This window comes from Mercenaria mercenaria, chromosome 19 (assembly GCF_021730395.1).
Source record: "Mercenaria mercenaria strain notata chromosome 19, MADL_Memer_1, whole genome shotgun sequence".
Taxonomy (NCBI): Eukaryota; Metazoa; Mollusca; class Bivalvia; order Venerida; family Veneridae; genus Mercenaria; species Mercenaria mercenaria.
This window is the reverse complement of record NC_069379.1, coordinates 15,218,683-15,362,861: the sequence shown is the minus strand read 5'-3', so window position 1 is coordinate 15,362,861 and position 144,179 is coordinate 15,218,683. Positions and strand designations below refer to the sequence as shown.

Sequence of the window (144,179 nt, the reverse complement as noted above, 5' to 3'; positions counted from 1 at the left end):
TTCATTCTCTCAAACTCTAATCATTAGAAAACCAACCTTCACTCGAACTCCTGGTCAGGTAATGGCCGATCAAGATCTTATTAAGTATACAGTCATACATACAGTCCAACTTCATTGCTCCAACTCTCATAATTCAAAAACCAACCTTCACTCTAATTCATAGCTAGGTAATGGCTGATTCCCTTTATAATGTTTATTTTTCAAGTGGGTATGCCAATCTTTAAGGGTTGGTTACTGGGGATGTTCCACTGTGGGTATACCCATGTCTTAAATGATGCCCCTTTAAAGTTTAACTTGGGATTTATCTCGGGGTATGCCCATGTCTTAAATGATGCCCCTTTAAAGTTTAACTTGGGATTTATCTCGGGGTATGCACATGTCTTAAATGATGCCCCTTTAAAGTTTAACTTGGGATTTATCTCGGGGTATGCCCATGTCTTAAATGATGCCCCTTTAAAGTTTAACTTGGGATTTATCTCGGGTATGCCCATGTCTTAAATGATGCCCTCTTAAAAGTTTAACCTGGGATTTATCTCGGGGTATGCCCATGTCTTAAATGATGCCCCTTTAAAGTTTAACTTGGGATTTATCTCGGGGTATGCCCATGTCTTAAATGATGCCCCTTTAAAGTTTAACTTGGGATTTATCTCGGGGTATGCCCATGTCTTAAATGATGCCCCTTTAAAGTTTAACTTGGGATTTATCTCGGGGTATGCCCATGTCTTAAATGATGCCCTTTTAAGTTTTAACTTGGGATTTATCTCGGGGTATGCACATGTCTTAAATGATGCCCCTTTAAAGTTTAACTTGGGATTTATCTCGGGGTATGCCCATGTCTTAAATGATGCCCCTTTAAAGTTTAACTTGGGATTTATCTCGGGGTATGCACATGTCTTAAATGATGCGTTTTAAGTGTTACCTGGGATTTTCCTCTGCCATTAAAGCTGGGAATCTGTGTCCTTGAAATTCTGCTTTGAATACAATGTGATAGCATCCACAGAATTATACCAACAAAAAAGGAGACTTGAACAAACCTCATGGTAGACATTTTATATGGTGTGGGGCTGATCGGGTACATACCAGAAATGAGAACTTTATGCTCAGGCATACACGTTTATTCAAATGTCGATAAATTACGGAAGAAGAGAAACTTGACTTTTAGAAAAAAATCATAAGAAATTAAATTACTTGTTCCCTGAAGACAACTCTTCTTTTATTTCAGATAAACCAGGAAGTTCAGTTATGGGCGGAATTTTAAATGGAGTTTTTACTGGCTCCATATCCATTCCCAGTGAAAAGGAGACATATCATGTCGAAAACAGTCACCGATTTTTCCAGAATAAGCCTGTGTTTCATTCTGTTATTTACAAGGAGAGTGACATGAATTTGGATCCTTTCAGGTAATATTACCATTTTGGATCCTTTTGGGTAATGGCACCAGTTTGTATCCTTTCAGGTAATTGTACCATTTTGGATCCTTTAGATAATAGTACCATTTTGGATCCTTTAGGTAATAGTACCATTTTGGATCATTTTAGGTAATAGCACCATTTTGGATCCTTTCAGGTATTATTTCCATTTTGGATCCTATCATGTAATAGTACCATTTTGGATCCTTTTGGGTAATGGCACCAATTTGGATCCTTTCAGGTAATTGTACCATTTTGGATTCTTCCATGTAATAGTACCATTTAGAATTCTTTCAGGTAATAGAGCCATTTAGAATCCTTTTGGGTAATAAAACCACTTTGGATCCTTTAAGGTGATAGTACCATTTTGTGATATAGCCAGAATCAAAATGGCTCCAAAGGTTGATCATTTCAGAGGTTTGAACTAAAGTGTGGGGAAGAATTCTTTCATGTTTAACCTAAATTAGCCTGCTGATGGCAAGTGGTTCTGCATTTGTGACCAGTGTGCTGATCATGGTCTGCACTTTTCGCTATTCAGTAAGTTAATAATCAGTGAGTATCGCTTTAAATAATAAGTGGTGACGGTGAGTGTCTGTCCAAATTGAATGATAGACCAGAAAGGTTAAAGAACCATCATTCATTGTTGCCTTAGAAAATAAACCTAAAGTGTTTCAGCCTTACTCAGATTAGTACTGTGAAATCATTAATATTCGTGGGGGACTAATTTTCGTGGATTTCATGGTTGAGCCAATCCACGAAATTTAATCCCAATGAACAATTAAAATTCCCATTCATTTTATGTTCAAAAGATGAAATTCATAGCACAACGAAATTGCCATTTTGACCCAAACCACGAAATTTCATGCCCACAAAATTAAATGATTTTACAATATTTGTTTACATAATGATGTTGGGAACATGAGGATGTTAATGTGAATAAAACAGGAAGTTAGTTTCATTGATTTGAAAATTGTTGTAAAAGTTATCTTTTATAGTGATTAGATAGCTACTGAATATAAAAATGTTGATGTCTTGTAGTTTGCCTACCTTTATTTCATGTAGGTTTTTTAAGTAGTGAACAATTCTTTGAATATTCACCAGATTTGGTCGGAATAATTATAACTTTCTTGGACCTCCCTTAAGTTTGCTCAGATAGTTCTGATTGACTTTTTAGCCTCCACCATTCTTTAAATATCACTACCATACTTCAGATACCACTGCCATACTTCAAATACCACTACCATTCTTCAATATCACTACACTAATTGAAATATCAATACAGTTCTTCCGATATCACTATTATTTTTCAGATATCACTATCATTCTTCCAATATCACTATCATACTTGAGATATCACTACCACTCTTCAATATCACTACCGTAATAGAAATATCAATACAGTTCTTCCGATATCACTTTCATTCTTCAGATATCATTGTCACTATCATACTTCAGATATCACTACCATTATTCAGATATCATGATCATACTTCACATACCCTGTCATACTTAAATATCACTACTATTCTTCAGATATCACGACCATTCTTTAGATATCACTAGCATACTTCAGATATCCCTACCATTCTTCAGATATTTCTGCCATTCTTTAGATATCACCACCATTTTTCAGATATCACTAGCATACTTCAAATATCACTACCATTCTTCAGATATTGCTACCATTCTTTTAGATATCACTAGCATACTTCAGATAACACACCCATTCTTCAGATATCACTAGCATATTTCAGATATCACTAGCATACATCAGATATCACTACCATTCTCCAGATATCACTAGCATACTTCAGATATCACTACCATTCTTCAGATATCACTACCATTCTTCAGATATCACTACCATTCTTCAGATATCATTATCATACTTCACATACCCTGTCAAAGTTAAGTATCACTACCATTCTTCAGATATCACTATCATTCTTCAGATATCACTACCATTCTCCAGATATCACTATCACTATCATACTTCAGATATCACTACCATTCTTCAGATTTCATACTTCAGATACCTTGTCATATTTAAATATCACTACCATTCTTCAGATATCACTAACATACTTCAGATATCCCTACCATTCTTCAGATATTTCTGCCATTCTTTAGATATCACCACCATTTTTCAGATATCACTAGCATACTTCAAATATCACTACCATTCTTCAGATATTGCTACCATTCTTTTAGATATCACTAGCATACTTCAGATAACACACCCATTCTTCAGATATCACTAGCATATTTCAGATATCACTAGCATACATCAGATATCACTACCATTCTCCAGATATCACTAGCATACTTCAGATATCACTACCATTCTTCAGATATCACTACCATTCTTCAGATATCATTATCATACTTCACATACCCTGTCAAAGTTAAGTATCACTACCATTCTTCAGATATCACTATCATTCTTCAGATATCACTACCATTCTCCAGATATCACTATCACTATCATACTTCAGATATCACTACCATTCTTCAGATTTCATACTTCAGATACCTTGTCATATTTAAATATCACTACCATTCTTCAGATATCACAAACATTCATCAGATATCACTACCATTCTTCAGATATCACTGTCATACTTCAGATGCCACTGTCATATTTGAATATCACTACCATTCTTCAGATATCACTACCATTCTTCAAAGATAAATTTCTTCTTGGAAACATCACTAACATATTTCAAATATCACTACCATTCTCCAAATTTAACTACCATACTATTTCCAGAGAAAGAAGGACAAGAGAGAGAAGAGAGGCAGCAGAAACAGGCACATGTGGTTATTTGAAAGCCCAAGAATGGATGAGGGAAGTTGTACAGTCTGAGGTGATTCCACAAAACAGGGCAAAAAGGGTAACTGCATTTATAAATTTCTATTTTTAGCTCACCTGTCACAAAGTGACAAGGTGAGCTTTTGTGATCGCGTGGCGTCCGTCATCCTTCGTCCGTGTGTGCGTTCGTGCGTGCGTAAACTTTTGCTTGTGACCACTCTAGAGGTCACATTTTTCATGGGATCTTTATGAAAGTTGGTCAGAATGTTCATCTTGATGATATCTAGGTCAAGTTTGAAACTGGGTCACGTGCCATCAAAAACTAGGTCAGTAGGTCTAAAAATAGAAAAACCTTGTGACCTCTCTAGAGGCCATATTTTTCATGAGATCTTCATGAAAATTGGTCAGAATGTTCACCTTGATGATATCTAGGTCAGCTTAGAAACTGGGTCACGTGGGGTCAAAAACTAGGTCGGTAGGTCTAAAAATAGAAAAACCTTGTGACCTCTCTAGAGGCCATATTTTTCAATGGATCTTCATGAAAATTGGTCAGAATGTTTACCTTGATGATATCTAGGTCAAGTTCGAAATTGGGTCATGTGGGGTCAAAAACTAGGTCAGTAGGTCTAAAAATAAAAAAAAACCTTGTGATCTCTTTAGAGGCCATATTTCTCAATGGATCTTCATGAAAATTGGTCAGAATGTTCACCTTGATGATATCTAGGTCAAGTTCGAAACTGGGTCACGTGGGGTCAAAAACTAGGTCAGTAGGTCTAAAAATAGAAAAACCTTGTGACCTCTCTAGAGGCCATATTTCTCAATGGATCTTCATGAAAATTGGTGAGAATGTTCACCTTGATGATATCTAGGTTAGGTTTGAAACTGGGTTACGTGCAGTCAAAAACTAGGTCAGTAGGTCGAAAAATAGAAAAACCTTGTGACGTCTCTAGAGGCCATGTTTCTCAATGGATCTTCATGAAAATTGATCAGAATGTTCCTCTTGATGATATCTAGGCCAAGTTCGAAACTGGGTCACGTGCGATCAAAAACTAGGTCAGTAGGTCGAAAAATAGAAAAACATTTTTCATGAGATCTTCATGAAAATTGGTGAGAATGTTCACCTTGATGATATCTAGGTCAGATTCAGAAGTGGGTCACGTGCCTTCAAAAACTAGGTCATTAGGTCAAATAATAGAAAAACCTTGTGACCTCTCTAGAGGTCATATTTTTCAATGGATCTTCATGAAAATTGGTCAGAATTTTTTATCTTGATGATATCTAGGTCACATGTGCTCAAAAAGTAGGTCACTATGTCAAATAATAGAAATAAAGACGTCGTACTCAGTTCAACACTGGGTCATGTGGGGATAGGTGAGCGATTCAGGACCATCATAGTCCTCTTGTTTTAAACTTCTCACAGTGCTTTGAGATGTATGTTAAAAATGAATAATAAAGTTGTTACCTTCCATGAAATTGCAAGTATTTATACGATTTCAAACTATGAAAATAGCAATAGTTAGCAATAGTAGAAACCCATTTTTAGAATGTGAAATTGAAAGTATAGTATTTTTTGTCGTTTTTCCCATACTTAAAAAAAAAAGAAATTCCCTGAAATGTGAACAATCAACAAAGGCGATTTGGGCATTTTCTGGCAGTATGTATATAGTTTATGACTTTGTGTTAATAAGTATATTATAGTGCTATAGTAAAGAAAACAATATAAGACATGGTTTTTGCCTAAGGAAAGACAGAAAATTTAATATCTTTCCCTGGACTGTGATCGGACTGTGGTATACATTCTCCGCTAGGTAGGCGAGAAAATCCCAGCTTATTTATCAGTGACCATATGACTAAGCAGAACTAAAATTTTGAAGTATTGGTTAACCCTTATAATGCTGGATGCCTTTGCTTCAAGTGTAGATCATGATCAGCCTGCACATCTGTGCAGTCTGATCATGATCTGCATTGTTCGCCATTCAGTCAGTATCTTTTTGGAAAGCACCCATTTTAACAGCTAATCGTACTGTCCAAATTGATAGATGGACAAGTTCATTATAGAAATTTAGCAGGGTAAGGGTTAAAACTGTAATGAATACAGCTGTGGCTATTTTGACTTTCTAAATAGTGCAAAAATGTCACCTAATGAATGAAAATTAGAAACTGTTCTCTATTTATTTTTGCAGCATGAATCGGTCTGGCAAGAAATACAAACAGAAGACGGTCATGCAAAATACACAGAACAGGCAAACAGGAAAGCAGAAAAACTAGTTTCAAGGAAGAAACGAGCATCTTTGTCAGTTGTAAATAATGGAAAAAATTCCTGCTTCATGTCACTGATGTCTGATCCATTTTTGTACAATCATTTCTTGGAAAAATCCCAAAATGTAAGTACATGTGTATTTTGTATGATCATATCTTGGAAGAATCCCAAAATGTAAGTACATGTGTCTTTTGTATGATTATATCTTGGAAAAATCCAACAATATAAGTACATGTTAATTTTGTATGATCATATCTTGGAAAAATGCAACAGTGTAATACATGTGCCTGAACCATTTTTGTACATACATATCTTGGAAAGATCAAACATTGTAAGTACATTGTGTATTTTGTATGATCATATCTTGGAAAGATCAAACAAAGTATATGTGTATTTTGTGTGATCATATCTTGGAAAAATCCAACAATGTAACTACGTGTTTCTGATCCATTTTTGTACAGTGAAAGTTAGTCCACAAGAAATATTCACATTTACCCTGCTAAATGAAATTTTTGAAGTGGGCTGGTCTATCAATCAATTTTGGCAATACCATTTATTATTCAAAGGGGTGTTCACTGAAAATTTACTGACTGATAGCAAACAGTGTAGACCAAGATCAGCCTGCATGTCCGATGTTTGTCTGCACTGGTTGCAAAGGCAGGATCACTTTCTGGTTAATGTCTTTAAAGTAACCTTTTCTAATATCATCCCCTCCACTTAAAGTCTGCCCGCTTAGCTTAATAGAGAGAGCCCAGATCTACAGACCACTGGGTCGTGAGTTACCGTATAGCGGGTTATTTCTACGGGGGGAATATTTCTGCGTTTCTGCGGTCTCTCTGTAGAATCGCAAAAATATTTCCAGCAGAATATTCATCCAGAAAAAATTTAAAACGCAAAAAAATCTGCATTTTTCATCAACGTTGTTTCACGATATGTTACCCGAGGTAATCCGAAGTTCACAATGGCATGGTCTAATTATTTGAAATTACCGTCGTCATCTAACAATTACCGATAATGGTATAATTAGGTGTGATGGTCAATCGAATCCTAACTGTTAATCCCTCAGAAAACGTTTGTTTGTTTGTTTGTTTGATTTTTTTTTGTGAATGTACTAAACTGAGTGAATTTTACTTCAGTTGTTCTTAATAATCCCTTATGAATATCTTCCGAACTATACCTTAGTAACCTTTATACTTGTGCAACCGTTATGCCGATATACCGTAGTTTGCAGTTGTATTGTGAACACTTGTTGTTGGACTTACATTTGTTCAATTCACATGTTATTATATCCTACAATGTATTCATTAAAAGCAAAGCTACTTAACAGCAGTTACCGGTAATTTAGTTTATTATTTTCATACGCTATCATTCTCACGAGGTCCGATCATGCGGGAACTATCTCCTCCTTGGTATCGAAAACGCAGAAATTTCACTTCCTTTTATGTGAAAACGCAGAAATTAAACACGCAGAAATTTCTTTCACAATTTTTGGGACCAAAATGCAGAATATTTTGACCGCAGAAATAACCCGCTATACGGTAAATTCCCGGGAGGGATGTTGATTGTGTCTGAAATTATTTGTCCACCACTGATTCTTTGGGGAAGTTGGCAGTTACTTAAGGAGAACTTATTTGTATTGGTACAGAATCCAGGAACACTGGTTAGGTTAACTGCCTGCCGTTACATAACTGAACTACTGTTGAAAAACAGATCCCCCCCCCCCCCAAAAAAGCAAACAAACCGCCCCCCCACAAAAAAAAAATCATTGAAATTTGAAACCAGGTTTCGGATTTGTGTGCAAGTATGTAGATGACCCTTTGCTAAAATAGTTGAATGCTTCTTCATGAATTAAAACAGATTTAGTAATTTCAAAAAATATTTTAAAAAGAAATTGATAGAAAATATATGTGACCAATCATTCAAGATATCCATTGCCCATATTTGAGTAGTTAGATAGTTACTGTTAAAACACATATTTTCGTTGGGTCAAAATTTCACAAATTTGAAATTTTAAGAATGTTTGCGAGCTTTAATATTTGCGAAATTGTAAAAATGGTATCCTACTCAAATTTGAATTATACTAATGGCGAATATTTACGCGAGGATTAATTTTCGCAAGATGTAGGGCCTCGCGAATATGGCAAAAATTAAACCCTCGTGAAAATTTATGCTTTTACAGTAGTTCAAATGTAGAAAATCCTCATCAAAATGTATTTATAAAATGTGTATGAAGAACTTAATTCATGATTAAATGTCATGCAGTAACAGTCTTTTGTTTAAAAAAATCAGTTGTTTTTAGTGGTAGTACACATTTATACTGTGTTTACACATTTATACTGTGTTTACAAATTTATACTGTGTTTACCTAGGCTATGCATGTATCATTTGAACCTATTGCGTACTGTGTAAGTGAAATGTTTGCAGGTAAAAAATTTAGCAAATATTGCCATTTCTAGACAACATGCGGGCGCAAATATACATAAATCGCCCAAAACTGAAGTGCAAATGCTTTATCTTTACTATAATCATGATTTGTGTTGGTGATCTTGGAAATTTACACAGGCTTATATTTTCGCGACTTTCTTGAATTCACGAAATAGGCTAACATTTCCATGTTGCAAACTTTTTCACTTATACAGTAGAACTGTAAATACACATAAACTTGTAAATTTATTTTCAGATATGAATTTGGATGCATTATACCTTTAGTTCTTCTATTTCTTTCTTTACAGGATGCAGAACTGGCAAGAGATGCAATTTTGCTGTTTTTTGCCAGTCATATAGAGGCCATAAGGACCATATACATGGGTACAACATTTCAAACATACGACGGGAATATGGAATATAAGGGAGTGACATTTGCGGTTCAGAAAACAAAGGTAATTGCTCATTAGTTCCTGACTTGTTTGAAACCAGTCGGGCCAATAGGTTTGATTTGTGTGCCAGTCTATCATTTATCTATCTGTGCATAATTTTGTCTATTTGTCTATGATTTTGTCTATCTGAGTGAGCTTGTCCGTCGGTCTGTCCATTGATTTTCATGGTTTATGGACAATAACTCATGAAAGACTTGACAGATTTAAATAATTTTTGGTTCACAGGTGTAACTAAATAAAATACAGGTCAAGTTCGACATTGGCTACAAACCACCATTTTTGTTGAGCCCACTTGCGGAAGCGAAGACATAGTTGTCCAAATGGCTATCGGTGTATCTGGGTGTGTGCCTTTGTGTGTGCGTTTGTTTGTTTGTCCAGACCATAACTGTGACCTGCATAGAGCAGTCTTGTTTATATTTGGCATGAATGTTAACCTCAGTGACACAGCGTGTCATGCGCAAACCCCAGGTTCCTATCACAAAGGTCAAGGTCACGGTTGGCGGTCAAATGTCATGTCAGATCTTGTCCGGCCCATAACTTTGACATGCGTTGAGGAATCTTGTTTATATTTGGCATGAATGTTAACCTCAGTGACATGGAGTGTCCTGTGCAAAACCCAGGTTCCTATCTTAAAGGTCAAGATCACAGTTGGAGGTCAAAAGTCATGTCAGATCGTGTCCACCTCATAACTTTGACATGCATTGAGGAATCTTGTTTATATTTGGCATGAATGTTTAACTCATTGAGACCGACTCAGGCTGGATGGATATGTTGCCCGTGGGCATCTAGTTTCTGATCTTCATGAAGCTTTATCAGTGTTTGTCTCTATGATGTCTAGGTCACAGCCGACTAGATTATCTGGGATAGAAAAAACAAGGTCACTAGACTAAATCTTTTTTACATTCTTGAGGCCACATTTTTTACCAAACCGTTACGAAATATTGCCAGATTAGAAGTTTTGATATCCAGGTCAAGTTCTGAACTGGGTTAATTTAGGTAGAAAGTTTGGTAACTTAATACACTAAGTCAGATGAACAATTGTAAATGGACTCCAGAGGCCACATTTTACCTAGATTTTCATGAAACTATCAGAATGGTTGTTTTTCTTTCCTTTTTTGAGGCCTACATGGTAGATGGGGACATCCAATGTATAGCATTGTTAAATAAAGTTGTTACTTACTTTCTTGATGCAAGTGCGAGTTGAAAAAAGTAAGAAGCTGTTAAGGTGAGTGATACAGGGCCTTCATGGCCCTGTTGTTAATCCTGATATGACCAACTATGTTTATTTTTGATAAAGCCTACCAATAATGACCTCTCAGTGACCTACTTACAGAGACTGAAAAAGAGTGCTTCCCTTTTCAACTACTATTTTAGATACGAGACATTATGAATATAGTAGGTGGTTAATTTAATTGATTTAAACACTCTGAAGTTCATTTGATTAATTCAACCGTGCTATACCAATCTGAAAGTGATATTGTTTCATACAATGTATAACCTCTTTGTAATATTTAGATTAATTAAAACATGCTCCTGCTAACTTCTTTGTCATGATTATATTATTTAAAACATGCTCCTGCTAACCTTTTTGTCATGATTAAATCAATTTAGACATGCCCCTGCTAACCGCTTTGCCATGATTAAATTAATTTATACATGCTCCTGCTAACATCTGTCATGATTAAATTAATTTATACATGCTTCTGCTAACCTCTTTGTCATGATTAAATTAATTAAAACATGCTCCTGCTAAATGTTCAGATTCACGGAACTGGTGATGAAAATAAAATAAATGTATTTTACAGTTTCTTCACTTAAGAGCATTTTTATGCCCCCCGGCATCTACTGATGCGGGAGGCATATAGTGATTGTCTGGTCCGTTTGTTCGTTCGACAGTCTGTACGAGGTTAACCAAATGGGACCGTTTCGTCTAGCATCAATACCCCTTACTGGAATGACTTGATACTAATGCAGACCATTCCTCATCTTCAGACATCACCTGACCTCAGTTTGACCTTGACCTTGACCTCATTTTGGACTTAGATTGCTTTATATGGGCCATCTCTTGGTTAACCAAATGGGACTGTTCCGTCTAGCATCAATACCGCTTACAAAAATGAATTGATACTAATACAGATGTAAACCTGTGACCATTCCTCATCTTCAAACATCACCTGACCTCAGTTTGACCTTGACCTCGTTTTGGACTTTGGTTGCTTTGTATCGACAAGGATGCCACTGGGGGCATCAAGCGTTTATTGAATGCAGCTCCTTGTTTTTTTTATGTTTTCGAAGTTTTTTGTTGTTCAAAAAGTTCCTATTTAATAATATACATTTTTGTCTTTTAGGTTATGACGCCTGCCGACTGTAATGATGCCACATTAAACCGGTTCTGTCAGCCGAACATTGATGTCAGTAATTTTCTGAATTTGAACTCACTACTGGACCATGATGATTTCTGTCTTGCCTACGTGTTTACATATCGTGATTTTTCGGCTGGAACCTTAGGTCTTGCATGGGTTGGAGCATCTAATTGTGAGTAAAAGGGCTGTTTTTATACTGTTGTTATAGGATTGTTTTTATGCCACTGAGGTCAAAGACCCAAGAAGAAGCAAAATGGTGTTTGAAAGTGCCCTCAGTCTGCTTGTCAGTCCGTCCATCACAATTGCTTGTGTTCTCAACTTCCATCCAATTCAAATTAAACTTGGTTTACATCATTTAGAAGAGACATACACATGTTGTTAGAAATTTTATGTTAGGTTCTTTTTTTGTTGAGTTACGTCTCTGTTTTTAGCCTTGATAATTTTACAACTACCTATCTTGTGTACACAACTCCTTCAGTTTTCATCCAGATCAGATTAAACATGAAGAGAAAAATTAAGGAGAAAGTTATATAACTCTAGCTTTATTTTTTGTCAATATTATGCCCCTTCTTAACTTAATAATTTAGGTTAAAGTTAACTGTGTATGCAGGTTTTTCAAAAACTACTCAAGCAACAGCTTTCAAAACTTCACAAATGAATTTGGCATCATGTAGGAAGATACATTGCAAATGAATTTGGCATCATGTAGGAAGATAAAGTACAAATGAATTTGGCATCATGTAGGAAGATGCATCACAAATGAATTTGGCATCATGTAGGAAGATACATTGCAAATGAATTTGGCATCATGTAGGAAGATACTTTACAAATGAATTTGGCATCATGTAGGAAGATAAAGTACAAATGAATTTGGCATCATGTAGGAAGATGCATCACAAATGAATTTGGCATCACGTAGGAAGATACTTTACAAATGAATTTGGCATCACGTAGGAAGATACTTTACAAATGAATTTGGCATCACGTAGGAAGATGCATCACAAATGAATTTGGCATCATGTAGGAAGATGCATCACAAATGAATTTGGCATCATGTAGGAAGATGCATCACAAATGAATTTGGCATCACGTAGGAAGATGCATCACAAATGAATTTGGCATCACGTAGGAAGATGCATCACAAATGAAATTGGCATCATGTAGGAAGATACTTTACAAATGAATTTGGCATCACGTAGGAAGATACATCACAAATGAATTTGGCATCACGTAGGAAGATACTTTACAAATGAATATGGCATCACGTAGGAAGATACTTTACAAATGTCAGTTTGGCATCATGTAGGAAGATACATCACAAATGAATTTGGCATCATGTAGGAAGATACATTGCAAATGAATTTGGCATCACGTAGGAAGATACATCACAAATGAATTTGGCATCACGTAGGAAGATACTTTACAAATGAATATGGCATCACGTAGGAAGATACTTTACAAATGTCAGTTTGGCATCATGTAGGAAGATACATCACAAATGAATTTGGCATCATGTAGGAAGCTTTAATTTAATTTTGTGAAAATTATGCCCCTTTTCAACATAGAAATTTTGTGCCAGTTTTGCATGGAAGCATGTTTCTCAGGAATTACTCAACCAGATATTGGCATCATAGGATGACCTCACTTGACAAGTTTCGTAACATATTAGCAAAATTATACCCTTTCTTCAACTTCAGAAATTTTGCTAAAGCTTTTGTATGTGAGATATAATTATGCAGAATTTCTTCATGAATGAGATTTCCTTTATTCCATAGATATTGCATTCCAGAGAGGTTAAAATCAAAAATGTTCTGGCTGATAATGTCACATTATGTTACATACTAGATGAAATACTGCTAAAAACAATGCTAAATCCATAAAACAAACAAAACAATAAAATGTTAATTATTTGTATTTTTAGCTCACCTGTCACAAAGTGACAAGGTGAGCTTTTGTGATCGTGCGGTGTCCGTCGTCCGTGCATGCGTGCGTCCGTAAACTTTTGCTTGTGACCACTCTAGAAGTCACATTTTTCATGGGATCTTTATGAAAATTGGTCAGAGTATTCATCTTGATGATATCTAGGTCAAGTTCGAAACTGGGTCACGTGCCTTCAAAAACTAGGTCAGTAGGTCTAAAAATAGAAAAACCTTGTGACCTCTCTAGAGGCCATATATTTCACAAGATCTTCATGAAAATTGGTCAGAATGTTCACCTTGATGATATCTAGGTCAAGTTCGAAACTGGGTCATGTGCCGTCAAAAACTAGGTCAGTAGATCTAAAAATAGAAAAACCTTGTGACCTCTCTAGAGGCCATATATTTCACAAGATCTTCATGAAAATTGGTCAGAACGTTCACCTTGATGATATCTAGGTCAAGTTCGAAACTGGGTCACGTGCCATCAAAAACTAGGTCAGTAGGTCAAATAATAGAAAAACCTTGTGACCTCTCTAGAGGCCACATTTTTCATGGGATCTGTATGAAAGTTGGTCTGCATGTTCATCTTGATGATATCTAGGTCAGGTTCGAAATTGGGTCACGTGCGGTTAAAAACTAGGTCAGTAGGTCTAAAAATAGAAAAACCTTGTGACCTCTCTTGAGGCCATATATTTCATGAGATCTTCATGAAAATTGGTCAGAATGTTCACCTTGATGATATTTAGGTCAAGTTCGAAAGTGGGTCACGTGCCATCAAAAACTAGGTCAGTAGGTCAAATAATAGAAACACCTTGTGACCTCTCTAGAGGCCATATTTTTCATGGGATCTGTATGAAAGTTGGTCTGAATGTTCATCTTGATGATATCTAGGTCAGTTTCGAAAGTGGGTCATGTGCCATCAAAAACTAGGTCAGTAGGTCAAATAATAGAAAAACCTTCTGACCTCTTTAAAGGCCATATTTTTCATGGAATCTGTATGAAAGTTGGTCTGAATGTTCATCTTCATGATATCTAGGTCAGGTTCGAAACAGGGTCATGTGCGGTCAAAAACTAGGTCAGTAGGTCTAAAAATAGAAAAACCTTGTGACCTCTCTAGAGGCCATACTTGTGAATGGATCTCCATAAAAATTGGTCAGAAAGTTCACCTTGATGATATCTAGGTCAAGTTTGAAACTGGGTCATGTGCCTTAAAAAACTAGGTCAGTAGGTCAAATAATAAAAAAAACCATGTGACCTCTCTAGAGGCCATACTTTTCATGGGATCTGTATGAAAGTTGGTCTGAATGTTCATCTTGATGATACCTAGGTCAAGTTTGAAACTGGGTCAACTGCGGTCAAAAACTAGGTCAGTAGGTCTAAAATTATTAAAATCTTTTGACCTCTCTAGAGGCCATATTTTTCAATGGATTTTCATGAAAATTGATCTGAATGTTCACCTTGATGATATCTAGGTCGGTTTTGAAACTGGGTCACGTGCGATCAAAAACTAGGCCAGTAGGTATAAAAATAGAAAAACCTTGTGACCTCTCTAGAGGCCATATTTTTCATGAGATCTTCATGAAAATTAATGAGAATGTTTACCTTGATGATATCTAGATAAAATTCAAAACAGGGTCACGTACCTTCGAAAACTAGGTCAATAGGTCAAATAATAGAAAAACCTTGTGACCTCTCTAAAGACCATATTTTTCAATGGATCTTCTTGAAAATTGGTCAGAATGTTCACCTTGATAATATCTAGGTCAAGTTCAAAACAGGGTCACATGAGCTCAAAACCTAGGTCACTATGTCAAATAATAGAAAAAACGACGTCATACTCAAAACTGGGTCATGTGGGAAGAGGTGAGCGATTCAGGACCATCATGGTCCTCTTGTTTTAACATTTTCAGCTGCATCTGGAGGAGTTTGTGAGAGAAATAAAAGTTTCCGAGAGAAGAATACCCAAGTTAAGAAGAGTTTAAATACAGGAATTGTAACTACTATAAACTATGGAAAAGAAGTGCCTTCAAAAGTTTCTCAACTTACCTTTGCTCATGAAGTTGGTCATAATTTTGGCTCACCGGTAAGCATATGTTAGGGCATAGATGAGAAAAATGATCTCGATTCCAAAGTACTATGAAAGAAAATGAAATATTGAGAAAATGATAATAGTAGTCTGTAACCCAAGGTATATATGAAAAAAAGTATAAACTTTAACTGAAAATATATACTTCAAGCAGGCACTGCTAATTTTAGATATATTTGTAGTTAACTGCATCAAAGATCACAGCCTGAAAAAATTAAGGAGCATTTAAAAAAAACAACGAAAAAACATTTGAGTCTTAAAAATGTGGGTAAAATATATATGGGATAAATGAAGGCAACTCCACACAAAATTTATTATATGCCCATCTGTGAAAGAGCGGGACATATTATGTGAACACCTGTGTCCAAAAGCTTGTCCGCTCTCTTAAGTCGAACAATTTTCACCCGATCTTCACCAAATTTGCTGACAATGTTTATGGGAATAATAACTCCACCTGGTTTGATAACCACCCAAATAGCCCCAGGCACTGTTGGATTATGGCCCTTGAAAAACTGCCATTTTAAAAGTTCTGCCTGCCCTCTAAGTCGAAAACAGTTTTCATCCGGTCTTCACCAAACTTGCTGACAATGCTTATGGGCATATTTCGGCCAAGTTCGATAACCACCCAAATCGCCTTAGGCACTCTTGGATTATGGCCCTTGAATTTACATAACTGAATATTTAGACGGACGTATCTTGTGACAGTCTGGCACTCTTGTTGTAAACTTAAGTGACTATAGGTCACTTTTCATCTCCTGCACTGGGTATGGAAAAAGCATACATAATTGATACAGATTTGTTTGAACAGATTACTTATAAGTAATTTGAAAAGAAAAACATGTAATGATCGAATCAAGTAATGCTCTGGGGAAATGTGACATTTTCTTAAATGAAATTTGTCAACAACAGGCAGTCTTTGTCATTTAAGTTAAAATCCACAGAATTAAGGTGAAGTACTATGAACCTACTGTTTGAATGGAAGTATTCTCTCTGCTATCTATATTCTTTTTGCCAAAGTATGAGACAAAAAGCTAGAAATATGAGCAAAACAGATAAAAAGATTTAAGAGTTTGTCAGACGCATGACTGTTTTATCCTGCATTGCTGTTAACGTAGAATTGTAGGTAGATTACTTTTCCATTACATTGAAATGACATGTGTAGAATCAAGGTTTAGAGGCCTCCGTGGCCGAGTGGTTAAAAAAAGTATCCATTCCAAACTGTAGTCTAAAAAAAATTTGGGTTTGGATTCATGTGATCAAAAACACCTTGGTAAGGATGTATGTGTGGTTTACGTAAAAGGAAACTGTGAATAATTATTTTGGGTTGATTGAGATTAATCTCTAAACTAAGTTAGTAAGGAAGTATGTGTGATTAAGGTAGAGACAATCCATGAATAATTACATTGGGTTGATAGAGATGAAATCAATCTAGAAACTAAGTGTGTGTATGAGGTTTGGTTTATAAAACCAAAGAAAAATATTTAAAAAAAGTGAAGTACAGAGAATGATGGTTATTGGTTTAAAAGAATGGGGAAAAAAACAATAGCCTCTAATCCAGCTTTTTCATGTAGTTGCATTTTTTGGATGCAATTGGCAGAGTAGTCATGTATCATAGCAACTTGCTCAACCATTTAAAATTTTTAGGCAAAACAAAATCTCAAAAATCCATAAAATAGGGGTAACATGAAAGTGACTAGTGAAACAGTATTATTGCAAGGTACCCAAGTAAATAAGCAACATTGTGCAGAAGGAAGTAAATTGTTGCAATGCTTTTGAAATAATAGAGATAATGAACATTCTTCTTGCATTTGTACCAATATCTAAAGCTTATTTTCACTCACTTCATCAATTCTTAATGTCATATATATACATTCTATGCCAAACTAGAATTAAAACTGTTGAAAAAATAAGTTGCACCCCAGCTTTGGGTGAGTAACTTTTATAAACATATGAAGTAAAGCCTAAAGCCAAGACACAAATCAAACATTAATACAGTGGATTTTGGATATTTGAATAACCTATTTGTCAGGACAAATTATTCAAATAACAGGAGTATTCAAATATCAGAATTCTCAATTTTCAACCTTCTTTTTAGTACAAATCACACCTGATTGTAAATGTAGAAGTGAAAAAAAAAGATGAGTTATTGTCATCACTTGATCAGTGTCATCGTTGGCATTCCCAGGTTAAGTTTTCTGTTTAGGTCAGCTTTTCTCCTAAACTATCAAAGCTTTTGCTTTAAAACTTGCACCATTTGTTCTCCATCAGTAGCTGACTCTTTACAGCAAGAAACATAACTCCATCCTGCTTTTTAGCTCACCAGAGCACAAAGTGCTCAGGGTGAGCTATTGTGATCGCTCACCGTCCGGCGTCCGGCCATCCACACTTTCCTTTAAACAACTTCTCCTCCTAAACCAACAGGTCAATTTTGATGAAACTTCACAGGGATGTTCCTTGGATGGTCTTCTTTAAAAATTGTTCAAAGAATTGAATTCCATGCAGAACTCTGGTTGCCATGGCAACAGAAAGGAAAAACTTTAAAAATCTTCTTCTCAAAAACCAGAAGCCCTAGAGCTTAGATATTTGGTGTGAAGCATTGCCTAGTGGACCTCTACCAAATTTGTTCAAATCATGACCCCGGGGTCAAAATTGACCCCGCCCTAGGGGTCACTTGATTTTACATAGGAAAATCTTAAAAAATCTTCTTCTCAAAAACCAGAAGCCCTAGAACTTAGATATTTGACTTGTAGCTTTGCCTAGAGGACCTCTACTAAAGTTGTTCAAATCATGACCCAGGGGTCACTTGATTTTACATAGGAAAATCTTCAAAAATTTTCTTAAAATAAACAGATGGCCTAGAGCTTAGATATTTCACGTGTAGCATTGCCTAGTGGACCTCTACAAAATTTGTTCAAATCATGACCCCCAGGGTCAAAATTGACCCCGCCCCAGAGGTCACTTGATTTTACATAGGAAAATCTTCAAAAACTTTCTAAAAAAAAAACCAGAAGGCCTAGATCTTAGATATTTCACGTGTTGCATTGCCTAGTAGACTTCTACAAAATTTGTTCAAATCATGACCTCCGGGATCGAATTGACCCCGCCCAATGGGGTTACTTGATTGTACATAGAAAAATCTTCAAATTTTTCTAAAAATAAACCAGAAGGCCTACAGCTTAGATATTTGACATGTAGCATTGCCTAATGGACCTCTACAAAATTTGTTCAAATCATGACCCCCGGGGTCAAAATTGACTCCGGCCCAGGGGTCACTTGATTTTACATAGGAAAATCTTCAAACATTTTCTAAAAATAAACCAGAAGGCCTACAGCTTAGATATTTGACATGTAGCATTGCCTAATGGACCTCTACAAAATTTGTTCAAGTCATGACCCCCGGGTTCAAAATTGACCCCGGCCCAGGGGTCACTTGATTTTACATAGGAAAATCTTCAAACATTTTCTAAAAATAAACCAGAAGGCCTACAGCTTAGATATTTCACGTGTAATATTGCCTCTACAAATCTATCCAAATAACAAGAAAACTTCAATTGGAATTATATAGGGATTGATTGTTGCTTTTTTTTGTATCCAAATAAGCAGACTATTCCAATAACCAGTATTCAAATAATTGGAATCAACTGTATAAATATTGATATGATATTTTCTTATGACCTTTATCTTCAGCACGATTCTGGAACAGAATGTGCACCTTACGGTACTGGGTCTTCAGATGCTAACAAAGGGAACTACATTATGTATGCCAGTGCTACAATGGGAGATAAAGTACATAACAGCGAATTCTCATCATGCAGTAAAGATAACATCACACGTGTCATACATGCAGTTTTAACTAGCACTAGCAAATTCAATTGTTTTTCAGGTATCATTTGCATTTTTGTATTATAGAATCTTTGCATCCTCTTGAAATAAAGAAGTCAGTGATCAGTGCGAGATAAGATTTTCTCTCTTTGATGTTTTATTCTTAATATTGTAAAAGCTTATATTTTCGCTGGGTCAAAATTTTTGTGAATTTGAAATTTTGAGTATGTTAGCAAGGTTTGAAATTCACGAAATTGTAAAAATTGTGCCATACTTGAATTTGAATGATACTTATGGTGAATATTTACGCAAGGAGTAATTTTCGCTAGATGTAAGGACTCGTGAATATAGCGAAAAATTTCTGCTTTTACAGTACCCTGTCTCATAGGTGAGAAATGTATTTCTAAAGCATACTATTTTTCAATTTATTTAAGAGAGTGGACCATTCTGTGGAAATGGTATTGTAGAAAAGGGAGAAGAATGTGACTGTGGTTTCCATGGCGACTGTGAAGATAGCTGTTGTATTGCACGTAATGACCCTAACCATAATAAGTATTGTGAACTTACTACCAATGCACAATGCAGGTAAAGTTACATTATACAATATCACCTATTTTGATTTGAGATACAGTAAACATTTTATATGTGGTTCTATGGAAATACCAGGTAAAAATCAGATAGCAGAATGTGCAAAAAGTGTTACCATTTTGTGAAGGTCTCGTGATTCTGGAATGACTTGTGTATAAACAACCTGTGATCACCGTTTTACGACTGCATGATTGTAAAAGGTATCTTACTATAGTCTGAAAATCTGAATTTTATGTATCTGATTCTGTATCTCATATTTTTTAGCTCACCTGAGCCAAAAGCTCATGGTGAGCTTTTGTGACCGCTCAATGTCCGGCGTCAGTTGTCCGCCGTCCGTCCGTCAACATTTTCTAAAAAAATCTTCTTCTTGAAAACCACCGGGCAGAATTACACCAAACTTCACAGCAATGATCCTTGGGTGGTCCCCTTTCAAAATTTTTCAAAGAATTGAATTCCTTGCAGAACTCTGGTTGCCATGGCAACCGAAAGGAAAAACTTTAAAAATCTTCTTGTCCAAAACCACAGGGCCTAGGGCTTTGATATCTAGCGTGTAGTATTATCTAGAGGTCCTCTACCAAGATTGTTCAGATTATCCCCCTAGGATCAAATATGGCATCGCCCCGGGGGTCACATGGTTTATATAGACTTATATAGGGAAAACTTTGAAAATCTTCTTGTACAAAACCACACGGCCTAGGGCTTTGATATTTGGTTTATAGCATCATCTAATGGTCCTCTATGAATATTGTTCAAATTGTGCCCCTGGGGTGAAAAGAGGCCCTGCCATAGGGGTCACAAGTTTTACATAGACTTATATAGGAAAAAACTTTTAAAAATCTTCTTGTCTAAAACCACAAGACCTAGGCCTTTGATATTTGGTATGTAGCATTGCCTTATGGTCCTCTACCAAAATTGTTCAAATTATAACCCTGGGGTGAAAGAGGCACTGACCGGGGGGTCTCAAGTTTTACATAGACTTATAAAGGAAAAAAAATTAAAAATCTTCTTGTCTGAAACTGCATGGCCTAGGCTTTTGATATTTGGTATGTTGCATTGCCTTGTGGTCCTCTACCAAATTTGTTCAGATTATGCCCCTGGGTGAAAAGAGGCCCTGCCCCAGGCGATCTAAAGTTTTATATAGACTTAATATATAGGAAAAAAAAAATAAAAATCTTCTTGCCTGAAACTGCAAGGCCTAGGCCTTTGATATTTGGTATGTAGCATTGCCTAGTGGATCTCTAACAAGATTGTTCAAATTATGACCCTGTGGTGAAAAGAGGCCCTGCCCTGGGGGTCACTTGTTATATGAGTTATATAGGAAAAATACTTAAAAATCATTGTCTTATTTAATAAATTTTCAGATCATATTTCCTAGACTGATTATAATTACCTGATGACCCCAAGTGATTAGGGGTCACTTGACTATGACCTTGACCTACTGACCTACTTTCTTCTTTTTTTAAGTTACAGCCTTGAAATTTGGATGACATGTACAGTTTTGCACACCAATCTTAAAACTGACTTTCAGTGACCATGAATATGATCTACTGACCTACTTTCTTATATTTTAGCATCAGTTTGCCATTTGAAACATGTGGCTCATATTACTCTGGTGAACGATTCAGGGTCATCATGACCCTCTTGTATTTCAATGTAAATGATGTAATACCAAATTTTTTAGTCTTGTTTGCCACCATATAACATGGTCTGTCTACATCATATCAAAGAAAAATCGTATGTGGTGTAGCTTTCTTGTGTGGTGCTGAGCATTGAGGGTAGCTTTGGTTATAAAATGTGGGTTGGGTATCCAGTTATTCCAGTGAGACAGCACAATATAGTTGGACATTATGCTTGACACTACAAGTCCACACCTTTCTTTATATGCTAACATATCACTGTTCTGTGTTGTCAGTGCACTGCAAAGCCTTTTTTGTTCGAAAACCAATTGTATAACTAATGAACGGTTGACAACTGTTCTCACATTGCACATCAACAGAATGAAAATTGTAGGTTATATGACGTATCCATTTATGAAAGCTTGCTTTTGTTATTTTTCAGTCCATCACAAGGGCCATGTTGTGAAGAAAGTACATGTACATTTACAGCTGAATCAGCATCTAAAGTATGCAGATATGCAGAAGACTGCTTTGAAGAAGCAAAGTGCAAATATCCTTTACAATAAATTAGTCAGTGGCGTTAGTTTTTAGCTCATCTTAGCAATGCTGATGGTGAGCTATTGTGATTACGCTGTGTCCGTCGTGTGTGTGTTTGTCTGTCGTTAACAATTGTCTGTAAAAGACATCTCCTCCAAAACCACTGAATGGATTTTAATGAAACTTGGCATAGATGTTTGTTGGATGGTCCTGTACCAAAGTTGTTCAAATGGTCCCGCTTGGTTGAGGTGGGTCAATTGGTCAACAGTGATAGTTAGAATGAAAATGGTTTCTGCTCATTTACTAGAGAATTGCTTGGCTTACATTTCTGAAACTTCAAGGATGTTTGGATAGTTGATGATTTGTAATGTTTTGGGAGTTGGTCAGTCAAAGGTAAAGTTCACAGTGTCCTTTAGACTGCCCATGGTCAGTAAATAACCCATATTATTTGAGTGGTCAGTAGGTCAGAGATTGATGTCACAGTGATATCTAGACTGAACACAGATTCTGCACACCATGGACTACAGTCTTCAAACGTCATAGGATGCCTACAGTCTTCAAACTTCATATGATGCCTACAGTCTTCAAACTTTATAGGGTGTTTTCCTGTGGTCAGCAGATGACCAAACTCCTAAATCAAGACTGAAAATAGTTTCAACTCTATCATTACCTGTGAACCGTCTTAGACGATTGCCCACAGTTGGAAAATCATCCCTGATATCTAAAAGTTTATTTGGTTGAAGTGGAAGGACTTTGCATAAAAAATCAGATACATCATTAATTTTGGAAATTTTATTTTAAAAAAACAATACATGCCTATGAAATAAATAAAGGTTCCATGAGGTTTTAAATTCTATGATTAGAATAGATGAAACAAGTGTTCAGATAGATGTTATGCATAAGTACATGGTTAAAGAAGTTCAGCTTCGTTACTGTGCATGATCCATTATGGGAGATAACAAGAACAATGGATTCAGTAACAGCCAGTTGCTCACTATGTGACTTTAAAATTTGTTTTAAACATGCTAAGCTTGAACACACTATATTGATAGACATTGTGGGCCTTTGATTAATTTTTGTGTATGCCCCTGTAGGTTTTTTATTTTGCAGAATATGAATTTTTTCATACAAATATATCTATGACATATTGTTTAGTATTTATTATCCTTGACTGTACTTACTGGTACACAAGCAGTATGTCCGCAGTCAGTTCTAGCAGAAAATGGGACCTACTGTAATAATTATGGCTTCACTTGCCAGAAGGGGGTAATGTATTTTCAGTTTATTTAGCCATAATTTCTTAACATACACTTCATACATTTGTATTTCTAGTAAATCTGTTTTGTTGTCCTTTCCATTCGTCTAAAAACAGACACATGATTAGAAATAAAAAAAGTCAAATTGACTCTTAAGCAGAGCGAAAAACTCAAATTTAGTAACAGAACACAGGCAAAATGACCAACCATTGCAGATATTTTCTTTTAAGTAAAGTTTGAAATATTGGACATGATGATAAAACAGTTGTTGCCTTATATGTAACAGAAATTTCATTATGATATTTTTAATCCCCCGCCACAAGTGTTGGGGGGTTATAGGAATGGTCTCTGTCTGTCCTTCGTCTGTCCGTAACACTTTCGTGTCCGCTCCATATTTCCTAAACCCCTTGAAGGATTTTCATGAAACTTGAGTCAAATGGTAACCTCATCAAGACGATGTGCAGAACCCATGATTCAGCCTTGTCAGGTCAAGGTCACAACTCAGGGTCAAATGTTTGAGCCTTCCATTTTGTGTCCACTCTATATCTCTTAAATTACTTGAAGGAATTTTATAAAACTTGGGTCAAATGATCACCTCATCAAGACGATGTGCAGAACCCATGAGTCAGCCATGCCGGCTCAAGGTCAAGGCCACAACTTAGGGTAAAAGGTTTGAGCCTTCTATTTTGTGTCCGCTCTATATCTCCTAAACCCCTTGAAGGATTTTCATCAAACTTGGGTCAAATGATTACCTCATCAAGGCAATGTGCAGAACTTATGAGTCAGCCATGCCGGCTCAAGGTCAAGGTCACAACTGAAGGTCAAAGGTTTGAGCCTTCCATTTTGTGTCTGCTCAGTATCTCCTAATTCCCTTGAAGGATTCATATGAAACTTGGGTCAAAAGATGACCTCATCAAGGAGATATGCAGAACTCATGAGTCAGCCATGTTGGCTCAAGGTCAAGGTCACAACTCAAGGTCAAAGGTTTTAGCCTTCCATTTCGTGTCCGCTCTCTATCTCCTAAACCCCTTGAAGGAATTTTATAAAACTTGGTCAAATGATCACCTCATCAAAACGATATGCAGAACTTATGAGTCAGCCATGCTGGCTCAAGGTCAAGGTCACAACTAAGGGTGAAAGGTTTGAGCCTTCCATTTTGTGTCCACTCTGTATCTCCTAAACCCCTTGAAGGTTTTCATCAAACTTGGGTCAAATGATCACCTCATCAAGAATTCCCCGCCCGCTTAGCTCAGTAGGTAAGAGCGTTGGTCTACGGATCGCGGGGTCGCGAGTTCGATCCTCGGGCGGGGCGTATGTTCTCCGTGACTATTTGATAAACGACATTGTGTCTGAAATCATTAGTCCTCCACCTCTGATAATTCATGTGGGGAAGTTGGCAGTTACTTGCGGAGAACAGGTTTGTACTGGTACAGAACCCAGGAACACTGGTTAGGTTAACTGCCCGCCGTTACATGACTGAAATACTGTTGAAAAACGGCGTTAAACCCAAAACAACAAACAACATCAAGAATTCATGAGTCAGCCATGTCAACTCAAGGTCAAGGTCACAACTCAAGGTCAAAGGTTAGAGCTCTGTATCTCCTAAACCCCTTGAAGGATTTTCATAAAACTTTGGTCAAATGATCACCTCATCCAGACCTTTTGCAGAATTCATGAGTCAGCCATGTCAGTTCAAGGTCAAGGTCACAGCTAAAGGTCAAGTGTTGACCCTTTCACTATCCATAGCAGTGGCGGGGGATTTAGCTGTCTTTCAGACTGCCTTGTTAATGTTGACACTTGCAACAGTTGTTACAAAAGACAAATTATTTGCATTTTTGATTGGAATATAAAGTTTTCAGTGAATTGAAATTGTTTATCACAAGAGATAGACACCAATAAAAAAAGATGTGACACCTTTAAGAGTTTAAAATAACTTTTTTGAAAGTTTGTTTTAAAACCAATATGCTCTGAAGCCTGAACAAAGATCACCTTTAATGAATAAAGATTTAATCATAGTTATTTTCATTACTATATCTTTTACTATTATTATTATTTTATAATTATCATTATAATCATTTATATACTGTTTATTTATCTCTAGGAATGTGCAGGATCATTATGTGAGAAATTTAATTGGACAGAATGTTTTCGAACCGGAGATACTTCTACTAAAGAAGAACAAGAAAGCCTTTGTAAATTAGGATGTCTTTGTAAGTATTAAAGGCGTACGCTAGAATTCCCTGTATATGAGATGGGCGAAAATTTTCCCAATATCAGAATTTCTTTAAACTTTGGATATTGATGGACAATCATCTAAGAAACAAAAAAATGCAATAAAAATCATAGGTCACCGTATTCGAAAAAGAGTTATCTGCCCTTGAAAACGTCATTTTTGGGGGAAATGCCGTTTTCAAGAGCAGATAACTCTTTTTCGATACCGGTGACCTATGGTTTTTATTGCGTTTTTTTGTTTCTTAGATGATTGTCCTTCAATATCCAAAGTTTGAAGAAATTCTGTTATTGGGAAAATTTTTGCACCAAATTCTAGCATACGTCCTTAAGCATGTTTTGGTGAATATTTCTCAACTTTTCTATTTTTGTGTACTTAAACAGTGTCCTCTAACACTAGTGTCTGATATTGTGATGCAATTTAGGTAGGTCTCTTAGGGCATACGTATGTGTCATTTACATTTATTATTGTAAGTTGATGTAATTTGGATACCTTAAGTCCTGTGGGACTTTTGGAAGTGTCAAGAACGTTTATTATAGTAAGTTGATGTAATTTGGATACCTTATAAGTTGATGTAATTTAGGTTCTGGGACGATCTGTGTATGAAAAGAATTGGAACCACTGCCTTACCCTTGCATGATCGTAAGAGGCGACTAATAGGGTCTTAACACTTGGTTTTGCTATAACTCTGTGATTCCAGCAGGTATACAGATTTTGATTCCATACCTCATGTTTTCATTTCGATGTAAATGAGATGTGAAACCAAAATTTGTAGTCCTGTTTGGCGCCATATAACCTATACTGTGTTGGTGCGCCGTAAAACCCAAATAAAAAACCCTCAAGTCCTGAGGGACTTTTGGAAGTGTCAGTTACGTTTATTGTAGTAAGTTGATGTAATTTGGATACCTTAAGTCTCCTTGGACCTTTATAGGTGTCAGGAATATATATTGTATTTAGTTGATGTAATTTTGGTCATACCCTAATGTCTGGAGTCTTTTAAAGTATTAAGTCATTATTTCAAGAAACAGAAGACCCAATATGGCTCTTACAGTTAAATTCATAATAAGTGTGAATTAGTTTTTGGTATTTTTCCCATTTGATATAACATTACGTGTTTTTGTAAATAATATATGTATCACCCCAAACTTACTGTAAGTGCGTTATATTTATGCATAGCTGACATCAGGTCCCAGTTGTTCAAACGTTGAACATCTGATTTAGCTAACGGTTGATTAACTTCTAGGGTTATATTTCGACATGTTAGAAAACTTTGTAAAACAAATTCTGAAGTTAGGATGTTGACAATTTAAGCATCTTTACAGTAAAATCCAAACATGGTACTTGTGTTTCCTGCCAAGACTATATTTTGAATCAAAATTTGACCGACCTTTAATTTAACAGCCGTTTAAAGTTTCAAACAACTGGGCAATTTACATAAATTAATTGGGGCCTCCTTGTTATATATTAATTTTTTAAAGTACCAAATACTATTTGAAAATAATTAGTTTTAACTTGGCCTAATCTTACGGGGCCTCCGTGACCCAGTGGTTAAGGTTGCTTACTTCAAATCACTTGGCCGTCGCTAATGTGGGTTTGAGCCTCACTTGGGACATTGAATTCTTCATGTGGGGAAGACATTCATCTGGTATATGGAAGGTGGATGGTTCTGCCAGGTGCCCGCCATGATGAAATAATGCACAGAGGGACACCTGGAAGCCCACCTGTTTAGCTTAATAGCTCAGATATGCGGATCGCGTGTTCGAGCCCTGGGCGAGGCTTATGTTCTCCGTGACGATTTGATAAAAGACATTGTGTCTCAAATAATCTGTCCTTCACCGCTGATTCATGTGGAGAGGTTGGCAGTTACTTGCGTAGAACAGGTTTGTACTGGTACTGAACCAAGGAACACTGGTTAGGTTAACTGACTGAAATAGTGTTGAAAAACGGCGTTAAACCCAAAACAAAAAAACAAAAAGACACATGGAGTCTTCCTCTAACACCAAAGCTGGAAAGTCGTCAATTATGACTTATAATTGTGTTGATGCTACATTGAACCCAACACAAAAAAGTTGCATTAATTGAGAATATGACAAAGATTCTATCTGGTGTTTTAGTGGAATTGTTAAAAGAGAATGATAATACATAATAAAGTTTTGCCTATGTGAATGCTGTTGGTCTTGATAGATGTTGCACATTTCATTATGAAAAGACTTGGTGAAACGAGTTGCATTATATGCTTCCAAATGATATTCTTCGCAGATTTGATTAGTACATTGTCAGTTAAAGAAATGTTGCTTTTTTACAGCCAATCAAAGTGGGGGAGAATGTGTAATATCCAGTGACAGGGACCTACTTGTGAAATACCCAGAATATCAAGCTATGGTACAGGAAGTATTTGATGGACGTCAAGCTGTTGGCAAAGGCAAATCAAAGGATATTTCTGATGGAGTTAAGCTAGCCCCAGGTATTTTCCTCCATTATATTGTTAAACTTCTTCAGAAATTGCTGTCAGGTGAATAACATTAGATTTATTTGCTGAAACAAACATAATTATGATTTCAGTATGTCATGAAATATGCTTATTTATTGATAAAAAATGTGTTATCACCGTCCCTTATATCTAAATTACCTGCATATTTGTTCACATTTTGTTGCAAACTGTATGTTTTGTAATCTGTAACTACAATAAAAGATTTTCAATTCTTTCGGTTATTTTAGGTTCTCCGTGTAACAATTTCCAAGGTTACTGTGACGTGTTCTACCGTTGCCGAGGTGTTGATGCTGAAGGACCATTGTCTAGACTGAAAAATCTCATCTTTGATCCAGAAACATTGCAAGATATATCCAACTGGATAGTGGTTTGTATCTCATTGATTCAGTGCTTTGTATGGACTATTGGCAATCAGAATCAATTTGTTGTTATTCAGTGATATTTCTTTAAAACGATGCGTCCGTTTTTGCGATGGTTTGCGATATTTATTGTCCCAATTTTTTTTCACTGATGATGAACATATTGATATTGCCACAAAAATAGATAGTTTGCTTTCCATCAGTATCAGAAAATAAATAAAGGTATCCGTATACCAATCTGTCCAACATCTAAATAGAACAGTCTGAAAGACAGACCCAAGTAACTTCGTAATCCGTCTTCTGATAAAAATACAATTCCTGCTTTTTATATGAGCTGTATTTATATTTAGAAAATGATGGATTCAGTTTTGATGTTTATCGTTAGAAAATTAGATTTAGCCATGATATAATATAATGTTCTTTTGAAATTTTGATGTTCAATGTAAAGTTGTTTTTTTTTTTGAATGACACCATTTATTTCATGTTTTCTTCTGTGGAGCACATCAGATCACTGGTGTTATCTCGCAGAAAGGATCGACCTTGATATTTTTACACCTACGTTGTTTATACGCAAATAAAAATAAACGCTTTTTTTCCTTCTATAGAAACAGTGAATGTAATCATTTATCATTAGGCTTGAAGAAAAACTTAATACATGAAAATGTGTATTCTGTTATGTGACTCATTCATCTTATATTCTTCAGAATCCGTTTTCTTATTAATGGTGTTTCGTAATGCTAATTTTGTTTCTCAATAAGAAATGTTTTGAGAAGTAGGAACTTGTGAAAACAGTTTTCTTGAAAAGTTTGCAACTTTTCATGTATACTGTTTAAAATGGCATTGAGTAAAGTAGAACAGTAGATAAAATGTGCTTATAATGTAAATAGTATGGAACTGTTGAGTTTTTTCCCTCTTTTTAGGAGCACTGGTGGGCAGTTTTGTTGATGGGTATAGGATTGGTACTGGCTATGGGATTGTTTATCAAATTTTGTGCTGTGCACACTCCGAGTTCAAACCCAAAAGCAAAACCAGCACGGAAACTTAGTGAAACTATGACACTGCGCAGGCGCAGAAATCAAAACAGACAGCCTCCGCCACAACCTCAGCCTGTACGATACCCACAGGTTTGTTAACTGTTTTTTTTTCTTTTATAGTATCAACAATTTTTTAAACGGAGAGATTTTAATTGATTCACATGTCAAAGTCATGTAAAGAGAGATAGGCTTACAAGTTCACTGAATACCTTAATTGGCTGATAAAAATTGTCAAAATGAATTAATCAGTGGACTTACTACATGTAAATACAGATTTTTTTTCATAGTTTTGTGTCACAACTAAATAGTGAAGAAATGGCAGTTTTCTGTATGCATATTATGTCTAGGATCTTAAAAATACTTATGTAACATTTCAATCTCTGAAGCTAAAGTCTATGACTGGTGTGCTGACAAAATTGACTGATGAAGTAAATATCAGGATGTAATTCGCAAAATTGAATACTTTGAACTCACTAACTTTCATGGATTTTGTTGTTTTATGCATAAATCTATGAAATTAAATCCAAATGGAGACGTAAAATTCCCATCTATTTAATGTTAGAAATTTGAAATCGACTAATTCATTTTCCTGCAAAATAGTTGTTTTGACTTAAACAATGAAACTTCATGCCCATGAAATTAACTGAAATCGCCATCTGAATTAAACATATAATTTTGTGGTAGAATTAAATTCTTATGAAAATTTGGCCGTATTTGAAACAAACGTACATTGTATTTATAATATGCGTGTTATCTACTAGTATGAAAAGGAAAGAGGACGCAGGGAGAGAGATTATCATTATGGCAGGGTAAGAAAAAAAGTCTTAGTGAGAAATCCTTTGCCCTCAAATCGTACATTAACATGTCTAGTTTGACCAAAGGGGCTCAAAAGTTCCGTTGTGATGCTAACAATGTATTAATGTATTGCATATGCCTGTTAAAAAAAATACTAACAACTGTCTAGTTTAGTCGAATGGGGCCTCTGAATTCCACAGATGATCACTAGCCTAAGCCATGAATAAAAAATTCTAGGAAGTCTAATTTAGTAAGAGGGCCCCATAAAGTTATTTCCTTGATAACTGTTCCAACAGTCTTTGCACAGAAATACCAAAAGATACTGACAAATGAATGATAGAAAATTTATCTCACATGTCTATTTTTAGTAAAAGAGGAAACTAGAGTCTTTGCAAAGAACTTCCCCGGAAATGATAACAAAAAGTAATGCATCCTGAGCAGATTTGCCAGAGTGTAAATAATGCACTTCTATAGTTTTGTAATGTGCTTAGGTTGTATGCTACAGTTCATGTATCTTTAACCTTGACAACAATTTAGCAGTACTCAGTGGCAGGATGGATAAGTTCCGTGACTCCAGATTACTTGCCTTTCACGGCAGTGGATTTAAAACCTCATTACACCCCAGTGATTGTTTACGAGAAACCATTGTAGCTGGCTTAGGGAAGATCAGTTATTCTACCCAGTTGCCCGTATGTGCCTGAAAAATGCCCAGAGATGCACTTGGGGTCTTCCTCGACTATCAGAAAGTAGAAAGTCGTAACTTGACATAAAATTATTCCATTATGACTTGAACCCAACAAAAACATAACACAAATCAACCATTTCTGTAAAAAATGTACAATTCAGATTAGTAGGGAATATACCTTGTCTAATTCTAGAATGATAATATGTGTAAAGTGCTAACATGAGGGATGGTAGTATAGTAAAAATTGGTACATTTATTCTTACTTTATCTTGCCGATTATATACCTGATTATTATATTAAACTGAAGTAAATACAAATGGACTAAAATGTGTAAGTTTTCCTGGGAAATACTGTTACAGTTTTCCCAAGTGATGCAGATCAAATACTAACAAACAAAAAAATGATATATACATGTAATTCTAAATGAGCAACATGTTTTTGAATTATCATTTTGAAAACGGTTGGCAGTGTAAGACAACTGTTTTCATTGTTGCATTATTATATACCTTATTGAACTTTTCCTTTTAATCTACTGTTTTCAGAAAAATATTGCAAACAAAGTTGCTCCATACAACACATTTGGTTTGTGAAAAAAAACTCCCCCCGTATCCCAAAACTTATTGCTAGATTTTAATATTTTAAGGTAGTGTACCTGTGATGACAATTGGCAATATCTGTGCGATTTCCGCATATTTTCGCTTATAAGACGCGTTATTAGGAGTCATATTTTCAGTTCAGAGAGTGGGGAGCATCTTATAAGCGTTTACTAAAAGGAAATAAAAAGAAGAAGAAACCCAGATTGCATGTCCGACGTCTTATAAGCGAGTGCGTCTTATAAGCGAAAATATACGGTACGTCCTCCCGTTGGGCAATTCAGCATTCTTCAGACGCAAATGTAGCCCAACAAATACATTGCATTCCATAAAAAAAACGGGAGAATGCTGAAGTCGCATATGGAGAATTCATAATTTACCGGTTGTCCTTACGGGTCTATTACTTTAAAGGGACTGGCCTCTAGATCGTTCGACAACAAAAAAAAAATTTTTTTTAGATATCTGGAAATAAATGCTATATTTATTAAGAATGCTTTGAAACTTAATGACTATATGTTACGGAAACACATGAGAATTTGCTGTTCTTACTACTTTTTACGATTGAAATTGAAAAGCGTTTGTAACGCTTTTACTCCAGGTAAACTGTCTCGATTATAAATATCTACATTTTGAAGTTGTAATTCACTACTTCCGCTATAGCGCTATTGGTTACGACAACGGAAAAACGTCTTTATTGCCACGGCGGTCCGGGGATTCGATTCCCAACGCGTTCATCTTTTTTTCATGTTCTGGAATTTTTAAAAGATTTTAGAAACAAAAACTCATATTCTAATGTTCATAATATGACCAAACTTCAGTTTAATTTTTAGCCAAATCTGGAGGTCAGTGCCTTTAAGAAATTTTCAAATATTTGTAAAAATATGTCTGAAGAAAGAGAAATCATTTTTATTTTTGGTGGTCTTGAAACACAAAATTTAATGCGAAAATGTCTGAAAATCTAGCAATTTAATTACAATGTCCTACTGAAGCATATTATCCAGTGCACACAATTAACCTACAAACTGCACTCAAAACACTTTATTACTGAAAGATTTGTCCAGTATGTTACGTCTCCGAGTGAAGAACTATTTCAGTTTCCATTTTCTCGAATACGATTTATCCCTTCATTGAGATTTCGTCATAAAATATGATTTAACCCTTTTTTCAATGTTATCTTTACTCATATGAATTTATTACATCTTAACGTATGATTTACACCTTCATCATGTTCATTGTGATTACATCTTAACATTGTATTTGCCCGTCTCTGTTGACTTAACTTCGAATGTGAACTGTTTTGATGTATCTAAAACGTGTGTCAATTTTTTTTCTACCAGAGAAACATCGATTTAGGTTGTGCTTATATAAATTAAGTGGATTTTTAAAGTTTTAGATATGAAGATATTAGTATATACACATTACTGAGTGGATGAACAATTGAATCCTTTTCCGTTTTAGTTAAAGTAAGATTATATGCAATTTTCCGTTTTTTGGAAACATAAACCAATACAGTACCTAAATAAACATGAAACAAACATGTCTGCATTTACCGTATTGTGTGTTAGAGTAAAGTGCACACTTACTAGACGTATAATTAGAATCAGTATCAACTAATACTACCACAAAACAAAAACATATTTATTTGTTGTTCTACATACACAGTTAAACTCTTATGATACAAGACTTTAGTGAAAGCTGCCATTGATATATAAGTAGTTAATATATAGTTGATCCGAATACGTTTAAAGGGTGTGCTAAGTTAAATATGCATCCATTTCCGTAGGAAAATAAAACTGAGAGAATGTTTTGTAGAGAATGAAAATGGATATGTAGATGGTAATGTATACAAATATCTGACTTATTGCCAAAGGATATCTTATATATATGTTCAACTGGGACCGACTAATCATTGCAGATGTGTAAACCTTGAAGAAATTGACATATAATGCTGTTTTCCTGTAAATCTTACTGCATTACTGAATTGTATCATTGAAACTCTTAACCCAACAAAAAATACTTTATGAGTGTATATTGTAATATCGTCAGTAATATTTGTCGGCAACTAAAATAAGTCAATTTCTTTTGGGAAACCCAGTTCATTTGCAGAACCTGCACAACCGTTACTCGTAGAAATTACGTTGCTTGTTCTGCAAGTTCATGCATACTTGCATCCTAGACAAATGCCTATGAAATTGCCTACATTATTGTCCTCACCAATATTAATGTTCGCCGCTAAGCTAAATTATTTATGTTCCTTTTCTTAGCAAAGCCATGAGCATTCTCTTCTCACTTCCAATAAGATTGTCCCAGAATATACATCGGGTTTGTATAAAATACCCTTTTGTAACAGGAAATTCCCTTAGAAAACAATAATGAAACGAGTCTCAAAACTAGCACATGATTGGTTGTATTTGAACACTATCTTGAAAATTGGCCAATGAAAATGTTGCTTGTGTTTTGGGACTGGTTTGTAACCAGATTACCGGGACATATAAAACCCCGAGAAAAGAGCATGATTACGGTTTGTTTTTATCAGAATAACCAGACTGGAGACCGCGAATTACAAGTTTTGTCTTCAGAGTATTTCTTTCATTACGAGACAATTTTTCTGATGTAAGGTTCATTTATTGTTTAAGTATTTTGTACTTATGCTGTTTCTTATTTCATATTCTCATCGTTAAAGTCATACTTTTATGCTAAATTTTATTTTAGCTCTCTGCTTTATGAATTAAAAGTTCAGTTGTGAAGGGGTTCATCAGGGGAAAATTACTTAAATTACTTATACTTAATATATGCAGCCCCTCGCCAATATGGGTTTTAGCTTTCTTGGGACGTAGAATTCTTCGCATGAGGAAGTCTTCCAGTTGGCTTACGGAAGACTGGTGGTTCTACCCAGGTGCCTGCTCGTGATGAAATAATGTCTGGAGGGGCCTCCGGGGTCTTCCTCCACAAGCAAACGCTTAAAAATCGCCATATGATCTATGAATGTGTCGGTGTGATGTGAAACAAAAACTATATTTAGCAACATTAAAATAATTTTTATTTAAATTGTTCTAAGTATAAGATAGTAAAATGTGTTTAAAAAACGATACCTACTTAATGATTGGACATGTAACTCTGGTTCTATAAATAGAATAATTGTTAAACAAACTTTTGTTTCTTTAATTACGGACATAAGTAATCTATATATATTCCGAGAGTTTCACGGTAAACTTGTTTTTAAGGTAGTGAATCCTCAGTGACAATCTACAATATCCGTTCCATTACGTGTTACCTTGTGCGATTTTCGCTGCCTCGGTTGACATGGAAAGCTAAGGTTCTCATAGGAGCATTTTTAATGACCGAATATTACCTAAATTGAATCACTTGCCCCTCATCGATGTGGGTTCGAGCCCCACTCGGGGCGTTGAATTCTTCATGTGAGGAAGCCATCCAGCTGGCTTACGGAAGGTCGGTGGTTCTACCCGGGTGCCCGCTCGTGATGAAATAATGCACGGAGGGGCACCTGGGGTCTTCCTCCACCATTAAAGCTGGAAAGTCGCTATATGACCTATCATGTGTCGGTGCGACGTTAAATCCAACAAAAAAAAATATGAGATAGTGCCAGAGGGATGCCGAACTTAAATACGAGAAAATGACCGAATAGTGCCGAAATATTATACGATAATAAGATCGAAGAATGATGAACTATCATACGAGATTTTAACAGAAGAAAATCGTAAAAGTATAAGAGCTTTTGACTGACGAATGCTGAAATAAGATACGACAATATGCAGTCTACAAAAATGCATATCGTCATTACGGATCCACTGCCTTAAGTTCATTGAGTTGAGACAGTTTCCGTTCAGCTTTCACTGATCCACTGCCTTAAGTTCATTGAGTTGAGACAGTTTCCGTTCAGCTTTCACTGATCCACTGCCTTAAGTTCATTGAGTTGAGACAGTTTCCGTTCAGCTTTCACTTTGCATGCTTGCCCTTCCCAAACCTTGTGTGCTGAGAACAAGAACAATAATATAGATTGAGATAAGCAGATTACCTCTGTATATACATATGCTGCTTTTTGCATTTTGCTATTAGTGCATATTGTGTTATGAAATTAATATAACTTGTGTTTTTTTTAATGTCCTTGAATAAGCAAATATGTTTTAATGTATGTGTCAGTGCTAGCCACTGTCATCCAGTTACATTTAACAAATTTTTTCTACCTTGCCTGACTGTACCTGTTCATTGCCGGTTTATACTATGCGCAGATATTCCCTGCATTCATTGGAGTAATGCTTGAGAACATTGCTTTTTAAAAGTGTACAGGAGGTTTGCGAAAGACAGTGGAACGAATAAAGTAATTCACTGTTACTTGGTACAGGGGCATTTGGTTGATTTTAAGGTTGACTTTCTTATATGTTGACAGTTTCGTTTTTTCTTTGTTATGAATTTATTAACTAATACTTATGTTATATTATGTTTTAGGGAAAAAAATCCGAAGGATTTTCAAGTTTTTGATTGCGTAAGATAAATCAATTACGTTTTACACTGTATTCTAAAAATATCTTGTAGTTTGGTCTAAAATATACAATTTCCTCTGTACACCGACTTACTAACACTGAGTGTTCTTGTCTAATTTGTTATGTTTGTTTTGATTTGTAGATAATTATAATCAACCATTAGACTATGTTTTATGTTCCTAATTAACTTCTAATTTACTTTTCCATCTTTAACATACTGACTGGCCAGACCAAAGCTTCTTTTTGTTCGAAACCATAGCCACAATTAAGATGGGGACCTCTCTTATATGAGTTTCATCTAGTCTTTGAATTACGTTTTGCTGCATTTTAATACAACTGCAATTTATGAAAGCTCGATACTTACGTGCCTATCTATACCTGAAATAACTCCAGGTTCTTATTTGTCATTAAAAGCTGGAAAGCTCCTGTGTGAGCAAAATTTTATTGAAGCGATTTACATGGAAACTAAACAAAACAAATATATTAAACTCATGATCATTTTCTGGTTGGTCAGTTATTTTTTACTCGCGAACCACTGCATCCAGGACCTTCAAACTTCACATGCTGATAGTACTTATTGCGTATACCACCCCTACTGATTTTGGGGTCACCAGGTCAAAGTCACAGGGGCCAACGTTAACGTTTTGCATAAAGGCATTTTACTTGCGAACCACTGTAACTTATCTATGATATATCGTGTTATTTACGACTTCTTTCACAAAGAATTCACCACATAACCACTGTTACAGAGCTTTGTTTCTCTTATTTTATCAATTAATAGAGCACATCTAATCTGTTCCTGGAAACTCCTTGTTTGTTATAGGAAAATATCAGTACTTGTATATTAACTCGTGTATAGCCGATTTATTCAGATACGCTCTCAACTGATTGGCCCGAAAAGGAGATCTAGTGTGTATTTTACCCCACGTTTGGTTTGCTTTTATTCACCTGTGTGCAGTGATTTAGGCACATAGATAACAGTTGAAGAAAGTAGCGAGATAGAACAAGGCTTTATAATAGTTTGTTTAAATACAAATTATTCTTTAAAGATGGTACCGAATCATGATCTATCATCTCCCATGGTTCGTTTCTCACACTGAACCAAGCTGCTACATTATAGCAGTTTGAAAATGCATTGCAGTTAAAACTAGATACAGAATTTTCCCCAGCTTTTAGTTGTGTAAGGTAGTCATTTGTCATTTTACTTTTTAGCTCACCTGTCACAAAGTGACAAGGTGAGCTTTTGTGATCGCGCAGCGTCCGTCGTCCGTCCGTCAGTGCGTCCGTGCGTAAACTTTTGCTTGTGACCACTCTAGAGGTCACATTTTTCATGGGATCTTTATGAAAGTTGGTCAGAATGTTCATCTTGATGATATCTAGGTCAAGTTCGAAACTGGGTCACGTGCCGTCAAAAACTAGGTCAGTAGGTCTAAAAATAGAAAAACCTTGTGACCTCTCTAGAGGCCATATATTTCACAAGATCTTCATGAAAATTGGTCAGAATGTTCACCTTGATGATATCTAGGTCAAGTTCGAAACTGGGTCACGTGGGGTCAAAAACTGGGTCAGTAGGTCTAAAAATAGAAAAACCTTGTGACCTCTCTAGAGGCCATATATTTAACAAGAGCTTCATGAAAATTGGTCAGAACGTTTATCTTGATGATATCTAGGTCAAGTTCGAAACTGGGTCACGTGCCATCAAAAACTAGGTCAGTAGGTCAAATAATAGAAAAACATTGTGACCTCTCTAAAGGCCATATTTTTCATGGGATCTGTATGAAAGTTGGTCTGAATGTTCATCTTGATGATATCTAGGTCAAGTTCGAAACTGGGTCACGTGGGGTCAAAAACTAGGTCAGTAGGTCTAAAAATAGAAAAACCTTGTGACCTCTCTAGAGGCCATATATTTCATGAGATCTTCATGAAAATTGGTCAGAATGTTCATCTTGATGATATCTAGGTCAGTTTCGAAAGTGGGTCACGTGCCTTAAAAAACTAGGTCAGTAGGTCAAATAATAGAAAAACCTTGTGACCTCTCTAGAGGCCATTTTTTTTCATGGGATCTGTATGGAAGTTGGTCTGAATGTTCATCTTGATGATATCTAAATCAAATTCGAAAGTGGGTCACGTGCCTTCAAAAACTAGGTCAGTAGGTCAAATAATAGAAAAACCTTGTGACCTCTTTAAAGGCCATATTTTTCATGGGATCTGTATGAAAATTGGTCTAAATGTTCATCTCGATGATATCTAGGTCAAGTTCGAAACTGGGTCAACTGCGGTCAAAAACTAGGTCAGTAGGTCTAAAAATAGAAAAACCTTGTGACCTCTCTAGAGGCCATACTTGTGAATGGATCTTCATGAAAATTGGTCAGAATGTTCACCTTGATGATATCTAGGTCAAGTTCGAAACTGGGTCACGTGCCTTAAAAAACTAGATCAGTAGGTCAAATAATAAAAAAAACCTTGTGACCTCTCTAGAGGCCATACTTTTCATGGGATCTGTATGAAAGTTGGTCTGAATGTTCATCTTGATGATATCTAGGTCAAGTTTGAAACTGGGTCAACTGTGTTAAAAAACTAGGTCAGTAGGTCTAAAATTATTAAAATCTTTTGACCTCTCTAGAGGCCATATTTTTCAATGGATCTTCATGAAAATTGATCTGAATGTTCATCTTGATGATATCTAGGTCAGTTTCATAACCGGGTCACGTGCGGTCAAAACTAGGCCAGTAGGTATAAAAATAGAAAAACCTTGTGACCTCTCTAGAGGCCATATTTTTCATGAGATCTTCATGAAAATTAGTGAGAATGTTCACCTTGATGATATCTAGTTAAAGTTCAAAACAGGGTCACGTACCTTCGAAAACTAGGTCAATAGGTCAAATAATAGAAAAACCTTGTTACCTCTCTAGAGACCATATTTTTCAATGGATCTTCATGAAAATTGGTCAGAAATTTTATCTTGATAATACCTAGGTCAAGTTCAAAACTAGGTCACTATGTCAAATAAGAGAAAAAACGACGTCATACTCAAAACTGGGTCATGTGGGAAGAGGTGAGCGATTCAGGACCATCATGGTCCTCTTGTTTAAGTGTCCTATCTTAGTACTTAGTTGTTTTGATCTTTTACAAGTCAAATGTCAGTCTTCTAAATTTCATTGTCGGGTTTAAACTATGATTTTGTAACTTATACAATGGAGAAAAAGCAGCAAATACTTAAATAAGAAATAATTTATAGAGAAACCGTGTTTTAACGTTATTAATACACTGAAAGAGGTTAAACGTCTGCGGATTATTTTTACGAGGGTGCGGCCCGATTTTGCAATACATTATTTCGGTTCTGATATGCCCTTAAAGTAAAACAGTAGATAAAAGATAGTAGCGCAACAAAAACATTGACGTCATCGTACGCTAACGTTACATCATTTTAACGTAACAGAAATAAGCATATAATAATATAAAAATATCCCAAAATAACTAGACATACATAAATATGGCCAACTAGAGAATGCAGTTAGGATGTTGAAAATCCTCCTTAAAAGTAGTTTGGTTGATTATAACACTATATAAAAAGCTTGAAACCCTTCTGTTTTAGTTGAGAATATGTAGTTTCATAACATTCTTCTTACGTTGAAAATCTACAATATAGAAAACATGTTATCTTTCTTCATAGGATAATTTTGCATTAGATGGTCACCACATGTGAAGGTATATATATTTTATAGGTTTTTAAAAAAAAACTTGATTTGAGAGGGTTATTCGTTTTCAGTTCAGACGAATTTCATGTATATGTTTAAAAGGGTGGTCACAATTTCTAGCATAACATGATGCTCAATCGCAGTTTAGGTCAGAAGTTGGCTCGCTTCGAAGCAGTGTTTCTGTTTCTATGAATTGCATCTTAACCAATTTTATAAGAATCGAAAATTTAGTTTTTAAACACGAGTGAGTCGCCTTTAACTTGTAGGCATGTGATATATATTTTAATAAACTTATGCCAGACAACTGGGTGTGGAAATAGGCTTAATATTTACAACATTTGTGACCTCCCTTGTGTTACTATTTTGTTGAATAATGGAATATAATTTGTTAGGAATGGGAGACAATTAAATAATTTTACGTTTTTCACGTTCCCAGGAACAGGAATTATTACATGACCCTAAATATCCAGCAAAGGTATAAAGTAAAATAGTTTATGGTATTACACATTAAACCTGGAAACACGTACAACTCTGGCACTTACTTCTATTAAGATTTTTTGTGCCCCCACCCACCCCAAAAATAATATGGGGGTCACTTAGGGTTGCCCTTGTCCGTCCGTCTTTCAGTTCGTCCGAGTTAATATCTTGCATATCTTAAAAGTTTTTTACCTTGTGTCATCTAACCTCACAGGATTTGTTATTCAGCACGGGAAATTGTGCACCTGGTGTTTTAATTTAGATCTCACACAGCCAGACCAGAGTTATTGCCGTTGATTTAAAAAATAAGCATTAAAAGGGCATAAACCGTTTGTGTCAAGTATATCTCAAAACGCATTTGACCTAGGATTATGAAACATTACAGGAATATTATTCAGCATATGAAGTCTTGCGCCTGGGGTTTTGGTAGAGATATCATTCAGCCAGACCAGAGTTATGGCCATTTACTTAATCAAAATTGTGCATAAAAGACATAAAAGTTTGTGTCGCACATATTTCAAAAAAAGATTTGACCTGGGTCATGAAACATCATAATGAATATTATTCAGGATGTGAAGTTGTGCACCTGGGATTTCTGTCAGTCAGACCAGTTATGGCGTTCTTAAGTTAGAACATAAAATTGATACTCTTTTTATTTTTTGTTTACGTTATTTTTTTCTGGAATACTACAGCATTGAAACTTTGTACATTTTTTGTCATCAGTAAGAGTGTCAAAATGTTAAGAACCATAACATTTTTCTTGCCGTTTGCCTCTGGTCAAATACTTTCAGACGAGCGTTGGAACCCACATGCGGTGCTCTTTTTCATTTATAAAATGGGTCATTAGTAGTCACAATTAATGATTTGTCTACAAGCTCTTTAAAGAGACTGTTGTTTAAATATATTATTTTGTAAGTCAAAGTAATACAAAACAAATGCCAGGTACTACTTAAATTATGAATAAGAATTATTAGGAAAATAGCTTTATATTATAATCTGTTTTCTAGCTGTTTGGCTTTAATGATAGGTTAATCAGATTTAAATTCTGTTGCCGTTACCAGGTTTATTGTGTATATCATAAAACTCTATATTGCTTCGGCATTTTCTGTTCATTACAAATGCTAATGGCAGAATTAATTTGGGTTTGCTTTGAAATACTTATATGTTTCTGTAAGGTATTGCACCCTCAAACTTTTTTTCTACTTAAAGCTGGTCTTTTCGTGTCCAAAAATGCAAATTTAGCAGTGCAGCTTGGGAGAAATGTCAGTCGTATCCATAGGCGGATTAAGACTTGTTCATATTTTGCACACTTGCTTTGGCAAAGATACCAAGTTGAAGACATCCGTTGTGTATTTTCGCCGCAAATGTTATTGTGTTGAAATTGTGTCATTAGGTATAGGCATTTATAACTGACAAGAACTTTGAGAAGTTCTTTAATTTTGCAAGGTGCCGTTAGCTCCGATTATAAAAGAAGGCCAGCTTTAATGTTTGGGAAATCGCCTTTTTTTGTCAAGTTCAATTTTGAATGTATATTATTGTTTAATTGAGCAGTTGTTTTAAGCATGTAGATTTTGTAATATGCACTTAAATTCTATTTTAAACACCAGCTTTGAAAATTATAAGAGACACTTATGATAAACATTTATTACACAGATATTTCATACGTTCATATGTTATCCAAGTGGTTCTATTTTCTCTCTTGTATCTACGATGCATTAAGGTGTATTGTCGTTAAATACATGAAGGTGTATTGCCCTTAAATGCATAAAGGTGTATGGCCCTCAAATGCTTTTAAAGGTGTATTGCCTTCAAATGCATTTAGGTGTATTATAAGCTTTGACAGACCATATCTTAAGGTGTCTCATTTTTCGCGTAATTAAAACATACTTTATTTCAATGCTTTCATAACCTGGAAAGCAAAAATCAGATTAGACATGAAAATTGTGTAAGTTGGACAACTATTTACAGAACTAAGTGTTTCTTGCACGTTGTACATGCGATTTAGCGATGTAACGGTTCTTTTGATTTTATACGTGATTTTTACATTTAATGGCGGACAGGCGTGTGTCATCTTTTAACTGTCATAAATCTGTTAATATGTAACCAAATAACAGACGATTACATGCATTTTAAACGTTCTGTCCTGAACACGGAACATAGATTTAAGAATCATTGATATAATTCAAAGAAGTGGCTTTTACACATGTGGTAAAGTGTAGTACAGGGCATTTATTAAGTATTGTTGACACAGATCCCTAGGAGATACAATATGAATCATATCACGATATATAGGATTTACTATGAGAAATAGTTTGTAACGAAAGTTCAACAAACATTTTTAGCTCGACTATTCAAAGAATACTCTAGCTATTCTACTCACCCTGGCGTCGGCGTCGGTGTCGGTGTCGGCGTCGGCGTCACACCTTGGTTAAGTTTTTGCATGCAAGTACATACAGCCATCAATTAAAGGCATATAGCTTTGAAACTTATTTTTTCTTTTTCTAGGTCAATTACCAACCTCTCTGGGTCAAGTCCCATAACTCTGACGTGTATTTTGAGCAAATTATGCCCCCTTTTGGACTTAGAAAATTTTGGTTAAAGTTTTACATGCAAGTTACTATCTCCAAAACTAATGCAGATATTGATTTGAAACTTCACATGTGTCTTCGGGGTTATAAAACTAGTTGATAGCAGCAAGTCCCATAACTCTGACTTTCATTTTGGCCAAATTATGCCCCCTTTTGGACTTAGAAAATTCTGGTTAAAGTTTTGCGTGCAAGTACAAACAGCTATTTCTAAAAGGCATATAGATTTGAAACTTACTTTTTCTTTTTCTAGATCAATTACCAACCTCACTGGTTCAAGACCCATAACTCTGACATGTTTTTGGGCAAATTATGCCCCCTTTTAGACTTAGAAAATTTTGGTTAAAGTTTTACATGCAAGTTATTATCTCCAAAACTAATGCAGATATTGATTTGAAACTTCACATGTATCTTCGGGGTTATAAAACTAGTTGATAGCAGCAAGTCCCATAACTCTGACCTTCATTTTGGCCAAATTATGCCCCCTTTTGGACTTATCAAATTCTGGTTAAAGTTTTGCGTGCAAGTACATACAGCTATTTCTAAAAGGCATATAGATTTAAAACTAATTTTTTCTTTTTCTAGATCAATTACTAACCTCACTGGATCAAGTCCCATAACTCTGGCATGTATTTTGGGCAAATTATGCCCCCTTTTGGACTTTGAAAATTCCGGTTAAAGTTTTACATGCAAGTTTCTATCTCCAAAACTAATGCAGATATTGAATTGAAACTTCACATGTGCCTTCTGGGTTATAAAACTAGTTGATAGCAGCAAGTCCCATAACTGATATGCATTTTGGTCAAATTATTCCCCCTTTTGAACTTCAAACTCTTTTGATATTTAACCTTTTTGGGTAATATTTTCCTGCTTCTGGGACAATATTTCGAATAGTCGAGCTTGACTGTCTTACGGACAGCTCTTGTTAATTCAGCGGACGATATCGAATGGATGTAATTTAATGTTTTAGAAGGTATACTATTAATCCAGTTAGGATAATGGCTTTGATTTTGCGAGATGTAAGACACCTTTGAATATAGCCCGTCACCTCAATTTAAGGTTTGGTGTTTGTCATGTACCATTTTCCTATCCTCCTATAAACAGTTAGCTTATTAGCGTTATCACCTTGTCAGTTTAACTCTCCAAATTTCTTTATGACATTTCTTTCCTTTATTACATACTTCAAAAAACCTTTTGTATGTTTTATGTTAATTGAAATCTTATCAAATTACACAAATCCATATCGAAATATTGTCAATTTTTGTAAGTAAAAAGTTGAATTGTTATAATTCTGATCTTTTCTAGTCCTAATTATTATCACATTACTGTAGGAATTCTAAGTCAAAGAGCAAATGAAACCAAGGTAACCAAAATCGACAGTATATTTTAGTTTTTCGTGCAACACTTACTTTTATATTCATTTATAAGCTTATTAGTAAGTTAACTCCATAAAACTTCAAATAACACTTCAAACCTCATGTAGAACTAAATAATTTTTATTACTACGAATTTAGTTTCTAAGTTCGATTAGTTACTTGTAGTAAATGTGTAGACAATAACCTAGTATGTGGTGAGTGTATGCGTGTAACTAACTTAATTAAGGCTGTATTAAGGATGACTTCCCGTAATAGGCCTCAATTTCACCAAAAGCATGAATACAACTTGATAATGTAAGCTTTGAAAATGTCAAACAATAGAAATAAGGTGCATATTGACAAGTTATATAGTGACAGAAGTTCTCAAAAATTTCCTTTAGATTACCTCCCCGGATAATTTTGGTTATTTATATATTTTCCATAGGCATCAATGTTAACTTCAATACTGATTATCTCCCCTAAAAATGATAAAATTCGAAAAATCTCTCGGTGAAACGTTTTTAATTTTGAATGTCTTTAAAGTGACCAAATTTCATTTAAATATTACCATCCAGTTACAAGATATGAAATATGGCTGTTATCCTTAAGAGAAATGGTAATATTCATACTAAATAGTGAGGCTGTATTACTATTCATAAACATTTTAAGCCTGAAATTTCAACTTTGAACTTAAAACTTTTGTATTTTAGTATTGGTCAGTCATTATGAAACTATGGTAGTTATGCACGTTCGGATCAGTTTCTCTGCTACAATGCAGAATTTGATTAAACTCGGATTTTTTCAAAACTTAAAAATATATTTGAAGAATTCGGCAAATGAAAATAGGGTAATGTACTTGACTTTTTATTAGCTCACCTGAGCACAAAGTGCTCAGGGTGAGGTATTGTGATCGCTCACCGTCCGGCGTCCGTCCGTCCGTCCGTCCGTCCGTTGTACGTCCGTCCGTTGTACGTCCGTCCACACTTTCCTTTAAACAACATCTCCTCCTAAACCAACAGGCCAATTTTGATGAAACTTCACAGGGATGTTCCTTGGATGGCCCCCTTTCAAAATTGTTCAAAGAATTGAATTCCATGCAGAACACTGGTTGCCATGGCAACCGAAAGGAAAAACTTTAAAAATCTTCTTCTCAAAAACCAGAAGCCCTAGAGCTTAGATATTTGGTGTGAAGCATTGCCTAGTGGACCTCTACCAAGTTTGTTCAAATCATGACCCCGGGGTCAAAATTGACCCGCCCCAGGGGTCACTTGATTTTACATAAGAAAATCTTAAAAAATCTTCTTCTCAAAAACCAGAAACCTTAGAGCTTAGATATTTGACATGTAGCATTGCCTAGTGGACCTCTACTAAAATTGTTCAAATCATGACCCTGGGGTCAAAATTGACCCCGCCCCAGGGGTCACTTGATTTTACATAGGAAAATCTTCAAAAAATTTCTAAAAATAAACCAGAAGGCCTAGAGCTTAGATATTTCACATGTAGCATTGCCTAGTGGACCTCTACAAAATTTGTTCAAATCATGGCCCCCGGGGTCAAAATTGACCCCGCCCCAGGGGTCACTTGATTTTACATAGGAAAATATTTAAAAAATCTTCTTCTCAAAAACCAGAAGCCCTAGAGCTTAGATATTTGACATGTAGCATTGCCTATTGGACCTCTACTAAAGTTGTTCAAATTATGACCCGGGGGTCAAAATTGACCCCGCCCTAGGGGTCACTTGACTTTACATAAGAAAATCTTCAAAAGTTTTCTAAAAATAAACCAGAAGGCCTAGAGCTTAGATATTTCACATGTAGCATTACCTAGTGGACCTCTACAAAATTTGTTCATATCATGACCCCCTGGGTCAAAATTGACCCAGCCCCAGGGGTCACTTGATTTTACATAGGAAAATCTTCAAAAATTTTCTAAAATAAACTAGAAGGCCTAGAGACTAGATATTTGACATGTAGCATTGCCTAGTGGACCTCTACAAAATTTGTTCAAACCTTGTCCCCCGGGGTCAAAATTGACTCCGCCCTAGGGGTCACTTGATTTTACATAGGAAAATCTTAAAAAAAAATTCTAAAAATAAACCAGAAGGCCTAGATCTTAGATATTTGACATGTAGCATTGCCTATTAGACTTTTACAAAGTTTATTCAAATCATGACCCCTGGGGTCAAATTGACCCTGCCCCATGGGGTTACTTGATTGTACATAGAAAAATCTTCAAAATTTTCTAAAAATAAACCAGAAGAGCTTAGATATTTGACATGTAGCATTGCCTAGTGGACCTCTACAAAAAGTTTTCAAATCTTGTTTTTAAAGTTACTTAAAGAAAATTTCAACTATATTTTCTCATAATTCTTTTGATTGATTTCTATTATGATCTTTTGACCTTGAAGACTTGTCCTTAAGTGCAATGATAACAGGTGAGCGATATAGGGCCATCATGGCCCTCTTGTTATGCTAAAATGAACATCACACAGGTTTTCGTATTTGGAGTCTATGAAAAGATTACAGTTTCGATGACATTTTCGCGAATAGAATTTTTTTCTACAATGTAAATTTTATATATTTGAGAAATTTTCCTATAATGAGATTCGCTCATTTCGAGCTGATTTTAAGACATTATTGGAATTAATTCACGTGTCAAACATGTTATATACCATATTTTATTTTTAGAATGATAGCAACGTTGCAATTTCGATAAATTTACTTACGTGTTCCCATTACCGTAATTCATGGAATGATTTTCGTTTCCAAAGCCGAATCTAGGCTTTATTCTATATTTTATGGATAAATGACGTTACACCATAAGTTCCGGTTTTTCAAAACGTTGTACAAATGCGCTTTCTACAGCTGCAAACAGCTGGACAATAATCAAATATTGCAAATGTACTCAGAAGAAGGTTGTGTCAGATTTAATATTTTGCATTTTTGGACTTTTGGCATATTATGGTCACTGGATATGACAATCTTGTCACCAGAAACATATTAATTTGCACAGTTGTTGATACTTTATATGCACCTTTTAGAAAATTAGCATCATGCATTCAGTAATAAATATACTTCCTTTTGTCTGTATGCACGTTTAAGGAGATTATGACGATTAATAAATGTATACAGTTGAATATCGTTACCTCGATATCGGTTAGCTCGATACTCCGGTTAGCACGATGTGTTTCAGTCGGTCCCGATTTTTCCCTATTCATCATAATGTAATTATTTATCATTACCTCGATATGATTAGCTCGATATTTTGTTTAGCTCGATGGGATTTTTCAGTCACGTCAATTTACTTGTACTGTTTTTACACCTGGTCACAGCTTGTCCAAAACTATCCATGTTATTTGTAAGGTGTGAAAATTAACCTATTGTTGTCCGGCGATGTATTAATCATATTCAAGTTAGTTTTTGTTTGCGTTGTTTGTTATTTAATCTTTAATCCAATTTGAATGTCAAGAGGTTTTCATTCAATTCCCAATAATTAGTCTTATAAAACACCGCGCAAGCAGGAAAGCTGTTTTCCAATATATCAACTAATTTGGATGAAATATTTTCTGTTTGACAGAGTAAAAATCTGCCATTTAGGACTGAGTATTTAACTATATGCGTATTTAACTGTCAAATTTTCGTTATCGAAGCACTACTCAACTAGGATCATTACCGCTGCATTCAGACTTGTTCTGGGAAGGAATAAAAATGCTTATTTTTAAATGTATATTTTGAAAATTAAAATTGTATGTATGTATTTAATTTAAATAATTTATTTGTCAATAAAATCAAAATCGTATTTACGTTTTATATCATTTCTGTCCCCTTTTAAACCATCTGAAAAATGCATTAGATATAATGACAATATAGACGTCCGACACAATTACAGAGTAGTCCCAGACAATCGATATCGTTACGTCGAACTTCGGATACGTCGATGCAATTTTTACAGTCCCTTGAATATCGAGGTAACGGTATTCGACTGTACTTTCCTTCCGTCTGCATAAACCATTTAGAAGATTATTACGGTTAGCATTTTACATTTGAGCCGTGCCATGAGAAAACCAACATAGTGGCTTTGCGACCAGCATGCATCCAGACCAGCCTGCGCATCCGCGCAGTCTGGTCAGGATCCATGCTGTTCGCTAACAGTTTCTCCAATTCCAATAGGCTTTAAAAGCGAACAGCATGGAGCCTGACCAGACTGCGCGAATGCGCAGGCTGGTCTGGATCCATGCTGGTCGCACACCCACTATGTTGGCTTTCTCATGGCGCGGCTCATTTAAATAATACTTCCCTTCGCTTTTATGCACTTTTAGACGGTTATGATAATTAGCAGCATTATTTGTACTTCCCCTTGTCTGTATACACATTTTAGAGGAACATTATGCATTTATTATTATACTTCCCTTCTGTTTTTTAATGGGACATGTATTGAATGATCTCACCAACGTCAACTGTAGCAAGATGTATCTAATATCATAGTCTGTAAATCTTGCATATGATTGCTTGGTAATGGAATTCCGAGATAGATACTTCTGTCTTAAAACAAGTTATATCATTGTTTCTGTTTTGCATTCCATTGGATGCTTATCTTACATCCCAGAAGAGATACGCATATTTCGTAACAGTGTTCGGTTAATTTTATTATCATAATTATAACTTTACTGTTACTTTAGCACGAAAAGTCATATTTTACACAATCCACATATTTTGTTAAATAGTAATTTCAAGTTGCATGCTACTTAATTAATGCTGAAATATGAAATTCTGTAATGATTGCATGTAGTATTATTTTGAACAGGTGCTATATTGGTATGTTTGCATACTGTATGAGTCGTTTTAGAGCTTTTAGGAACTACGATATCATAGAAAACTATTTAATTTTGCATGAATAAATAATTATTGCTTTCGTATCAAAGAGTCTGTTTCTGCCTATTTATCTAATGAAAGCTGTTTTGGAGAATACTTATTTATCACTTTAATTCACATTCCATTAAAAGTTTTTTAATGCTTTGTGATATGCAAAAGACATGAATTGTGATTATCATGGATGTTACAATACTTAATATGTAATGTATGTTGCTGTATACATGTTATGTACTAAAATACATTTTGATTTCTCCAACTATTAGAATGCAATTATGTGCAATGTTGAGAAAAAAAGGAGTGTATTTTCTGGTATATTGTCGAAAAATTCCCAGTGGAATAATAAAAAGCAAATAATGGAATTGCATTATTTTACCACAAGATACTTACATTCTTTTTGTATTTTTGTTTTCCAGAACCACTTACATTCTTTTTGTATTTTTGTTTTCCAGAACCACTTACATTCTTTTTGTATTCCAGAACCACTTACATTCTTTTTGTATTTTTGTTTTCCAGAACCCGCAAGGGCCTCCTCCCCCGTATCCAGGGTCAAGTAGTGGAGCAACAGGATCAAATTTGGGACCACCTCATGGTCATGGGAAAAAAGGGAAAAATAGGAAGGGGCAACCTATGGAAATGGGACGAATATGACGTTATTTATAGAATTTAGTGTCTTAGTTATTACGTTAACAAATTTTTATTTTGTATTCTTTTTGTTTGTTTTTTTTTCCGAATGAATGGTTCTATGTGCATGACTGTTATAAATGCTTGAGTAACTGTGAAACAAGATTAAGAGACTGTCAAAACTTTATCATAATTTGGTCTATCTTGGAATTTGATTTAGAGACTATCCGCACTTTATCATAATTTGTTCTTGATATGGAATGGAACAAAACTTTGGAACTACATTAAGAGAATGCCATTATTTTATCATAATTTGTTCTTGATATGGAATGGAACAAAACTTTGGAACTACATTAAGAGAATGCCATTATTTTATCATAATTTGTTCTTGATATGGAATGGAACAAAACTTTGGAACTACATTAAGAGAATGTCATTATTTTGTCATAATTTGTTCTTGATATGGAATGGAACAAAACTTTGGATTGGAACTACATTAAGAGAATGTCATTATTTTATCATAATTTGTTCTTGATATGGAATGGAACAAAACTTTGGATTGGAACTACATCAAGAGAATGTCATTATTTCATCATAATTTTGTTCTTGATATGGAATGGAACAAAACTTTGGAACTACATTAAGAGAATGTCATTATTTTATCATAATTTGTTCTTGATATGGAATGGAACAAAACTTTGGATTGGAACTACATTAAGAGAATGTCATTATTTTGTCATAATTTGTTCTTGATATGGAATGGAACAAAACTTTGGATTGGAACTACATTAAGAGAATGTCATTATTTCATCATAATTTTGTTCTTGATATGGAATGGAACAAAACTTTGGATTGGAACTACATTAAGAGAATGTCATTATTTCATCATAATTTTGTTCTTGATATGGAACAAAACTGTGGAACTAGATAAACTTGCTGTCAATACTTTATCATAGTTTGTTCTTGTTATGAAACAAATTTTGTATTATTCATTATATTTGTATTCTAATCACATAGAATTGGTTTCCAAAAAGATTTTAAGACATGATACATACCTTTGAAATACTGAATTTTTGTAGCATTTGAAATCATGAAATATTATACGGAATGATTTCTGGTCAAGTTTCATTCATTTAATGGTTTACGAATTGAACATTTATAAATATGTTAAACAATCTACAGTGTCTGAACTGAAGGTTAGTCCTTGTTTTGATAACTCCGCGGTACACATAAATACCAGGTAAATGCTACTTGTTTGATAGCACTGGATCGGATATCCTGTCAGAGACATTTTACAGTTCTTAATAGAGTCTGCTGTCAGCAGCAGAAATAATATGTTAAAGCCTGTATGACCGAAATAAAGTGTCATATGTGATAACTCAGACGTATTAACTATAAAATATTTTTTTTCTACAGGAACAAAGGTTTTAATTTTTCTTTTGGCCGTTTTTAGAAGAAAAAAACTTCTATTGTCTCTATTTCAATGCCTTTTTTGAAAAAAAAATTGTTATGGCAGTAAATGGCATATATAAACAGTGCTCTAGTGAGATGAATCAGTATGAGATATTTGAAGAAACAGTAAATATTCGAGATATTGCAGCCTTGTGTTGACATGTTAAATGTTTTTACAGTAACTAATTTGATCGTGCTTGTTTCGTATTATGATAAATTTATCCCACCGTTACTTTTCTCTTTGTATCAAGCTCTACAAAAGCCAAACGCCATTCACTGCATTAACTTCACTCATTACCTCATATCATTGTCTCCACCAATTCTACTGGTATTCGAACATTTGACAGGAAATTAATATTTCTGTTACTGTATATCGCTGTAAAAATAAAAAAAAATGTACTGTAGCCTATACCAGTAACCGGAAGCGCAATACCGGACGCATGGCATTCCAGTAACCGGAAGTTATGGTTTGGTACATTATGACCAGCATATAAAATGTCATTGTCATGCCTTTTTTCAAATTTTGCTGTTGGCTCACCTGAACTTAAAATAACACTTTTGTTACGCCCTCGCTCGTGCCAGTAAAGGTTTAGTCCTAATAGGTTGCCACTTTAGGAACGTCGTAGCCATTTTATTAGTATATATTATTTAGTTGCTAAAACCTGTATGTCTGTAGATCTACTGAAGTATTATTTTGTTTGTTTTTGAAAATCCTGACACAAAAAATCCGTGCTTTTTCTGTATTTTTCATGACTTATTTGTCAAATAAAATTCAATTTATACACTGCCTATATTGGTGCAAGTAATATTTATACGCAAAAAGAACACTGTATCAAAAACCCAATTAGAGTTCTCTTTCCAAGCATGTATTGTTTTGTAGTGTATTTTGTATATTCGACTACAATTTAAGAACTAGGTTAAATTTCGTGTAATTTGTCCCCAAGTAGATGTTTTACCTGTATTACATATTTGCCTGAAGCTTTGATATCAACGTACAGTTATTGTATATCCAAGAACAGTCTAATCTCACCGGGTTCCCGCCCATGATGAAATAATGAAAAGCTGGAAAGTCGCCATATGACCTATAGTTGTGTCGGTGTGACTGTAAACCAACATAAAAGGAATAGTCTTAAGAGAGGACAGTCTAATGTAGGAAGAACATCCATTATTAGCTTTCAAGATTCTTTGGAAAACATACCATTTTTCATCCAAAGTTCTAATTTTCCTATATTTAAGCTCTGTTTTTGTTCAATTTTGATACACATTAATTTCTTTTGATTACTATCATGGTTCTCCACACGAACTTAATTATTCTACATTTACAATTTCATCATCATTATGTAATTCTGAAAAGTGGCATAAAGCTGTGAAAACGCTGTTAAAGGTAGTGGATCAATAACGACAATTTACTATTTTCATTCGATTGGATATTCTCCATATCCGAATTTTACATATTGTCCGATTTTATGGAAAGTCCGTTTTCTGTTAAACCCGAAGGATGCCGATTGTCATTACGGGTCCACTACCTGTAGCAAGTATAGTATCGACATATGAATACAGAAGTATGAGGAAACGTTTTGAATTAAGCCATTTTATTTCAAATTATCCTCACATGTTTGTATAGTATCGACATATGAATACAGAAGTATGAGGAAACGTTTTGAATTAAGCCCTTTTATTTCAAATTATCCTCACATGTTTGTGTATTTTCTTTACACACTCGTTTGTTTTGTTTTGTAAATAACGTTTAAATGTATCAACATGTTGTTTAACTTATTGTATAAATTTGTATAGAGATGCATTCATTTAATTTGAATCATTGTATGCAAATCATGAATTACTTGATTGTATGCGTAATGTTGAATTTCAAGATTTTATTACTTAACGTTCATTAATCTTTAATTTCCATTTGATTACATAATTAGGATCACGAATTACGTGATTGTATTCGTAATGTTTAATTTCAAGATTTTATTACTTAACGTTCATTCATCATTAATTTCCATTTGATTACATAATTAGGATCACTAATTACGTGATTGTATTCGTAATGTTTAATTTCAAGATTGCATACATTTCAACTGATTAAATGTATTAGGATAATGAATAACTTGATTGTACTTCTAATGTTCAGTTTCAGGATTGCATTCATTGAAATTGCTTCACTTTATGTATGGTCTCAAATTACGTGTGGTGGTGAATTTCAAGATGGTATTATGAAGGCCTTTTAAAGATTATATTAATCAAAGCATCTAAACGCTTATTTGAGGTCGGAATACAATAATGTTATACTATAAAATGGAGGAAAAGGTATAACCTGTTAATTTAATTAAAGTTGATATGATATGGAGATATTTAAGCGTTAAATTAGTCTATGAAGGAATTCATGATTTATATCATTATGGTTGTTTGTGACTATCGGCGTTTGTGTAACCACTTTGAATGATGATCGTATATCAGTAGCAAGACCGACTTGTATACACTGTTTGAGAATATGTTTATAGACAATCACAAATTTCGAATTTGCAAAATTAGTTTGTGTCACTGGTATGACATAATATTGAAAGTATTTTTCATTTAAGCGTTTAAAGTGGCATTATTTTATGTCAGTTCTAAGATTTCTAAATTATGAGTAGACATGGAGAAAAGCAATACAATGTATTGTTTGAAGTTTTTAACCACTGATGACTTGCTTTGAGATAGTTATCAATATATGTATTAAGGTGTTGGGGGCGTAATTCCGTACTATTACACAATCTCCGTATTCTACTTCGGCATTCTTCGGCAATTACTGTAGATCAAACAACCCAGTCGGAAAATCATGATATAGGTTACGGAAAATGCGTAATTGAATGGAAATACTACTTCATCACTGTCTGTAATATATGTTAATTTCCACGGTACACACAATATTGATTATATGTTTAAATGTGACATTACATGTATTATTATTTCGTTATGGAGACATATTTTTATTCATTAGGCTAGATCCTAGACTATGATATATCTTTTTACATTTTTATGATTTAAATATAGTGAACTGAGCCAGTCTGTATTCTATGTACAATATCATATGATAATTTCAACATCATTCCTCTGTGAAAATTTCTAAAATATACTGGCCTTTGTCTCTATGAAATTGAATTCGTCCGGAAAACGAAAAAATGTAGAAATATATTTATTATCAGTCTAGTGGCTAGTCTATGTATTCATCTGTTCCATACATTGTATATTGATAATAAATGGAGTGTTCGGAAGTATGATATTCACGTATTACAATCAATGACTATATATGTGACTGGTTAAACACTGTTTTTCTTTCTTCAGAGTTACGATTTGTTGGTCATATGTCTTGGAAAACATCAACATATGCTAGAAGTTTTAATTCCTGAATTTCATGTTAAAAACAGATAATGCTGCTGTCCGTATAGAGACTACACATAATTGAAATGTTAGAAAGATGCTACTTTTAATTTTACACATGAAATTATGAACTCAGGGTCAAAAAGGGAGATAATCACTGCATTTTATATTACTTTCTTTTATGTTAATCATATAGTAAGACCTATGACAAAACACGAGAAAACAATTATCAAACAAAGGATTTAACAAGATTTATTATGCTCATAACAAAAAATGCGGCAGCCACATTTTACTCAAAGGCATTATGAGCCTTTAAATTTTATGAAATTTAGGAAGTTCTAATTACCGTCCGTAGAGTTCTTTACATTGGTGCATAATGACAATTGGATTGTCCAACCGGTATACAAAGAAACACCTGGTTGCGGAAAAGGTAGTCAGATTACTGTTTTTTCCTCGTACATTCAGTTGGCTAGAATGATTTTGGGTGCTTCTTGTTTTTTTTTCTGTTGATTGCATTTTGCAATATCCTGTAGTTACACTGGAATGCTGGCAATTCCTTAATTTTGTTGAATACTTTTTTTTTTTTAAACATTTACGTAGCTGTATCATTTCTATATCACCGAGTCCAAATCTCGTATTGTTTTAACTAGTCTTAATGTTAAACTCCTCTGTTTTAAGAGAACTGAAAATAAATATTACATTCATGATAAAAAACAAAAGGAGCAGTGTCACCGGAGTATTATTTTGACATTTGAGATCAGTTAAGGGAGCAGGGGAATGGTTTTACTGGAAAATGTTGAATATTAACTCTTTTTTAACAAATCTATTTCATTCGTGGAACCCGCAACAAAACGCGTTGGTGAGAGAATACGGTTATATTGGATGTTTTTTCTAGCTTCCTTGCTTTCCTGTCGTGCATGTATGCGCGCTTGTTTGTCTAAAGACGGTCTTTTCAGAGCTTTCCACAAAGACACAGAATTTAAAAAAGGAATCGTTTGTTTATTTGTAGCTATTTACTTCACATTTTTATGTATTTTGGCGCGGTTATTTGCCAGACATTGATATGTGTTTATCATGGGAGACTTCATTTTATACCATGTATTTTCTGTAGTAAAAAGTCCCATAGGAGCCACAGGATTTGATATGATATGAATATCATCATGATCATTGTAGAAATTTTCCATTGTGCAAATGTATTCAGTATTAATCATCTTGAACACATTGTAAAATCAGAAATTGTCGCGAGTATAAAAGTTCGCTAAATTTAAAGTAGAAAGTGGTTTGCGTAATGGATAATATTCACAGTATATGGCCAACTTGAGAGGCATGTGAACGTCAACAAGAAGACTTGTGAGACATTATTACACGTACCGGCTATTTATAATCATGACAACACCTTCACGAGTATTGATTGTTATAAATAGTGATGATCATTAGAGAATAAGTCCATCGCGAAAAGTTCTGAGTCTACATTATTTGTGTAATACTACTTGGGTGTATGTGATAGTCCGTATGAAAATGACAACATAGGTGATTTTTCCATTTACAATTTCTTTATAAAATACAATACGACTTGGTGAATATTTTCATCAAAAATGAAACAGATGTGAAAATGCGCGAATTTAAGTCCGCGCAAACTGTCATTTTTGCCGTTTGTGCGGAATTTCATGCCAGCGAATTTAAATGAAATCGCAGTAAATGAAAGAAAAACCGTGTTGTAAATTATCAAGAAAAACACTTTTTGCAGGATGTTACTTTTTAATGTGACTACACATACACACACTGTACGAATGCGAATTGCCTACTGTTTTTTGTACAAGGAGTTCTTTTTAAACATGTATACATTACCATTAATCTGTCTATAATATTTATATAAAATGGACAATGATAAACCCTATCTTGATCAATAAATTTGTAAGAAGCATTTCGTTGTTTATTCAGTTTGTGCCCCAATTGTCCTGTCATAAATTGGTAGGTTGCGCCCCCATTCCCCTGTCATTAATGGGTAGTTTTGTGTCCCCATTCCCCAGTAATTATTTGGTAGTTTTGTGCCCTCATTCCCCTGTCATTAATTGGTAGTTTTGTGTCCCCATTCCCCAGTAATTAATTGGTAGTTTTGTGTCCCCATTTCCCAGTAATTAATTGGTAGTTTGCGCCCCCCATTCCCCAGTCATTAATGGGTAGTTTTGTGTCCCCATTCCCCAGTAATTAATTGGTAGTTTTGTGCCCTCATTCCCCTGTCATTAATTGGTTGTTTGTTCCCAAATACATTCTCCTGTCATTAACTGGTAGTTTTCTGCCCTCATTCCCCTGTCATTAATTGGTACTTTTGTGCCCAAATGCATTCCCCTGTCATTAATTGGCCCCATGTGGTTCTGGGACGATCTGTGTATGAAACGAATTGGAACCACTGCCTTTCCCTTGCATGATCGTAAGAGGCGACTAATAGGGTCTGAACACTTGGTTTTGCAGTAACTCTGTGATTCCAGCAGGTATGCAAATTTTGATTCCATACCTCATGTTTTTATTTCGATGTAAATGAGGTGTGGAACCAAATTCTGTAGTCCTGTTTGGCGCCATATTACCTATACTGTGTTGGTGCGCCGTAAAACCCAAATAAATAAACTCATTAATTGCTAGTTTTGTGCCCAAATGCATTCCTCTGTCATTAATTGGTAGCTTTGTGCCCCCATTTCCCTGTCATAAATTGGTAGTTTCGTGACCCCATTCCTTTGTCATTAATTGGTAGTTTTGTTCCCCCATTCCCCTGTCATTAATTGGTAGTTTTGTGCCTTATTCCCTTTCCATTAATTGGTAGTTTTGTGCTCCCATTCCCCTTCTATTAATTGGTAGTTTTCCCCATGTGGTTCTGGGACGATCTGTGTTTGAAAAGAACTGGAACCACTGCCTTGCATGATCGTAAGAGGCGACTAATAGGGTCTTAACACTTGGTTTTGCAGTACCTCATACAATGCCTCATGTATTTATTTCGATGTAAATGAGATGTGGAACCAAAACTTATAGTCCTGTTTGGCGCCATATAACCAATACTGTGTTGGTGCGCCGTAAAACCCAAATAAATAAATAATTGGTAGTTTTGTGCCCCATTCCCCTGTCATTAAATGATAGTTTTCTGCCCAATTCCTCAGCCATAATTGGTAGTTTTGTGCCCCCATTCCCCTGCCATATGTTAGTTTTGTGCCCCCATTTTCCTGTCATTATTTGGTAGTTTTGTGTCCCATTTCCCTGCCATTAATTAGTAGTTTTTTGCCCCCCATTCCTGTATCATTAATTCGTGGTTTTGTGCCCCATTCCCCTGTAATTAATTTGTAGTTTTGTGCCCCATTCCCCTGCCATTAATTAGTAGTTTTGTGCCCCATTTCCCTGCCATTAATTGGTGGTTTTGTACCCCCATTCCCCTACCATTTATTGTTAGTTTTTATTCCATTCCCTTACTATTAATTGGTAGTTTTTTACCCTGTTCCCCTGCCATTAATTCATAGTTTTGCGCCCCCATTCCCCTGTCATATGGTAGTTTTGTGTCCCCATTCCCCTGTCATTAATTAGTAGTTTTGTGCCCATTCCCCTGCCATTAATTAGTAGTTTTGTGCCCCATTTCCCTGCCATTAATTGGTAGTTTTGTGTCCAATTCTCCTGCCATGAATTGATAGTTTTGTGCCCCATTCCCCTGCCATTAACTGGTAGTTTTGCGCCCTCGTTCCCCTGCCATTAATTGGTAGTTTTGTGCCCCCAATTCCCCTGTCATTAATTGGTAGTTTGTGCCTCATTCTCCTGTCATTAATTGTTAGTTTTGTGTCCCTATTCCCCTGTAATTAATTGGTAGTTTTTTGCCCTAATTCCCCTGTCATTAATTGGTAGTTTGTTCCCAAAAACATTATCCTGTCATTAATTGGTAGTTTTGTGCCCTAATTCCCCTGCCATTAATTAACAGTTTTGTGCCCCATTCCCCTGCCATTAATTGGTAGTTTGTTCCCAAAAACATTATCTTGTTATTAATTGGTAGTTTTGTGACCCCATTCCTCCGTCATTAATTGGTATTTTTGTGCCCCCATTCCCCTACTATTAATTGGTAGTTTTGTGCCTCATTCCCTTGTCATTAATTGATAGTTTTGTGCTCCATTCCCCTGCCCTGCCATTATTGGTAGTTTTGTGCACCCATTCCCCTGTCATTAATTGGTAGTTTTGTGCCCGATTTCCCTGCAATTAATTGGTAGGTTTTTTTTTGCCCCCAATCCCCTGTCATTAATTGGTAGTTTTGTGCCCCCATTATCCTGTCATTAATTGATTTTGTTCCATTCCCTTACTATTAATTGGTAGTTTTTTACCCTGTTCCCCTGCCATTAATTCATAGTTTTGTGCCCCATTCCCCTGTCATTAATTGGTAGTTTTGCGCCCCCATTCCCCTGATATATGGTAGTGTTGTGTCCCCATTCCCCTGTCATTAATTAGTAGTTTTGTGCCCCATTCCCCTGCCATAAATTAGTAGTTTTGTGCCCCATTTCCCTGCAGTTAATTGGTAGTTTTGTGTCCCATTCTTCTGCCATGAATTGATAGTTTTGTGCCCCATTCCCCTGCCATTAACTGGTAGCTTTGCGCCCCGTTCCCATGCCATTAATTGGTAGTTTTTTTACCCATTCCCCTGTCATTAATTGGTAGTTTGTTCCCCCATTCCCCTGTCATTCATTGGTAGTTTAGTGTCCCCATTCCCCTGTAATTAATTGGTAGTTTTGTGCCCTCATTCCCCTGTCATTAATTGGTAGTTTGTTCCCAAACACATCATCCTGTCATTAATTGGTAGTTTTGTGCCCTAATTCCCCTGTCATTAATTGATAGTTTTGTGCCTAAATGCATTCCCCTGTCATTAATTGGTAGTTTTGTGCCCAAATGCATTCCCCTGTCATAAATTGGTAGTTTTGTGTCCCCATTCCTCTGTCATTAATTGGTAGTTTTGTGCCCCAATTCCCCTGCCATTAATTGGTAGTTTTGTGCCCCCCATTCCCCTACTATTAATTGGTAGTGTTGTGCCTCATTCCGCTGTCATCAATTGATAGTTTTATGCTCGATTCCCCTTCCCTGCCATTATTGGTAGTTTTGTGCACCCATTCCCCTGTCATTAATTGGTAGTTTTGTGCCCCATTTCCCTGCCATTAATTGATAGTTTTGTGCCCCATTCCCCTGCCATTAATTGGTAGGTTTTTTTGCCCCCATTCCCCTGTCATTAATTGGTAGTTTTGTGCCCCCATTATCCTGTCATTAATTGGTAGTTTTGTGCCCCATTCCCCTGCCATTAATTAGTAGTTTTGTGTCCCGTTTTCCTGCCATTAATTGGTAGTTTTGTGTCTCATTTCCTTGCCATGAAATGATAGTTTTGTGCCCCATTCCCCTGTCATTAACTGGTAGATTTGTGCCCCATTTCCATGCCATTAATTGGTAGGTTTGTGTCCCATTCTCCTGCCTTGAATTGATAGTTTTGTGCCCCATTCCCCTGCCATTAACTGGTAGTTTTGTGCCTCCGTTCCCATGCCATTAATTGTTAGTTTTGTGTCCCATTCCCCTACTATTAATTGCTAGTTTTGTGCCCCATTCCCCTGCCATTAATTGATAGTATTGTGCCTCATTCCCCTGCTATTAGTTGGTAGTTTTGTGCCCCCATTCCCTGCCATTTATTGATAGTTTTTACGCCCCATTCCCCTGCCATTAATTGGTAATTTTGTGCCCCCCATTCCCCTGCCATATTGTTGTTTTGTGCCCCCATCCCCCTGTCATTAATTGGTAGTTTTGTGCCCCATTCCCCTGCCATTAATTGATAGTATTGTGCCTCATTCCCCTGCTATTAGTTGGTAGTTTTGTGCCCCCATTCCCTGCCATTAATTGATAGTTCTGTGCCCCATTCCCCTGCCATTAATTGGTAATTTTGTGCCCCCATTCCCCTGCCATATGGTTGCTTTGTGCTCCCATTCCCCTGTCAAAAATTGGTAGTTTTGTGTCCCATTCCCCTACTATTGATAATTAGTTTTGTGTTCCCATTCCTTTGCCATTAATTGGTATTTTATGCCCCCATTCCCCTGTCATTAATTTTTAGTTTTGTGTCCTATTCCCCTACTATTAATTGGTAGTTTTGTGCCCCATTCCCCCGCCATTATTTGATAGTATTGTGCCTCATTCCCCTGCTATTAGTTGGTAGTTTTGTGCCCCCATTCCCTGCCATTAATTGATAGTTATGTGCCCCATTCCCCTGCCATGAATTGGTAATTTTGTGCCCCCCATTCCCCAGCCATATGGTTGTTTTGTGCCCCCATCCCCCTGTCATTAATTGGTAGTTTTGTGCCCCATTCCCCTGCCATTAATTGATAGTATTGTGCCTCATTCCCCTGCTATTAGTTGGTAGTTTTGTGCCCCCATTCCCTGCCATTAATTGATAGTTCTGTGCCCCATTCCCCTGCCATTAATTGGTAATTTTGTGCCCCAATTCCCCTGCCATATGGTTGTTTTGTGCCCCCATCCCCCTGTCATTAATTGGTAGTTTTGTGTCCCATTCCCCTACCATTAATTAATAGTTTTGTGTCCCCATTCCTTTGCCATTAATTGGTATTTTATGCCCCCATTCCCCTGTCATTAATTGGTAATTTTTTTACCCCCATTCCCCTGCCATTAATTGGTAGTTTTTTGCCCTCATTCCCCTGTCATTAATTGGTAGTTTTGTGCCCCCATTATCCTGTCATTAATTGGTAATTTTTTGCCCCATTCCCCTGCCATTAATTGGTAGCTTTGTGTCCCATTTCCTTGCCATGATGTGATAGTTTTGTGCCCCATTCCCCTGCCATTAACTGGTAGTTTTGTGCCCCATTTCCATGCCATTAATTGGTAGGCTTGTTTCCCATTCTCCTGCCTTTAATTGATAGTTTTGTGCCCCATTCCCCTGCCATTAATTGGTAGTTTTGTGTCCCATTCTCCTGCCATGAATTGATAGTTTTGTGCCCCATTCCCCTGCCATTAACTGGTAGTTTTGTGCCCCCATTCCCTGCCATGAATTGATAGTTTTGTGCCCCATTCCTCTGCCATTAATTGGTAGTTTTGTGCCTCATTCCCCTGCTATTAATTGGTAGTTTTGTGCCCCCATTCCCCTGCCATAAATGGTAGTTTTGTGCCCCATTCCCCTGCCATAAATTGGTAGTTTTGTGTCCCATTCCCCTACCATTAATTAATAGTTTTGTGTTCCCATTCCCTTGCCATTATTTGGTATTTTATGCCCCCATTCCCCTGTCATTAAATGGTAATTTTTTGCCCCCTTTCCCCTGCCATTAATTGGTAGTTTTCTGTCCCCATTCCCCTGTTATTAATTACTAGCTTAGGTGTCGTTGACCTGTAAGCCATGACTAATTATACATGGTTCTATACATGGTCTCCTCTGTTTTTATGAGCAGATGCAATAACACGAGAAAACCATGAAATACTTTACGAAAACAAAGCGAGAGAATATGAAAATATCCAAATACATCGAAAAGAACCTTTAAGGTTCATGGATTTCAAAAATATCCACGTAAATACTATAAATATATCTATTTAAAAAAAGAAAAGATTTGCTAAAGAAATTGGTTTACAAATTTCTGCCTTTTTATATACAAAATCATTACAAAGTTCACGGGTAATTACAGAAACGTAAATGCATAAAGTGCCTTAAATTTTCAAAGTCAAAATAAGATTGATAAAATTGTATGCCATAGGTCTCCTCAAATGCTTGAGAGAATAAATTTACAAGGTCTAAAAAGGAGCACATAGAAAATTATCTCGAATGAAAATGCCAACAATATGCGTATGCCCATTTCTTGTCGATAACACAGGCACTGGCCCAGTGTATTTTTTCATACAAATGTACTGTTTACTAGTATTACGTTAGTCAAATGAAAAAAAATCGATGACCCAATCCGGTCACAGTATCGTATATTTTGACAAGGTGAGCTACGCAAGCATAACGCAGTGGGAGGTTGCTCGGCACACTTTTAAAACACGCCAAAATCGGAATTTACGCACTTGCAGCCTCTATATGTATCATAACACTTTCGAATTACTTTAAAGCTTCGCTAAATACTAGACTGACCCCATAAAATACTTCGAAATACACAGCACAAGACCCTACAGACGAAATGATTCAGTTATCAATTCCGGATAGCAGACATGTTCCTGGTTTTGTTGCTTCGTTTGGCAAGCAGAAATCACTGTGGATAACTGAAACATTTCGAAACAATTTATGGGGATAGTCCTGTATTTAGGGAAGCCTTTAAATGTTTCGAAAGTGCGATCATTCAAGTGGCTGCAAGTGTTTACTCCAATTTTGGCATGTTCTACAATTATGCTGTGTAACTTCCCATAGCGCTACGCTCGTTGAGAAACCATGTCAATGTAAATTATACTATGACCGGACGGTTGGTCATTGATTGCTTTTCATTTGACTAACCTATAAACAGTACATTTGTATAAAAAAATGGATTTTGAAAAATAAATTACACTAGACCAGTGCCTGTGGTTGATAATGTATATGGCGTTATATTTAATAAACTAGATGAAAACTGAAGGAGTTGAGTGCACAAAGTGTGACGGAAGGACAAACTGGATGGACAACCGTAGCAAAAATAAAATAGAAAACTAGAGATAAAGTTCCCCCAAATAGCTGCAACAGTGGACATGGCATCGGAAAGTATTCATGAAGACTTGAAATCATCGAAGGTACGTGCAAGGCGGGTACATAATCATTTGACCAAAGAGCAAAAGAAAAACAAATGGTGCAATGTTGCAAAAAACAATCCTGTAAACATCTATAAAATGCAGCTGAAAGGGGGTTTAATGAACTTCTCACAGGGGATGAGACACGGGTACGTTATTTCCAACATCAAAGGTGGATAAACAATTAGGCTTAGGAAAAGGCAAGAACGATTTTAAAGCAGCATGCCTCCAGATTTGGCTAAAAAATAATCTTTCTTTCAAATTGAAGTTTGATCATATTATGAACATTAGAATATTAATTTTTGTTTCTAACATATATGAAAAGTTCCAAATCAAGAAAAAAGGATGACCGCGTCAGGAATCGAACCCTGGACCGCCGCGACAGTAAAGACATTTTCCCGTCGTCGTAACCAATAGCGCTGAAGTAGTGAATAATGACTTCTAAATATAGATATTTATAATCGAGACAGTTTACCTGTTGTAAAAGCGTGACAAACGCTATTCAATTTTCATCGTAAAAAGTAGTAAAAAAAACAGCAAATTCTCATGTTTCCGTAACAGAAAGTTTGTTAGTAATTAAGTTTTAAAGCCTTCTTAAGAAATATAGCATTTATTTAAAGATATCTAAAAAATAATATTTTCTGTTGTTGTCAAACGATCTGGAGGCATGCTGCTTTTAAAATTCAATCGCATTTACAATGAAACTTGTATGGTCTACGGCAGTGAGACCGTATAAACTCGAAAACTTTCTTGCGATTTCATATTCCTGTCTGTTATTATTTCGGTATTCTCGGGCCGTAAAAGTAGTTCATCCAAGCAATTGTTTCTGTGACAACCGGAAAATGCCGAAATCACATACGGAGAAAAAACGTAATCGAACTTTCATTATAGGTCACTAGGTGCACATAAATATTGTTACTGATCATGCCATCTTTTGTCTATTCTGAGACATTTCAACTTAATTCCTTTCTCTTTTTACTTGCTTCCATATACTATTATTTAGTTGATTCGTGCGTCTAAAATGTTTTTTGGTTCTACTTTTTCACCATTTGATTAATTAAACCAGATTTTTTATGAAAATATACATGTTAATGTAATATTACTGCTTACTCACAATTTATCAGCTTAAAACTCGATTTCGACCATTCTAAATAAGCTACGAAGCATATATGGGCAATGTGGCCGGCCTGTCCGGCTACAGATCTCGACAGGGCAATGTGTCGAATCTGTTTACTACGGAATTCCGTTAGGGCTTTCGCCTTTCAATGTGTTCATCTGAAACGCGATAGTACGATGATGAAAACGCGAAGTCACGATACTACGATAACGAAAATGCGACAACACGATGACTATAACGCGATACTACGATATCGAAAACGCGATAATACTATCATCATCGTACTGTCGCGTTATCACCATCGTACTGTCGCTTTATTATCATCGCCTTCCGGTGTGTATGTGCATGCTCAAAATTAGAAGATTAGATGTTATGCTTTTAGAACTACAGCTCTCAAAGTTCCAACCCCGCTCCCTCGATATGGCGATATGCAGATTCGTACGGAATTCCGTTAGGGCCATCGCCTTGAATGTGTTGATCTGAAACGCGATACTCGATAGTACGATGATGGTGAAAACGCGAAATCACGAAACTACGAAAATAACGAAAACTCGACAACACGATGATGATAACGCGATACTACGATAACGAAAACGCGATAAAATGATCGTAATGCAATATACTATCGCAATTTCATCATCGAACTGTTGCGTTTACACCATCGTACTAGCGTATTATCGTGATTTTGCAATTTCATTATCGTACTATTGCGTTATTACCATCGTACTGTCGCTATATCACCATCGTACTGTCGCGTTATCACCATCGTACTGTCGCGTTATCATCATCGCACTGTTGCGTTATCACCATCGTGCTGTCGCTTTGTCATCATCGCGCTGTCGCGTTATCACCATTGTACTGTTGCGTTATCATTATCGCACCATCGCCTTCCGGTGCGCATGTACATGCTCAAAATTAGAAGATTAGAAGTTTTGCTTTAAAAACTACAGCTCTCGCTCTCGCGGTGGGACGATTTGCAGATTCGAACCGCCCTCGTGTGTGAAAATCCTGATTTTTATTGATTATCCTCCTATAGCTGAAGCTGCTGATTAGCCAAAAGCAACGTAATTAATAATTCATTTGCTAAGCCTTTTCAGCTTTCGTCAACTTAAGCGACATTTACAGAAAATGAACTTAAGGAGAGTAAGCGTGTTTGATGTTGAACATGTTCAAAATGCTATGCAGATATAATTTGACTGCATTTCTCATTCCTCTAAAATCATAAATAAAATTTTTGAGTAAAAGGGTGTTAACGCTTTCACTTTTGTTTGTGAAACGCCTTACTTTTTATTTTGACATGTGAAAATCGAAATTGAAATGGTATCTACTTTTGCAGAACATTGACAGACTTAGATGCATTAAAATAAAAATATGTGCCGTGCAAACTGCAAAAAAAGTATTCTTCAAATATTTGCGATGCTTCGATTTCAGTGCGATTATGCGTCTTACGGAATTCAACACCGATAACTTGAGCTTTACAAGACATGCTTTTACTTCAATTTTCAGTGTAGAAATAAAAGCCATCATATTTGTGAAAATATTCATCATCATCTTTGTGAAAATATTCATGTCAGACAAAATAAAACACACACAACTCTGATCATGGTATAATATTCTCTCTTGTTGGTATCAGTCTCATGGTATATAGAAAGCTCACATTGGTTGACCTTCAGAGTTTTTGCCAAACTACATAATATTATTTCGTTTTAGCTGAAAAACGTTATACAACCCATGAAAAAGCAATAGAAATCATTTTTAATTTTAACAGTGCTTAAATAACAAGATAAACAGAAACCAGAACACTGGAGGGGAAATTCTTCTATGCGCGTGGGCACTGGAAGGCGATAGTATGATGATGATTAACGCGACAGTACGATGGTGATAACGCGACAGTACGATGGTAATAACGCGACAGTACGATGGTGATAACGCGACAGTACGATGATGATAACGCGACAGTAAAATGGTAATAACGCGACAGTACAATGGTGATAACACGACTTTACGATGGTGATAACGCGAGAGTATGATGATGATAACGCAATGGTACACTAATGAAATTGCAAAATCACGACACTACGATAACGAAAACGCGATAATTAACAAATATTAATACGACAGTACGATGGTGAAAACACGACAGTTTGATGGTGAAAAAGCGATAGTATATCGCATTATCATCATCGTGCTATCGTATTATCGCGTATTCGTTATCGTAGTATCGCGTTATCATCATCGTGGTGTCGCGTTTTCGTTGTCGTAGTATCGTGATTTCGCGTTTTCATCATCGTACTATCGGGTATCGCGTTTCAGATGAACACATTCAAAGTCGATGGCCCTAACGGAATTCCGTACTTAACGAGTCAAAACGAACCAAAACTGAAAACGTGATGCTTCTGTTTGTGCAACAACACCCATTAAATTATCTTCTAATACATGCGGTTTGTATTGCTGTTTGTATGTGTTTACAAACGATTTGAATCTGACCTTTTGAGTGTATTTTAATGCTGTCGTTTTGTGTATTTTTTCTCAATATCATTATATTCAACAGGGTGTAACGTAAAACTCACCCACTAGACATTGATCGATATAAATACCTTATACTATATAAAAGAATTGATTTTGAATGGATATAAATATGTTAATGCGGCTTAGTGTTTTTATAAAAAAGAGATTAAAACTTGTAACGGCTAGGCGTGCTGCTTATGTAACACTCAACAAAACGAGAAGTGAAAATCCTCAAAAACTACCCACGCAGATCTGGATCAAGTTTTAGGTGTATCGTCCAGAACCCAGTTACGCCAGTAAAATCTAGCGCCCCCGATCAAAATAGAAATTTGAGGAAAAAAAAATGATGATGACATTGTTAGAAACTGGCTGAGTTTTGAGACTACTCAACAATAACATCCTAAGCAACAGCATGATTCAAAACATTAGACGTTTCTACATTTAAGTCTTTTTTTCCGAAATTAAAAAAAGTGCTTCCATTGTGTAAGTACATTGTCCTTTTCTTTTCATAATATGTGTAAATTATAAGACTAGAATCTAAGATAACCCTAGTACAAAAACTCTTGTTGCAACTTAGCTCCTTATACAGTCCTCGTAAAATATAAGACTAAATTAGCAACGCCATGAGAAAACCAACATAATGGTTTTGCGACCAGCATGGATCCAGACCATCCGCGCAGTCTGGTCAGGATCCATGCTGTTCGCTAACAGTTTATCTAATTAATATAGGCTTTGAAAGCGAATAGCATGGATCCTGACCATACTGCGCGGATGGTCTGGATCCATGCTGGTCGCAAAACCCTTATGTTGGTTTTCTCGTGGCACGGCTCAAAGTATTTTATGAATTAGACAAAGGATTAAATTTTCTTTATCAAAATTTGAATTCAAAAAGCGGCTTCTATCACCCATGAGAATATTAATTAGAATTTATAACTAACTTTTGGAAAAATAAAACTACCTTACTTGACGGCAGTTTTAAAGTTGGCCAAACAATGCAGACCACGTTGAACCACCTTAAAGGCGCAGCTAATGAAGTCAGCGGTAATAAAGATAATATGAGCCGCACCACGAGAAAAGCAACATGGTGCATTTGCGAACAGCATGGTACCAAACCCCGCCTGCGCATCCGCGCAGTCTGGTCAGGATCCATGCTGTTCGCTAACGGTTTCTCTAATTGTAATATACTTTGAAAGCAGACAGCATGGATCCTGACCAGACTGCGCGGATGCGCAGGCTGATCTGGATTCATGCTGGTCGCAAAAGCACTATGTGGGTTTTCTCGTGGCGCGGCTCATATTATGAAAAATGTATTCACAGATATTGAAAGTTATTGCGATCCAACTCGATCATGCGAAACGTGCATATATTAACTAACAGCGTGAAAGCTACCGAGTGACTGAATGGGTTTTTCAATTTAAATAATTTATCTTTTTTGGGGGAAAAGGGCGTAAGCCGTTCACTTTTTCGACGAAGTATCGTTCGATACTGATTTAGAGCACATATGTGGATATAGTAGAAATTACAGAAAGTAAAATATAATCTTCTAAAGTCGGACTTTTTTCTTTCAAGGACTATCTGGAAAAATGACAAGTAAGAATGTCTGTCTTATAAATTGATATGACTTTGTAATGTGTTACTCTTTCATTTTTCTTTTTTTTTTTTTAACTTTTCAAAAGCCAGATCTGATGGCATTGACGGTTCGACTGTGCCTTAATAATATAAAATGATGATGATGAGGAGGAGGAGAAGGACAACGTTATTTTTTGTTGTTGTTGTTCATGATGATGATGATGATGATGATGTTTTTTCTTTATACTTTATACTTATACCGTTAACTTGGAATTCTTAAAACGGTTCTTCTGATTAAAATCATATATTGTAGACTATTGTACAGCTACAACAGTTTTTGAGCGCACGGTTGTTTGTAGTCTTTTTATTTGTTTGTTTATCAGCGTTTCTTTTTGGTTTTTTTTTTTTTTTGGTTTTTTTTTTTATTGTTTTGTTTTTTGTTTCTTCCCTAACTTCTTCACCAATACGAAGAACTAATTCCATTTTTTAAAGTGTTAGCCAAAATGTTTTATATGAATAAAAACGCCATTTAATTTCAAATTATGATAAAATAATTATCCTACATCTTACAATATACAAAAAAAATCCAGTGATGGACATGTTCAGACTTGTACGGAAGCCTATTAGTGACATTTTGTCTTAGTTTTTATGCATTACCTCTTATGTGTGATGTATTATGCGTTACTTATTATTTATTACCTCTTAGATTATACACGTAAGGTAGAGGTGAAGCGGGAAACATGAACTGAATCCTTTAAATAATGATATGTGGAATGTAAAAAGTTTTCTTTCACAAAGCTCGACCGAATAGCTCTGTTAACTGGAATCTACATTCCGTATGGAAAACCTGATCTAATCAACTTTGTTACCAAAGTATTTGATCGGCATGATTTTGGCAAGAAAGTACTCTAAGAAGATGTCAATATATGCTGTGAAATGTGTGGTTCCCGTAGGAAGATATATTGCCAAGACTCAGAATGTCTTGTAGGACTGCTCAAACCTATAGTGTTCAAATTTCCATACATGTACAAGATGCTATATAGAGAGCTATTTACACTTGTTGAAGAAAAGTTTGACTAAATCATTTATTAACATAATGAAAATATCTTTCATTTCATCATATCATTTTTCATTGCATCTGTGAAAATAAAGATACAGTTGAATATGATATAGATATGGTTAGGTGACACTTTATGACATTTGAACCAATTCCTTTGCCTCAGGGAAGTTTTATGTAAATCTAACTTGGGTTTACGCAGAACATTGATTTGTAGCAAAAATCGCACGTACGCTTTAAGAACATTTTCATCGAAATTCTTAGCTGAAAAAGGGACAATAAACTGCCGAAGTGTATATGTTTTGTTTTTAAATGCTTGTGTAAGGTGTTGAATAGCTTTTAATACTGGTGAAGTTATAAATACGCTGAAAGAAAACTTCAGTCCTTAGTGCGGTGCGAACTGCGAATTCCTACTAAAGTCTCATTTATCAGCTCTTGCATATATAAAATGTACATAATTTTGCATTAGGTATTTCATCTTACATCTTATGTCAAAGGTATTAGGCATAAGGTATTTCATCTTATGTCAAAGGTATTAGGATTTAGGTATTTCATCTTATGTCTAAGAACTTATATACACTCTTTTGTGGCTATCGTACTTTATAAAAAAAAGTATATAGTTTGTATAAATATAGTTTTCAGTTACAGACATAAGTTAGTTCAGAGAATACTAACTGCGCAATTAACAAAAGACGAAGCACAAGATCTTTTGTCAGATCCCTATAAGTACAACTGCGCATTTGGTGTTTGCACAACCTTTAGCGTTTATCTTTGTACTATCCTTGAAGTCTCCTTTAATGGCAGAGTGAAGGAGTCGTAAGCACCGAATAGCCCTGGCAAATATCATTTCCTACGCGTAAAAAACAAACAAAAAGAAAACAGCAGAAAGTAAGAAATGGGTTTTATTTAGTCTGTTTATTGGCAGTAATGAAATATATAATCCTGCAAGACAACAAACTGAAATGAATCACTAGAAAATAAGAAATGGGTTTTATCGAGTCTGTTTATGGGCAGTAATGAAATATATAATACTGCATACGCCCTTTTGCGCCAGTTTAAGTCATTCTCTATTTAAGGAACAGTCAAACTCCGACTTCATTTTACAATAAGTATATTTTAACTAAGTCAGGGCCATGGTCTGACTTTGTAAACTCAAACCATAACACCAGCTGTACAACGTAACCTGGTTGATAACAACCCTAGGTCTGGTAACTCTAGGTTACTTTTTGAGATATACATGACACATATTCGGACAGACGTACTGACAAGAACAATTTTAGGTCTCCCATAAAAAAAGTGCAAAACAAAAACAAAAAAACAACAAGAAACGAAGCTGTCTGCTGACAGCGCACCCGACTATTCGAAGAATTGATGGAAGTATGGGTTCAAAATATTATCAGAGATTTTCTGACAAAAGATAAAACACAGATAAGACAAAGAATCTACCTGTATTTGTGGATCTGGATATATCTTGCACTGTATGGCAATGTGTGGCCATAATGGTAAGCAAGCGTTCAAAGTTTCGAAGTTATACATCAAACATTTTAGACAAAATATGAAATTGTATTGAAAACGTAGCTAATTTCTATGCCAAAAGAAAACGCCATAACTGAGCTAAAGACCTTGTCCTAGTTATGTAGTCTTGCCTACATATGTATACTATGATGGTAAACAAGTGGTCACCAGAAAACGTTGTTTAAAAATATTCCGATTTCTGTCTCCAATGGCTTCAGAAAGGGATCAAATGCCCCGTGTTTAAACTACAGACAAAGTTTGATGAAAATTCAGCAAAAGACTTAATGAAAAAAAATGTTTAAAGTTATTTCTGAGTTCGGCTCCAGAGGACCCTACAAGGGGACCATTGCGCGTTTTGAAACACATTTGGAAATGGTGGTACAGACCAGGTTTGATCAAAATCCATCATGCTGATCATAGCATAAGTAGTTTAAAGCTTTTTTTCTAGTTTTAGCTCTAGTGGTCACCAAAAGGAGCAAGTGCCACAAGCAGTAATCGTTAACGTCCGCCAATTTTGTTTCCCTATTGAAAACTAGGCAAATCTAACTTTTGATAAGTAACACACAAGATATAACACCTAAGAGGAAATACGTAACATGTAAGAGGTAACTGATAACACGTAACACATAATATGTCATACTTAAGAGGTTATGCATAAAAACTAAGACAACATGTCCCTAATAGGCTTCCGTAGACTTGGGAGTTACTTTAATCATTAGCTATAAATTATCTATATATTGTAAATGTTTACCAGCAGGCGTGCAGTTTCTTATGAGTGAAAATGATAAAGTCGGGCTTTATTTTGTAAGTGCAACATGAAAAGGGAAAAACATAGATTATATTGAATTGCTAATGTAACAACCCTTTAGCCAATCCATTCAATTTATCTGTAAATTTAAATCAATTTGAAAGCAAATTTACAGCGGTATGATTCTACATCAATACAAAATGGCATTTAATGGATGATCAAAACTGATGATGGGGCTTTCAAATTGTTGATAGAAAATAAATAAAATGGTGGGAGTTACCGTATACACTCGCTTATAAGACATACTCCCTTATAAGACGTACCTCAAAATCGGACATACAGTACAATGGGTTTTCTTTTACTTTTAATTTCCTTGTAGTGCAAGCTTATAAGAATGCTCCCTAGCCTTGAAAAATGATTCCTAATAATGCGTCTTATAAGCGAAAATATACGTTACAAATAAAAGCACACCGTTCAGTTGTAAATAATATTTCTAAAACATGACTCAATAAAACGAATAAGGAAGTCAAGCGTTGTATATTCTGCGATAAACAACGTTGAGTGAACATTTAGACGTTAATTAAATGTGACGTCAAATAGCCGCATGACGCCTGGTGCGTGGCATAATTTTTAACATCGGGTTTTAATAAGAATACCATAATATCAAATAGCAATGCCTTTACATCATGGTTTATCGTCTGATTCACAGCGGTTCAGAGTTCAGATGCGAAGGATTTGAACCACGAGCATGTTTTATTAATCAAGAACAACAAGTGCGTGTCAACTAGACTAGCTCCTAGACTATGATATATCTTTTTACAATTTTATGATTGAATGTAGTCAACTGAGCCAGTCTATATCCTATGTCCGATATCAACATCAAATGATAATTTCAACATCAGTCCTGTGTGAAAATCTCTAAAATAGACTGGCTTTTGTCTCTATGAAATTGAATTTGTCAAAAAAGGGAATACTATAGAAATATAGTTATTATCAGTCTAGTGGCTAGTCTACGTGTCAGGCCTTAGGGCCATTCATTATGACTATAATGCCATAACATTTGTGTTTGGATAGTAGGCCTAAACTTGAAATCCAAGCAAGAACATAATTGGCAATGTACAAAAATATCATAATTAATTATATAATTCTAATAAAAAACAATACAATAGGTCCTGGCTAATGCAGACGAAACACCGTGTTTCAAAGATTAAGAAAAAATAATAAAAAGAATTTATTTAAGAAGTTCAAAAAATGCAATAAGCAATAAGAGAGGTGGTATTTTGGAATACTTACTAGTTTAAATTATGACATACTTTTAGTTCAAAATCAATTTCAAAAGCTGTATCTCTGATATGTTTTTTGAGTGTTAAACATATGATAATAATTATTCGTCTACGATAATATAACCCACTTTTTCGTCTAATGATAATATAACCCACTTATTCGTCTAAAGATAATATAACCCACTTTTTCGTCTTTTGATTACATTACCCTTATTATTATAAGCACAGTTTTTATGAAAAAATACGTTAAAAATAAGGGGCATTCCTTACAAAGGCAGCCATTCAGAGCGCCAAAATTATCCTCCACCAGTACAGACACAGAGCAATCTAAAACGATGGACAGAGCAACAGATAAACCCCAATACAGAAAGAGATATCTTAGCCTTGCTCTACATAACCAGAACTCGAAATGAAATGTAACGACAGAATACATGGAAAAAAATTGCAATAACCCCTTGGCGAGCATCGAGGAATGACACATTATGCTATATATCTATAAAATGTTGTAATACTTACGTTTTCAGCTTGTCCGGAAATAGCCAGTCAGAGTCACTCTGATATTGTGCTCAGCACTTACGAAAGAACAAATGGTACAAGCGTTGTGATTGGCTGTAAAGGTTTTGGACGTCATGTGTCTGGACCAACCAATGTTGAATGTCTCGACACAGGGGCATGGTCTGCGACACCAAAACTAGAATGTGAAAGTAAGTTTATTTGTTTGCTTTTTTTTTTTTTTTTTGTTAATTAGGAATAATATTGTAGGGCTCAAGATTCAAGATATACAACTCAACAGAGATATGTAAATACTGTCATGAAAATTGTGTGCAAAGTCTACGCTCATTTTATTGTTGAAACCCTATTACAAACACGATCGCCTTGAGAATTATTCAAAATGGGATGTAATGCATATCGCTGGTGTATAAGGCACATTTTAATTCTTTATTTCTTTCATCCGGTCTTCTCTAGTTTTAGATAAATTATTTTTTGTGTCCCAATCCCCCTTTCATTGGGTGGGTGGGGACACTTTGATTTGCCCTTGTCCGACCATTTATCCGACCCTTCGTCCGTATTGTGTTGTGCATACTTCAACACGTATTTGAAGCAATGTCGTCAAGCCACACAGTGTTGTAATTTAGCATGTGAAGTACTATATTTGGTGTTTTGATTGGCATTGCACACAACCAGACCAGTGTTATGGCCCTTGACTGATTAAAAAATATGCATCCAGTGACAAGAGTGGGGGCACTAGTATCCCATGGACACATATCTAATTGTTTATTGGAATATGGTCTTTTCGGTTAGGACTCTGTTCTAATATCAACGTAAGAAAATAAAACATAACGGTATCATTTGAATTTACGATAAACCTATATAAAATCTGTAAAGTAGTGGTTTGTATAGGTTAATAAATGGGAGAGCGGTGCCTTTGAGTGATAATGGCCCTGGCAAGGTGATAATAGCCCGAGGGCCATTATCGATAATGGCCCCGGGGCTTATTATGATAATGTGATAATGCATGACGCAATGCGATAATGGGAGAATTTTCAGTACAAATTTGTTACTATTTATAGGTACTCATGTAATAATTCACAATAAGATATGAATGTGCAGAAAAAGAAATCCGTATTGTACCTTTAGTATTCTGTATTGTACCTTTTGTATTGTATCAAACAAGAAGGTAGAGGTATATGATAAATGGGTCATTATAACAGCAGCTACATCCGGCTCAAGTGGATTTTGCCAGGTCGGATCTCAATATAACCCTATCATATTTATGTTGTGTTTAAAGTTACATTGACACATATGTCATAACGCTTTTTTTAACCTTTTACGATTAAAGAGAGAACCCGAAAGGCCCATTTTTGTTCTTATTTAAAGCGCCCCCCCCCCCCCACACACACACACACACGCCCACACACACACACACGCACACACTCCCCCGGATGAGGGCCTGTTTAGCCGACAGTCAGCTGGATGACTTTCTAGCATTAAAGGTTTTACCCCTTCAAGCGAGGTTTTGATACTGGTGAGATGCAAGTGATAGGGTATCAGGGACATTATCCGCTCGATCTGTGAAATCCTTTTAAAAGACCAAATCGTGTAATCTGCAAAATACATTGACATTCTCTTTACAGTAGACACAAATACAAACAGTTTTCTCCTTACTGATTATTAATAAAATGTATCTTTCTCACCAAAATCTTTTTTTGAAAAAGCTTATACTCATATGTTCTATTTAAGACCATTTAAATATTTGACCAGTGGGTGGTCTTTAACATTTTTTATGAACTGGAAAATCAAGTTTTTAGAGGAATACATTTTGATATAATTTACATATTTCAGTCACATTTTAATACTTGTTAATCCATCACTGATCAGTTTAAAAAGTATCAAAGGCCGAAATTATCCCGTAGAAATGAGTAATAAAAGTTTCGCAAAACGATTCAGAATGTCATTTTAGTTTATACGATGATATATTATGAATATCCTTTTCAGATATTTGAACTGCATGAGTAAGAGAGACTGTAGGACTTAGCTTAATTTGTATTTCAAATTTACGTTATTCTTCCTCATACATTTCATATTCTTTTATTCTAACGTCCTGAAAGCTACTCGCTCACGAATTTTGCTACAGTATAAATAGTATGTACGAACTTAATGTTTATGGCTCTGATCTGAATTTGTTCCTGTTCATACACTTATTTTCAACTGTTATACTATGTGTATTGTGAATTGAAACTGCCTTAACGAATTCAAACGAAATTCCAAAGTATCAGTACAACAATATGTCACTCTGGTGTGACTAGCATTATTTGATTCATTTTTACATACAAAATAAAATCATTGTCTTCTGCCATTTAACGATTTATTTTGGGAACAGAGGGTTAGTGCTTGTAGATTGTATGATACTTATGGTGACCTAGATTTGAAACTGCTGATTGTTATGCGACAAAATATGCTCACTTATTATCCGAATTTGCATATCTGAATGTTTACTAGTCATCGCCTTCCAAAGTTGGTTTTGGCGAAAAGGAACACATCATTGTTAGTGTGGGTCTAAAAAGTGTAAATCAATTCACCCTTACATGGATAGGATGGTACTGAATTTTAAATGGAAAACAGTTGCTCACATATTATCCGATTTTTAGGCTAAGCCTACGTATATTTATTGCCTTCCACAGTTGGCATTTCCGGAACGGAAAACACCATTCTTGGTACAGATTAAGGAACTGTGTCTTTTTTGCTAATCAACCATATCTGCATTTCATGTAAAGATAGATGTTTACTTATTAGCTTCCAAAATTGCTATATCCGAAAATTTATTGTATTTATTTCCTTCCACAGTTGGTCTCGACGAAAAAGAAAAGCTCATTCTTGCTGCTGGAGTAGTAAGTGCTGCTCTCGTGCTTATCACACTGGCTGCGATATGCTGTTATTGCTGTTGCTGCAGACGCAGACGACGCTATAGACGTCAGTAAGTATCATTCTATACGTAGAGTGTGACGTCACTACTTCCCGTCAGTGCGACAGCGTAAAAGCGCTACCGTAGTGTACATTATGCAGTAATTATTGCTTGCATATTGATATAACGAAACGATTCTTTAACATCGATTCTAAAACGACCCGATTCATTTTCCTTTTAAACAAAGAAGGCTGAAACTGTGTATTACTATACAACAATACATTTTTCTGACGTTACAATTCTAACGTCATGGCGTTAAATCGGCATAGCGGCGGGCTACAGGCAAATATTTACTGAATGCCGTCAAGTATTTACGTTAGAATCCTTGGTAACGTGTTAGAATCGAAATAATACATAATACATTTCATTTAGTGGTATGCTCTTGAATAAATCGCTGTTTGTCCTTTTGGAATAAAATAGCACGCGTTTCAAATGACTGATTGTCTTACGCACGGGTAGAATGGAACTAAATTGTGAATTATATTTTGCTGCTTTGATTAGTCATAATCCCGTGGCTGCGAGGGGGGGGGGGGCGGGGGTAGGGGCTAGTACAAGTAGGCATACGCATGTTCCTGAATGTGTAGAATATTGTTTCACTTTTAGCACACGTTCAGAAAAGTTTGGACCGAAAACACAGTTATATTAAGATGCGCATTAAGTTTCTCTTTGTTGTGTTTAGGGTTTGACCTGTTTAAAAAAAATAGTGGTCACTTTCAAGTGGAACGCCTTCACACAAATTTAGATGTGACCAGTTTATTTCATACGCAAACGAACTAGATCTATACTATCATATTACCTTAAAAACGATATTGATATACATGTACATTACTTTGAAGTTATTTTTAAAGAATACTCTCCCAGAGATGTGGTGAATTTTTTAGCAAGTTCATCTATAATTTGATAGAATAAGAAAAAAAAATGATTAAGTGAGTGAAAATAATAATTGACAATTAGAAATTATCACAAGAAGAATATTGAATTTTTTTTTCCATTATTAAAAAGCGTTGCAACTGCACAACATAGATTTTGTAATTTATTTGGAGATTAATTGCAAACTCACATGTCAATAAGTTTGTACGACTGGCCATTTGTGCGATTGATCACTTGCACAGTACTCACATTTTATTGATATTTTAGAGATACTTTTCCGCATAAAATTTGTGAATATTACAATTAAGGTTACTGTAAAATCATTTAATTTCGTGGGCATGAAATTTCGTGGTTTTGGTCAAAACGGCAATTTCGTGGGGATATGAATTCCTGGATTTCAACTTTTGAACATCAAATGAATGGGAATTTTACTTGTTCGTTGGGATTAAATTTCGTTGATTGACTCAACCACGAAATCCACGAAAATTAATCCCCCACGAATATTAATGATTTCACAGTAATCTAAATCATGTTTTTGTCGGTAGCTACAAAGGCTGGAGAGACCGGGGTGATAATTGGAAGGATGGATGGTCGGGCTGGACCAGCAGATGGTTCAGTGGTTCTTCCGGTGACAATCACATGAAGAGAGGCAATCATTTCTATGGTAACATAAAAAATCTTTTGTTATAAATATCTGAAATGTTATATCGGCGAGATTTAACGCGGGGTAAGCAATGTCACAAATAGTTTTTAACGATAGTCGGGATGCAGTGAGCATTTATAGTCTTGGAAACGAAAAGTTAAAGAAAAAGGCAATGTTGTTCTTCTGTTAATTCCAGCTGCAAGACGTTCTTTTTATATAATTGAAAGCATTTTAAAAATCAGCTCAATAACGAGAAAGTTATGAGCATTTAAATATTTGAACAAAATGGCGGCCATTTTGTTTCCATGACAACAAAAAAACATAACTGTTTTACGTTTTCCTGTAAAATAGTTTCCTACTTTTTTCAGCTATAATGAAAGAAATTATTCCCTTTTTTACATCTTAATCTCAAGAAACATGAAATTAAAGGGCCATTTTCTTAATAGATAATTCAGCAATATGTAAATGACGTCATAAACACACTAAATGGCTGCCTCCTTGATCAGCCAATTTATAAAATTTCAAACTGCCATATCTTCTACAATAGTGGTCAGATTTTAATTTTCTTTCAGTGTTATGAAAGGCGTGGGGACGACTGGCGTGTGAAATAAACATATTGTCAGGCATTCCTTGCCCTTTTGCATAGAATGACTTATTCCCTATTTTTTGTCCAAATTTGACATTAACTGTCAATTGACTTCAATGAAAAACAAGGGTGGTGGTTGTAAAAAGGGTAGGTGAAAGCACAAATGAGCCGCGCCATGAGAAAACCAACATAGTGGCATTGCGACCAGCATGGATCCTGACCAGCATGCGCATCCGCGCATTCTGGTCAGGATCCATGCTGTTCGCTTTCAAAGCCAATTTCAATTAGAGAAACCGTTAGCGGATGCGCATTCTGGTCAGGATCCATGCTGTTCGCTAACGGTTTCTGTAATTGAAATAGGCTTTGAAAGCGAACAGCATGGATCCTGACCAGAATGCGCGGATGCGCATGCTGGTCTGGATCCATGCTGGTCGCAAAGCCACTATGTTGGTTTTCTCATGGCGCGGCTCAAATTTTCAATTTCTAAAGCTATATCATCGTCTAGTTGAAAGATTTAAACACCTTTTGCAGCCCACGCAAAATCGAAATCTTAAACCGTTTAAAAGATATAGCAAATGAATAGGATGTATCCTCTTTAATTATTGCGTTAATATCGATTATTTGAAAAATTTAAAGTTGGTTATTTTTAAAAATGCATGTTTTTTGGATGTAGATCACAATGTAAACATCTTCAAAACATATAAATAAACGCGTATGAAATATTACACATCAAAAATAATTACCATTTAAGGAAATACCTTTGAAGTTTGCCGTAAACAACAGCTGAAATCCATAATGCTACAAGCATGACTAACTATAAAATACAAATAATATGTATATATTTATGAATATCTGATATGAAAAATGTCTTCACAATCTCTTTAATTACTATCACTCACTTACAAATTAAACTACAATCTCAGTTTTAACAAAGAAACATTGACAAACATCTGAAAACATATCCCTTTTTAATCAAATAAAAAATGTGGAAAACCACAGGTCGCCCAGCTCTGTAAATTCTAGTTCTATTTTCAAACTTTCACAATGAAGTTTCCGAAAAAAACAATATCAGGCCATGCGAAACTATCAACATTAGTAGTTGAAAATGTAGTTGTAAAACTTTGAACATACAGTGGCGTCGTGTTGATTTCTGCACATGCTCATCAAGGGAGATAACCGCATATTTTCACTCATGCTCTTCGTTCATGAAATTGCAATTGTCTCCCTTTTGCAGAGACGAGTAAATGCCGTATTGTGTGCATAACTGCACATGTTAGTACATAAAACGAAACAGCTTGATTGTCTAACCTTGTTTCTAATTTTTATTTCAGATTATAATTCTAGCCCTTCAAAAAGTTTCGTGCACGAATATGGTTACTCTAGCGACAACAGAGATGGTAAGGAGAACTTTTCGAAGAAGTCGAAATTCTTCGGACGTTCTAGAAGGTTTTCGGATGGGGATAAATATTCGGTTGATAGACAAGATTTTTCGAAAAGGACAAATTTCCTAAGGGAATCTGGAAAATATTCAGACATGGATAAATACTCAAATGATCGGAATGACTTTTACAAAAAGTCAAATTTCCTGCAGCAATCTGGGAAATATTCCGATATGGACAAGAGATCGGCTGATCAGCAAGACTTTTCCAAAAGGTCAAATTTTCTACGACAATCTGGGTGGCATTCTGGAATGGATAGGTACTCAGGTGACCGTTTGGATAAGAGACGTAAGGGGTGGAGGGGATGGACTGACACTTTAAGGGAGAACTGGATTGATTGGCGACACCGAGCTTTTGGGGACTCCCTTGCAGACGGCTCAGTTAGAAGGCGCGATAATCGTTATGGTAAGAGGAATTCAGACCAGTTTAAATTCTTTTAAAGTTTTTAAAACTATACCGAAAATTCTTTTAAAGTTTGTCACCTTTAAGTATAGCTGTACTATACCGGTATTATCAGAATGGTTTTCACGAAGTACATGTGGCAGGAAAAAGTAGGTCACTAAATTGTGACGGGTCTTAAACTATCTCAACAGCAGTCTTCATGTGGCTATTGTAAAACATTTCCACGTAATTTCACTTGTGTTGTTAAATTGTCTGGTCATATCGGGTCCTGGAATCTACTGCATGTTTATAAATAGTAGTTCCATTGATTCTTAAGCCGGTGCTAGGGAGCGGTGCTAGGGGGCGTGAAAGGTGTTGCACGTTTTATTACCTCTCATGAACCGAGTCTGCTGTCATTTTGCTTAAAGACCCACCACAACCTAGTGGCTTACTTTTTACTCCCGTAGGAATTTCGTGAAAATCGTTCTGATAATGCCAGTAAAGTACATCTGTACTACAAGACAATTTAGGCCCTCTATGAATAAATGAGCCGTGCCATGAGAAAACCAACATAGTGGGGTTGCGACCAGCATGGATCCAGACCAGCCTGCGCATCCTCGCAGTCTGGTCAGGCTCCATGCTGTTCGCTAACAGTTTCTCCAATTCCAGTAGGCTATAAAAGCGAACAGCATGGAGCCTGACCAGACTGCGCGGATGCGCAGGCTGGTCTGGATCCATGCTGGTCGCAAACCCACTATGTTGGTTTTCTCATGGCACGGCTCAAATGTGTTTTTCCATAAAATCTTTAAAAAAACTTATTTTGTAAACTTTTATATCTCTTTTTTCAGGATAGTTTTAAAAATACAGATAAATAACCCTCTTACACTGGAGAACAGGATGAGGTCTAAACCCATCTTAAAAAATAATGCTACATTCATTTAAGAAAATGTTTGGCCATTAAACTCATTGCCTTGGTCTAATATATGTCACTGTCAGTTTGTAACTAAATACTTGCATTTCTCATTCTGTTCGTATACATCATGTATAGTTATCATCATGGAAATACAAAAGAATACAGCTATTCTGTAGAGCATCTTTAACTGTATTCTGTGCTTCCACACAATCTCCTTATAGATTTTATCAAACTTTTGGTCATGTTCATGAAACTGTCAACAGTCTTGAATGTGTTTTTATATTATACGTATAATTTTTGTTACTATGGTTGGGAACATCGTAATGGCTCAAGCAGTATTACACTCCGTTCATATAAACATTGCTTTTTACGAAAACAATAATTTTACAGATGGTTAATTCTTTATTCTAGATGGCTCATATCCTGGAAGGGGTTTCAGACAAGGATATAGTCGATATTCCGATGGGGATAGACAATCGGTTGATCGACGGGAAATAATGCGGTCAAGACGATACTCGAATGACTATGTGCCACCTCCTGGCGACTTCCGGCGCGGTCGCAGATATTCTGACCCGTCTGTCTTAACACACAGAAATCGATATGCTAAGCGAGAGGTTTCATATGATTCCATGCCGGAGGAAGTAAGTTATCACCGCACGCGTAGATACTCCGATCCAATGGTGTATAGATCTGAACAGTATCCTCAAAGACAAAATGCTTCGTACGAATCCAGGATTGTCACGAGTGGTGACTCATATAGACCGTCTTACAATATAATCAGGGTAGATGACTCTGCGCAAAAAATAAGCGGGAGAGAACCAACAACGTCGGAGTATGTAACAACGTCGGAATATGTTGACAAACCTGTTGTCTACGCCGGTACAGACGTGTACCGGCATATAGAAGGACATTCTACGATACTGGAACCGATATATTACTCCGATCCGAATTATTATCACATCGGGTCGCGGCAAAGTGGAGCGCTATTAAACGGACAGGCGCAGTATAGCGGCGGAGCACTATTAAATGGACAGGCGCGGTATAGCGGCGGGGCGCTTTATAGCGGACAGTCGTTAAAGCACGTTTCTGGGCATGGGAATTATGATGGGCTGTTACGCCTTCCACCTATTTCACTGGATAAACTTTCAAAAGTCGTAGACATTGACTTAAACAAATTTAACCAATCCTACGGCACCCAGATAGCCTCTTCGCCAAGGATTTTAGAGTTAAATGGGGACAGACACGTGACTACTCAGCGCATAGGTACAGATATTGGGCGGATAAATACCGGTCATTATGAAGTTCTGTCTGCAAATCCATCATCAGGGTACATTGTTGAACGACAGGAATTTCCGATCGAGAGCAGGTACGCAAATTTGCAGTTTATTCTAAATAAATATGAACATAACATCGAAAGAACAGGAGAGGTGAATTCATGTTTATGTTTCTATATGATACAGCTGCGAAATACAGACATTTGAGCCGCGCCATGAGAAAACCAACATAGTGCGTTATCGACCAGCATGGATCCAGACCAGCCTGCGCTTCCGCGCAGTCTAGTCAGGATCCATGCTGTTCGCTTTCAAAGCCTATTGCAGTTAGAAAAACCGTTAGCAAACAACATGGATCCTGACCAGACTGCGCGGATGCAAAGGGTGGTCTGGATCCATGCTGGTCGCAAAAGCATTATGCTGGTTTTCTCATGGTGCGGCTCATTTTAATAATCAATATTGTTTAAAGAATAACTATATTTTGAGATTTCAAGGTAACTGTTCGTTTTGAATTCTCTATTTTCAGTACGAAGAAAGGCGGACATTACACGTTGTACCAGGGTAAAGGAAAAACTACCGAAATATTTAATAATGATACCGACCCAAAGACATTCTTTTAAATATGAAAAAAGAACAGCATGTGATAAAATGGTTGAAAAAAATTATATGTATATGACAAAATATTTAAAATTTATACGTGTATATAATAAATAATTTAAAATGTATAAGTAATGTATAATAAAATATTAATGTTTTATTTACATATGACTCATAGTCGCATGTATCATAAAATCATATAAATCTGTATCAAATGACCATGTGTATGTTTAAATGTTATTTTGTATACTGTCAATGTAATTGACAGAAAAATATTCCGTATTGTACCTTTTGTATTGTTTGTTGCCGGAATACTTTCATTTAATATGCCTTTTACAGTTCTATAAATACCGCACACAAAAAGTTCAATGACTTCTATTTTAACATCGACAACCATCGGTTACAAAACAAGAAACATAAAGGTGGTGGTATATAATAAAAGGATAATTTCAATAGTAGGTAGATCTGGAATTTTGTATTTGGCTCTCGTTGATTTTGCAAGGACGGATCACACTCCGCGCGTGCGAAGTCTGGTGAGAATGTATCTTGCAAAATCCACTCGAGCAGAATACAGCATCCCAACATTGCATAATTTCATCAAAAATAGAACCATGCCATTATATGCATTGAGTATTTTCAACTACAGCTTATTTTAAGTCATAACAATACACTAAAATGTCTAGAATTTACAAAGTAGATAAAAACGTTGTAGAATGAAAATAATAACGAAAACAATATGAGTCGCACCATGAGAAAACCAAAGTAGTGCATTTGCGACCAGCATGAATCCAGAATCCAGAAGCTTTCTTATTTACAAAGCTTGCAACAATTAAGCACCTTCATATATCTCTGAAATTTTAACCTTTTCCAGCAATGAAACATACAATCTAAGATCTACAAACATGATCAACAATTCGGTAAAATTTGCCGCCATATCGGTAAAATTATCCCCCTTGAAATCACCTGGCTGGGCGATATCGATTTTTATCTGGTTGATATTTCCAATAGAAACAAAGAAGGGAAAAAAAGTTTGAACAAATATTGTTTTAATTAGAATGAACACACAATATTTATTATCCTATTGAGGTGTTCGTCATTCTTTTCTCTTTACAAAGATATAAAAATTATATATCTAAAAAGAAGAATTAATGCTTCCCTTAGCGATTAAAAGTACCACTATCAGTCTCAGTTTACGGCATATAGTTACTGAATAAAATAAGCAAAAACCCGTGATACGTATCTTATTCTTTCCCCTGTAGCCCCTTTATTCATAATTTGAGAATATTTATTATCCTATTGGTAAAAAAAAACACTTTTGTTACAGTGGTGCAAATGTTTGGAATTCAATGCCAAATGGAATTTGCTCCCCATGTTCTCTAACATGTTTTAAAAAGAAATATAAAAAGTATATTTTGCACTTGACTGCCTAAATAATCTGTCGTTGTTTTTTTTTATATCAGCTGAATTTTAACTATGCCATTATAATATAATTGATTATTATAACTAATTGATTGCCTAAATGAAAATTGTGTAAATGGATACTTAAAGGCAATATCTATTTTTAGGGGTATTTGTCTAAGAATGAATGTGATATTAATAAGGATGAATGTGATATTAATTAGGTTATGTGATAGTGTAAATTGTATTTGGATGCTGTTGTTTTTCAGAAGGCCACATTTAAAATTAAGATGTATCATTTGTACTTTGTACTGATCTATATCTTCATGTGCTACCTTCTTTAAATATTATTATTATTATTTGCGAGAAGGACTAGTCTTTTAACGTGTTGAGCACTGATACACGCGTGGCCGTCTTTCCTTGAAATTAACTAAAAAAACAAGTCAAGTGGGAGACACTCGAGAAAATCACAGGAGATTCCCAGTGCCTGAACGGGAATTCAAAACAGTATGTATAGTTAGTGATTTGTACAACAATTTGAGCCGCGCAATGAGAAAACCAACATAGTGCATTTGCGACAAGCATATACCCAGACTAGCCGTGCAGACTGGTCAGGATCCATGCTGTTTGCTAGCGGTTTCCCTAATTGCAATAGGCTTTGAAAGCGAACAGCATGGATCCTGACCAGTCTGCGCGGATGCGCAGGCTGGTCTGGATCCATGCTCATCCGCGCAGTCTGGTCTGGATCCATGCTGGTCGCAAATGCACTATGTTGATTTTCCCATGGTGTGGCTCAAATGGAATAAGGTTTTTAAAGGAAAACAGTTATATCTTTGCGAAGTCTGATGTTTTCTAATTGCCAACACACCCTGGGTAACTGATTTGCCCAATATATTACAATAATAGCGGGATTATCACACCAGCTGTGCAATATGTAATATGCATAAATTGATTTTTTCCCGAGGATATTGTTTTCCTGGAAAACTAAAGTGATAATGTATATATTTTCCAGCAAAATCCACGCCATTATTTCGTCACCAATCCTTGATATAATTAATAAGCGGCTAAGTAGTAATTATCACCTAGGATTTCAAACTGATGCAAAAATTGATCAAGTAAAATGTTAAAGTAAAGATATACTGAAATGGTATGATTTCCAGATATTATAACCAGTGTTGTTTCACCCTTTTAGCTTGCAGATTGAAGTTCGTTAGAGCGAGAACACGATGCGAAGACACGATGGTACAATGTAATACTATATTCATAATACGAAATCTACCCAAATTAATTGAGATAACGATCTATTGTTAAGTACAACAGAGCGAAAACGATGCGAAGACACGATGGTACGCTGTGATATTATATACATAACACCGAAAAATACTCAAATTAATTTGAGATAACGATCTTTCCCATTGTTAAGTACAACAGAGTGATAACACGATGTGAAAACACGATGATACGTTGTAGTATTACATACATAACATCAAAAAATACTCAAATTAATTTGAGATAACGATCTATTGTTAAGTACAACAAAGAGATATCACGATGTGAAGACACGATGATACGATGTAATACCATATTAAGAATAGGAAAAATACCCAAATTTATTTGAGGTAACGATTTATTTTTTAGGACTATAGAGTGATAACACGATGCGAAAACGCAATGATTCCATATGATAATGAACGCGTAATACCTAAAAGTACTCCAGTTAGTTTGAGATAACGACCTATTTTTAAGTACGATAGAGCGATAACACGATGTAAAGACACGATGATGCGATGTTATACTACATACATAATACGAAAAATACCCGAATTAATTTGAGATAACGATCTATCATTAAATATGATAGAATGATAACAAGATGTAAAGTCGTGATCATACGATATGATAATATATGCCTAATACCAAAAAAAAAAAAGATACCCAAATTTATTTGAGATAACGATCTGTTGTTAAGTACGATAGTGCGATAACACGATGCGAAGACATGGTGATACGTTGTGATACTATAGACATAACACCGAAAAATACCCAAATTTATTTGAAATAACGATCTATTGTTAAGGACGACAGAGTGATAACACGATGCGGAGACACAGTTATACGTTGTGATTCTATATACATAATAAGGAAATATACCCAAATTTATTTGATCTATCTATCGCTAATATGATAGAATGATAACAAGATGCGACGTCGCTATGATACTATGTGATACTATACACATCATATAGAAAAATACCCAAATAATTTGATATAACGATCTATTTTAGCATGACATGATAGTCTTTAAAAAAATTGTTTTCCAAATATGTTATTTTTGAGCAAGCATATAGCCGTGTGTATATGCACAAAAAATGGTCTATACGACCTTGAAACTCTTTCAATCAATCAAGTATGAGGTCTGGACACTGAGAACCAGTGTACACTTCAGAAATCAAACATTCGGTTGAATAATAACACTTAATATTAAATTGTATTGCCAAGAACAGTAACTAAAACTTTATTGATGAAGAAAAAACAATGATAACGCCAGGACGTAAAAGCAATCGTAAATTTACGCGATACATTCTTGCATTCAGAAACGAAATTATTTTTGATTTTAAAATTTGCAAGGTGCCAAACGAGGAAGAGAAGCAACATGCAAGCTGGCATTGTAAAAAATACACCCACAGATAATGAAAATACAATAATTATCTACAATTATGTCTCGGCCTGTTATTTAGCATTGATTATGGTATAATATTACACGCTATTTAGCATTCATTACGGTATTATATTACACCGTATGACGTTCGTCATGAAAAATCCGCCATATTGCTCTGATCAAAACCAGGCCTAAGACTAAAATTGTGTTTACTATATGTTCAATATAGACACTACACTGCAATTTTGCCTATACTGCGAACCCCTAAAAATACCTGCACTCAACAGAACTATTCAAGAGAGAAATAATACAGCCACAATAAGCACTGGGGTTGGTCGGCTCTTTCCCCGCCCCCCACCCCCCACCACCATCTTGAACCAAATCACATGCGCATGAAGAATAGTCCCTAAATGGCCGCAAAAAAGGCAAAAGTGGCCCTATTAAAATTGATTGCAGTTCCTTCACGCTAAACTTTATCAATATTCACCATCAAACAGTGGAACTATTTTCCGCGTTACCACTCCCCTATTATAGTCAAACACGTGCAAGGACAAACCACTGTGCTTTCGTGTCTTGTTGCACACGGAAGCATGCTTATTTAATTCTAAAATTATATTTTCTCATAACAATCGGACTTTTTTTTACCTTAATTACTCATATCAAAATATCATAGTTGCATGTTGGAATGAAATATTCGTATAATTAACGTTTGGATCAATGTGCTGCTCCCTTTTGTTTTTCGTACAAAACATTGTTTTACGTGGAGTAAGGGTTGTTCAATGACAGATAAGAATCAAGAATGAATCTATCAACGGCCAAAATGAGATTACTTTATGGTTGTTTCCCGCCGTCAGTTAACATTGCTGTAAGAAATGTTTGTTTTAGAGCCATACGATGTACCTCCAATGGTCGCGTGATCAGCGCGGACGCAGTAAAGAGACCCGTCTCTATATTACCTCCATGCCATCAGTTATGACTTTTTCAATGTGATGTTCTAGTAATTGATAAAGTAATACCTTTTATTCAACTGTCATTAACTGACTCTTAAACATATGGCCGAATGTATTGGCTGTACATGGCTGTACATGCGTCTTATAGAATTTCTGAACTTTTGAACATTTAAGAAGTTTTTTTATTTCTACCTTGCATTAGCTGTTTAATCTGGTTTTTTTAAGACAAACACTTAATGCATTATGGACCTTTAATGCTCGTCACTTCTCCTTGCAAATTATCTCCGACCGACCCATCGCGATTTTCAATTTTTTTTAATTGCAGAAAAAATCTATAGAAAACTCTACCATCTTTTTTCTCCATTTTTATTGTTCTTTTTCAGACACTTAACTAAGTTATTTGTCACTTATTTCCGCGATATACTGTTTTATTATAGTCTCGTGATTGATTAACTACCACATCACTACTTTTTGGTGAACCCTCCTTTACTTGGAAAACATCCAATCGAATCTCACACCCATGTTTTGTTTCTGTTTATTTCAATATTTGACGACATATGAATTTAAGAGTTTGAGGCGATTAGATTGTTCATATAACTGGAATGTATGGTAACAAAATGTGATTGACAATGTATCATTTGTACCATGGAAAAGTGTGGAAACAAAAGTGAAATTTCTTTTTTAAGTGTATGTTTTTCTATACAGCTTTAGAAAGACAATCTTCACATACCAGGAGATGAGTTTGGTAGTTATTCGGTCGTTTTAGAAAAGCGAGAAAAAAACTTTTTAAATGAACGGAAGGAACGCCATTCCGCTAGTTGTTTGCTGTATGAAAACCTATATATTTAAACGTTTGCCTTCGCCACAAACACTGGGTACAAGAGTTACTGTGTCGTTTCGGAAATAAGGTAACACATACTTTTCATAATGGCGTAACAGATTTTGTTTTGTCTAGGTGGATGTGACATCGTTTAAGACAATGACTTCGCCATATATAATATCAATAGGCTTCGTGCTTGTACTGTCAGTGTGGAAATGCATATCAAATTCATTACTAATCTGTTGTTTTGTGCGGAACAAGAAAAACATTTCGTCATATACATTGAACATATTTTTCCTCACAATCAATGCATCGATGCAAGGATTATTTGGTCTACTTGCCGCTGGAATTGGCATTTTTGCGTTGCTCGTAGGAGTAAGTCCGACGTGGTGTTCCATGGTGATGTCGGTATTTTTCGCTGGCATCACGTGCGAGACTTTGCAGACGCTTTACATGTTTGTACAATGGTCGTCTGCTTTCTGTGTTCTACAGTATAAACATGCTCAACGATGTATCACCACGGTACATACCGTGTTATTTATTGCGTCGTTTGTATTAATGTGTGTGCCATTTTCTATGTGGACAGAAAGTGATGACGTCACGCCAATTGTTCGTGTTTGCAATGCGTCAGTATTAGTAAATCCACTACAAGGTCTTGGATATTTTGCCTGTGTCACTGGCCTGCCTGGACTTATTTCCATAGTTATATATACATCGCTTCAAGTTCAGCTGAAATGGAAAATGAGAAAAGTGTCTCCGAACCAGGCGATCCATCAAAATGAAAACGGCCATGAATTGAATACCATCCCTGTGTCAGAAGTTCAACCAGAAGTACCGACGAAGGCTAAAAAGCAAAAGTACGAAACTCATAAAAAAGCTCTAAAAACATTAGCATTCTTCTTGCTTACGAATACGTCACTTCCGGTACAATATCTTGTCGTCTGGCTCGTATTTTATCTAAACCCAGACGTTGTGGCGATCCGATATGTACATTCGGTTAGCTTTATGCTTCTTTATTTCAATACATCTTTCAACATTTTTGTGATCATAAAGAGATATGAAATCATCAAGAATGACTTGAGGAAAATGTGTCAAGCTTTCACAGATTGCTTTTGACGGCTAGTGAGTTTTTTGCGGAAATTAGCCACTATGTCTCCCTTCTCAAGATTTATTTAACAGCTTATCAGTATCTAAATTGTTATCATTTCGCCGATAAAATAAAGTTAATATTGACTTACCTTACTTTTAATCTCACTGTTGATAATTGTAATGAATATATCAGTATTTGTATTTGTTGAATTGTGTTTAGTGGTCGACTGTTTGAACGTCTGGGGCCTAGAATTTATCTTGGAGCCAAGAATGTTTGTTCGTTTTTTTTTCTTTGCATTGTTTGATAGTTTTTTATTCAGAACTTGAAGGCAAGACTATTTCTTTTAGACTAAACAAAATCAATTTCTTTCCTTTTTTGTCAAAGTAGGTTTGTTATAACAAGTGACAGAGTATTGCAGTGCAATACAGAAGTCCCTTACCGGTATAAAGCTTTGTTAGTATTCGTTTCTTCTGGTTGTTGGCAACAGTGTTAAGACTAAAAACGTTTCAAAGCATTTAGGAGCTAAGAAACAAAATTTATATTTACATAAATTTCAATAGCGACCTTGACCTACAAGCATTGATTATGTACGCGACACAATGGGCAAGTTCACATCGGAGCTCTAGAGAAGTGTAGGCTGTTGTGTAAATGATACTTGCTCCCACCAGTAAAGTAACCGACCAATCAAAAATTGGGCCCTGGAAATATGTAAAACTGTTTTTCCCCTGCACATTGAGCGCTGTGATGAAAAGCAAGGTTACTTTACTAGTGGGAGCAAGTATCATTTACACAACAGCCTACTCTTCTCTAGAGCTCCGATGTGAACTTGCCCATTGTCTCATCCTGGAGAACATTTGTGTGCAGTACTAAGATAATCCATCAATGCACGTAAAGTTATCGAGCGGAAACAATTTTACTTGAACTTCAATGGTGACCTTGACCTTATAAATGATACCTGTGAATATTATGTGCATGCCCAGGTCTTTTTACTCTCCGTCGCTTACCTGATGTAAATCAAAGCACACATATTTGATACAGTTCACCTATATTTTTAATAATAATTGCTTTTGGGTAAAACAAACTTGAATTTTAGGCTATCAAAAAATGTACGCTCTCCATTTTTCAGGTTGGTATGTTCCCCCGCCCCCTCCCCGACCCCGATACAAAGTTTTGCATTTGACAAAATTAGACCCATCGTGAAAATCACCACAAAAGCCGATGGTAAATCGGCTGTCGCTACTGTTCGGTAGTTTTAGGTCTAGTCCGTTATTGTAGGCCGATGTCTAACAAATAATCCCTTCTTCGCCAATGTACCGTTAAGACTTTTGATCATATGGATTAAAGGAATATTGTCATGTCTAATTTACAATTATTGCAAAGATAAATTAGAACATAAATCGGAACTAATCGGAACCTGTATAGTAGTCTTTAGAGAACATCACTTTTTCTTACACCTATTTTTCATGAAAGTTCTATCAAAAATAAACGAAAAAATGAAAAGAAAATAGGAGGCTGAATAGTTTCTAGTGAAATGCCAGTCAGCTGTGGTCTGCTACCCTATAAATGACGCATATTTGCTCTCGTCCGCACAATAAACACCTACTTCCTGTTTCGATCTGCAAAACTTGCCATGTGGGGTGTATGAACATGAAATCCGTCTCATTTCATGCAGAATGTGTTCTAGCAGTGAAAAAGTGTGATTAAAGCACTCGTTCTACACGAATTTGCGCAAAAATGGGAAAATTAGGTCTATTTATTATGGACTTCTTTCGACTTTCTACACCACGGAAGCACATTTTCGACCGAATTACTGACCTTATTCCTTTATAGCGGTAATCTCAACAAACACATTATTATAAAACGGAATAATCATTTTGCAAAAATAATTTCTTCTTACAATCAGATAGAATCTCGCTCATATGACTGTCAGTTAAACTGAAAATCATTGTCAGTGATTTTGACTAACCGTTCATATGACTGTTAGGTAAAATGAAATCATTGTCAGTGGTTTTGATTAATCGTTCATATGAATGTTAGGTAAACTGAAATCATTGTCAGTGATTTTGACTAATCGTTCATTGTCAGTGATTTTGACTAATCGTCCATATGCCTGTTAGGTAAACTAAAATCATTGTCAGCGATTTGATTAATCGTTCATATGACTATTAGGTAAACTAAAATCACCGTCAGCGATTTTGACTACCCTTTCATGTGACTGTTAGGTAAACTGAAATCATTGTCAGTGACATGACTGTTAGGTTAACTGAAATCATTGTCGGTGATTTTCACTAACTGTTCATGTGACTGTTAGGTAAACTGAAATCACTGTCAGTGATTTTGACTAACCGTTCATATGACTGTTGGGAAAACTGAAATCATTGTCAGAGATATTGACTAATCGTCGTTCATATGACTGTTAGATAAACTGAAATCATTGTCGGCGATTCTGACTCATCGTTCATATGACTGTTTGGTAAACTGAAATCATTATTGATCAGTGATTTTGACTAACCGTTCATATGACTGTTAGGTAAACTGAAATTATCATTCTCAGCGATTTTGACTCATCGTTCATATGACTGTTAGGTAAACTGAAATCGTTGTCAGTGATTTTGACTTACCGTTCATATGACTGTTAGGTAAACTGAAATCATTGTCAGCGATATTGACAAATCGTTCATGTGACTGTTAGGTAAACTGAAATCATTGTCAGTGATTTTGACTAACCGTTCATCTGACTGTTAGGTAAACTGAAATCATTGTCAGCGATTTTGACTCCTCGTTCATATGACTGTTTGGTAAACTGAAATCATTTTGTCAGTGATTTTGACTAACCGTTCATATGACTGTTAGGTAAACTGAAATCATTGTCAGTGATTTTGGCTAACCGTTCATATGAATGTTAGGTCAACTGAAATCATTGTCAGTGATTTTGACTCATCGTTCATATGACTGTTTGGTAAACTGAAATCATTATCAGTGATTTTGACTAACCGTTCATATGACTGTTAGGTAAACTGAAATTATCATTCTCAGCGATTTTGACTCATCGTTCATATGACTGTTAGGTAAACTGAAATCGTTGTCAGTGATTTTGACTAACCGTTCATATGAATGTTAGGTCAACTGAAATCATTGTCAGTTATTTTGACTCATCGTTCATATGACTGTTTGGTAAACTGAAATCACTGTCAGCAATTTTGACTCATCGTTCATATGACTGTTAGGTAAAATGAAATCAGTGTCAGCAATTTTGACTCATCGTTCATATCACTGTTTGGTAAACTGAAATCATTTTGTCAGCGATTTTGACTAACCGTTCATATGACTGTTAGGTAAACTGAAATCATTGTCAGTGAAAAAAAAAAAAAAAAAAAAAAAAAAAAAAAAAAAAAAAAAAAAAAAAAAAAAAAAAAAAAAAAAAAAAAAAAAAAAAAAAAAAAAAAAAAAAAAAAAAAAAAAAAAAAAAAAAAAAAAAAAAAAAAAAAAAAAAAAAAAAAAAAAAAAAAAAAAAAAAAAAAAAAAAAAAAAAAAAAAAAAAAAAAAAAAAAAAAAAAAAAAAAAAAAAAAAAAAATCGTTCACATGACTGTTTGGTAAACTGAAATCATTCTGCAATATTTGACTCATCGTTCACATGACTGTTAGGTAAACTCAAATCATTCCCAGCGACTTTGACTCATCGTTCACATGACTGTTTGGTTGGTAAACTGAAATCATTGTCAGCAATTTTAACTCATCGTTCACATGACTGTTAGGTAAACTCAAATCATTCCCAGCGACTTTGACTCATCGTTCATATGACTGTTTGGTAAACTGAAATCATCGTCAGCAGTCTTGACTCATCGTTCATATGACTGTTTGGTAAACTGAAATCATCGTCAGCGATTTTGATTAATCGTCCATATGACTGTTAGGTAAACTGAAATCATCGTCAGCGATTTTGACTAATCGTCCATATGACTATTAGGTAAACTGAAATCATCGTCTGCGATTTTGACTGATCGTCCATATGACTGTTAGGTAAACTGAAATCATCGTCAGCGATTTTGTCTATTCGTCCATATGACTGTTAGGTAAACTAAAATCATTGTCAGCGATTTTCATTAATCGTTCATATGACTGTTAGGTAAACTAAAGTCATTGTCAGCGATTTTAACTGAAATCATCGTCAGCGATTTTGATTAATCGTTCATATGACTGTTAGATAAACTGAAATCATCGTCAGCGATTTTGACTAATCGTCCATATGACTGTTTGGTAAACTGAAATCATTGTCAGCGATTTTGACTAACCGTTCATATGACTGTTGGGTAAACTGAAATAACTGTCAGTGATTTTGACTAACCGTTCGTGTGACTGTTAGGTAAACTAAAATCACCGTCACCGATTTTGATTAATCGTTCATATGACTGTTAGGTAAACTAAAATCACCGTCAGCGATTTTTATTAATCGTTCATATGACTCTTAGGTAAACTAAAATCATCTTCAGCGATTTTGACTCATCGTTCATATGACTTTTAGGTAAACTAAAATCACCGTCAGCGATTTTGACTAATCCTTCATATGACTGTGAGGTAAACTTAAATCATCGTCAGCGATTTTGACTCATCGTTCATATGACTGTTAGGTAAACTAACATCACCGTCAGCGATTTTGACTCATCGTACATATGACTGTTGGGTAAACTGAAATCATTGTCAGCGATTTTGACTCATCGTTCATATGCCTGTTAGGTAAACTGAAATCGTTGTCAGCGATTTTGACTAATCGTTCATATGACTGTTGGGTAAACTGAAATCATTGTCAGCGATTTTGACTCATCGTTCATATGACTGTTAGGTAAACTAAAAGCACCATCGGTGATTTTGACTCATCGTTCATATGACTGTTAGGTAAACTGAAATCGTTGTCAACGATTTTGATTTATCGTTCATATGACTGTTAGGTAAACTAAAATCACCGTCAGTGATTTTGACTCATCGTCCATATGACTGTTTGGTAAACTGAAATCATTGTCATAGATTTTAACTAATCGTTCATATGACTGTTATGTAAACTTAAATCATTGTCAGTGATATGACTGTTAGATAAACTGAAATCATTTTCGGTGATTTTGACTAACCGTTCATATGACTGCTACGTAAACTGAAATCTATTTCAGTGATTTTGACTGACCGTTCATATGACTGTTAGTTAAACTGAAATCATTGTCAGCGATTTTGATTAATCGTTCATATGACTGTTAGGTAAAATCAAATCAATGTCAGTGATTTTGACTTATCGTTCATATGACTGTTAGGTAAACTGAAATCATCGTCAGCGATTCTGATTAATCGTTCATATGACTGTTAGGTAAACTAAAATCACCGTCAGCGATTTTGATTGATCTTTCATATAACTGTTAGATAAACTGAAATCATTGTCAGTGATTTTGACGAATCGTTGATATGCCTGTTAGGTGAAGTGAAATTATGATCAGCAATTTTGACTCATCGTTCATATGACTGTTAGGTAAACTAAAATCATCGTCAGCAATTTTGATTAATCGATCATATGACTGTTAGGTAAACTTAAATCATTGTCAGCAATTTTGACATATCGTTCATATGACTGTTAGGTAAACTGAAATCATCGTCAGCGATTTTGATTTATCGTTCATATGACTGTTAGGTAAACTAAAATCATCGTCAGCAATTTTGATTAATCGTTCATATGACTGTTAGGTAAACTGAAATCATCGTCAGCGATTTTGACTAATCGTTCATATGACTGTTAGGTAAACTGAAATCATCGTCAGCGATTTTGACTAACATTTCATGTGACTGTGAGGTAAACTTAAATCATTGTCAGTGATATGACTGTTAGGTAAACTGAAATCATTGTCGGTGATTTTGACTAACTGTTCATATGACTGTTATGTAAACTGAAATCATTGTCAGTGATTTTGACTAACTTTTCATATGACTGTTAGGTAAACTGAAATCATTGTCAACGATTTTGACTAACCGTTCATATGACTGTTATGTAAACTGAAATCTTTGTCAGTGATTTTGACTAACATTTCATATGCCTGTTAGGTAAACTGAAATCATTGTCAGCGATTTTGGCTAATCGTTCATATGACTGTTATGTAAACTGAAATCTTTGTCAGTGATTTTGACTAACAGTTCATATAACTGTTAGGTAAAGTGAAATCATTGTCAGCGATTTTGTCTAACAGTATATATAACTGTTAGGTAAACTGAAATCATCGTCAGCGATTTTGATTAATCGTTCATATAACTGTTAGGTAAACTGAAATCATTGTCAGCGATTTTGGCTAACCGTTCATATGACTATCAGTTAATTTTAAAACAGAAATCAACGCCAAAGATTTTGACTGTATTATTCATTTAAACAGGAAAAAAATGTGATGATAACAAATACTACTGAATTGTATATTATGCAAATACCCTTTCAAACACATGAATTAGTACTCTTTCTTTATTTATATATGCAAAACATGATTTTCTTTCTTTTTTCATTTCAACAGAGAAGTTTCAGTAACGATGAGTCACTGCTGCCGTGGTAGAAGAGCATTCGTCATTACAAAAGTCTTGTGAACAGCATTTAAAACACAGGTTGTGCGTCTTTGACGTCAGTGCTAGGGCTGTGCATTGCTGAAAGTTCAAGAAATATGTTGAAGTTGTTGTTTTGTTGTTATACATAAAAGCATCCAATTTTCTGTTTACACATCTGTTAAACAAAACCAAAGCTGCGAAACAACATCGATGTGTGCCAATGAAACACGTGGTAAGAGAAATGACACCGGTGCTTACGAAACGATCACGGAGCAAGTGAAACTATATCTATGCAAGCAAAACGACAACGGAGTAAGTGGTCCGAGAGCTCACGGACTTTTATTGCAACAATTGAGGCCAAAAGAAGTTTATATATTTTTGGAAACAATATTTCATATCCTCCATAAAAACTCATTTCTTAAGTGTAAGAGCCGTGCCTATCTATATTTTGTTCACTTATGTTTGTGATAGGGGAGGTAAAACTCACTTGTAAAAATTTTGGGGGTAGTGTAAAGTTTACGACTACCAGTTTTTTCACTGTTTACTTACAGTAACTATCTTATTGTCAGTAAATATATATATGTCAACCAATGTCAGCAAAAAGAAATTCATCAAAAAGGAATGAAGGGCAAACTTGATATTTAAGGTCAAAGGTCAAATTTATGTACAAATCACAAAAATTGGCATATTTGAAATTTATTTTTATTCTTAAAAATTAGTTTGTTATCATAAGTCACTCAGGTTTATATATGTAATGTGTATATATCAGTCAAAGTCGGAAATGCAAATCTTATTGCAAAACGTCAAGGTCAACCCTGATAATTGAAGGTCAAAGTTCATTTTCATGCAAAAATATAAAAAATGATACATTTACTTTTTCTAACGTTTTTAATAATGTATTCACATTGTTAGTCACTGAAGTTAATTCATTTTAATATCTGTATGTCAGGCAAAGTCAGCAGTGCAAAGGTTACCCCAAAACTACCCAGGGTAAAGCTTATATCAAAGGTCAAAGGTCAAATTTGTGTGAAAAATTGCATGAATAGTTTCCTGTATGAAATATAACAGCTATTTCTTGTCATTATTTGTAATTGCTCGTGATTTATTTTAATGTATATTTGTCCCACAATGTCAGTAATAAAGATATTGTCTAAATTCAGACAAGTTCAAATGTAATATTAAGGGTCAAAGGTCATTTTCAAGTAACAGAATGAAAAAATAGCTCTTTAACTTTTCTTCTTGTTAATGATATTTTGTCGATATTAATCAACAATATCAGTTCATTTTAATGTATAAAAAGTAGGCGATGTCTGGTATGCACATATTATTACAAAACATTCAATGTCGACCATAATTTCAAAGGTCAAAGGTCAAAAAAGTGAGTAAAATGTTGCAATAATATCACCTGTTTGTAATAATTTTTATTGTTTAAAAGTATTTGTTTTGTCATTTTAGTAACTGATCGTTGTTCATTTTACTGTAAATATGTCAGACGATGTCATGGAAGAGAAAATAAGTCAAGGTCGAACTTGGTATTAAAGGTCAGGGGTCATTTTTTTGCAAAAGATCAAATTGTAGTATACTTACTTATAACTTTTTTCAAAAAATAATAGCGCTTGTTAGAATTTTCTGTTAGCAATTTATTTTTTTATGTATACATGTCAAGCAAGGCCAGGAATGTAGGTCTTATCCAAATAAGGCAAAGCCAAACCTATTATCAAAGGTCAAAGGTCAAATTTGCGTGAAAATTAGCCAAAAAAACCCAGTATTTTTGCAATGATTTTTCTTTTTTTTTAGGGGGTGGGGGAGGTGGGTATTTCAAAACTATTTACTAATTATTATTCATTTTAAAGTATATATAACAGATGATATTATTCTTGAAATAATAATGAAAAATTAGTCAAGGTCAAATCTGACATTAAAGGTCAAAGGAGAGGGTCTTCAAAAAACTCGCCATTATGAAAAAAACTGGCTGGAACAAGTTGGGAAGTAAATGCAAAGATCCTACCACAAGTCTACACAGGCAACGTACGGCCCATAGCAGAGTACGCATCTACCTTATAAGTAACTGCTTCCAAAACCAGTAAAGATAAACTGGACAAGGTTAAATTTCAGGTCTGAGGATAATCCCGGGGTAATGAGACAATTACAATAAAATAAATGGAAAAGACAGCCAACCCTGAGTCATAAGAGACAAGACGAGAGTACAAAGCTTTTGTGCATGCAGAGAAGGCAAAGAGACTACCACTCCACTCAAAACTCGAGAGCAGAATCAAGAACAGACTGAAAACAGAGTCTTAACCATATCGCCAAAGAACTGCAAAAAGGGAAAGCAGCAGCACTGGACACAGAGACAGAGCCGCTCGAGCCCAATGAATGGGTTGGACACAGAGACAGAGCCGCTCGAGCCCAATGAATGGGTTCCCAGACAATGTGCTCCCAAGATCAGATTGGAGGTGCCAGGAGTGGAAGAAAATGGAAAGTAACATCAGGCTTACCAACAATCTCTTAGGCTAGAAATAATCAATAACCGCTATCCAGCACACTCTTGGATCCAAGCATATACCGATGGATCAGTGGAAAAGGCAGTTCAGAAAGCTGGGAGTGGTGCCTACATCAAATTTTCAGACAGCTCCTCCTTCATACTCTCTCATCCAGTCGGCAAGAGATGCTCCAACAACAGATCCAGATGCAAGCCCTCACATAAAAGGGACAATATATTCCTAACAGACCCCAAGTCAGCTCTTCAGGCTCTCTCAGCAGGTCCATCAGACAACTTAATCAGACAGCTGTTGAAAAACATCAATCTCCAGCCTGAGAGCAACAATGTAGCATTTCGATGGGTTCCTGCACATGTTGGCATAGCTAGAAATGAAGCTGCGCACAAACTTGCAAAGACAGCAACCAGGCAAATACAGCCCCAACCTCCAACTTCATACAGAGAAGCTTAGACTCTGTGGAAGAAGAGCTTTGCGTAAGACTGGAAGATCATAAATGGAGGTTACCCGCCAAATCAGAACTGTCTACACAAGCTAAACAGCCAATTAACTGTCTTCTGTCTGCACACTGGAGACTGTGGCCTGAGAAAACATATGAAGAAGCTGGGTGTTGCAGAGAAAGCTAAATGTCAGTGCGGATCAGAGGAACAAACACCGTTTCACATTCTGCAGAGCTGTTCCTATCTGGAAGAAGCACGCCAGAAAGTTTGTCCAACAGACATCCCATTTGAGACCAAGCCGTGAAGAGATATCAGCGACCTGCAGAATACGATGCAGTTCATTGCCGCATCTTATCATTTATAAGATATAAAACGGCCATAAGAAGATGGAAGGCAGTAAGGAAGTAAGTAAGTAAAGGCTAACATTAAAATGAATTAACATCAAGTTATAACAAGATATGTTTGAATAAAGAAATTAAATAACAGTGCTATCTTTTGAATTTATTACCCAAAAATGAATTTTAAACTTTAACATTAGGGCTGATCTAGACTCATGTCTTCTGATATCTTCATTGTTGACATTGACCCATATATATATACATGTATGAAACTTAAAGGAATAACCATAAGATATTAATAATGACAAAATACCTTTAAACAATGAAAAGTATTGCAAAAAATGCTTTTTTTTGCGATCTTTCACGAAAATTTCACCTTTTACCTTTGATGTCCTTTACCAATCACTGTTTTTGAAATTAGATCTGCATTGCTGACATTGATTTACAAATAAACATAAGACAAAATTATTTTCAATGAACAAAATGACAAAATAATTTGTAACGAAGAAAAAATTAAAAATGCTACAAACAAACAACTGAAAACGGAACCACCGAAAGGCGCAAACTATAATTACTTACGATGTCACGTATACAACCGGAGTGAAATCGCACTATTCCATCAAAGTTGTGATCAAGAATTTGATTGACAGAACAGGTCTGAAACCAGTGCAAAAGTTTAAATTTGTTACATGTTTTCAGTAAAATTTTGGAATATTGCGGTGAAATATATAAAATATATAATTATTATGTCAGTTTCAACTTGAAAATATTTTTCACTGGTATGGCAGTGCAGCAATAGCAAAAGTTTGCAACTACAATTGTAAAAATACTAAGAGTTTCAATACTCAATATCTGATGTTTAGTTTGTTAACATGGGGGGAAAAGTGCTTCAATTTATTAAGGCAATTTATCATACCTCCTCCAGTGCACACTGGGCAACATGGCGACAGTTTCTAGGATCGTCCTCGTCATGGCATTGCAAGCAAAACGGACCTCTGTATGGTTGCGGAAGTTCTGAAAATTTTATTATAAATGAGAAAAGGTTTTGATGAATATTCAGCTAAGATTACATAGGTTTTCATTCAATTTTAAGGGACATGTGTGCAAAGTGGAAGAAGTATAAACCGGACAGCCTGGAGGGTTTTAAGGGACATGTGTGCAAAGTGGAAGAAGTATAAACCGGACAGCCTGGAGGGTTTTAAGGGACATGTGTGTAAAGTGGAAGAAGTATAAACCGGACAGCCTGGAGGGTTTTAAGGGACATGTGTGCAAAGTGGAAGCAGTATAAACCGGACAGCCTGGACAGCAATCGTGAAACATCGGGTATTTCCGTATCCCCTCCGTATTACGTAGCACTAAGGCCGAGGTGATCAGATTGCCTCGAGAACGGACAGAAAATACGTGACCAAGATTTTCTGTTTTGAGGGGTTCCTGTGGATTTGTAGTTTTAATTTCAAAATACTATTTGTTTGGTCAGTTGAAATACAGTGAATAATGCATTGCTCTTCTGTGTATAAAGTCTAGTAGGCGAAACGGAAGAGCAGCTAAACCTGAAATTATTGGGATAATCTGAAGAAGTGGAAGTGGTCTGGTAATGTCTACGAGTTTAGGTAGTGGACCCGTAATAACAACTGAAAATCTCCGTGGGATTTCGTATACTACTTCGGCATTCATCGGCCAGTTTTCCGTAACAACCGGAGAAAGCCGAAATCACATATGCATAGCACGAAACTGAACGGAAATTGCCGTTCACTACCTATGGCCCCTTTCATCGGAAAATAGTCATCAAAAGACAAAATTTTGTAAACATGATATATTTTTTCACACTTCACGTTTGCTTTCTATTAGTAGAGAAGCTCCTGTGAGCAAGTGGTTAAGGTCGCTGACTTTTCGAATCATTTGCCCTTCACCTCAGTTGGCACAAAACTCCGCTATGGTTGTAGAATCTTTTCATAATATGAGAAATGCATTACGCTGACCGGCGGATGGTCGGCTATTCTACACAAGTGCCCTTACCCACCCTTAAAAATTCTAAATCATATAATAAAAATTGTAAGGGATTGTCTTCGAAGGCAGTCATAAAAGTCGAAAGTCAGTTATCTGCAAAGTGGTGTATTCTCCTCGATAATAGCCTTGAGACAGCTGGTGTGCCAATATTTTTATGTAGGAAATGAGAGAATAATAAAAAAACAAGGAAAGAAGACGTAATTACGGTTATAAATATATCTGGAAACCTAACATTATAATATGAACATGCAAAAGCATAATACCTTGATTATCATTTAAAAGAGAGCTATGCTTTCGCACTGAAATATTTCGTATCGCAAAATACAGAAGTTTGTAAAATTTTAAAAGTCACAACTTTTGAATAGGTTCTGGTTCACGTAATTTCTGGCAAAATGCGCTGAAGTACTTCATTCCGATTTTTCTTATTAAGTTTCTGTAACTTTGGGTCAGATCCCTAAAAGCTGTAACAGGAATTATCCAGACAAGGTTTTTTTATTTTGCATTTGGTAAAAGTTCAAAGGGCATACTTTTACACCTAAACGTGGAATGGTAAATGTATGTACTGATAAATTTCACAAGTTCACTTCATATTGATACTTTTTTAGCCAGAATCTTTGAAACTGTAGGGGAGTTATTCCGACGATGATTATATGGAATTTTGACAATATACCGGCAGTATTCCATAAAATTTCAAAGGGCCATAACTCCTAAACGGCACACGGTATGTTCATGTCCCGAAAATATGCTCTTGAAAGTTAACTTCATAATAATATATTTTTGTTAGTACTAATCAGATGGCTTGAAAAATATGAGAGGCATTATCCGAACAAGGCCTATACATATTAGTGTTACGCAATATAACATTCTGAATATTTCAAAACCGGATAGTACGTTCATATCTTGATGATATGCGCAAGTTCACTTCATATTGGTTAGAGACCACCAATTGTTTCCCCATACGGGTTTCCATTATAACATTATGGCGTTTACGGCCTTCCATAAATCGAAACACATTTTCTTCGAGAACTATCTAAGCTCTATTAAAATAACAGATCAAAAACACGAAAAATGATACTATGATCGATTTTTTTAGCGACAGAATGATATGACCCCCTGTTTGGTGGGAGGAAACCGTTTCACGAAACTTTTTTTTTCAATACGCATGAGATGTAGCAAATATTGTCAAAATATGTATTATGATAATGTAAACGCATTTAAAGGTATACGGTTGACCTATTCCCAGAGAGTTCCGTCAACTTTTTGAATTGATGCTCTCTGACCTATAGATGCATACTTTGTAAGTTTGGGCTAGATCTCTTGAAAATTGTAAAATGAGTTATTTTGGGTCCGACTGACGAACAATGCGCAAGTGCGATGCCCTATCCCTCCCCACTCCCACCCCCAATTCCACACATATACGTGCGCGCACACACACCTAGACCTTCCATTCACATAGCCCACCACAACCACTACATTCTCTTCACCTCCCCAAGTTTGTTTTCGGGGAGTATAAAGAAACTGTTAATTCCACTGGGCCATTCAGAAAAAAGGCACTATTCCACTAATTATTTTTACTCCGTATATGAATTAGAATGCTTACTAGATACTCCGCATCCATTAACGTTACAGAAGTCATCGTTACAACAGTGCTCGCATACAGGTATGTCTGTGTTACCTCGTACAAGTAGTTGGCTGTCCTCTCTATCACGTTTTCCTAGAAGTCCACACTTCTGTAATAAGTGTTGTTAAATGATGAATTTTTTTATGATTTACTAATAAGCTTCAAGCTTAAATGTTTAGAAGAGACCGTTTGGGGTGTCTTTTTTAGTATCTTTCCTGCGTTATAAGAGGCGGCATATTATACTTTAAAGACATATCGGACACTTTTCTATATGTATATAGGCAAAAATTTTCCTACGGACAGAATTTCTTTAAACTTTGTGTACTGACTGAGAGTCAAGTCTAAACAGGAAATATGTATTAAAATCATAGGTGCCCGGGCTTGATCTTATATTATCTGCCCTTGAAAATAGATTTTTTTTCAGTATTTTCCTACTTTCAAGGGCAGATAATTCATGACCAAGGCTTGGTACCTGTTATTTTTTTTATTTCATATTTCTGATTTTGGTTTGATTCTCTGTCTCTAAAGAAGAAATTCTGTCCGTAAGAAAATTATGCCCAATGTCAATATAGACACTTTGGCAAATGTCCTTAACTACGAACATGACAAAATGATACCGCAAAGTCCTGGTCTTTCCCATGTACTGACTTTCTTTAAACTTTATATACTGACTGCAAATGAAATCTGAAACTGAAATATAAGTTAATATGCACAGTTTCCTTGCCTTGATCTTGAATTATCTGCCCTTGAAAAATGGATTTTTTAGTATTTTCTGATTTGCAAAGGCAATTACTCAAGATCAAGCCCGGGTACCTAGAATTTTAAATACATATTTCCGTTTTAATCTTGACTGTCAGTTAGTACACAAACTTTAAAGAAATTCTGTCCGTAGGAAAATTTTTGCCTATATACATATATTAATCCGTCCGAATTGTCTTTAATTAAATATTCTGCTTTCTTTCGTTGTTTTCTCCTTTCTTCTTGTTTCTGTAGAACAACATATATGTAGTTTCTTTAAAGTGGAATTATGGACATTTTTCAAATAAAAATCCAGCTGAAATAGATGTGTGTGTAAAAAGCGTGGAGGAAATGATAGTTTTTAACCCAATATACCAAACTATTCCTGTTACCAGTACGAAATAATAACTTTCCAAATATGACTTTCCTTATTTTGACTGGGGCAGTCTTTTTAAGAAAAGTCGAACTGCATGCAGGAGTCGCCTCCCTTCAACTTCAGAAATCTCTACCTATAGGTAAGGGAGAACAATGCGTAGAAGATTGAAGAAAAAAACTATTATTTTATTGTCCGGTTTATTTATTTCTAAAGCATCAGTTTCAAATACTTACGCAATAGCTTAATTTAACACATTTTAATGCACAGCAACCGAAAATTGTTTTTATAAAACATTCACCAAAAACACACTATGTACAGTAAGATGCGCATAATGCAACTTTAATGAACACGGCCCCATATGTAGAACATTATTCAGATTGTGACGGCCATGAAATACAACATTCTACAGCGTGACTAACGCAGTAAATGTTTTTTTTTACAAAAAAACATTACAAATTTTAATTCTTTTTTTTTTAAAGATAAATGCTGCCAATAACACACTATATCACTTTCACTTGACTCTGTTTTACGCTATTGACAAATTAAAGGGTGCAATAACAACAGAAGATCCTTGCAGCTGGCAAACAAAGCAAATGAGAACTCGTCTCTCGAGATGATAATCTTAAGATGATAGTAGACCAGTTATGACAAACGGCTTTTGACAACATTTGGCGTATATTGTGGAAAATATAAATCTTATTCCGGACCTTCTACATTACGTCCGGAAATTGCCGACATGACTATCAACACGGAAATTGCCGAGCGTTTTTCGGGTCTACTACCTTAAAAATGCATAAGCTTACATATTTGGATTCACAACCACTGGTGTATAGGATCAGACCACCACTTGAAACAAACTGCCTGGTCATACATTGCTGAAATGCAAATAAGATTTTATTTTGAAAACAAGGCTTGCTTTCAAAATATAATGTACACTGCTGGATTATTCCGAAGGCAAATTTTCTTAATACCTCTTAAGCATTCGTGATAATTCGTCTAAACCCCAGTACACGTAGGCCTACATATAATATATACACTTGAGTAATTATACAACCTAAATATCATAGGAGAACCCTTTTTAATTTCTTTCAAAATCTGATGTACAATGCTTGCAAACCTTCTTAAAACACTTAAACATATACTCTTTTTTTCTTTTCTGATATTTTTTTTTTCAATGGTAGCTTAAAGAGACCGCAGTTTCGAATTGGAATTTCGACACGAATAAAGTGCCGGATGATTAACCAGTAGACCACACGTTCAAACGGGAATGTTTCGACATCAAGACTCAAGAGTGACGAAAATAAGTTTCTATTTGGCATAGAAATATATGCATACATACCAGAAATTTTTAAACCATGGAAAATTCTATATTTTCAATGATAGGTTAAATCTTTGCAAGACAAAATTTCAATTCGAAACTGCGGTCTCCTGGTTAGGCTCCTGGCGCTTTATTTATACCATCTAAAGTTAACCTTTTGCCTGCTGGTGGCAAGTGATTCTGCCACTGTGACCAGAGCAGACCAAGATCAGCCTGAATTTACGTGCAGTCTGATCATGGTCTGCACTGTTCACTATTCAGTCAGTAAATTTTCAGTGAACACCCCTTCGAATTCTAAATGATATTGCCCAAATTGAATGATGGACCAGTCCATTTTAGAAATTTAGCCGAGTTAGGATTGAACTTACATCTGAATCGGGACACAGCGTGATCACACCACAATCAGCTGGATGAGGGGCATCTACACATTCAAAACATCTTATTGTGCTTTCTGCAATAAAAAAAAACTATTAAAACTACATGCAAAAGAACCTTTCGTACGTTTGTTAATAAAATAATGCATTCCTAACATTTTTCAATGCTTTTTATAATAACATTAAAAAAAACATCAAAAACATCATACATTTTGCATTCAAAAACATCATAGTTGGATTTCTGTACAAATAATAGATTCAAAACATATAATTGTGTTGTCTGTAATAAAAGAACATGTGGTTTGTGATGTGTAACACTGAATTAGATATTTGATAAATGCAATTTTTGCAATAATTCTAATGTATTCTTGATTCTTGAGGTTTTCATTCATATAGATGTTCATAATCGTGTGAGTATTTTGTCTACATGAATTGCATATTTAGGTCTTTGTGCTGTACACATGCATGCTCCTGTTGTTGCTAGTTTGTATCCTAAAAACAACCCCAAGGACACTTTGAACAAAGACTTGCCTGAAGTTTGAAAGCATACTGTATCTAAGATAGAGAACAGTTTAAATTGTTTACTAAACATGTTCTCTTTATTTTATAAGGAAGCAAGTCTTACAAGTGTACTCTATCTAAGATAGAGCACACTTTAAAGACACACCACTTTATCTGAACTTGAATAAGTAAATTAGAACTTCACACAATTTTAAAAGAATCACAAGCAAGCCATGATCCCTTTTAAATTATCTTTACTACTCACCTATTCCACTAACAAATGACAACAGAAGAATGAATATCATCATGGTGATCAAATATTGTCTGCAAACAAATTAAAGTAGCATATCACTATACATGTTTAAAGCTGCTAGTTTATAGTTTAACGACAAAAAAATCGTTTAGTCGATAAAGCATCTCAATGATACGTTTCTAAGTACCTAAAAGGCGTCTCCATGTTGCGTTTTAAACTTTTCAAATAATCTGAAACCGGTTTTCGTGGGTGGCTAATTTTATTGGATTTAAAAATTTAAACTTTCTTATTTTCTATTAGCTATATTTATCAGCTGATTATCCGTTTTTTTAATGATAGATAATGTAATAATCATGAATAGCCATAAAATATTTTTATCATTTTTTTCTTAAGTGACGGTTGATATACAAATATTCTTCCCTAGTGGTAGGTGCAAATGCGAATATTTTACTCAAGGGTACCTAAATCTTTGAAAACAGTACTGCATTGAAATTAAATCCATCATTAGACCATGTTCCCATCAACTTTAATTAAAGCAGTACGCGAAGGATTACATAGGCGAGTATTGTGCGTCAAATTTATCCATCCGATCGGTTTTGGGCAACTAAATCATTTTATAGTTCAACCATCGTTTTTATCCAATGACAAGCGAGGGATTTTCAAAAAAGTAACCAACTTATTTTCATATTGTTTCATAACTGAAGAATCTGATCCACTTAATCATGAAGTAGTTCAAAATTAATGAGTATTCATTGTTCCGCCTATTATGGATTTCCCACATTCTAGGAGGCGGAGCAATTACCAAAGCAGGGACTGCATACAAGCAATGTGTCTATGTAGATCTAATAAACGGACCAAGTAGATAAATGAGCTGTGCCATGTGAAAACCAACATAGTGGGTTTGCGACCAGCATGGATCCAGACCAGCCTGCGCATCCTCACAGTGTCGTCAGGATCCATGCTGTTCGCTTATTAACAGTTTCTCTAATTACAATAGGCTTTGAAAGCGAACAGCATAGATCCTGACCAGACGTCTGGCGCGGCTCAAATATTTTAATGCAAGCTGTACTTTCATAGATCAAGTTTGACCTTTCTGTATCTTTCACTACCTCTACTGGTCTAAAAATAAACCAGGGTGCACTTAGATTCCACTTTGTCTTGTTTTATTTATACATGTAGTTGCTTGACTTGTACTGTTACATCATTACGAGTTAAACCTGCATATCATATTTCCATTGAATAAGAATATAAGATCGTGTTCCACAAAGTACTCGATAAGACTGATGTATTTATGATATAAACTAAATTAAAATCAGCACTGGATCAACCGCTGTTTTGCTAAAGGTTGGCACTAAATTGACCTTGTATAAAGTTGGGCTAGACTTTAGAATCTGTCCGTAGCTATTCTTGTTATTTGGGCATTCTTTTATTTATCGATATGGTAGCATGGATATATTTTCCTCGCCAGGTTTAGAAAATGCGGGGGGTGTGGGGGGCAGCAGCCCCCCAATTATGAAATATACAAACTAAAAAAGCCTTACCTTTATATAAACCATACAGGTACTGGATATTGCAAATTATGCAGATTTTACCTACGGACAGATTCTAAAAGTGAGCCAATGAATTAACAGAAGGCGTGGTTAGTTTACTTCAGAGAGAGCTTTTTTGCAGTTTTGACCTGAATTGGGGCGTTAAACTATAAGCCGGTTATAGATCACTTATTGAACTTCTAAATGCATTAAGTTTTGCCTTCACTACGCTACGCTCCGTTTCGGCAAACTTAGTTGCATTAGAAGTTCAATAAATGATCTATAACCTATACTTACAGGCTATTACCTTTTGAAAGACGTTTAATAGGATTTAGTCATCTCGGCACATTTTAGGTCTTATGGCGATATTTCCAGTTTTTGATGACGAAAGCTGACGTCAGAAGCCCCTCTGGGCATTAGTAAAGGCATTAGATGACATCTGGGTAGAACCACCGGCCTTTGACTGTGAGACCTGGAGAGCCTGTGCTACATAGCCGCGCGCAAACCAACAAAACGTAACTAAACATTTTCGCCAAGACGAAATGAAATGTGTCGTTTCGCGTAGGCGTGCGCGGCATTAAAATATTTTGTTTTGGTGGGTTGGTGCTCACGCCAACGCAAAATAAAATGTTTCTTCCGTTGCGATCTATGTTTCTTTATATCGCATTGTTAGTTTCGTTTTGTTGCGATGGCGCCTGCGCCAAAACGATACTCAAAACTGTCAAAATTTAGTTATGGTGCGTTGGTGCCTGCTCCAGGACGACACAAAGAAATGAGCTACAAAACAGCGTAAGCACGCCAACGCGACATAACGAAATGTCCTAAACCAGCCGCCATAGATAACTCTTCAATGCTTTTCATGTAGAAGAGATTTTCACGATTTCTGTTTTAACTTATTCCTTACTATATAAGGAAGTAGAAAATAGTAAATATGAGTCAGCAATCTCCCATACAGAGTTGTCGTTCTTCGACTTCCGCTTCGGATGCATTTCGAAGAAGTGAATTCTGGGTAAGTTTGCCTAGACGTATCATCGTCAGTGAGTTGACATTGACATTGACAAGAGAATTCGAAACTTGGCCACTGACAAGAAAATTCGAAACTACGTCCTTCCAGATTGAAAGTTTGAAGCTATACGTAGTGTGATAACCGGGCGGCCCATCGAATAAACTAACAAATGATCAGCGAATAAAATAAGTGATTCTGGTATGCAGCTAATATGACAAATTTGAATGTTCCCAACACCATCAACGTACTTGAAAATCTTAACTAACCTGATGTAAAAATGTAGGTAATCTCTTACGTGCTAGATCAATGTTTATCAAGTAAGTCTATTAACAATAAAAGATAACCTTGTTTCATGCCAAGATAAACTTGCATAAATTGTTCGATGATAAAGCCTGCTTGTAAGAGTAACATTTAGTACTTATTACCTATTTACCGAGTCTTATTGCCTATTTACCGGGTCAAGTTTTAAAATCAAGCTATTAAACATTATGTGGAATGATTTTTCATTAAAATATTTGAACGATTGATTTAAACTTTATGATTTTGCTTCGTCCGTATCATCGCGTTGAACATTAGCAGACTCAGTCAAACCGAGCCTGCTTGCTTGGTTGTATTCAACAGTCTCTGGATTTATTTTTCGAATCCGGAATTTTCGCAATCTTAAGTACCTCTTTTTTTTTTTTTTTTTTTTTTTTTTTTTTTTTTTACTTTTCTTTGATTTTTTTAACGTCAAACAATAGTGGTCTCATAAAGAAAATAATTGGCCGACAATAAAACTGAATTCTTGGGACGATTTCTCGGTCCACCAATGGGAGTATTTTTTTTCTCCCGTGTGGTTTTTGTGGGTTTTACCAATTAAGGGAGTAAACCCCCGTTTTTTTTCTAAAATTTTCAAATCAAAATGTTTTAACTCATATAAATTATACATAGCATGACTAATAGACTATTCCGTCATTATTTCGCGTTGAAAAACGACTTCTGAAAAGAAACAACTCCCATATCCGTTACGGGAGGAAACACCCATGGGAGATTTGGTGAATTTTTGAAACTGCTCTTTATATGTCATTTTTCTTATTAATCTTTTTTTTTTTTTTCAAGATCAATAACAATCTAACTTAAAGATATATTATTGTGCGAGATATATCAAAAGTATATCACAAACCACGCGGGTGGATACCTCCAAGTTTTTGAATGGGAGTACAACCTCACGGGAGGATTTAAAAAGACTTTAAACATAAATATTGTGACATTTATGTCAGAAAGAAAACATAAGCGTTTTGTTTCCATAATGGTATTCCATTACATTTTAGTAATTGACGGAAAGTTGCTGTGCGCATTTTTTAAAGTAATTATCATGCAACCGACAAGATAAAACATAAGTTACCATGGTGATCAAGACAATAACATTGCGATTTCGAGTGTGTCACATAATTAGACCGGGTCAAGACTATACGATATCTTTGATGTGACTTGCTGACTTTCGCTCTAGAGTCATAAATGGCACAATTTAACATAAATAACAAAATCTTGGCCGGACTGTTGATGTTCATATTGAAAAAAAAATCTAAATTTAACTCATCGATGTTCATCAGATTTGCATCAATTATAACGGTGGTGTAATGGAATTTAATTAGCATTTAGTAGTTACTTCCTTATGTATCTACATTTAAATGTATTCATCATATATAATCGTTTAAATATACAATGCGAAGAAATCAATTATGGTCAATTATTGACACAATAAACTTGAATTCAAATCATATAGACTATGGTTTAATAACAGTTCAGCGCAGATCTACGAATAGCGTGGTGGTCAGTGCGATTCCTGGATCAGGCATTTGTTCTGTGCGGCGATAGAAGACACTAACAAAAATCGTTCCTCCTCGACCCCTTCCTCCCAACCCACCACACGCATACCCCTGGCATATTCCCCTGCTGAATTTGACCACTTGCGGGCAACAACCTCTATCCTCACCCCGTCCCCACTCCAACTTTGATTTCGTCAAATAAAAACATTAAATTAAAAAAAAAAGAAAAGAAAAAAAAGAATCCTAATTACGTTTCTGTGGTGTAAAAAACTTGTAAAAAAGACATTGTTTCCTACCGTTTTAGGCATTTGTGCAAGGTGAAATTATTTGACACGCTAAATACATCGTATACAACATAAGACATTGTTTGCATGCTTAAATTTTGGTTGATTGAATTGTACTAGAAAATAATGGAACATCTATACTTTTGACCGCAAATATAGGCCACTGACCACTGTTGACTTACAATGCCTCAACCACTCCAGTCCATATTAATATAAGATAAAAGCAGGACTGCAATCAAAAGCAGTCTGCCACGTCCTTTATGTAAGCGTGTTTCACTCAGAACTTTTCAAAAATTCCTTAACCGAACAAATTGCTTCATTTACACACAAATACCTTTGGTCAGCATGTAATGATTGCGACAAGAAGAACTAATTTCTACTGGTGTGTCCGCGATCTTACGAATTTCCCACTAGTGTAAGGTAAGCTACTTTTCACAAGTATTTCAGAAACTTACAATCAGCTTTCAGAAATTTTTCAAATGTTCAACTTACTTGTCGGCAAAGGAATCCAGTGAGTGGGTCAATATAGGTTACGGACCTGTATACTTTGACTTGAAACACAATAAATTAGATAGATTTTTTCATTTCTACCATAAAATAGATTGATTTAATCATATTTTATTGCTTCTGAACACATAATACATAGCACATATACATAATAAGTAACAAAAGCAAATGGGTTGGGCTACAAGTTATTGCAACATTAGAAGTCAGCCCTTCCCAAGTACGTAACATTAATAGCAAATGAAAAATGAACGAGTGTATTAGTTTAATTAAGCATTCCTTATACAAAGATATATGATAGTGATAATAACTACAAAGATAAAAAGATGAAGGAGAAGAAAAGGAAGAAGAAGAAGAAGGGAAATATTATAATGATGATATCAATGTAGTAACAAAATGATAACCCTAATAGTATTTATGATATAATTACACGATGATGTAGTAACAAAAAGATAACAATAATAGTATTTATGATAATAATTACACGGTGATGTAGTAACAAAATGATAACAATAATAGTACTTATGATAATAATTACACAATGATAATTAATAAATTTTAGTATTAGTCAAGTTATGGTTGTAATCATTATAGTTGAGCTAGAGAAGAAAAGAAAAAGAAATATATGCTGCTCTATATCCCCGAGTGTCTACCCAGTAATGACAAACATCCTGTCCCAAAGTAATGTAATAATGACAGGAGGACATAAGAAATACATTATGTACTGTCGAAACGTCTTGTATGTTTGATATAGTTTTGAACTTCTGTGAAAAGAGTAGTGTTATCTTCTATAGAAATATTATCATTGCCATATAATAGCTTATTGACACTTAGTGGGTGAAATAATCTTGTTTTAGTAAAAAGTTCTCTTCTCTGATGTGAAAAACGAGTGCATTTAAAGAAATAGTGTTCTGCGTCTTCCGTTTCGGATCCGCAGTCGCAGTTTGGATTTTCTCTGATGTGATTATTAAACAAGTCGGCGTTTAGATTACTGCACTTGTTTCGTATCCTAGCATGAAACACAGAGTATCGTCTGTCACCAATTAAGTGAAAAGTAGGGAATTGTGGAGGCTTGAAAATTTCTTTAAGTTTACTTTTGAAAGCCGAAAGAGTTGGTAGTTGACGAGTTTCAATGTTCAGATCATTCCATAATTTTATTGCAGAGGGAATAGTAGATTGGGAGTAAATTTCAATACGCCTAGCTAAAGTTTCAAAATCGGCATTGTTTCTTAAATTGTACTGGTTTGAGTCATTCACGATCGATGGAATAAATCTAGTAAATATGTTGGAAGATCATCATTTTTTCCTTTGTATATTAAAATTAATTTTTGTATTTTTCTGCGGTCAGAAAGAGAAACCCATCCAATTTCGTTAAGAAGTCTTTCTATTGATACTGAACGCGTTAGTCCAGTTACAATACGCGCTGCTTCAAGTTGAATCTTTTCTAATTGATCTTTTTCATAATTCGCACAGTTATCCCAAACAACAGAGGCATATTCTAGAACTGGTCTCAAGTAAGCTATATAGATTTTGTTTAAGGTGTGCCTTCTAAGTTTAAATTTCAGCGCTCTCATAGATCCTAGAATTTTTGCTGCCGACTTTACAATATTAGATATATGTTCGTGCCAAGATCCATCTTTAGAGAGTGTTATGCCAAGATGTTTGTGATAATCGACAAAATTTAACTGAGTATTTTCAAATAATAGATTAGGACATTGTCTACGCGCGAGGGAAAAGAACATAGCTTCTGTTTTTGTAGGATTAAATGTAACCAGCCATTGTTTTGACCATTCTGATATTTTTATAAGGTCAGAATTTAGAGAAAGTTCAATTTCGTGTATATCGGAAGACGAAGCGGCTAGAGAACTATCATCTGCAAATAATCGTGTCGTACTTATAAGTGAATCTGCGATGTCGTTAACGTATATTAGAAAGAGAAGAGGACCTAACACTGAGCCTTGAGGAACACCAGCTTTAAGCTCTTTAGAGTCTGAGAAAGAGGAATTAACGAAAACTTTTTGGCTGCGATTTGAAAGATAGTGAGTAATCCAGTCAATTAGTTTGCCTGAAAAGCCATGTTGTCTAAGTTTAAAAATAAGACCCTTATGCCAAACTCTATCAAATGCTTTTGATATATCACAAAAGACTATACATGTTGCTTTTTTTTCGTCAAAAGATTTGCAGATTTGGTTATAAATATCTATGAGCTGAAAAACTGTGGAATGTCCTGGTAGAAACCCTGATTGACTTTTGTATATTAAATTGTTTGACATTAAAAAATTGTGCATGTATTTAGAAATAACACGTTCCATGACTTTACCTACACAACTGATTAAAGAGATTGGTCTATAATTAGATGGGGTGTTACTTTCTCCATAAAATAGATCTACATTCATGTTGACTTAACATTGTATTTATTGTTTTTCATTATAAAATATAATTTTAGACTACATCGACAAATATAATAAAAGCTTGTGGAATTATATCACCTCACCGTAAGGTTAAATGGCGATGCTGCGATCACCTTATATTCACGAACTATATTGACCACTCGTCACGGCCCGAGAATACATTGCAAATATTGACCGATGATTCGCCACGGCCTGCGAATATATTGTGAATATTGACCATTCGCCACGGCCTGAGAATATATTATGAATATTGACCATTCGCCACAGCTCGCAAATATATTATGAATATTGACCATTCGCCACAGCTCGCAAATATATTATGAATATTGACCATTCGCCACGGCCTGCGAATATATTATGAATATTGACCATTCGCCACAGCTCGCAAATATATTATGAATATTGACCATTCGCTACGGCCTGCGAATATATTATGAATATTGACCATTCGCCACAGCTCGAAAACATATTATGAAAATTGACCATTCGCCACGGCCTGCGAATATATTATGAATATTGACCATTCGCCACAGCTCGCAAATATATTATAAATATTGACCATTCGCCACAGCTCGCAAATATATTATGAATATTGACCATTCGCCACAGCTCGCAAATATATTATGAATATTGACCATTCGCCACGGCCTGCGAATATATTATGAATATTGACCATTCGCCACAGCTCGCAAATATATTATGAATATTGACCATTCGCCACAGCTCGCAAATATATTATGAATATTGACCATTCGCCACGGCCTGCGAATATTTATAGGTTATTAGCTTTGTATGGGGAAATATGCACGAGTTCTTCAGCGGAAATATTGCGCGACTTTAGGAGCGCAATATTCTTCCGCTGAAGAACGAGTGCATATTTCCCGATGCAAAGATAATAACCTTTTTATTACATACGCATCTACACGTATAAATATTATGTAAATATCATAAATATGTTCAATATCCTGAATAGGATTGACAATACTGAACTAAATAGAAAAAAAAATAGTGCAACAACACACACTGAATTACGTCATGCACCCGATATGAAATTCAGGCGTCAGTGTATGGAAAAATATTGACGTTTCCGGTACCAGTGTAACTTAACGGGGAATAGAATAGTGTATGTAATAAATTATGAATATTGACCATTCGCCACAGCTCGCAAATATATTATGAATATTGACCATTCGCCACAGCTCGCAAATATATTATGAATATTGACCATTCGCCACAGCTCGCAAATACATTATGAATATTGACCATTCGCTACAGTTCGCAAATATATCACAAATATTCACTATTCGCCACGACCTGCGAATATATTGCAAGTATGACAATTGACCTTACGCCAGTGTTGATTGACAGGTTCCAACTGACCAATCAGATAACAGAACTGATAAGCCTTGTTGTTAGCCGCCATTTTGTCCGTCAAACTTAGTGCCGGACTCGCCAGTCAAAGAATATAAATACCACCGAAAAATCGTCCAAAATGGTAAAAAGGTGACGTTACCACACCTTTACATCAGACACAGGGAAGAGAGTGTAATACTAAAGAGCTTCCCTTTTCCAAATCCACTCTCAGACCTCGAATATTGTCAACGATGTATCAGGCTCTGTGCACGTCGATCCTCAAAAATAGTTGATTTTAAAAATCTTATAAGAGTGTTTAAAAGCAAAGCAATTCGACTTAGCACTCATTGTGTTATAATGTTATAACGTTTTAATTATTTCATTTAAATCAGTGTAAAATTCTATGAAAATTAACTTTCTTATTTAACAAAAGTGCTAAGTATTCTTTATTCAATAGTAAAAATATTCCATCAGTTACCAGAGTAACTGGTATTTACTGATAAAACACAAGTATTTGATGTTCTATATTACTTGAATGGTAACGTGTAAATATTATGCCTTAATGTACCGGAAACATGATTTATGCATTTTTTAAAGGTTTACATCAATCTCCCACTGGTGTATGTTTCTCATGGCGCGGCTCTCCAGATTTTATTAATGATAAACTGGATAACATTAGACTTGTTAATGGATGTTTTTAAAAAGGTGCTCGCTGGAGGGGCTTACACGTTTTTGGTGCATTCTTCTATTTCTTATTCAATACCTGAAAAACTTTACTAGGACCTGGACCACATTTTTTATTTAAAATAGTATCCTCTTTAGTTCCTTCCATTATGACTGTTTAAAATGGTTTAATGAGGTTTCTAAACTGTTTTCTTATGTATATAATCTATAACATTTGTTTCTTAAGGGTTTCTCAAATCTTAAAATAAAACAAACTAGCTAAAAAATCATTCAGAGCGTAATGATGTATGTAACATTATAAAACAATTATTTAAACATTATTCTCCAGGTGGCTGTAATTTAAAAAATAACGTTTGTCACGGATATGCTTCACCTCTCTATCTACTTTTTAAGCACCAGTGCACTTTTGGAATTTTTTTTTATTAAGGGAGACTTTTCGGAAATTATTTTTTTTTGTTAAAAAATGATTACAAATAAGGGGGATATGCCTTTAGAGCATTAGTAAGTTGATTTCTAACATCACTGGCCATGTTTAACGCATAAAAAGTGCAGTTTTGCATCATTTTGTTAAAAAGTTGAAAAAAATATTCTCCAAGGCCATAAAAACAATTAGGTCGGGCCAAACATTTAGGGTAGGTCGGGATACCGGAAACCAACAATTTTTTTACGCCTTATGACCTGATGCATTTTACGTCCCGGGACGTATTCTGCACTCTGCTTCCTCTCAATGTACTTTATGACCTGATGCATTTTAGTCCTAGGACGTACTGTGCACTCTACTTTCCTGACTTCTTACGTCGCGGTCGCAGATAAGGCCTACTCTACAGGTTCTATAAAAAGCAGTAACAACAGTCGCCTTATCATTTGGGACGAATCAGGGGCATAAGTGGCAAATTTCTTATCAAAAAAGGGTCATGTCGGTTCATCTCTCAGTGTTAGGATTGGAATTTTTCACTCGTGCGGGATCACTTTCGGCCTGCAGAAAGTGAAGTAAGTTTATTAATCATATTTCATATTTGATATTTTTTGCATTATAATCTTAATTTATGCAGAATATAATTTCTCGGTTGTTCCATCACGTGGTATATCATATCAGGTTACATAGTTATGTAAAATTTACATCACGCGAGATCAAGGGTCAAACACATTGACATTTTCAAATTTATACACCATTATTGCATGGTTTGGCAATTTTCTTTTCATCTTTATACCATGATATATACATGAAAACATATTATTAGACAAGAACCGTGCTGATGTATATATAACAAAACAGTTCTTTTTTTAAATATCAGCATGCTTATTCCACTTCTTTTAAAATTAAGTCATATCATATGCTTTGCTTATAATTAAATGGCACTTGACACACATTAAAAGCTACCAACCATATCTTTTTCTTATATTTTTTTTATTATAATTTTATCTGTTTATATAGAAATAATAACAGTTTACTAAATAGGTATTTCAAATCTGGTTAATTTTCAACATAACCGAAATAACATGAAAAGCTGTTGTCAAATTACTGTAACAGCACATATTTTCGCTGGGTCAAAATTTCGCGAATTTGAAATTTTGAATTTTTTATTCTCAAGGTTTTATATTCGCGAAATCGTAAAAATGTTATCCTACTTTAATTAGAATTATACTAATGTTGAATATTTATGCGAGGATTAATTTCGTGAGATGTAGGGCCTCGCGAATATAACGAAAATAAAACTCTCGCGAAAAATATTGCTTTCACAGTACTGGGCGTGAACAGAGCTGAAGACAGATGTACCAGTCCAGTTGGCGCTCTAACAAAGCACTGTTCGGTAAAGTCTATATAAAATGTGAAAACCAAATAATTGCCTGTACATCGCAATATTGACCATTCGCCGTAACTCGCATTTGGGAGCCGTGGCGAATGACAGTGCTGTTTTATTTTCTGGTTCTTTGGGATCATGGAATACATTCATTCATACCCGCGTAATAGAATTCCGCTGAAGCTGGTGGTAGGGGGCGTCACGGGTGTACCTCTCATGAACAGATTCAGTCAAACCGAGTCTTCTATTATGATGCATGGTTGCGTTCTCTGCTTCCAAAGGATCTTCTTATAGATTCTATTTTTTATAGTTTAGTATTAACTGAAATGCTTAATTTTTAAACGAAACTAGCGGTCTATAGAGGTCGGTGGTTTCTATTCACTGGCGGTCTGAAGTACAGGTTTGAATGTAACGACCAGTTTCAGAAAGTCGAGGGTGGCCTGTAATCGCCCATTGTCTTTATCAACAGGTTAAAATGAATCGAAAATGTTTAATATTGCAAATAAATTAGTGGACTGTAAAATCAGTTGGGCTATATTCGAAGATGGTCGCTGGCAAAATAGTGGTCTTTATGTGTAGATGCTCTTTATTTGTATAAATTTTGATAAAGTTAAAAATGGATATTGGGAAATAAAACTTTTGGACTGAAACCATATGAGCCGCACCATGAGAAAACCAACATAGTGGGTTTGCGACCAGCATGGATCCAGACCAGCTTGCACATCTGCGCAGTCTGGTCAGGATCCATGCTGTTCGCTAACAGTTTCTCCAATTCCAATAGGCTTTAAAAACGAACAGCATGGATCCTGACCAGACTGCGCTGATGGTCGCAAACCCACTATGTTGGTTTTCTCATGGCGCGGCTCATATAGATCTACAAAATTTGTTTTCCTTGACCTGAGCACATGTGCCCTTAAAGTATACACAATGGGTCTGTCAAACAAATAATCTTCATAATTTTTTTTTTGGTTAAATCAGGGAATGAAATAGATTCAATTTAAAAATGAAGAAATTAATTACTAATTGTCAATATTCTGTATTTAAAACTCCCTATGCAATAAAACAGGTAAGACACAAACATCATGGTCAAGATATAATATCGGGGACCTTGATTAATTTCATTTTTGAACCCCTTCATCTATACATCGACCATATTGCATATATTATAATGTCTTCTTTTTTATTCCCCAATTCCCTTTTGGAACCCCTCATTCTATATTTCGACCTGAGCCGCACCATGAGAAAACCAACATAGTGCATTTGCGGTCAGCATGGATCCAGACCAGCCTGCGCATCCGCACAGTCTGGTCAGGATCCATGCTGTTCGCTAACAGTTTCTCTAATTGCTATATGCTTTGAAAGCGAACAGCGTGGATCCTGACCAGATTGCGCGGATGGTCGCAAATGCACTATGTTGGTTTTCTCATTGCGCGGCTCACATGATAATTTACTCTGTCCTATTAATTATTTTATTTCTAACTTGTACTTATCACGACTACCATAGACAATTTATGCAAAACAAGGAAGAGGGCATGATTCTCTTATCTGGCCTTCTGAAAGGTCACGTGCTGACACAATATGGTTCCGTATCACAGGAATACAAAATAAAAACACTTCGGTCGTTCTCTACCCTGCCAACTTGCACCCGATATATTTTAGCATTTTTAAACGGCTGGTCTTCTTCCATTATCCCAAATGCAGACAAATATGACAACCTTTATTCTAATATCGATGTAAAATCGATCAAAATCACTTTTTTTTTCTGCTTAGGAAACTTCTTAAAAATGAGTACCAGCTCTGCGCATGCCAAAACCTTGCGGAGCCGGGAACTACAAGGCATCATGCCATTTTCCACACTCATTCTATAAACAAAAATACCAAAACTATTTTAAGAGAGCCATTTATTTTAAAATTGTCCTGTCAATAGTGGTCTCAGATATAACATTAATCAACCTACAGGTAAATACCTTCTTATCAATTCTTTGAAAATTCAAAAAGTGCATGTTGAGCCGTATATGTCACAGAACGAATATATAAAACGAGTGAAAAATTCGACCGAATATATCACACGTATGATGTATTCGATCGAAAATAGCACGCAAATGAAACGTATATGATACATAATATGTGATGTATACGTTGGACGTTGGTTTTCATAGGCACACGTAAACGAATATCTCACATGCAGAAATGGGCAAAGAAAAACGAAATTTTCAGCGAATACGTCACATTTTCATCAGTTTGGGGTTTTAAAACATTCAAATTTTATTGACACATCTCAGTTATGCCACATGGATTCTGCTAATGCTAGATTCACACGGCCGACCGGATCGACCCGAACGTTCTCAAAACATTGTTCGGGAACTGGACTAGTGTGGTCGAGATGATTAGTCTTATGCCTTTAATTTGTATAAATGTTTGATCAATGGTCGACCGAGAGGTTCGAAAAGTTACCGACTGCGTTCGTGCGACCGTCGGGTGGCGGTCGTGTTAACACTGACAAGAAATTGGGAAATGGCCGGTAACTGATCAAGCTCGATTAGCAAGAGGTTGGAATGTTCCTTATAGGTCTACTGTGATCGGCAATGCTCAGACATTTTATCCGATATTTTTGATACGTTAAAAATTGAGTAGGGTCGGCTGGCAAGGGTTCTTGAAGAAATCGTGAAAAGATTATGTCGACGCCCCAGAATAAAAAGGGCGTAAGTATTAGTTACGCCCTTTTATGAATTATACATTTTTTAAAACTACATACCGAGGGGCATAATCCTATTAAAAAATTGTTACAAACTGCTGTGTTGACCAAATTCACCAATAATAAAAGGGCGTAAGTAAAGAGTTTTTCAGAATCATAGTAATAGAAGTGCGTATCTGCACTTAAATGTTGTACCAGAAGGGTACACTTACGCCCTTCTGTTACTTCTATAGAATTAGAAGGGCGTATCTGTCATAGACAGTTTTTTTTCGTTCTGTCGAAAACTATGCTTTTTCCACTTATGCCCTTCTAATTCTGAGGCGTCGATTTGTTTCTACATTGCAATGAAAATATATGTGTGTATTAATATTATTGTTTGCACTCGGAAAAAAAACCACAATTCCCACAGGGGTCCGTAACGAGTATACAATGTATCGTTCATAGGGTCCTTTTTGACGTTGTCTAAAAATGTCACTTTATGCCTCGGATGTCAGATATTTTCGTATTTGAAAGCTTTAGACTTAGGCTTTTCAGAAATATTTTCAAAATTAATTTCGTGTTATAAATGTTGATTCTACGGAAGCGTGAAAGGGCCAGAGAGGCTAATACGTTTTAGTACGTTACGGCTATGGAAAGGATATGCTATGAAACTGTTGTAAATGGAAATGGTGGAGCTTATGTTCAGTCACAATGTTCAGTGTAGACATGTATTTTGCTGCCGTTTTACTATCGCTTATCTGTATTCAAATGCCAAATGTAATATACTGGTGGAAAGGTCGTCACGTTAGGTTGACAATGACACCCTGATCATAAAACAGGTTTGTTTCTAGAAGTCGTAGGGGCTTGTTGTCATGACACTGTTCAGGAGCCCAGTTAAACAGATTTGTTAATGAACAAATTACTAAATCTTGCATCTAACGATACTTTGACTTGATTATACGGGTAATATATCACTAAAATATGGCAAAAAAGAACTGGTTATGGTATTACAAGCCTTAGTAATTTTAGTATTTGTTTCTATATTGCAATGAAAATATATGAGTGTATTAAGATTATCATTTGAACTCGGAAAAAAACACAATTCCCACATGGGTCCGTAACGGTTATACATACAATGTATGGAGATTTTTGAACTTCGGCAAATCGTTCATAGGGTCCTATTTGATGTTGTCTTAAAATGTCAATTTATGCCTAGGATGTCAGATATTTTCGTATTTGAGAGCTTTAGACTAGGCATTTTAGAAATATTTTCAAAATTAATTTCGTATTATAAATGTTGATTCTACGGAAGCGTGAATGGGCTACCAGTGGCTAATACGTTTTAGTACGTTACGGCTATGGAAAGGATATAAAAATATGAATGCAAAACATGTTGTAAATGGAAATGGTGGAGCTTCTGTTCAGTCACAATGTTCAGGGTAGACATGTATTTTGCAAGTTACTTGCTTAGATATTCAAGCATCTTTCAATATGACAAAAGAGTTTTGCACATCTGTCCAACTGACATTTGATTCGTTCTTCTCAAATTTTGTTGCCGTTTTACTATTGCTTGTCTGTATTCAAATGCCAAATGTAATATACTGGTGGAAAGGTCGTCACTTTAGGTTTACAATGACACCCTGATCATAAAACTGGTTTGTTTGTAGAAGTCGTAGGGGCTTGTTGTCATGACACTGTTCAGGAGCCCAGTTAACAGATTGTTTTCGACTTACCTTGCATACATTGATATTTACTATAGAACATTCCACGTGCGCTCATACTGTTAGTGAACATTATTGGTAATGAACAAATTACTAAATCTTGCATCTAACGATACTATGACTTGATTATACGGGTAATATACCACTAAGATGTCGCAAGAGAGAACTTGTTATGGAATTACAAGCCTTAATAATTTTAGTATTTGTTTCTATATTGCAATGAAAATAATATATGAGCCGCGCCATGAGAAAACCAACATAGTGCGTTTGCGACCAGCATGGATCCAGACCAGACTGCGCATCAGCGCAGTCTGGTCAGGATCCATGCTGTTCGCTAACGGTTTCTTTAATTGCAATAGACTTTGAAATCGAACAGCATGGATCCTGACCAGACTGCGCGGATGCGCAGGTTGGTCTGGATCCATGCTGGTCGCAAACGCACTATGTTGGTTTTCTCATGGCGCGGCTCATATGTGTATATTAAGATTATTATTTACACTCGGAAAAAAACACAATTCCCACAGGGGTCCGTAGCGGGTATACAATGTATGGAGATTTTTGGAACTTCGGCCAATCGTTAATAGGGTCCTTTTTGACGTTGTCTAAAAATGTCACTTTATGCCTCAGATGTCAGATATTTTCCAATTTGAGAGCTTCAGACCTAGGCATTTCAGAAATATTTTCAAAATTAATTTCGTGTTATAAATGTTGATTCTACGGAAGCGTGAAAGGGCCACCAGAGGCTAATACGTTTTAGTACGTTACGGCTATGGAAAGGATATGCTATGAAAATGTGAATGTAAAACACGTTGTAAATTGAAATGGTGGAGCTTATGTTCAGTCACAATGTTCAGCGTAGACATGTATTTTGCAAGTTACTTACTTAAATATTCAAGCATCTTTCTTTATGACAAAAGATTCTTGCACATCTGCCCAACTGACATTTGATTCGTTCTTATCAAATTTTGTTGCCGTTTTACTATTGCTTGTCTGTATTCAAATGCCAAATGTAATATACTGGTGGAAAGGTCGTCACATTAGGTTTACAATGACACCCTGATCATACAACTGGTTTGTTTGCAGAAGTCGTAGGGGCTTGTTGTCATGACTCTGTTCAGGAGCCCAGTTAACAGATTTTTTCGACTTACCTTGCATACATTGATATTTACTATAGAACAGAACATTCCACGTGCGCTCATACTGTTAGTGAACATTACTGGTAATGATCAAATTACTACATCTTGCATCTAACGATGCTTTGACTTGATTATACGGATAATATACCACTAAGATATGGCAAGAGAGAACAGGTTATTGTATTACAAGCCTTAGTAATTTTAGTATGTGTTCCTATATTGCAATGAAAATATATGAGTGTATTAAGAATATTATTTGCACTCGGAAAAAAAACACAATTTCCACAGGGGTCCGTAACGGGTATACAATGTATGGAGATTTTTGGAACTTCGGCAAATCGTTCATAGGGTCCTATTTGATGTTGTCTTAAATGTCCGTTTATGCCTCGGATGTCAGATATTTTCGTATTTGAGGGCTTTAATTTGCGGAAAGCCGCAATGCAATGACGGGAGTTTCTATAAATGTCCCAGTCACACGTGCGACCATAACAATACATTTATTTAAAAGCGATCAGCTTAACACAGTGTAAACTTGATATATTTGCATGGCCGGCTCCTGCGGGAGATCCGGGGATGGGTGGTTCCGATCCCCTTCCTGAAATGAGTTTAACTAAGGCATTATTACTAGTTCCATGCATTTTTATATCACAACGTATGTGACATATACGTTTCGGTGTAAACTGTCAAAAATGACCAGACGAATATGTCACATAACTCAAATGTCATTTCTTTTTCTTTTAGAAAATGTTATATAATGTCGCCTTATTCATATAAACACAGTACCTCACATTTAGACAAATGCGATGGTGTAACAAAATGATGCCGCAATCTTCATTTATTTTACGTGACAAAAATCTGTACAAATAATATGGTATAACAAAATGATGCCGGAATTTTCATGTATTATATGGTACAAAGTTACACATATGTACAAATAATTTGATATCACAAAATGATGCCACGATATTCTGGTATTTTACGTGACAAAACTTCATATCTGTACAAATAATACGGTATAACAAAATCATGCCACAGTATTCTGGTATTTTACGTGACAAAACTTCACATCTGTACAAATAATATGGTATAACAAAATGATGCCACAATATTCTGATATTTTACGTGACAAAACTTCATATCTGTACAAATAGTTCGGTAAACCAAAATGATGCCACAATTTGTTTTGTTTCTTACGTTACCATTTCTTTCGCGTGTATTTCCTTGACATCGTACAGCCCGTGTCTTATCACCAACAAGCCTTGTTACAAATAGTTCATTACTATTTTATCACATTTCATCAGCGCACCACAATTTTTGGAGCTTTAAAATGCATATTTAAAATGTTTTCAGATCACCAAGATGTATGCTGCTTTGATAATTGTCGCTGTTGCATTGCTGGAGCAGACAGACGGTAGGAAGAACAATATTTATATCGAAAAAAATCACTTTTATTTTCCATTCTCATAAAAAATTACAGGAGTGTTGACAGGTCACATTCTCTCCCCGCCTCTGTTCTAATGATGTGTCATAATCATTTTGACTACTGACATGTTGATACTGTTATAAAGACATTTTACAAATATAACAGGCATTATAGTATTATAAAAGGGTATTGGCACGCATTTTTCGTGTATATTATGAATTATGAAAAGCGCTACCATACCTTTATGCTGTGTTAGCCTCTATCGTTAAGCCGCGGTGACATTCATCTTGTTGAATCTATGCACGACATTCTAGAAATATAAAGCAAGGATGACTAATAAAAAAGCTGAACAAGATGTATTTATTTGTCCTTTATTTGTTCACGTTCACATGTGTCTAACATGCATGTGTATTTTTATGCAGCGTCTGTAAGATGCTTTGAGTGCGTCGATATGCCACACCCTCAGGACTGTGCCACAGTTACCACGTGTACCCAGCACGAGATATGCTTCGTAGAACAGTTTGTCACGAGCGGAGGGCAAATACTGTACAGCTCCGGCTGTTTGTCAAAAGACGTATGTAACTAAATGCATTTTTGCATTTTTTTTTTATTTTGAACCTAGATATATTCAAACAGGCTATATAATGAAGCGACATTCATTAGAATATTTCATGTTTTCCATGTCATATGTATGATAACATTTGATAGGAATAAACAAATTCTCACCTGAAGAAAAGTCACATTTGTTCCGTTGCAGACGACACTTCGGACTTGCATCATTTTTGTATTGATAATTTTGCTAGTTTTAGACGCTTAATGTGAATATTATTTATCCCTAATTTCATGTCAAAAGAGGTGTTTAACCGCCGGAAAACGAGCAGCTTCGAGCGAGTTTATTAACCTGTTTGGACCCCAACAGATCAACGACGAAAACGCTAAAGGGATGGCTAAAAGACAGGATCCGGTATCCAACACGGACATTCCAACGTGTATACAGTGTTGTGACGGCAATTTCTGTAACGTAGAGGGGTGTGGAACTCTAGGTTAATTTAAGATTTGTACTTTCATTTACTGAAAAAGCATGACAACTAACACGAACAGTAGATAAGTCTAACGCTGTTGAGCTATTAAAGACAAATTTCATATCTATAAACTACAATGCATTTTTGTGATTTTTTTTATTAACTTCAGCATTCGCAACAAATGCATTTTTGCACGATGGGTGGTTATACGTCGGGCGTAATAATTTCACGAGGGCGCAGCCCGAGTGAAATTATTTGAACGACGTATCACCACCCGAGTGTATAAATAGTGTTTAAAAACGCTTGTGCTATAAATTATTTCGATTCTAATATGCCCTTAATCTAAATCAGTAGATAAAATATAGAAGCGCTCTTTCTTGGTCGTAACAAAAACGTTGACGTCATCGCACGTTAATGTGACGTCATTCTAGCGTAAGAGTGTTTTAACAGAGGCAAGCATATTAGAATTGTTATTAAGGTAATCAGCAAATAAAAAATATTTTTCAGCGTTCTGGCTAAAATATTCCTAAGAACATTACATCAAGTACAATTTTAATAGAATTGCAAACTTGAATTAACGAGTACATCACGTTCTGTTTGAACAATTTATCACATGTTGGACGTTTCGGGCATGTAATAAAGCCATTAATTAAATAAAAATGATAATACACTGTACTGTAGTGTAGTTAAGAAATAATATATAGCAAAAGAATGCTTTATCACTATTTATGCACGATGGGCGGTTATACGTCGGGCGTGATAATTTCACGAGGGCGCAGCCCGAGTGAAATTATTTGTACGACGTATAGCCGCCCGAGTGTATAAATAGTGTTAAAACACGGTTTCGCTATAAATTATTTCGATTCTAATATGCCTTTAATCTAAAACAGTAGATAAAATATAGTAGCGCTTTTTCTTGGTCGCAACAAAAGCACGTTAACGTGACGTCATTCTAGCGTAAGTGTGTTTTAACAGAGACAAGCATATTAGAATAAAGTTTTGACGTTGAAATTTGTTTAGTATATGAGACGTTGGTGAAATTGACTTGTTTATATAGTAAAAGAAAGTAGAATGTTTTATGTTTCAAAAGGAAAAGCTAACATGTGATAAAAGTAATATTGTGTATTTAAGTCTTCATTGCCCCATAAACATATTCTGAATATGCATTTTCATACGTTTTGGTTTCGACATTTTTGTTGGGTTAAATTCATTATATTGATTTCAAGTTATTTCAGTATCATGTTATTGAATAAATAATACATGTAATGCGTGTATTTATAAAATGATATCTCATCTGCATTTTCCTTTCTGGCGTGGGTTTAAAACCTCGCGCGCTTTAGATCTAGAATTCTTTAATGTGAGAAAGTCACACAGATGAAGGTCAGTGGCGCCACCAGGGTGCCCGTTAATGTCTGAGATATTGCCCCAGTTATATGTCATGTAATTATATGTCTTCCGCCACCATGAGAACCTGGAAAGTCGCTATATGACCTATACTTTTGTTAGTGTGACATTAAACTCAACAATAAAAGTGTCGAAACTTATCTTGTTACGGCCCTTTCAGGTACAATTTTAAACAAAAAGGGGGGGGGGGGGGTGAACGCTTTTTAACATATCTAATTTACCTTTTTACACGTTTTGTGCCAGAACAGCGTTAATGCAAGTTTATTTTCTGTTACAGCATGTGTAGAATCCCTCGTTATCCATTTCGGATTCTGCAGAATGATGTTATACCACGAAAAACACGTGCATTATCGCACTAACAAACGAAATGATCCAACCGAAAATATATAATAAAACTTGTTGCGGTAGTAACAGTTCGAATGAATATACTTACTCATTATGTTCAGTACTTGGATAATCAGTACGAATCGAGAAGCGATTTCGAGGGTTACTTGATTTTAAAAATTCAAGCAATATTTTAACTGAGACACTGCGAAGCATATATAATACTGTATAAGAGATCAAATGACTTTATTTTCTTCTGTTTTCAGCTGTACCAAGAGAAAAGCGCGGCCCTAAATGCTTCTCATGTGATGCGCAGGCTGATCCGGAATCGTGTCGTGATACACAGCTCTGTGACATGGATAAGGTAAGGTCGAGTTAACATCGGCTAATATCGACATTTTCCGTGCGATTTACAAAGTCTTAAAGTCTTAAGATTTACTACAGCTTCATTGAACAGTCTTACACATTTCAATTTAACAAAAAAAAGACAAATTTTGTTCACAGAGGATGAAAAATCATATAATAAATGTTCATGTAAAATATATTTATATGGAAAATCTTAAGAACGTAAGACGCGTGCAGGCAAAACAACAAAGACACAAATAAGTGTCAGTTGACACAGGCCAAAATAATTTAGCTTATAAAGTGAACTCAAATTGCTTCATTTGTAAATCTTAAACTTCGTACATAATAAAATAGCAACAACCACAACAGTAAATCAAACACAACAGAAAGGAAAGATAAAAGAGGGGAGGGGGAGGGGGTGGGAATCAACAATAATCCGGCCTATTTTCTAAGTAAATGAATAATCAAGTCTTTATAAAACATCCAGCCCTATCCCCCTTTCTGAAATTTCATACGTATTAAAAGATTAGTTTGACACAAGTTGAAGATTACAAATCTAACCGCCCCTAGTTTCTAAGTAATAGTCGAGTCTTTACAAAGTTTATCATGTGACCTTCTTTTGGATCAACGCATTTGATAATGTCCAGTTTCGACCCCTTTAAGAGTGTCTGGTCCGTTGATGAGTTCATTTCTGTATCTATTCCAGTCGAACTAAACTTATAGTTTAAAAGTCGCCAGAGACTACCATTCTATTTGTGTTTTTTTTCTAAACATTTTACCCAGATGACGTTACCTGAAACAGCGGAAGCCCCCCCCCCCCCCCCCCCCCCACGCTCTCTTCAATATTTCCATCTAAATAACCTCTTCAATAATGGATCTTACTACGTCCCTGGAAGTCTGAAATAAATTCTATTAAATGTGAGGCCCCTTCTTCCGTTGGAATTTAATCCTGAACCTGCTAAATTTCTCCAATTCACTTGTCCATCTTCAAATTTGGACAGTGCCATTAACTGATAAAAGGGGCGCTTATCAAAGATACTAGCTGAATAGCGGGCAGAGCAGATCATGATCAGACTGCACCGGTGTGCAGGCTGATTATTATCTTCACCGGTCGCAAAGGCAAACCCAATCGTGTTCGCAGGATTGTAAGAATTAAATTCATAGAGGCACGACAAAGATAAGTGACTTGGTTATAAGTCTGATTTTACAATGTGTACACCCATAACAAGCTAAGCTACGCTGATGAAGCGTGTAGGTAAGACGATAACGCCTTCATAGCTTCGCGTTTTGCCATCGGACCTACGCACTTCGTGTTTCACCATCGGACCTTCAAACTACGTTTCGCCGTCGGACTTTCGCTCTTCGCGTTTCGCCATCGCACCTACACACTTCGCGTTTCGCCACCGGATCTTTGCATTTCACGTTCCGCATTTATCGTCTCGCCACCCGACCTACACACTTCGCGTTTCGCCACCGGATCTTTGCATTTATCGTCTCGCCATCCGACCTACGCACTTTGCGTTTCGCCATCGGACTTTCGCAATTCGCGTATCGCCTGTCCCTTTATTACTGCTAAACTATTTTTCTATTCTAGGTGTGTGCTATTTACAAGCCACTGGATCGTTTAATTTTCGACGAATGGAAAACTGAATGTATGGCAGAACGGGTAGGTATTGTAATTGGCTGTGACTAAACAGAGTTGGTGCGCCTGTGATATATTACAGACTCCGGTATATACCGGATTAACGTAATTTGAACGAAAATATCTTAAATGTATATATTTTGTAACTATGGTGATACTAACCCTAACCTTTAATCAGTATATTATGCATACTATACACTAAATGCGTGCTGACATGCAAAAAAATGAGTATTTTTGCCGCGCGCTCCAATGGATAAAATTTCCGCGCATGCGCAGAACGGCTGCACCAACTCTGCAATGAGAAACATTCATTGTAGTTTATGCCCCCAATAACCGCACTATACGTTTCTTCATCCATCCGTCCGCCCGTCCGTAACGTTCCTTGCCTCACCTATAACATACAAACGATTCGGGAGATTCCGATAAAACTTTACACAAGTGTAAATCATAAAGATAAGGCATGACTGGCGTAAGAATCAGGTAACTGCATCCAAGGTCAAGGACCACGACAATGATGTAATTCAAACATAACCTTTTTTCATTTCGGGGAACATTCGCGTTATTTTGGTAACACCTCTTGTTTATTAATTATTATTTTTTCAACAAATATTATATAATCACTAGTTTGTCTACTTATAAACATTTTTGCCGCCATCTTTTTTGCTGAACAATACCGTAAGAGTTTTATGTTGTTTTTTATTTATTTTTGTTTTGTTTTTAAATATTACCACATGTATATTTCCATCAGAAACGCACAGAAGAGTTGAACAATTTGTATAATTTTCAAGCATTTTTTCAGCAATGTAAATCAATAGTACAAGTGGAATCCCAGCAGTTAGCAAATTCTTTACCTGCTATAGGCAAGCGAGATCTGGTCACAGTCAACAAGTGCCCTAGGTGTTGTACCGATGACCTCTGCAACCACAGCTGTCGACAAAACCTTACAGTTGTCCACACAACATCATTGCCAACGAAACCGTCGACTTATCCTACCATAAAACCAACACATCCTACGACCAAACCCACGGTTAGACACACTCATCATACGACTATACCCACGGTAAAACACACACATCCTACGACCAAACCCACGGTTAGACACGCTCATCATACGACTATACCCACGGTAAAACACACTCATCCTACGACCAAACCCACGGTTAGACACGCTCATCATACGACTATACCCACGGTAAAACACACTCATCCTACGACCAAACCCACGGTAAAACACGCTCATCATACGACTATACCCACGACAAAACACACTCATCCTACGACCAAACCCACGGTAAAACACACTCATCCTACGACAAAAATGATGATAACACAAACCACACATGTGGTACCTACTACAGACCCTGCAAGTGAGTTTCATTGTACATTCACATCTGTCTGAAAGACTGCCTACGGGCAGGGGCCAACTGGCTCTAAAAATCACAAATCTAATTACCAAATTAACATTTTCCGTTTATTTTACCTAGAATAAAGATCACCTATATATTAGAACCAGTGTTTAGCTTTTCCATACATGTTTTGTATTTAGTCGAAACTGCATTAGGCAGCCATCAAAAGGAATGCCACAAAATATATATGAATAGTTGCTTTACAATTCTGGAAGTTAGCTGGCTGGCTGGTTAGGACGAGTGGTCGCTATGACACTCTTTAAAACTTGATCTAAAACCTACCGGTTCACAGGCGATTCAGAAGTGAAACATTGTCTTGTAAGGGGTCTCCTTGGCCGAGTGGTTAAAGTCACTGACTTCCAATCACTTGCCCTTCTACGACCCGGGTTCGAGCCTCGCTCAGGGCGTCGAATTCATGCGAAAAAGCCATACAGCTGTCTTATGGAAGGTCGGTGTTCTACCATGGTGGCCGCCCGTGATTAAATGATGCACAGAGGGGCACTTGGGGTCTTCCTTCACCGTCAAACGCAGGAAAGTTGCCATATCATTGTGGCGGAGTGACGTCAAACCAAACATTAAAAAGGAAATGACGTCTTGTAGCTTATTACTAGTTTTGCATTAAAAATATCCATTGATCCGAGCAGAAGTAAAACATTGGATCAGTTCTTAATTATGAATTATTTTGACACCTTAGAATGGATTAAAGTAATTTAAGAAACGTACTCTAGCATATATTCAAAATGTTTAATATGAAAATAAATATGTTTCTCTAGTTGGATGCAAACTCGATGGATACATTTATGACCCTCCTACAAAGTTGTGTCTGAAGTTCTATGAAAGTCCAAAACTGAACTGGACAGACGCCCAAAACTACTGTAACTCGAGTAAGGGACAATTAGCGATTATAACTGGTGATCAGAAGATTAAAGATGTACTGGCTTTCTATAAGGATGGCGGACGTAAGTATGAGAAGGTTAAAGATTAACTTTCCGTATATTTTCGCTTATAAGACGCATTATTAGGAGTCATATTTCCAGTTCAAAGAGTGGGGAACATCTTATAAGCATGTACTGCAAGGAAATTAAAAGAAAAAGAAACCCCAGATTGCATGTCGATGTCGGAGTGCGTCTTATAAGCGAGTGCGTATTATAAGCGAAAATATACAGTTCCTTCTGCGTTTATTGTCACAATGAGTATTAATTTGGTACTATTATTTGCTTTGACTAATCTGTCTTTAAGGTAATTTGTAATTTAAGGCTTTATTCCCAAAGATTCAGTTATCAACTACAATTGATTCTCGGTATCTCGAATTCCAACAGACCGATCGTTTAACTTCGAGATAACCGCACTATATTTTGTGCACGTGTTGTCGGGAAGGGACTTGAAAAAGTTTTCGAGATAGCCGGAATTTTTTGAATTTTCAAAAAAACTTTAAAAATGTCAATTTTCTGGCCGAAAATGTATTTTCCCAACGTAAAAATCAGATTAAATCTCAATTTCAAATATAGCAACATTTTAAAAAAGAAATAGATATTAAACAAAGTTTTTGCATAGAAATATATTGCTTTAAATAATGCTAACAAAGATATTATCATGATATTAACAAAGTCAAAATTGATTTATAATAACGTACTTACAATGCCCACTAAAAAAAATCGTTTATGACAATCAATTCAAATCGCATCAAAACAAATTGAAATTTTAAAACGTTCCCATGACAACCCTCGAAGTTCTTTTGAATAATATTAAAATTATATTTAGAGGAGAAATCAGGCTACCTCCCTTGTTATGGCAAAGGCGGAACTAGCATTCAATAATGGGGATGTGGTGAAAAAACAACATATGTTAACATTTTGATATCAATAATAATGTTGTTTACATTAATTGAGTAAGGACTAAATTGTTGAAATACTACTCGATGGACTTGAGCGAGCCAGTTGTACATTTTGTAAAACGAAAACTAAAATGTTTTGACATTCTATATGAAATTTATAGACATAATGAAGGTAATAAGGAAATATTAAACTATACAATTGCCTTTAGTTCGGTTAAAACATGTACTGAATGTCATGTGTAGATCAGTTCCGGAGCAGAAAATGATTTGACAGCGATTTGGACGACTTACAACAGTCAAATGCATACGTCCAGCTACATTTAAATGCAAAATCTTGTTCAAAGTTTTGAGCAAAACAGCTGCCAAATTTGATTAAAGACTTAAATTACAAAGCAGTGGATGTAAGAATATGTATTCTAACTGAGATTTTGTTAGACGCACAACATTGTTTTTGCGTTTTTCAGGGTGAAAAAGACACGTATATACAGTAGTATCGTTTAACTCCAAAAATTTGAAAACTTCAGACACGAGTCCACTCTGGGTCGGTGCTACTGATTTTGGCAATGGTCACGTGTTCACATTCACCGATGGTTCTAAGCTTACTGTTGACCCATCCGAAGGGAAAGACCTGAAAAACTTCAACTGCCTCTATGTGACCGGCGGGTCGTACAAGGGTTTTGGCCCCTGTCCTGATCGACATGGATTTATCTGCGAACGAAGTAGCACTGTAAGAGAATAAGACAGATTAAATTCTTTAGAAACGTTTGTGTTTGTTTCATTTATTTTGGAGCTTCCTCTATGTTTATGGCATTTTTTCGGAAATTAAGACTGTTCTTGCAAACCTATGAATGAAAAACCAGTCTTGGTGGATACGAAAACGTTGTCTTAATACTAGAATAGAGTCTTTACAAAGAGGTTAAAAACTGCATATTTTTAACAAAGAAATGAAACAAATGGTCCTTAAAGTGGCATTATGCGCATCTTACTTCACACAGTGTGCTTTTCGTAAAATTTAATGTTTTACAAATTCAATATTCGGTTGCTGTGCATTTAAATGTGTTAAATTAAGCTAATGTCGCGTATGTATTAGAAGCTGATGCTTTAGAAATAACAAAACCGGACAATAAAACAATAGTTTTTTTCTTCAATCTTCTACGCAGTGATCTCACTATAGGTAGAGATTTCTGAAGTTAAAGGGAAGCAACTCCTGCGTGCAGTTTGACTTTTCTTAAAAAGACTGCCCCAGTCAAAATTAGGAAGGCCTTATTTGGAAACTTATTATTTCGTACTGGTAACAGAAAGAGTTTACTATATGGATGTGGTTATTCCTACGGTCCCGTAAGAATAGCCCCACAGGCTATTCCTACGGCTCTCCCGTAAGAATAGTGAAATATATAGCTATTATTTCCTCCACCCTTTTTACACACACATCTATTTCAGCTGGATTTTTACTTGAAAAATGCGCATAATTCCACTTTAAATACAAGTGGTAGTAATTTCTTGTTTTAGTAGATGGTATACTTTCGGCTGTTTCCGGTTGTCGTAACCATGACAACAAAAATATGCAATGAAGGTATTGAAAAATGCTCTACAGGGCAACACATCCGAGAATTATTTTCAAACAGGGTCTTTCAAAAATTATAAGAAGTACGTAATCGCGAATCTCATTACGGGGTCTAAATTTTGCTGCAATTTTGATTTAGGCCACAATCTTTGCGGCCATCTTGTTTTTCTCGGATCGCCACACTTTATGCCAGTTTATGCCTGTGGTTTCATAAACTACAAACTTTCTCTGTCCGTCATCCTCTATCTATGCCCCGATTGTCACTCTATACGAATTCGCCAGATAACTCAGCATCAAGTGGGTGAGTGAGTGAGCGTTTGTGCTTAAGCTACGTATGAGTATAGACCCCAGACATGTCGTCTAGCTGGCATGTTTTCAAAGAGATTTTTTTAAGCCAAAATTAATGGTGAAGAAAATTTACCGCTATGCAATTTTCATGGAGTATAAAGCCAAAAATCAAATAATTTTGAAGCCAAAAGCTTGATACCGAGACTGGCATTAACGTCTGGTTTTTAAAACTATATTGTAACGATTCGGTGTTGTTCTATTTGTACATGTTGTTTTTGTCTGTTTTGTATAATAAAGGTTGAGTTATTTTAAAATATTTATTGTCATGGCTGTACAAACAACACTATGCATTGTCTTACACAAAAATGGTAGAATTAAAAACGCATCGACTGGAATTTCAAGAGAATGAAATTTATCTCGGACAGAACACGGACCTGTTTGACACGACAAGGCGCAATTTTACCGATATACATGTACTATCTGACTCTTGTTTTAACGTTGAATATTGCTTTTGAAGGGGACTGAATATGTGTTGTAGGGTTTTGTATTTTATATTCTAACACATTTAAGATTTTCTTTTATATAAACAAGGAAGGATTTTACCGCGTATTGTCTTGTTGGTTAAAACACGTTTCATAAAATGACCTACTTTTGGCTATTCCGGTTTACTCCATCCATTTATGCCTAAAAAGGATTCCAAATTAGTATCCCTTCCTTGAGTAATTCGAACGTGTTAGAATGGATATAGATTTTAGTTTTGCATGCTTTGTTGGCAAATAAAACACGTTTTATATATATATATATATTTTTTTTTTTTTTTTTTTTTTTTTTTTTTTTTTTTTTGTCGTAATTAATCATTCTATGGCCTTCGGCCTTCGTGTTTCCGCTTTCATAATTAGATTACTACACATCTGGACTGAAAACCGTGTTTTATTTGCCAACAAAGCACGCAAAACTAAAATCTATTTCCCAAATATGACATGTTTGTATTATTGACGGATGTAATGAATATTCTCTTCTCTGGTAATTACCGCAACGCTGATAGATACAACAAATGTAGAGGACATCGCCTTAGTCTATAGAAACAATACCAGGAAGTGGGCCTTTCAAATACTGACAGTTTATACACATTTTTTTTCAATCATATAAATAACAAAAATGCCCTAGGGATTTCAATTGACAATTACCTCAAGTTAACACTGTTTTCCCAGGGTGAAGGTCGGGTCATAAAGATGAGTGAATGAAAGTAATGATAACAATATTTAAATATCTGGACTAATTTATTCTAAGGTGCGTTTATGTTAATTTTTATTTTTATTTTATTCATTACGTCGCCTGAATACATAATTGAGCCGTGCCATGAGAAAACCAACACAGTGGCTTTGCGCCCAGCATGGATCCAGACCAGCCTGCGCTTCCGCGCAGTCTGGTCAGGATTCATGTTGTTCGCTTTCAAAGCCTATTGCAATTAGAGATGCGGATGCACAGTCTGGTCTGGATCCATGCTGGTCGCAAAGCCACTATGTTGGTTTTCTCATGGCACGGCTCATATGATAATTGCAATATTCAGGATATGACTTTCTATCCTGGTTGCTCAACCACGTTGTCTTTCACATGCCAGTCTCAAGGATCATAACCTATCGGTTATGTATAATAATAATAATAATAATAAATTCTTTATTTAAAGAGGGTAAGACTCATTAAGTTTCATAAATAACATACAAATCTTATTTTCAATGAACACAAATCACTTTACTCTTACAAATGAAAATGTCACAGTCATTCCATAGAGCAGACTTGTAAAGAAGATAAACACGTGTTAACAGTCACATAACATAACTCTACACTGATTTAATTAAAAGAAAGTTTCTAAGTAAATATTTAAATGAATTTACTGTGCTAGCATTTCTTATTGAGTAAGGTATATCTTTCCAAATTTCTACAGCCATAAAAGAAAACGAACGTTTAAGAAAGTTTGTTTTAGGTCGAGGGTGCTGTAGATCAAAATTCATATTAGAACGAAGTCTATAGTATGTATTGCCACAAATTTCAATAATGTCACAAATATAAGATGGTGCAAGCTTATTTAATGCTTTATAAACCAAAACACCAATATTGTATTTAACCCTGTTTGGAAAAGTTAACCATTTAAGTTCACAAAAAGAGAGTACTGGGTGATGTCTGGAAGGGTACGTTCAGTATAAGTCGAGCTGCTCTCTTTTGAATTTTAAAGATTTTTTCTATATTTCCTTTAGAGCAGTTTCCCCCTATAGTGGATGCATAGACAAAAATCGGTAAAATGTACGAGTTATAAAACATAATTGAGCCGTGCCATGAGAAAACCAACATAGTGGCTTTGCGACAAGCATGGATCCAGACCAACCTGCGCATCCGCGCGGTCTGGTCAGGATCCATGCTGTTCGCTTTCAAAGCCTAATGAAATTAGAGAAATCGTTAGCGAACAGCGTGGATCCTGACCAGACTGCGCGGATGCGCAGGCTGGTATGGATCCATGCTGGTCGCAAAGCCACTATGTTGGTTTTCTCATGGCGTGGTTCATATTATTCATATCAGCATTCAGATATTTAAAAAATTAAGTTGGGATCAACATGTGAAAAAGGTTTGTGAAAAACTACACTCTAAACTGTATCTTTTTAACAGATATCGGAAAACAATTAGTGTTCTCTAACCTTTTGTATGGGATCGGAATTTTTAATTTTTAATAACGTTTTGGCTTATTTATGGATTTTAATTCAAAAAGTTTTGATAATGCTTACATTTCCATTGATCAAAAATTATTGATATAATTTGTATTTTAAGAATGTTTAGGTCGTTAGAAAAACATCACTGTTTCCAAAAAGACAATCATGGCCGTTCAGCGTCTGCCTACCCGATCCCTGTCTTATCAGTTCTAAAGATAGAAAATACAACAGTTTTGTATATAGGCCTACAAACACGATCTCTCCTATTGTAGTAACGGTGTTATGACATAAGTGTAATGGTGTATGACATAAGAGTAATGGTGTATGACATAAGATTCCATGAAAATTCTGTCATGCAATCGTTTCATAATGAAAATGCTTCCAAAATGTCAAGCATAGAACTGTCATGTGATTTCAGCAAAAAGAAATGTCAAAGAAAAAAAAATGAAAACGAAAATAGCTCTACAGAGCAAAAATCGAATATTTAAATCCGCCATTACACCTTTTTTCGCGCCAATTTAACATGACCCGATTTGATATCCAGTTAAACAAAAAAAGAAAATCAAGCTCTGTTATTCTGCAATAAACAACGGTTGACGCACGGACCGCTAAGAAAGTATTATGACGTCATTATGAATTTTACGTCCGATACATTACTTCTCGGATAAATGAACTTTTAGTCCAGCATGATATTTATTGAAATATGTCAATGAGCATGTCAGAATGAAAGGAATCGAAGTCTTCTTGTGATTTATCGTCTAATTTACCACGGTTCACCGTTCAGATGCTTCAATATTTAACCACTAACGCCCTCATGGTTCTTTTCATACGCATCTGATCTCTGAACCGTAGTAAAGTAGACGACAAAATGGAAAACTTAGCATATTGGTTTTTAACAAAAGTCTAGAATAAAACGATATATTACTTTTATTTACAGTCAGGTTACATAGCTGTACTTAATAACACGATTTAGCAGCATTTTCTAAATGAGGAACTATATTAAGTATATTTTCAATAATATAGCTTCAAATATGTCTATGGAGGAAAAGATGTGTCGATTGGAACAGCATTTTCCTTTCAGCTAATCTTAAAATAGAAAATTGGATAACAAAAACTATGATAACAAAGTATATCAATATGTATGTATGTATCTATTGATTCTGCTCCCCTTATGCGTATTACTGGCAGCTGCGCGTCAGTGCGTCAGTGCGAGAAAACGTTAAAAGGTAATTGACTAGAGTTGTCAAAAATGATAGCAGTTAAAAGATGACAGCCGTTGACGTTATCAGGTGAGTTAAAAAATTAAAATCCTAGGGATTGTAGCAGAAATGCAGGACCTGCTTGAAGCTATCAAGATCAGATTGCAAGACGACAAATGAAGGAAGGCTGTTCCATACCACCCCCGTATAAAGGGGAAAAAAAAAGAAAACTTGAAACAATTGGCGGGGTGTCAATTTCTGTCTATTGTTAGCATCACCATGTCACATTCATCTTGTAGAACATTGGTTGTCAAAAAAGAGAAGTGAAGCAGTCGTCGAGCTTAAAATTCTATCACTGGTATAGACAACGAAATGTGTACAGATTGTATATGTACATGTATATGTTTGTCGGAAAATAGCTCATGAGCTAGTGTTAATTTGTTATATTGTATCCGACGTAAAATAAAGCTTATTGTATCTTGTATCTTATATTGCTATAGGAACTAACGAATGTTTTCAGTGAAAATATACGTGGCCTTTATTATCTAGGATTTATATTGGATACAAGGTATGTAAATCCAAGCTTCTTATCATAAATAGTACTATGCATTCAATTAAAAGTAGTACACGCTTTTTTTTCCAAATAATCCGTCGTTACTGCATGACATTAATTATAAATTAGCTCTACATACACAATTAACTTATATATTTTGTAAAGATTAAATTATAATAAAGCTCTAATCGATCGATGAGGATTTAATTACTACATTCAGTGAAGTAAATGTCTAAATATAAAAAAAAAATAGTGAAAATAAACATTTGATATCTTTAATTAAAAAATATTGAGTATTACTTTATTTCAGTTTACATAAATTTTCTGTTATTCCAGCATTGAAAATCAATTATTTAATGTTCGCGTTTCGCCAATAGTAAATTCAAAATCGTTTGTTGTGTTTACCGATTAATCACCCACGACGATAACGATTCCTGTGCAGGTAATTTAGTCCAGTCCCAACAGAACTGCCAACAAACTCGACAATAAACTCACACCATTTTTTCTAGAAAGGTAAAGGGAATGCTATTCTAATTTGAACATTTTATTGTAGCAATGGACCTTAGCGTTCAAATGCAGCAAACGTTTAGTCAATTTGTTGATTGACTTCTACGTTTGCGCGATTAGAATTGATACATAGTGTCCGGCTACATATTATTCGGATGGTATTAATAGAAAACATTAAAGCGTCACAAGTAGACGAAGTCGTGTCACTTTTGTTTCACTTCATAGGAGCGCTAATCTCGATCACATTTCTTTTGAATTGTTGTCAAATTATTCAGTTTAGTCTGAGTGAAATTTCAGTTGCTAGCCTTATGGGTTAGTCCAAATAGTAGGACGTTTTGGGACAATGTGATAACTTTTGCAAGTCACGTCCAAACTAATTCTGCATATTTCTGTTTGGAAATCCCCAATGAAATCTCTTTGGAAGGTTTTCTGGCACATGCACAGTTAAACAAGCTTACTTTCGCTGAGTGGCTGCTTTTTAATTTCTGAGTTTTGCAGCCACCGCAGTTACAGTTTGACCATCACAATTTAAAGGAAGTGTCTAGGGGTACAGATCCGTACCTCTAGAATCTGATTCTGGTAAACAGAAACTTGTTTAATAATCACTAATTAGTTGCAAACAGGGAAACCGCAATAAATTGCAATCCGGCATACATGAATCATAGACTCATAGCTGTCATTTGTGACAATTGACTGGTATACCTGTACCTGTAACATATCTAGCATACAGCAAGGAAGAACAAATATTTCAGTCTTTCTTTGGCTGACAAAAATAATGACTGTAGAAAATCATTAAATGAATTCAGTTATTTTCGGTAATATTAATATATTAGAATGGTTACCATAGCCTGACACTACCGAGTTGCTCCATCATTCCTACTACTTGTTGCTGTGGCCACAAGTTTCTGTTTAAGACTGGTAAATTAGTGCTTGCCTCAACACAAAATGTCTGCTAGAGATTCTCAATACTTTTCTCAAACACCACACCCAAATGTTTTTTTCACAGACCAAAGGCGTAGGTAACATGGGATTTGGGCAAAGTGTTAGAAGATTGAGAATGTGCTTGCACAGTGTGGCAGATGCTTTGTGCCAAAAAAAAAGCACTCACTTTCCTGTCCTTGATGCATTTTATCTGCTTGAAATCCATTGAGTAATAAAAAATTGTAAGCGAAGATGTCACCAAAGTCAAGCTATTTTCTGGCATATATGTTGTATCACAACAAAAAGTCATGTGGATTGGCCACCTGGCTTTTAATTATGATGATAAAATTGTAAAGAGTCGATAATTGCTTTGTTGACAGCTAAATGTCTCAAGTAAAAGAACAGGTGTGAACGACTGTTACAGATCAATAACAGCAGTGGCAATGAATATCATTTATACTTGTGTACATCACAAAGGTTTTATCTTTGGTAGCAAAAAGTTTTAATTAACTGTTAGTTATCCCCATAATCTATATTTCAAGAAAAAAATAAAATAACACATTATTATAAGTCGGAATCATTTCAGATTAATTACTGGAGAACCATTTCACTTAGAACCTGCAAACTTAGGGTGGCAGGGCTTATGGAGTAGACGACCCCTATAGTTTTCGGGTTACTCCATCAAAGGTCAAGGTCACAGGGGCCTGAACATGGAAAACCATTTCCGATCAATAACTTGGGAACCACATGACCCAGAATGTTGAAACTTCATAGGATGGTTTGTCATGCAGAGTAGATGACCTCTATTGATTTTGGGGGTCACTCTTTTGAAGGTCAAGGTCACAGGGGCCTGAACATGGAAAACATTTCCGATCAATAACTTGAGAACCACTTGACCTAGAATGTTGAAATTTCATAGGATGATTGGTCATGCAGAGTAGATGACCCCTAATGATTTTGGGGTCACTCTGTTGAAGGTCAAGGTCACAGGGGCCTGAACATGGAAAACCATTTCCATCAATAACTTGAGAAATACTTGACTCATTGAAGTTGACACAGAATGTTGAAACTTCATATGATGATTGGTTATGCAGAGTAGATTACCTCTATTGATTTTAGGGTCACTCTGTTAAAGGTCAAGGTCACAGGGGCCTGAACATGGAAAACCATTTATGGTCAATAACTTGAGAACCACTTGACCCAGAATGTTGAAACTTCATAGAATGATTGGTCATGCAGAGTTGATGACCACTATTGATTTTGGGGTCACTCTGTTAAAGGTCAAGGTCAAAGGGGCCCAAACGTGGAAAACCATTTCTGATCATAACTTGAGAACCAATTGACCCAGAATGTTGAAACTTCATAGGATGATTGTACATGCAGAGAAGATGACCCCTAATGATTTTGGGTCACTCTGTTGAAGGTCAAGGTCACAGGGGCCAGAACATGGAAAACCATTTTTGGTTAGTAACTTGAGAACCCTTTGACCCAGAGTGTTGAAACTTCATAAGATGATTGGACATGCAAAGTAGATTACCCTATTACTTTTGGGGCGACTCTATTAAAGGTCAAGGTCCCAGCAGACAGAACATTGAAAAACCATTTTCAGCCTATAACTTAAGAACCATTTGAGCTAGAACGTTCAAACTTCATAGGATGATAGGACTTACAGAGTAAATGATCCCTGTTGTTTTGGGGTTACTCCATCAAAGGTCAAGGTCACAGGGGGCTGAACATAGAAAACCCTTTCCAATCAATAACTTAAGAACCACTTGACCCAGAATGTTGAAACTTAATAGAATGATTGGACACACAGGGTAGATGACCCCTACTGATTTTGGGGGGTCATTCCACCAAAGGTCAAGGTCACAGGGACTTGAACATGGAAAACCATTTCCAATTCATAACTTGAGAACCACTAGGCCCAGAATGTTGAAACTTAGTGGGATGATTGGACATGCCAAGTAGATGATCCCTTTTGCAGCCAACTATTAATGTCTCTTTGACTTTCGCTCCTGTCCCCTATTGACTTCTTGCTCAATGACTATGCATTGGGGGAGACATGCACTTTTCAATAAAAGCATCTTCTAGTTTTGATGCATTTGCAACAATGTCCCAGTGCTGAGAATTCGCATACCTAGGTGGAACGTAGTTTTTAAGGATTGTTTACTTTTATTGCTTTACAAATGGTATTCATTTTTAAAGGGGGACAACTGTTTGAGAATATTTTAAGTATCCTGTTGAATGTAACAGTACAGTAAGTAATGTAATGAACAGGTAAATTGTTGGTAAAGATGTTCTTTGTTTATGAAATATTTCTGTGTTTTGATGATATACTGTGAAATCATTAATATTCGTGGGGGACTAATTTTCATGAATGTGTCAATCCACGAAATTTAATCTCAATGAACAAGTAAGATTCCCATTCATTTTATGTTCAAAAGTTGAAATCCACAAATTCATATTCCCACGAAATTGCCATTTTGATCAAAAACCACGAAATTTCATGCTTATGAAATTAAATTATTTTACAGTAATTCTAAACCTTAACCCTTATCATGCTAAACATGACTGATTCTGCATTTGCGACCAGTGTGGATCATGATCAGACCAATACCGACACTGGAGACAACAATATCTCATAGATTTTTTTTCAAAAATCAGACAAGCTAAAAATGGATATCTTGTTTAAAGTGTAACAAAAAAGTTTCAATTCATGTACTGTTGTAGACATGGAGACCCATTTGAATCATACTGTATTCTGAGATTTTAAACAAGAGGGCCCTGAAGGCCCTGTATAGTTCACCTGAAGAAAGTAGGTCAGTAAGTCCCA

At 35.6% G+C, this 144,179-nt stretch overlaps 4 protein-coding genes across 17 annotated transcripts in view; 3 read left to right on the top strand and 1 right to left on the bottom strand.

Annotated features, from left to right (window-relative positions):
• LOC123542283 (disintegrin and metalloproteinase domain-containing protein 10-like) overlaps nt 1–52,081 on the top strand; it is an 85,508-nt gene extending 33,427 nt beyond the window's left edge. Inside the window, exons 4-20 of one of the 12 annotated variants that reach the window (XM_053531873.1) lie at nt 1,223–1,400; nt 4,180–4,303; nt 6,405–6,605; nt 9,214–9,360; nt 11,706–11,892; nt 15,550–15,722; nt 19,413–19,608; nt 19,982–20,132; nt 22,194–22,301; nt 23,470–23,554; nt 25,646–25,754; nt 28,080–28,238; nt 28,493–28,632; nt 29,545–29,748; nt 30,420–30,467; nt 40,368–40,406; nt 49,733–52,081. In XM_053531873.1, the coding sequence (XP_053387848.1) occupies nt 1,223–1,400; nt 4,180–4,303; nt 6,405–6,605; nt 9,214–9,360; nt 11,706–11,892; nt 15,550–15,722; nt 19,413–19,608; nt 19,982–20,132; nt 22,194–22,301; nt 23,470–23,554; nt 25,646–25,754; nt 28,080–28,238; nt 28,493–28,632; nt 29,545–29,748; nt 30,420–30,467; nt 40,368–40,406; nt 49,733–49,867 (2,384 nt within the window). In that variant the 3' untranslated portion in view covers nt 49,868–52,081. Of the gene's footprint in view, nt 1–1,222; nt 1,401–1,624; nt 1,651–4,179; nt 4,304–6,404; nt 6,606–9,213; nt 9,361–11,705; nt 11,893–15,549; nt 15,723–19,412; nt 19,609–19,981; nt 20,133–22,193; nt 22,302–23,469; nt 23,555–25,645; nt 25,755–28,079; nt 28,239–28,492; nt 28,633–29,544; nt 29,749–30,419; nt 30,468–31,680; nt 31,721–33,543; nt 33,568–33,995; nt 34,054–36,198; nt 36,236–39,906; nt 39,955–40,367; nt 40,407–49,732 lie in introns of those variants that run through there. The other 11 variants (XM_053531880.1, XM_053531883.1, XM_053531884.1 and 8 more) reach the window with 11 other exon arrangements.
• Nucleotides 52,082–68,460: 16,379 nt separating this feature from the next.
• On the top strand, nt 68,461–83,520 carry LOC123542919 (uncharacterized). Its single transcript, XM_053531145.1, has 7 exons — nt 68,461–68,612; nt 73,719–73,898; nt 76,540–76,669; nt 78,073–78,191; nt 80,088–80,600; nt 81,901–82,855; nt 83,287–83,520. Exons 1-7 carry the CDS (start codon nt 68,606–68,608, stop codon nt 83,378–83,380), a joined length of 1,998 nt encoding a protein of 665 aa, XP_053387120.1. The 5' UTR covers nt 68,461–68,605; the 3' UTR covers nt 83,381–83,520.
• Nucleotides 83,521–89,773: 6,253 nt separating this feature from the next.
• Nucleotides 89,774–134,377, top strand: LOC123542847 (uncharacterized). Of its 2 annotated transcripts, none has more exons than XM_053530983.1 (9): nt 89,774–89,778; nt 125,563–125,623; nt 126,058–126,209; nt 126,489–126,678; nt 128,652–128,749; nt 130,325–130,396; nt 131,172–131,739; nt 132,552–132,737; nt 134,137–134,377. In XM_053530983.1, the coding sequence occupies exons 2-9, from the start codon at nt 125,572–125,574 to the stop codon at nt 134,349–134,351; spliced, it is 1,533 nt and encodes a 510-aa protein (XP_053386958.1). In that variant the 5' UTR covers nt 89,774–89,778; nt 125,563–125,571; the 3' UTR covers nt 134,352–134,377. The 2 variants fall into 2 exon arrangements, with proteins under 2 accessions (XP_053386958.1, XP_053386957.1); XM_053530982.1 differs by lacking the exon at nt 89,774–89,778 and adding an exon at nt 117,772–117,869.
• Nucleotides 96,746–110,198, bottom strand: LOC123542674 (uncharacterized). 2 transcript variants are annotated; one of them, XM_045328623.2, is made up of 8 exons: nt 110,102–110,198; nt 107,313–107,371; nt 106,541–106,623; nt 105,658–105,729; nt 103,720–103,849; nt 101,029–101,126; nt 100,692–100,769; nt 96,746–96,935 (listed from the first exon to the last, which is right to left on the bottom strand). In XM_045328623.2, exons 2-8 carry the CDS (start codon nt 107,353–107,355, stop codon nt 96,816–96,818), a joined length of 624 nt encoding a protein of 207 aa, XP_045184558.1. In that variant the 5' UTR covers nt 107,356–107,371; nt 110,102–110,198; the 3' UTR covers nt 96,746–96,815. The 2 variants fall into 2 exon arrangements, with proteins under 2 accessions (XP_045184558.1, XP_045184559.1); XM_045328624.2 differs by lacking the exon at nt 110,102–110,198 and adding an exon at nt 108,390–108,542.
• Nucleotides 134,378–144,179: the final 9,802 nt, after the last annotated feature.

Excerpts from the sequence above, each read along its gene's own strand:
- LOC123542847 (XM_053530983.1), top strand. The coding sequence starts at position 125,572 with ATGTATGCTGCTTTGATAATTGTCGCTGTTGCATTGCTGGAGCAGACA. Across the intron at positions 125,624-126,057 it reads ATTGCTGGAGCAGACAGACG|CGTCTGTAAGATGCTTTGAG; the intron begins GTAGGAAGAACA and ends ATTTTTATGCAG. Across the intron at positions 131,740-132,551 it reads ACCTACTACAGACCCTGCAA|TTGGATGCAAACTCGATGGA; the intron begins GTGAGTTTCATT and ends ATGTTTCTCTAG.
- LOC123542919 (XM_053531145.1), top strand. Across the intron at positions 76,670-78,072 it reads AGACGACGCTATAGACGTCA|CTACAAAGGCTGGAGAGACC; the intron begins GTAAGTATCATT and ends TTTTGTCGGTAG. Across the intron at positions 82,856-83,286 it reads GAATTTCCGATCGAGAGCAG|TACGAAGAAAGGCGGACATT; the intron begins GTACGCAAATTT and ends CTCTATTTTCAG.
- LOC123542674 (XM_045328623.2), bottom strand. The coding sequence starts at position 107,355 with ATGATGATATTCATTCTTCTGTTGTCATTTGTTAGTGGAATAG. Across the intron at positions 101,127-103,719 it reads TAATGGATGCGGAGTATCTA|AACTTCCGCAACCATACAGA; the intron begins GTAAGCATTCTA and ends TAAAATTTTCAG. Across the intron at positions 96,936-100,691 it reads CCGGTTGTATACGTGACATC|CAATGCACAGCCCTAGCACT; the intron begins GTAAGTAATTAT and ends TTGAACTTTCAG.